Source organism: Loxodonta africana, chromosome 3 (genome assembly GCF_030014295.1).
Source record: "Loxodonta africana isolate mLoxAfr1 chromosome 3, mLoxAfr1.hap2, whole genome shotgun sequence".
Lineage (NCBI taxonomy): Eukaryota > Metazoa > Chordata > Mammalia > Proboscidea > Elephantidae > Loxodonta > Loxodonta africana.
Window position 1 is genome coordinate 58,576,425 of NC_087344.1, and position 143,026 is coordinate 58,719,450.

Below are 143,026 nucleotides of genomic sequence, written 5' to 3' on the forward strand. Positions count from 1 at the left end.
CAAAAAGCCAGACTTAGTTCTTTGTCCCACTGTGGTGCAATGGACTGTTTTTATATAGCCTTTCTTGCCACAGTTTTGTAACTTCCATCAAATGATTGGGTGGGACTATGCAAATAAGGTGCTTGTGGCCCACCAAGGGGATTGGACAGCTTGCTAATAATGCAAATAATGTGCATGGACCCTTAGGGGGACCATGCAAATAAGGTATATGGAACCCTAACAAGGGGATTGGTCAGTTTTGCCTTCCCGCTAGGGAGACACAAGAAGAGAGAGAGAGAGAGAGGAGCTCTAACACAGAAGACAGAGAGGCAGCAGTGGCAGGAGAGCCAGGACAGAGACGGAGGGCTGTAACACTGGAGATGGTGAAAGGCAGCAGAACCAGAACTGCAGGAGACAGCACTGTGGGCTTCCAGGCTTACGGAGTGAGAGCTGAGCACCTTTGGGCAGAGGTTTGCTGGCTGAGTGGGGTGCCTCAGGGCACTTAATGGCAGAACTAAAACAGCTTTGTAACACTTGCCTGAGCAGGGCAGAGGCCAGATCTAGGGGCTGAGGGACAGTGAGAGACCTGCCTGCAACATGGCTGAGAAGAGGCTGTCCTGATGGAAGAACTGTATCCTGAGTGTTCCTGAACCCTAATTGTAACCTGTTACTTCCCAAATAAACCTCGTAACTGTGAGTATGGTCTGTGAGGTCTGTGTGGCCATTGCAAGGAATTATCAAACGCAGCAGAGACGTAGAGTGTTGTGGGAGGAATGTTGGCATCAGAATTTGTAAAGAAGGCGGAGAGAGGAGGAATGTCTGACCTCTGCCTCATGGGAATCAGCCTTGGGCTGTTGATCTTGATTCTCCTTCCCCCTTGTGAAGTTAGAGGAAATCAGACGCTATCCCTACACCATTTTTACACCCACAGATATTTAGGTGCCAAATCCCCTACCCAGCTTTACTTTAAAACTTCAGTTCTACCTCAACATTTCTCTCCTCTTGTCAAACGGAGCTACTTACTTTCTTCATCAAACTTTAGTAATTTTTATTATTTTAAAGTACTTTCCGAAATGGTGGCGCTCCAGTCAAGCCCTGTGCTAACAACTGACTAGAGCTGAAGGTTTTGTCTTTCATTTCTACCTCCTAGGATTATGTTTCTTTTAAAAAATAAAGTGCCAAACTCACATCTAACTACAAATTCCATTCTCTTAACCCCTATGACACACAGTCAGAAGAGTTGAATCAAAAAAAAAAAAACAAAACACCAAACCTGTTGCCATCAATTCTGACTCATAGCAACCCTAAAGGACAGGATAGAACTACCCCATAGGGTTTCCAAGGCTGCAATCTTTACGAGAACAGACTGCCACATCTTTCTCCCACAGATCCGCTGGTGGGTTTGAACTGCCGACCTTTCAGTTGGCAGCCAAGCGTTAACCACTGTGCTACCAGGGTTCCTTCAAATCAAAATCAGTAAGGTTAAATGTCTGTCTTTATAAGCCTTCACATTCCCACACCTGGTGCTGGTAGTCTCTGATTTTGAAACTTTTTGCCCTTAATTTACTTTTTCACGAGCCTCCTGTTCTCCTTTGGTTCTGTTGAGAGAATAAGGAAAAAGTGAAAAAATAGAGCAAATAATAAATACAGCAAAGTGAGCTCTCCTTTCCAACCGTTCATTCCCCTAATCAACTCAAGAAAACAAGAATCAACTTTTTAAGGCCAGTTTGTTGTTGTCATTGCGTGCCATCAAGTCGGTTCCGACTCATAGTGACACTACGTACCACAGAATGAAACACTGCCCAGTCCTGTGCCATCCTTATATTCGTTATGCTTGAGCCCATTGTTGCAGCCACTCTGTCAATCCATCTCATTGAAGGTCTTCTTCTTTTCTGCTGACCCTATACCAAGCATGATGTCCTCCAGGGACTGATTCCTCCTGACAACATGTCTAAAGTATGTAAGACATAGTCTCAACATCCTTGCTTCTAAGGAGCACTCTGGTTGTATTTCTTCCAAGACAGATTTGTTTGTTCTTTTGGCAGTCCATGGTATATTCAGTATACTTCACCAACACCACAATTCAAAGGCATCAGTTCTTCTTCGGTCTTCCTTATTCACTGTCCAGCTTTTACATGCATATGATTCAATTTAAAGTACCGTGGCTTCGGTCAGGCGCACTTTAGTGTTCAAGGTGAAATCTTTGCTTTTCAACACTTTAAAACCAGTTTAAGGCCAGTTTGAATTGCTAAATCCAAATTAAGAGTGAATGAATATTCGGTATTGTGGAAGAATTTAACACACAGCTCTTCTACTTGGCAACAGCAGAATTCCCTGTTAATACCAGTATTTTGATGCATCCACTCCAACACTGAACTCTGCAGCTGTTTTGTTTTTTTTTCTTAATTTTTATTGTGCTTTAAGTGAAAGTTTACAAATCAAGTCAGTCTCTCATACAAAAATTTATATACACCTTGCTGCAACACTCCTAGCTGCTCTACCCCTAATAAGACAGCACACTCCTTCTCTCCACTACTTTTCTGTCCATTCAGCCAGGTTCTGACCCCCTCTGCCCTCTCATCTCCACTCCAGACAGGAACTGCCCACATAGTCTCTTGTGTCTACTTGATCCAAGAAGCTCACTCCTCACCAGTATCATTTTCTATCCCATAGTCCAGTCCAATCCCTGTCTGAAGAGTTGGCTTTGGGAATGGTTCCTGTCTTGGGCTAGCAGAAGGTCTGGGGACCATGACCTCTGGGGTCTTTCTGGTCTCAGTCAGACCATTAAGTCTGGTCTTTTTACAAGAATTTGAGGTCTGCATCCCACTGCTCTCCTGCTCCCTGAGGGGTTCTCTGTTGTGTTCCCTGTCAGGGCAGTAATCAGTTGTAGCTGGGCACCATCTAGTCTTTCTGGTCTCAAGGTGATGTGGTCTCTGGTTTATGTGGTCCTTTCTGTCTCTTGGGGTCATAATTACCTTGTGTCTTTGGTGTTCTTCATTCTCCTTTGCTCCAGGTAGGTTGAGACCAATTGATGCATCTTAGATGGCCGCTTGATAGCGTTTAAGACCCCAGACGCCACCCTCCAAAGTGGGATGCAGAATGTTTTCTTAATAGATTTTATTATGTCAATTGATCTAGATGTCCTCTGAAACCATGGTCCCCAAACCCCCACCCCTGCTACACTGGCCTTCAAAGTGTTCAGTTTATTCAGGCAGCTTCTTTGCTTTTGGTTTAGTCCAGTTGTCTGCAGCTGTTTTAAAGAGATAGGCACAGGGTATCAGCAGTGGTTGCCACCTAAACCCCAGAAGTCAGCTTCTAGGAGACTTCTGTAGGTAACATTTGGTCCATTGATTTTTCTCATTATTTTAAGGCTTTCCTATATCCAGGCAGAAAATCTACCCAGAAATCTTTTATGGAAATGTTACTGTAAGCTTTTAACTAAAATACAGTAGAATCTAAGTATTATTACCCATATTCAAATATACAAGTTAAATACACATTCCACAAATAAACATCTCAACAGAGATTATACATCCTCCTCCCAACATCAGTGTGGTGCCATATGGCAATGATAGCATTTTCAGTATAACTTATGTGGGTTTTGTTTTGAAAATTGATGAATTGGCTATAAATGGGCCATATGTATATAACTGGAGCCCTGGTAGCACAATGGTTGAGAACTATGGCTGCTAACCAAGAGGTCAGCAGTTTGAATACAACAGACATTCTTTGGAAACCCTATGGGGCAGTCGCTCTGAGTCAGAATCGACTTGACGGCAACAGGTTTGGTTTTTTTGTTTTGTTTTATATGTATATAGCTAAGTTCTCATTACTCTTTAAGTAAAAATATCCATATTAGGCTCTCTAGTTATTATTAACAACAATACTGATCAAAACTTCTACTTACATAGAGCTTTTCCATTTACAGAAGTTTCAAATACAGTACCTTAGTAGACATCTTTATTGGATTTGGACATCTTGCAATATGCCACATCCTTGGCCTTATGACTCTCCTCCCCTGGTTCACCTCTGGGCTCTGTAATACTTCCTTCTAGGTCCTCTCCTCTGCCCATCTGTTAACTGTTGGTGTTCCAGGATTCCATTCTTGGTACTGTTCCCAACATTCCATCAGGATCATCTCATTCACTTGCATGGTTTTCACAACTACCATCTCTGTACTAGTGATTACACCTTATCTACAACCCACCTTTGGTCCTGAGCTTTAGCCTCATATTTCCAACAGCCTGCTGAGTAGATGAAAGTATGTTTGCATGTAACAGGTTCCTCAAAATCAACAACTAGTCTCTGGAGATGATTTTTATCTCCCACCACTTGCCCTCTTCCTCACTGTGTTCCAGCTCCTGGTGGTCGTTCCTCTAGCATGCCAATTGCTGCCCCAGCACCTTTACATTTGCTGTTCAGGCTGCCTAGAATGATTTCCCACAGATACCCTTATGACTTAGCCCCTCACTTCATTCAGGCCTCTGCTGGAATGTCAGCTCTTTAGAGGGGCTTCCCCTGACCATCCACACTAAAATAGCAGTCCCCCTTACTCCTCTTACATTGCTTTATTTTCCTTTATTGCACTTGTAGCCACCTGGCATTATATGTGTCTTTATGTTCACCTCTCTCACCAGAATATAAATTCGAGAGCGGAGTCCTTGTTTTGTTCACCCTTGTGCCAGGCACATAAGCTGGTGCTCAACAAGTTTTTGTCCAATGACTTAATTAACTTGTAATCTTTATCTCCACCCCAGTGTCCTCCTTTTTGGGTGCTCTGTTTCCATTCATATCATACTCATCCATTCACCAAATCACTCGCCCTAGAAATCTGGATTTCATGTATTCTGACTCCTTATCATAAACCATTCACGGAAATGTTTGATAGCATACCTGGCATCAGGACTGGAGCAACTGTATAAAATGGAGGTCCCTGTCCTGAGGCCCGCTGCCTTCATTTCCCATTCTGGCTCTGTGTCATTCCAGGAGGACCCGCACACCCGTATCGTTGCCCAATCTGCAGGTCTAACTTTTGTCCACACGCCCCTCCCCAATCTAATGCCTAGGGATACCACAGGCAGCTTGATCTTCCCTCAAGAGAATGAACCTGGGAAAGAGGCCTGGAAGTGGGCTGTTTGAGCAAATAATGTTAGGATCCTGGAGTGTATGATATAGGCGTGCGGGCTCTGGGTGGACACATTCCCTGGGCCCTACAGGGAAAGGCATGGCTTGAGGAGGGCCAGATCAAGGCCCTCTAAAGATTAGAGCCCATAGAGACGGTCTTGCCCTAGTTAATGGCAGTACTACCTCGGGTAAAACGCAAACTCCAATAAAGAGTAGATATAACCAAACAAGAGTGAAGTCCAGAGCATGCTTCTTCCTTGTCTAAAAACCGAAGATTTAAGTTTTATACTTCAAGAGCTATCAATGCAGGGATTAAGAAAAAGAAACCTTAAAGATATAATGAATACTACTATTTTTTATGACACTATTATGTCTAGTGACAGAGGAGTCTGGTGATGGTGCAATGGTTAAGCACTTGACTGCTAACCAAAAGGTCGGCAGTTCAAACCTACCAGCCACTCCATGGGACAAAGATGTGGCAGTCTGCTTCTGTAAAGATTACAGCCTTGGAAATCCTATAGGGCAATTCTAGTCTGTCCTATAGGGTCGCTATTAGTTGAATCAACTCAACGGCAACGGGTTTGGTTCTGGTTTTTGGTTTATGTTTAGTGCCAATATAGACACTGAGTTTCAGAAGACAAATAAGCTGAATAAAATACTCTTCTCATTTGAACAATAGAAACGGTAATTGCCCTATTCCTTGAAGACTGTTATGAGGAGTAAATAAGTTATTATCTGTGAAGTTTTTAAAATGCCAAGAGCAGTCCATAAGTGCTAAGCGTTGTTATTGTTGTTTTAAAATTCTATAATCTGATGAAGTAACGCATATAGTTAGCTATAATGAAATATGATGATGTGCAAAGTGCTAAAAAAAATTCTAAGGGAATGGTTAATTCTGCCTCTGGAAACAGGACATCACAGAGAAATTAACGGGTAAGTGGCTTCTTAAGATTATCTGTTTAGACAAAGCAAAATAATGGCGGGAAAGGCATTACATGAAGAAGGGAAAGCATGGTTAAAGGTGTTGAAAAGTTACACCGCATGATGAGGTGAAGGGAATTTGAGTAATCTAGTGTCGGCAAACTCTGAAAGGAGGGCCACAGAGTGGGTAAGATAAGCCTGAAAGAAGTAGATAGAGCAACACTGTGAACAAGTTCAGTCTTTATCCTTTAAACAATATAGAAACTGTGAAGGGTTTTAAATGGCTTGTTATATCCTCAAATACATATTTTAGAAAATACAATTTGTATGGCATCACGTTAAAGGGATAGGGCAAGGTTAGGTTATTATTGTTAGGTGCTGTCAAGTTGGTTCCCTCTCATCGCGACCCCTATGTACACCAGACACACTGCCCGGTCCTGTGCCATTCTCACAATTGTTGCTAAGCTTGAGCTCATAGGGTACAGGAAACTAGTACAGTATTATATTCCCAAAAGGAGATGACAAAGGCCTGAATTGGAGAGAGGTAAAGTGAATAGAAAGAAGATAGATTTTCATGACATTTTCCAGACAGAATCAAGTAGCACTAACAAGGCTTGATAATTGATTAAATATAAGGGAAATGGAGCAATCGTTTCAAGCCTAGGTGACCTGAATGACTGTGTTATTCAGAGAGACAGCAGACGTGATGAAGAGCAGTTTTTAGCAGCGAAGAAATCAAATTCAGTGTCGGAATGTCAGATTTGAGGTAACCCTGGCATGTTCAGGATGATATTTTCATTAAGCAACTGAAAGTACTGTCAGGTTGTGATAAAACTGCTCAGGAAATCTACTAAACAGAACTAATGTTAAGGTGGGTATATTTCAAAGCCTATCTTTGAAAGCCCGGTCGTTGCAAAATAAAACTTTGTAATAAGCTGTTTTCGCTAAAACGTGGACTTCGGTACCAACCTTAGAGTAGCATTATTTCACAAGTATTGCAATTCTAAATTTGTGAGTTGCAAACCAAAACAAGTTGACATGAAATGGAAAAACAGCTAATTCAAGAAATACTAGAAAATTATGCAAAGTGCCATTTAAATGAGAAACTGCTAGTAAAATAAATGTAAAATATACTAAGCAGTAAAATTTAGAGTAATTATCAAGACTGCCTTAAATATACACCTAACTGAATAATGTAATAATTCTAAACAGAGAATATATTTTACCAAAAAATATTATTAAAATACTGACACCTGCAAGGCGGAAAAGGGAGAAGTCAGAATGTTTGCGGCTGCTCCTCCCTCTGAGAGGTAGGTGGGTGTGGGCAGAGAAGGGAGGCCACCACAAGGATCATATGGTTATGTTGCCTAAGGCTTGGACAATCAGCCATCAAGGCAAAAGAGCAATCACAAGTGTTCTTGACATTTTTATCCTGAAATACTTGCTCCTGCAAAGTCAAGGAGTGAACCATCGCTCCCATGGTTTTTCCATTCCTAGCGTCATAAATCCTTTCCTCGGAAGTGAACGTTGACAAAGTTGTAAAATTCTCATAGTTCCCAATGATGGTCAGGTGAAAAAAGAAAGATCCCTTTAGGAAGAAGGCTGGCATATTTGAAATCTTTGTTTCCTTGGGCAATCCATGACTAGCCCAAAAACTGGATCTCCAGAACTGGAAAAAAAAAAAGTCTTCATTTTCAAAAAGACTCAAAGAAATAGACTAATACAGATTTCCAAATATTTTCTGTTTGTTAATATTTAAGTACTTCAGACTTATAATTAATCAATTATTTTAATATGCCCTGAAATTTGCTATAGTGCTAATAGCAATAAATCAAGATAATCAAATGAATGAAATGTTTCCAACCTAAGTGAGGAACATCTGAAAAATAAGCTAAAGACACAGTTGTTTCTTTACCAACTTTAACTTTGTGCCACGCTGTATCTGGAACATAAATATTATACGGTTCATGAGTATTAGGGGTCTCATTTAGACATTTGGTGTGTTTACTATGAGAGAGCTCTTGCTGCATAAATCAATTTACATGTTGTTAGGTGCCGTCGAGTCGGTTCCAACTTATAGCGACCCTATGCACAACAGAACGAAACACTGCCCGGTCCTGAGCCGTCGTTACAATCGTTGTTATGCTTGAGCTCATTGTTGGAGCCACTGTGTCAATCCACCTCAATTTATATATATGTAAAACCAAAAACCCATTGCCGTCAAGTCAATTCTATATAAAAACTTGGGTAAAAATTCTATCAGAAATCTGGACTCCATTAAAATTTAAAATTTTGATTCTTTGAGAGACACTCTTAAAGGAATAAAGACAACCCAAACTGGGAAAAATACTTGTAAATCCTGTATCTCATAAAGGTCTTGTATCCAAAACATAAAAAGAACTCTCAAAACTCAATAACAGAACGCAAAAGATCTAAAAATTTCATTAGATTCTCAAAGGAACCCAGGCCCTCCCCAAAACATTAAGGACTATGTTCTAGGCTTGGAGAATTCAGATGAACCAAATGCCAAACCTACAGCCAAGCTGCCTGTACTGTAGCCTGTCTTGCAACATGTCTCCAAAGTTGCCATGGAAAGAGGCTGTTCCTAGATAACCCTCCAAAGATGACAAGGACTCACTATTAAGTCCAGGAGCAGCCAGGGGCAGGTCTTTATCCCGGCTTTACCTGGGAAGGGTCTTAGATGTGTTAAGATTGCCATGTGGGAACCTTTTTCCTTGTGCATATGGCTTACCCAGATGTGCTAATAAGACGGTTCCTACAATTCTTTTATGAGAGGCTTCTGTGGTGATGAATTAGAAATAAAATCAACAGCCCTGCAGAAGGGAAGGAAGATCATAGATATCTTCCTCTCGTTTACTCAAGAAATATTTGCTGCCTACCTACTTTAGTTAAGACATTCATCAGGGGCTGCAGATGAAAACGGTGAGCAAGACACAGCGACTTCTTCAAGGATGTTAAAGTCTTACGGAGGAGACTGAAAAGTCAATAGGCAAACAAAACAGGGGTAAGTACTTCATTTGGGATAAATTCAGGGAACACAGAAAATGAACACCTGATCTAGTCTTGTGGTCAGGTAAGGTTTCCAAAAAAAAAAGTTAGACTTGAGACCTGAGGATGAGTAGGAGTTGGCCAGAAAAAGAGTGGAAAGAATACTTCAGGCAGAGGAAAAGAGCATGAACCCAGAGAGATGACGGAACATTCTCGAAACTGCAAGAGGTGTACCATGGATAGTATTGCAAGTGCAGGGAAAGTGGACAGAACTGAAGCTGGAGAGGGGAGGAGAAGCCAGATTACAGATGACCTCCTCATACATACACTGAAGGAGTTTCGCTGTATGCTGCCGGCAATGGGAAGCTCGAGACTGTTTTACACAGAAGAGTGGCATAAAGGGATGTGCCCTTCAGAAAGATCGCTCAAGCTGTAGTGAGAGAGAACAAACTGAAGGAGACTCATTACAAGGTTACTGCAGTAAGCAAGATGTGGCCTGGTGATGGTCTGAATAATTGCAGCAAGTATTTTGAGCCTAATTGTTCATTCAATCTTTGCAACTCTGTGAGATTGATATAATTGCGCTCCATTTTACAGATGAGGAATCCAGAAACAGAAAAGCTAAGTCAAGGTCACATGGAAAGTGGCGGCAGTGGAGAAAGAGGTAGGCATATTTGAGAAACATTTGGGAAGTGGTATGGACATGAATGGATGACTAATTATCCAACTAATACTCATCATTCATTTGGGGAAGGTTGCTGAAGGAACAGGAGTTGTCAAGGATGACAAGCAATTTTCTAGCTTGAATAACTGGGCAGTGACTGATTTAGGAAACACAGGAGAAAGAGGTGGGGTGGTGGAAGTGGTTAAGTTCAGTTTGGACTTTGAATTATTTGGGTAATTTCCAAGCGGAGATGTCCAGAAGGCAGCTACAGAATCTGGTCTGAAACTCAAAGTGAGATTTGGTGTCATCAGCCCGAATCTCTCCCAGAAGGAAAAGAAAATATGCCTTTGGAGAAGCTGAAAATGATACAAATATGGAAAATGAAGCATTTGGGAAAACAGATAATACGATGTGATTTACCATGAAACCATTTTAGGTCATTACGGGGTGATTTTTTTCTATTAATTTTTCTCAATTCTTTTTCACTGGTACCTTAACCGTTGCTGTTGTTTGAAACCTTTGAAGTCTTCTATAGAATAAGCATGGCCAAGTCGGCCACTTCGTTGCAGAGGTGGGTATCTAATGAATGCTACCAAAGAGGAAGTCAAGTCCATTTCTCCCAGGGCATAAGAACTTCTCTGCCAGCAACACGAACTTTTGGACCACCAGGGGGCCATTTAGCAAATCATCATTTCAGTGGTGTCCTAACGGCCTGGAAGCACAGCTCTAACCTACCTCTAAGCTCCTAGGGAACAGTTTACACAGGAGGAAATTGGCTTCAATAATAATGGTAAAATACTCACATATCAAATAGCTTCAGAGGGAGGCTTTGAAGCTACATTTCTTCGGATGGACTGAGATTTCCTTTAACTTTCATTTCCAGAAATCAACTACAATATTTTAATTAAAATTTTTCTTCCATATTTGTATTCTGCCTACCCCCTCCCAATTTAATGCATTTCCATTCCTCACGTCTGCCTAAGATGGCCCCCCATTAGAAAAAGAAAGTTTTGAAAGAAAAAATTAACTTGTAAGTACTTTGAAAATCGTGGCCACACCCTGTTAATATATAATTACCGCCTTAGGCAGACTGTGCAGCTATGTCATGAGTAGAAAGCCTTTGACTGTTTCTAAGTATCTCTGTTCTGAGGAATCCCAATTCTAGTTCAGTAAAAACTGTTTTAATATTTTTAAGGCATACCCCAAAGTATCTCCTTAAAACAACAAGGACTCCTCTTATTTTTCCATTTGGATGTTGTTTTTTTTCTTTTCCAGAGCTGATGAGTCACCAATACCAAATATTTCCAGGTGGATCTTGCCACCAGCATAGCCTTTATAGTAAACTGTCCAGGTTTTTGCACCTTCCCAAGGTATGACAATATCCAGAGGCTCACCAATATGTGAAGACACTATCCTCCCAAATCCCCACAGGAACATCTGTACAAATGCATCAACATTAAGAGTTGTATCCAATTTTAACAAATCTGATGAAGAGCTGTTACAGCAATCAGTGTTGGATTACTAAAATGAGTATCAAAGTTTTTTCATTTTAAAAATTATACTTTTAATTCTAGGATATTGTTAGAATAATACAGATGTTGATAAACACTAGGATAACTAACCAATGCCATAAGGAAAGCTGTTCTACATACTTGTTCACTCACTCTCCACAACCACAGAAAACAGGCACAAAGCGTTCAGGGTATGTGCAGAAGCAGCCAGGGACTTGGGAGCAGAGGGCAGGCAAAAAGCATTAGCAAAGCGAGTCCAATGCATAACTTCTACACAAAGTTCATTCAACACAGCAAAGGGGCAGCAATTGGCAGAAAGAGAGGAGACAGAGTTGGTCTGGCCCTCGCCCTTTGAACGTCCCAGCTGGAGTGTGCACGTGTAAAGAGATGGCTGGGGCACTTAGTAGCCTTTTCTTGAGCCCTTCATCTCTAAGAAGCCAAAAGCAGCAGGAGGAACAAGTTAGGGATGGCGCAAGGACAGCAGGGAAGGAAAAGGAAGTGAAATCTGGCTAGGTCATGGAGATGCTGTCTTCTAAGGCCACTCCCAAGCTGATGCCAGTCGTGGCTCACAGAAGCAACAGGGAACTTTAATAGTCATGAAAATCATCAGCAACACTGATACAGAAAAAGACATATTCAAGTTCAATCACCAAGAACATGTAAGTCACTTAACAATAAAACATGAATACCCACAGTCTGTGACATTTTGTATAGAACAAAAGACACGATCCCTGCCCGGGTTTGTATTCAAAAAGAAGTGGCAACATAAAGAAACCCCCTTGGTGGAGTGGTTCTTCATTTTTGTTACTTTCACGTTTCTCTCATTTGCAAATCACGTGTGCAGTCCACAGAGCCGTGGATCACAATAACTCACTATAGTACACTACCCAAGAGAGACCACCGGCTCCTTTAACACCAAGTCCCAAAGAGCTATGGAAGAAGTATTCTTTTAAAATGTTACAACATTCACAATAAAGCATGGTAGAAATAACTTGGGGCACTCTCAAAAGAAAATATATTCCTTACTCCAGTCTCATCTCCTGCATACTAATTCCCTCCCACTCCAGCCCCCAAATGCTTGACTAAGCAACATTTGGGATATTTCTTAATTCCAACTCAGGCTGAGATAAGGAGAACTGACAATACTGGGCTTACATTACGTCAACTCTTATTTTAACCACTTACATTTGTAGGCTTGGAGGATGGAAATACAGCCCTACCTATGTTCATTAATTCCATCTGACTAGGCCAAGGAGTTCTTCATTGCCAATGAAGGTAATTCAATCTGAGAATAGAACAATCAACCTATTCGTATGATCATTAGCTTTCAGAATTACTGATACATATAAACAAGTGCTTAGTTCTGTACAAGGACAGATCTTATAGGAGAATACACACTAGAACACTAGTGTTGACTTTTTTTTTATACAGAGCGGGGGAAAAAGGACATTTGTCACATTGGAGTTATATCTGTAGTTCTGTCATATGATCAGTATCATCCAAGAACATGCTAAATCTGTGTGATTGGCAGTTTCAGCTACTGGAAAAAACCACAGGAATACACATTTCACTGTATATACACATGCCCTTATGTAAGCTAAGATAAACACTGAGATATGGCCCTTATCAAATTCTAGTGTTAGCAGTAGGAAGAACTGATCTTAACAGGTGGAGGGGAAAGAACACAGAAATGACCTGCATTCCTTGGGAAAGGACTCTGTGCTTCCTTCCTTGGTCAATTCCACTTGCTCCTTACACTCCACCATCACTCCATGGTCTTATCTTTCCTTGAAGATATTTTCCCTACAATGTTCTCTACATCGATCCCCAAAGAAAAGTTATAATGCTGATTAATGCCAATAACAAGTGGGCATCTCTTGCTAAAGTCACCACCATTGACAGGTCCTTGGTCCCCAAACCTGTGTCTCATTTTTCCTTTCAATCTGTGTCTTCAGTTAGCTCTCATAAAGATTCACGCTTTCAAAAGTTTAAATAGAAACAATGAAAAGGAGAAAAGTTATGATCATTGCCTTCATCGTGCAGAATCCTGTTCCCGGGAAGAGAGAAAGATACAAATGCATAAGCAACTCAAGGAAAAAGCTGGAGGGGAAGATACATGTGCCTAACTACTATGGTGTGTAAATAGGTGTGGCGATTCAGGCAGAATCCCTGTTGCCTTTTTCCAAAGCAGACATGGCCACCCTATTACAGTCCCACATTTCCCCTAACATAGTTCTTTGGGCCAAAGGATGGGAGCTGTAACTTTTAAAGATTTACTCCATTTCCAGGCCTGAGCATTCACCAGCATTTATCCCCTGGTCTCCAGATTTCCAGCCATTTGTATGGCTGATGTTGATGAAGTAATTCATTGAGTGAATAAAAATCACTACTTAGGGGGAGACAGTTACATTCCCAAAGCTGTGGGTCAAAATTTCAAATGGCTTGTCTTCTTTGATGTTTTAAATTGTGGCCCACAACTAGAAAATTCAGTATGGTTAAAAAAGCTCAGTCTTGTAGGAGCTTACTGACATCAAATAAAATTTTACCTTCAACTGAATTTCTCAGTCATCATAAATACAGGTCTCAGTCAGTGTGAACTCTCTTATGTTTAATAAGAGCTGAGCTACGGCTGAAACTTTTCTCGCATTCGGTACATTCATAAGGCTTCTCTCCCGTATGAACTCTCTGATGTGTGATGAGGTTGGAGCTCTGAGTGAAACCTTTTCCACACTGCACACACTCATAGGGCTTCTCTCCTGTGTGGGTTCTCTGGTGTTTAATCAGATCTGACCTTTCGCCAAAGCTTCGCCAACATTCATTGCACTCATAAGGCTTCTCTCCGGTGTGAATCTTCTGATGTGTAATGAGGTGGGAGCTCCGGCTGAAGCTTTTCCCACAAGCATTGCATTCATATGGCTTCTCCCCAGTGTGGGTTCTCTGGTGCTGAACCAAGTGTGAGATGCGGCTGAAATTCTCCCCACATTCGTTACAATGGTACGGCTTTTCTCCTGTGTGGGCTCTGCGATGGCGCACGAGGTCAGAGTTCTGGCTGAAATTCTTCCCGCACTCATCACATTTGTAGGGCCTCTCCCCTGTGTGAACTCGGTAGTGTTTGATAAGATCCGATCTCTCACTGAAGCCTCGCCCACATTCATTACACTCATAAGGCTTCTCACCCGTGTGGGTCCTCTGATGCTGAGCCAGGTGAGAGCTCCGGCTGAAGCTTTTCCCACACTCCTCACACTCATAGGGTTTCTCCCCACTGTGGGTCCTTTGGTGCTGGATTAAGTGAGAGAGCCGGCAGAAACTTTTCCCACACTCGTTGCATTTGTGGGGTTTCTCTCCAGTGTGTATTGTCTGATGCTGAATGAGGTGAGAGCTTCTTCCAAAGCTTTTCCCACACTCATTACAGTCATAGGGCCTCTCCCCAGTATGTGTTCGTTGATGCTGAATAAGATGTGAGCTCCGACTGAAGCCCTTTCCACACTCGTAACACTTATAGGGTCTATCTCCAGTGTGGGTTTTCTGATGTCGATTAAGATCTGAGATCTGACTAAAAGCCTTTCCGCAATGAGAGCATATATGATATCGGATGCCTGTGTGGACTTCTTTGTGGACAAGCAAATCAGTGACTTGTTGGAGAGGATAGCTCGCCCACTCTTCTGCTGTTAAATCTTCCCACTGTCTTTCCGACCTATCCCCGCTTTCAAAGGCCTCCTCAATTTCAGGATTTTCCTCAGCATTCCCAACGGGCCTTTCAGATGTGGTCCCGAAGTCTACATCTTCACTAATCTCCTGCTTTGGATTCACCTCGTTCTCATTCCTGATCTCAAAATCTGTAATAAAGGGTAAATAACAGTAATACTGGTAAAAGCATAAAAATTATTTTTTCTACTGTGTACCAGGCACTGTGCTAAGTTTTCTACATGAATTACCTCAGTCATTATCACAACTATCCTAGGCATTAAGATCTCCACATTATGAATGAGAAATCCAAGACCCAGAGAAGGGAAGTGACTTGCCTAAGGTCACATAGCAGTAAACAGTAGAGCCAGGATTCAAACCTAGACCTGTTTGATGGAAGCCCATGTTTTGTACCACTACAGTTAATGCCTTTTTTTGAAAATTGTATCGATTACAGGTGTTTTGAAAGAAGAAAACAACCAGACACAGACAATAAAACAGAGACTCTAAATTAGAGTCTCTAAAAGCCAAGAGCCTACATGTTTTCATGTACGCACATGTGTATTCTAATAAAAATGTTTCATAAATCTAATATATATATTTAATATGACAAGCCTTCATCATTACCATCATATAATATTTACTAAGATCCTACTAAGTTACCATAAAGAAAAGCTAATTTTATCTTTCCATGTCACGTGTTAGTTGACAGGAAAAGTGACTGTTGAATGTCACTTGTTACTTTCCAGTGGCTTTTTAATGAAATTAGGGGTGGGAGGATTGAACAAGGCAAAAGAGATGCCTGGCTCAGAACATTCTTGGCAATGACTAAGTATGTTTCGTATACAGTCTTCAAATGAAAATCAAAACATACAACCACTGTGCACAAGGAATTTTCAACTAGGCACTGAATTTCCCAATTGTTTTTTATAATATACTCTTCAGGAAGAAGTTACTAGGTATTTTAGGGAAAAAGGATCCATGGATAAATTAGTTTGTTAAAGGTACATACAACATCCTCTTCATAGACATTCACAATGCCTGACAGCACATTAAAGATTTCAAGGAATTCTCAGGTAAAGAAAACCCGTAAACATTATTAACCCACTCCCAAACTTATTTGGGGAAGATGCTCTCATGGACTGAATTATGTCCCCCCAAAAATGTGTGTATCAATTGGGCCGGGCCATGATTCCCAGTATTGTGTGATTTTCCTATATGTTGTAAATCCTGCCTCTATGATGTTAATGAGGGAGGATGGGCGGCAGTTGTGTTAGTGAGGCAGGACTCAACCTACATGTTTGGATTGTGTCTTGAGGCAATCTCTTGAGATGGAAAAGAAAGAACAGAGAGACTGGGGACCTCATACCACCAAGAAAGCAGTGCCGGGAGCAGAGCATGTCCTTTGGACTCGGGGTCCCTGCGTGGAGAAGCTCCTAGTCCAGGGGAACACTGATGAGAAGGCCAACAGAGAGAAAAAGCCTTCCCCTGGAGGTGAAGCCCTGAATTTGGACTTTTAGACTACTTTACTGTGAGAAAATAAACTTCTCTTTGTTAAAGCCAACCACTTGTGGTACTTCTGTTATAACAGCACTAGAGGACTGAGACAGAAGTTTTTTTGGGTTTTTTTTGGCACTTCCATTATCTTAACAAGTGGTCCCTGGGTTGGACTTTAGAATCAAATTTATAATTCTTTAAGATTTTATTTCTTGTTTTTATTGGACCGGGTGGAATATTAGGGTGACAGACTGTGATAGATCATGTATGTTTGATTTTCTCAAGGAGACATCCAGGAAACATGGGACATCAGAGAGAGCCTGAATTAAAAAGCAAACCCCTCAGTTAGCTTTTGTTCTGGAAAGGGCTATGGGCATAACGATTTCAAAAAAAAAGTGAGTCCTAATAAGTGGCAGATGACTTAGGGAACTATACCCTGTTGCTAACTTCTGTTTAAGTATTAACAGGAGACAAAATGAGTCAAAAGACTGTTTAGCTTAAGAATATACTGCTCTTTCTAGTTACATCAAGATCAAAGGATAGCTAACAGAGAAGACAGGTTTGCAGACCATCAAAAAATTAGCTTCCCTCTCTAATAGAATTTGTGATCTCATTTAGTTCAAGATTCTCCTGGAATAACATCCAACACACTTGAAATCTATAATCAACTCTGAAACATCTCTAGACAAGAAACTATTCCAGATAATAAATGACCTGAGGCAAAACTAGAAAGCTGAAGACAAAACAAACACAAAAAGGTGGCTTTTGCCCTCCCAAGAATGTGGGTTAGAACCCCCTCATCTCCTAGTGCCTCAGAGTAAAAGCACCATTTACAGGGCATTTATATCCTGGCAGGCACCACTATGTCAGACCTGTTTGGTCAGTGATCTGTACAAACAGACTGGAGAATGGCAAATGACTCAGGGCACAAGAAATCTGAACAGTTTTAAAATGTGCAGAAACATTCTTTTTAAACAATATGATCTGGTGAATGTTCCTACACTCAAAGATTTGCCTAAGGACTCAACCCAAGCCAAAATCCAATTAAGTGTTTTAAAAACCAAACAACTAGGTTGTGTTGAAAGAGCTAAATCATTTTGACACTCTGGAAATTCTGGGGGTGAATAAAGGTAGAATCCTTACCTAATGAGACAACATTTCCATAGTTCTCCTGCATAACATCCCTGTAAAGGTCCCTTTGTGTAGGGTCCAGAGGTCTCCATTCTTCCCGGGTGAGGTACATGGCCATATCTTCAAATGTCACAGGTGCCTGAAATTACACAAATGCTTCCTTACTACTTGGTAGCTAGGTAGTTAGTCCTAGTTCTTCTTACTGAAATTGGAGACATGGCTAGAAATGTTGAGAAGGCAAGCAAAAAGGTATTAATTCTGACCGACAGAGTCCAAAGAAGAAATAAGCAATAAAGAGGTACAGTAAAATGGGAAGCAGTTATGAGTTGATTGCTCTGGTCCCATGGCCTGACATCCCTACCCTACCCCTTATTCTCTAGCCGTACCTTTCTCAAAACACATCTAGCACTTACATCGCTCCATAACTTCACTCACGATCTTCCTCTTTTCCTGTAATATCTTTCTCAGTCTAGTGAATCTCTTTCTTAATGACCCTGCGCCAATGCCAACTGTTGTTAATGCCCGCTTCCCCTTCCACTCCGCTTCGCTCCACCCTCGGACCCCTTAGACAACATTACTCACTCTCACATCTTGGTTCCTACACCATAACACTTTGTCCTACTGCAAGTGGAGCACTTACGACGTTGTATCACGGTTAACCGAATGCATGTGTCTCTCCCTACAGACTATGAGCAGGTGGAGAGAACCCGTCTCATCCATCTTTCCTTTCCTCAGTATTTAAAAGCACACAGCAAGTACTCAATAAATGCCTATTTGTAGCTAAACTAGTCTGGTGCTAGGCCCCTGGAGGCAGAAAACCAGGAAATTTCCCATAGGGGTTTGCAGAGCCCAGAAACGCCGGGACGAGGTGGGTAAGCAGAGGCAGGGTCCGCGAAGCCACCCCCGGCTTACCTGGGACCCAGCCATGAGCAGGGTGGCTGCCATCTCGGGCGCAAGGGTTCGCCTCCCTCCCGGGAGAGAGAGCAGGAAAAGCAGCGAGCAGACAGCGCTGAAGGAGGGGAAAAGCAGGGCGTGAGGCACGGAAAACAGGCCCTGCCCACTCCCCAGGGCTGGAGTTCTGGCCGCAAGACGAGCGGGGAGGGCCCTGCACCGGGGCTGGGTCAACTCTCCTTCCTGACCCTTGAGCGAAACCCGCCCTCTGCGTCTCCGCCACCGCGGGGCGGAGGCACTGTCGGAATTTAGGAGGACAGCCCCCTAGCTCGGTCCCTCCCGGGCCAGGGGTCACGCCGCTTCTGTCTCAGGGAGGAGGCTCTTAGCCCAACCCACAGAACGCCTCAGCTCTTCCATCCCGAGGCCGGGCCCTTTCCGGCAGCTGGACCAGCCAATCAAAGAGCGATGCTCACATAACGTTCTGCCAATTAGCTACCGGCCACTAGGCCCGCCTCCTGGGGCGTGGCCGAGCACGAGTATCACGCCTGCGCCTGCTCCCGTGGCCTGCCGGGACTTGGAGTTCCATTCGGGCGTACAAAGGACAGTCAGAGGCCAAAAGCCGGGGAGGGAAAAGAACAAAAGGGTGAAGAAAGCAGTGTGTCCTCCTAGCCAGGGCGGAGTATCTTTCGCTTTCTTCTCTTGGAGACCCCCAGTTCGATTCAGCCGAGGAAGCTGCCCTCCCTCTCCTCACGTCCCTAGAAGCTTCTTTTGAGTCGGACCTTAACCGCGACATCCGACCCCATTTAGGCGCCGGCCGGAGTTGAGCTCTGCTGGGATTGACCTTGATTTGACAACCCAGGCGTGACAGGGAAGCAGCAGCCGCCCACTCCCCGGGGGCGACTCGGCAGCAGCGCTGGAACTTTGAGCCCCGCCTACGACTACATCTCCCGGCAGCGCCTGCGGCATCGGCACCCTGCTGTGCATACTACAACTCCCGACTGGCCCTACCAAGGGTCCGGCTGACTCGGACAGCCGGCGTTTAGGCCTGACAGTGCCCCGGCCCCATCGCTGTTAACCCTGTCAGGACGGCTAACCGCGTCCTTCTGAGGAGGGCGCCCCTTTGAGGGACGGGCAGAGTCGTGCCCAGAGGAGGGAGAGTGAAAACCCTGAGGGGACCCAGAAGCCGGGAGTAGCGGGAGGGTAGGAGAGGTATGCAGAGAGGAGAGAGCCAGAGCCCAGGGCAGGGAAGGGCCATCCTTATCCTCCCTTGGGGTTTGTCTGCTAAAATTGTTTCTGGCGGCCCCCAGCACAGAAGGGCCTCTGAGAGCCTGAGACTGGTGGGTATTAACAGTCCTGTCCGGCTGAAGGTGGAAAGCCGAAAACCCGAGTTGGAAATGAACAGACTTACCTCCTGGGCCCCCAAAAGATCCAGTAGATCCCTGGCTGCAAGATCCAAGAAGCCTCAGATAGAACCCAGAGCTGCAGGCAGAGTTCTCTGAGATCTCAGACGTTCGGAGAGATACTAGAAATCACCGGCTGATCCCGGGGATGTCAGATCCGCTGGTAGATCGCGAATCCGTCGATTGGCAGGCAAAGCCCAGGGGTCGTAGGCTGTTCTCAAAGATTCACAGATTCCCGAGACCTCGGACTCCGAGGCAGCACAGAGAAACCACAGGCTCATAGGCAGATCCCTGAGACCACAGCAGCTGGCCAAGAAACACCACCAACAGCTAAGGTCCCTCCGAACGGAAAGACTTGCAGCCTTCCCTTTCTGTAGCAAAGATGAGGGAATTAGACAATGGAGGCTGAGCAGTAGGGCAAGCAGGCATTCTGCCGTGGGGAAGAGCTCCGAGTTCGCTGTAGCCTTGGAGAGGGAAGTGATGGAAAAAGAATATAGCAGCTTATTAGGGACTCCCACCCTCTTCAAGTTATAAATATCCCCAGAACCTTGGCTACGTGCCCGGAAGCCTGTTGTCTTCTAACTGTACAGGAGACTTCTCTGCCTGGGCTGGGAAAGGGGCTTTTCTTTTGTTTTGCAGATACATTCACCCACTGAGTGACTTAATTTTTTTTTTTTCAAACATTACTCCAGGCCATGCTTTTATTAGTGAGTGTCCTGTTCCCAGTGCCCAGTTATTTATGGTTAAATTACTCAAGTGTCTAAAAAGAACTAGGACCCTACCCAAACATGAGACAGAATCCCCCACTCCCACACCTCTTCCACATTTCTCCCCCCAAGTGATGGACTAGAAATCCTTTAGATGCCAAGAAATTGTGCTATCCTCCCCATCTAAATTTGATCTGGGCACCACAATAATGGAGCACGGGAAGGTCCCCAAGAGACAGTATCCCTGGAGGCCTCAAGGTCAGAGAGACCTGGGTTGGAATCCAGATTGTGTATCCTTTTGGAAAGTTATTTAATCTCTCCAGGCCCATTTCCTTTTCTGTGAAATGGGAATAATCACATCTACAGTGATGGTGAAGACTGAGTGAGATGACTTAAAGCACTACACAAAGAATGAGCACTGATGATAGCTGTTATGACGATTAATCCTGCCTTCCTGAGAAGGAGGCATCCAGAAAGCCCTGTGGGTATCTTCACTGGCTCAGAAAATCTGGGAAGTCAGAATGGCTCCGTAGCTGTGAGGATCCACTGGTGACCTTATCTTCACAGTGAGTTTCTGCTGGAAATCCAGAGGGAACTGGAAGTTGGACTAATTCAATGTGTAGAACCAATAAAGCAGAGGTGTTTGGGGCTGTAAGTTGAGGCCTCACACTCAAGGAAGCTTCCAGGTCAGGGGTTAATAACCTAACTCCTAGGAACAAGGGGGAGGAGGATCATTTCGAACTTTGGTTTAGTAATTGCAGGTTTCTAACTAGACCTAAGGCCGAGGTGAGGGCCTGAGCCCCTCAGCCCAGCGGGGCTCCCTTTTCATCCCTTCTCTGACAGATTGCTTTGTAAACTTTCTTAGGCCTTTTCTCCCCTTTGCTCCAGTGCTTTAAGCCATTCTTTGTTCTCTCACTGTTTAACTCCTCAAGCCTGCCTGGGGGCAGGATGACTCTCTGAGCCCGGCTTGGCTGCTCACCGCATCGAGTGAGTGCTTTTCTTTTTCTTCACCTGGGACCCTCCAGAGGGTGAAGAAGAGAGGCTGAGAGCGGACGGAAAGCACAACTGCATTTGGAGCCCCTGAGGGGAGTGGAGAAGAGGGGGAGGAAAGACAGCGGCTGAGGGGCTTCCTGTTACAGCATTCAGCTGGACTTTGGTGGTTGGGGTCACTGGAGGAGGAGGTGGCTTCCTGCTCCATTGTTCAGGACTTCAGTGTTTCTCAGAAATATCTTACTGTTTGTGGGTTTTAAATAACCAACTTGTGAAACTGTACTAATTCCTATCATTTGGCAAACAATGAGCACCTACTGTGTGCAGAGGCAGCAGCAGAGGCTATCACTGGGGAAATGGCCAAGAGAGCCATTTGTTCTCCAATTTAGGCTTTTGACATTTTGTCAGATCCACTGACCAATTTGATCTAAGACCCCCCGCCTTGTATATCCTTAAACTTGTGTCCCATTACCAGACCACTATGCCTATTAGTGATTATATTTTAATAAATCCTAAAATCATTATCTTGGAGCCCTGGTGGCGCAGTGGGTAAGAGTTCAGCTACTAACCAAAAGGTTGGCAGTTCGAATCCACCAGCTGCTCCTTGAAAACCCTATGGGCAGTTCTTCAGTGTCCTATAGGGTTGCTATGAGTCAGAAATCAACTTGATGGCAACAGAAATGGGATCATTATCTTGTGAACAGCATGATTATGTTGTAATTTTTGTGTTAGAAGCATTAATTTGTTAAACATTTTAAAATATGCCCCAGTCGTTGTAATCCTGTTTTGCCATCTCTGCATTTTCAAATATACCAGGAACCTCAGGAAAGTGAAGTGACCGTACTTCTCTTGACCTCTCAGAGGCCCTGCAAGGAGTGGGAAGGAAGGCTTATCACCGTACAAGGAGAGCCGGGGGCAGGGAAGACACACAGACTTGCAAGCAGCCACTGCGGTCCAAGGCCTATAGTATAGGGATGAGCTAGTCTGCACTGAGGAGGGGGCTGGCTCATAGCTGGGGGCTGAGCGAGAGGCTTCACAGAGGAGGTGACATCTGAGCTGGCTAAGACTGTGTAGGAGTTTGCAAGGCAGAGAAAGTGGGAAGGAGAGCATTCCAGACTTTGAGAACAGCATGTGCAAAGGCACGGAGGCGTGAAAGGACAGAGAGTGTTCCAGAAGGGCCAGGATTGAGTATGGCTTGAGGGAAGAATGTGGGGGTGGAGCAGCACAGGGAGGAAGCAGAGCAGGGACGGTTTCTTATGTCCCCTTGCCTGCTTGCCTGCACATCTCTGCTTTTGGCTACGGATCGGCAAAGCTGGTGATGAGATGCAGATGGGGGGAGGCCTGAGTTCTGGCCTGGGGTGAGAAGGGCAGATTGACTCGGTGGGAGGAGAAGGGAGTGGAGAGGGTTGAGAGGCTCTCTCTGATCTCATGCATTTCAGTTGATTTTCTCCAAAGAGAATTAACACTTCCAAAAAAACTGTAAACAAAATTGCATTAAAAATGTACAACAGACTTATATAACATTGTTTAGCTTACTCTAAGGACATCAAATAGGCCTGTATTCACTGAACATGTTTACTGTGCCCCTATGCTGTACCAGACTCTGAGCTGGGAGATATAGAACACGGCCTCTCACAGTGACTGCAGGGCTGCTGTAAGGATTAAATGTGAGATTGGCTTCAAAACACATTGCCCTGCTGGGCACAGAGGAGGGGCTTGACACACGGTGGCCATCATCAGAGGTAAAGCACATCACAGTTACTCTGTGAGATGAAGCCTATTTCAAAGGGGCTGAGAGCATGACAGAGAGCCTGAGTTCAAATCCAGGTTCTGTCTCCTAGAAAGCAAATTACTCTCTGAACCTTGATATTCTCTGTCTGTAAACAGGGTATAATACTAGTAACCTAGATCATAGGGCCAGAGGATTGGCTGAGACAATCCCCACACTCAAAGTAATAACCATAGCTGTCATTATGTGTCAAGCATGATTCTAAGTGCCTTCCTTGTAGTAATGAATTTTCACAATAACCGTTTGAGCTAGGTGCTATTAGTACCACCATTTTACATATGGGAACTACAGGCATAGAGAAATTATATAATGTGCCTAAGATACCCAGCTAGTAAGTGCTCAATAATTAACAATTATTAAATTATTAAAGAAATCACCACCATCCTTATCATCACAGTAGAATGCAATGCATGCTATGAGAATTTCACAGTGCTGTGGGAGTTCTGAGGAACCCTACGGCCAGAGAAGAATTCATAGATATGCAACTGAGGTGAGCCTTGAAGAATGGGTAAGACTTTGATGTGGTGGAGAAGAACAGTTCAGGAGGAGGAAAGAGAATAGAGAGTTACAGGTGGGAAGGCTTGGCCTGTATTCAAGAACAGGGCAAATACCTCCCTTAGGCTGGAGCCTAAGATGCGGCAGGGGTGGGAGAGAAGTCACCCAAGACAGTGGAAGGGGCCTTTGAAAGTCAAACCAGAGTTTGGATTTTATTTGGTACCTGGTGGAAATCCACTGAAGATGATTGGGGGAATGATATGCTCAGAGCTATAACGGGCAGATGCAGGTAAGGTAGGGACTGCCTTTGAGTTGAGAGACCAGTAGAAGGCAGGCCTTTGTACCAGTTCAAGGAAGTGAGGAGGGAGAAGGAAACATGGAAGATGGTGTTGATGGTGACGGCAATGGAGAGGAGGGTAGGACAAGGGAGTGACTGTAGAACTGGTAACTGTGAAGTGAAGAGGGAAAGGGAGAAGGGTCAAAGATGGCTCTAAGGATTGAACTAGTTGACAGAAATAGAAAAGACAGGAGACGTAAGAAAGAGAAGATGTTAAGTTTCAGATTAATTGTATTTAGAGGGCCAGTGGGGTACTTGGTGATGTAAGTCTTGAGCTCAAGAAAAACCAGGGCTAAAGATTTAGTAGTCTCGGTGAGACTCCTAAGACTTCTCATTCTAGGTAGTATATTAGGCTCCTGTAACCTTTGGGAGGAAACCTTGATGGCGTAGTGGTTAAGTGTTACAGCTGCTAACCAAAAGGTCAGCAGTTCGAATCTGCCAGGTGCTCCTTGGAAAACCTGTGGGGCAGTTCTACTCTGTCCTGTAGGGTTGCTATGAGTCAGAATTGACTCGACGGCATTGGGTTTGGTTTTTAGTTTAACCTTTGGGAAGGAGTCCTGGTGGTGCAGTGGTTAAGTGCGTGGCTGCTAACCAAAAGGTCAGTGGTTCAAACCTGCCAGCTGCTCTGTAGAAGAACGAGGTGGCAGTCTACTTTCGTAAATATTACAGCCTTGGAAGCCCCATGGGGCAGTTCTACTCTGTCCTATAGAGCTGCTATAAATCAAAATTGACTCAGTGGCAATGTGGATGGGGGGAGGGGAGCCTTTGGAAAACATCTAAATTGATCGTAAGATCTTGAATGTACTTTTGTTTTTAAGGTCTTTTGGTCATAACATTCCTGGTAAGACCTCCATCTCAAGCATGTCACCTTTCTGCTTCCTCTCACCTAACCTTGTCTTTTCTCTCCCCTAAGGTAACAATCTCCCCTCCCCTGGGAACTCTTCCTTCAAGGGCAGAAGTTGATGCTAACTCCAGTGCAGCTCATACCTTCTTCGTCTTTGATATGAAGGAGGAATTGGGGTTAAACCATGTGTTCCAACCAACAGCACGTGCAAAGGCTGGGTGACAAGGAGGAGCCCAGCATGCTATGAAGGACAGAAAGAGGGCTAATGTGGCTGGAGCACAGAGTGTGGAGGCGTGGCAGAGGCCAGCCACGGAGGGCCTTGTGGGCCAGGCCAAGAGCAATGGGTAAAAAAATGGAAGGTTTTAAGTGGGGGGTGCGGAGGTGGCTGTAACACAATCAGATTTGCAATTTCGAAAAGCTTATCCAGGTCAGTCACTGTGGAAAGCCTGAACTGGAGTGGGTCCAGAGTGGACACAGGGAGACCAGTTAGAGGGTACAGATGCCTGCTGATGAATACAATCTGTGGCCTACTGAAGCTTTTCTGTGTCCTTCTGCACATGTACATGTGTGCTGTGTAGCTGTATGGACTTGAGCCAACTTGTTTAATCTGATTCATCTCCTTTGTAAACAGTAAGGTTACTGAGGGTAGAAATTCCTTTTTTTTTTTTTTCCTTCTTCTATGCTCTAAATCCCTGGGACACCTGGAACACACAATTAGTCCATAACTATTGAAAATTGCCCCCCGGGTGCCACCTTTAAAAAACTCACCCAAAAGTAACCTTTATTGACATTATTACATTGATAAACCAAACCAAACCCGTTGCCGTCAAGTTGATACCAACTCATCACGACCCTGTAGGACAGAGTAAACTGCCCCATAGAGATTCCAAGGAGCGCCAGGTGGATTCAAACTGCTGACCTTTTGGTTAGCAGCCATAGCACTTAACCACTACGCCACCAGGGTTTCCATTACATTGATAGTGGATGCTGTTTTGTTCAGCTTTTGATTTCCAGTCATTTGGATGGAGAATTAGATAATGCAGAGGAAAAATCTGGATGACTAAACCCCTGTTACTGTGTTCTGTGGACCAGCAGCATCCATATCACCCAGGAGCTTGTTAGAAATGAAAAATCTCAGGCCCCATTCCTGGCTCACTGAATCAATCTGCATTTCAACAAAAGCCCCAGGGGAGTCCCACCCACAATAAAGATTAAGAAGCACATGGGTGCCCAACGTCCCTCTGCACTGCTGGGGATAATAGTTGGACCTCGAATGTGGCATTTATCACACTCTGGTGTGGAGGTCTGTGCCTCTGGCTTATTTCCCTGCTAGATCATGAATTCCTGAAGTCAGGGGCTGAGTCCTGTGTAGCTCTAGATCTCCTGGAACATTCAGCACAATGACAAGAAGCAGAGGACCTGGCTTTCTGGACCGGTTCTGCCACTTAGGAGCTGTGTGTGTTTTATCTTCTGTGAGAGGGTTTTCAGTCCTTCCAAAGGACCTACCCCAAATCCAACTGTTAAAAAGCTTAAGATGATGACAGATTTCTGTACATGGTTTATTTATAGGCTTCATCTACAGGAGGAGGTACCTGATAGGCAGAGGGAGGAAGGGAATAACCAATTCCAGAGTGGATGAGGCCCAAGGTATAAATGGAACTAGGCGATGGCTACCCCAACAGCTGCCCTAAGGATGAACCAAGGCAGACAATCCCAGTGGCCTCTGCACAAAAGGGCCCAAGAGTACATAGGATTCTGTACTTCAGCCATTTTAGGAAACTCAAAGACTAGAGATAGAGACTAATCTTGGACAGGCCCATCAGATTTGCTCCCAAAGTTTTTCCAGAAGGTTCCAGTTTTGCCTGAAGTTCCTATCAGCTTACAAGGCAAGCTAATGCCAGAAGCATGACAGGGCTCCTCTTGCTCTGCAGACTTCCTTTAAAGCTCAGGCCACAGAGGGAGCTGTGAGGAACAGATTGCTAGGGCCTGGGCAGGTTCTAGGCATCAGGACCTCCAAGGGGCCATGGTACGCAGAGCACCGCTATATTCTTCACTCTGAAAGCCTGCACCCAAGAGAACCTGTTCCCCGCCTAGGGAAACCAGTCTGGAGTCCTCGAATGCCCCCAAAACATCTATGAACAGGGACAGCAGAGAGTTTGGGAAGAGATGAAGGAGCAGGAAAGAAATATTTCTATATGATTGGAAGTCATATCTGCCTAAGCCAAACCATGTACCATCTGCTTTGCACATGTGACTCTGGGGTGGGGTGAGGTGGGGTAACATTTGTGTCAGTTTGGTATTTCCAATCCAGAAAAGGCTGAGAGGTTCAGATGTGAGGGAAGGGACTCAGAGCCAAGGTCTGCCATCCCACTGTCACAGATCTGATACCTCAGCTGTGCAGCTTTGACATCTCTGAGTTTCTACAAAAGGCCTGTCAACATAGACTCTCAGCCTCTTTACCCATTAGGCTTTCCCATTAGTCAGTTATTAATGACTGATTATTAATTTGCAAAAGAATTCTCCCTCTGATCCCTATTACCCCACTCAGAGTTCATCATTTTTCTTCATTTTTTTATTTTTCATCCAGTTCATATGGTTTAGTGCTTCCTCTTTGTTCTTCCTCACCTTGTTCACCAGAATTATGCTGGTGGTTCCATCAGCAGAACTGCAAAACCAAAAAACCAACAGAATTTGAGAAGTTTCCCTGTGTCCCCCAAGGAGGCTGTGAGAGAACATGAAGAAGATGGGGTCTGGAACCAGACAGGCCAGAGTCCAAATCCCAGCTCTCCCATTATTAGCTGTGTAACCTTGGACAAACCCATAAAACAGGGATTATAACGCTGGATAATGCTGAGAATGATATAAGGGAATAGATGGATGGAAGGTCAATGCCAGGCCCTGATGGGCTCCCAATTCATGGTCAAGAACATCACTGTGATTATTACTAATCACTTGGTTAGGCTTTAGGCCTCCCACGTGGCAATGGACACAACCTGAAAATGTTGTCAGAAGCTGTGTAGCTGCCACCACTAGTGGTTCCTGCCTCTCCAGCTAATAGGAATCAGGGAGGAAAAGCTGGGTTTGAAGCACACAGAATGCCCTTTTCTAGATAACAATAATCAGAGGAGCCAGGCCGTATTAACATCCTCACAATCACCCTATGAGGTAGGCACTAGTATCACTCCTATTTTTACAGGTAAGGAAACAGTTCAGAGAGGGTAAGTGACTTGCCTAAGCTCCCATAATACCAGTATGTGACAGACTCAAAATAATAAGGCACATATGTACTCAGAGCTGCTTTGTATGGTTGTACAGGTTGTTCACTGAACGAGGGAGCCTGGCCAAAGAGGCAAGTTGGGGCTGAAACTCAGTCCACACTCTGCTTGCCAAGCTCTGTACCCTGGTGCAAGGCTGTGTTTGCCTGGAGGAAGGGACGCCTTTTTCTAATCTGATAAAGGTACCATATGAGCTATTACAGACCCTGTTAATATGTTTGTATGTATTACCTTCCCTAATCCTCAAAACAGCTCTGTGGGTTAGATATTAATACCTGCATTTTATAGACGAGGAAATTGAGGGCTAGAGAGTTGAGGTCACTTAGCTAAATCACTTTCTAAGTGGTAAAGCTAGCACGCCAAAGCCCATGCTTTAAACCACGGGGCCACTAAACTGACCCCATCCCCGAGTGCTCATTAAGTGAATATAGGAAAATACATAATCATCTGGCTTTACCTTAAAAAATATGACAATTCCAATGAGATCCCAGGGCTACCCAGGCTTTTAGACATTTGTAGAAAAATCAGTCCATCGAGGATGGGGACGTTATTTTTCAATGGATCAGGAATTGGGGCATTCTCTTTCAGTGCTCCAAACTGTGTGACTTTACGCTTGCTATTTAACTATTCTGTAGTTCAATCTCCTTGTCTGAAAGTGAGAGTAATATTATAAAGACACATTCCTCATAGTTGCTTGCAAAGTGTGTATACATGCGGACATCAGTCCTGGGAGAAAGGCATTATCATCGTCCGTTTGCTCAGAGCGGTGAGTGATGTGCTCAAGGCCACACAATGAGTAGGGGAGACTGAGGACTTGAAACCAAGGCTCTGGACTCCCAATCCCATCCCCAATCCCAGGTTCTTTGCTAACTAAATACCTTAGAACATTTGAAGCACCTGCAGCCTGCCTGGCGGCCCAGACATCACACGACACACGTGCAAGTCAGATGCTACTGGAAACTGACATGAGTCACATGACCGCACTTAGTTCTTTCAGAAGGTTTGGCAGGGAGGAGCACTCGGGAAGAGTCTTTGCTTGGCTCCCATGCCTGCAGACGAAACCTCTGCCTTTGCTGGAGCTGAGCAGCTTGGGTTACAGCCTTGGATATTGTAAGGCTTTTCCTGAGCTGCCTTAGAAAGGGAGGACGACCTCTGACCTGGCTCAGCCCTCCAGTGTCTCTCATCCTAGTACAGGGCCAGGTTCAAGGGAAATACATCTGTGAAAGCACTTTGCAAAGAGGTGTGGTCCAAATGCAGAGTGCTATTGTTTTCTTCCCTTTCTGTGGATCTGGGAAGGCTGATTCCATCTGTGCTCAAATGGCAGCCTTGCCCATCCTGTAATAAAATGTGGGCTGCCGCCCCCACCCCAGCTGGATGCCTCTAGGAAGCTAAAGCTTACTTACGCACTTTCTCCCCTCCTTCCCACTGACAATTCGCTGATCTCCTGGCTTTGCAGACCTACTCTGTGCAAGCTGGCAAGCCCCCCGCCCCCTCACACACAAGGCCCCTTGTGGGCTGTGCGTCTATATATCCCCTGTGCAAGGCAGTAGAAGGAGCCCTGGTGGCACAGTGGTTAAGCTCTTGGCTGGAAATCGCGGGGAAGGGGGAAAAGACCTGGCGATCTGCTTCCATAAAAATTAGAGCCCAGAAAACCCTATGTGGCAGTTCTACTCTGACCTGTAGGGTCGCTATGGCTTGGAATCTACTTGGCATACACAACAACAACACATGGGGCAGTGTCTGTGGATGACGGGAAGGAAAAAGATATACAGACCTTCCAGCGATTGCCACATTCATTGCATAAGACAAAGGTGGTCATTGGCTCATCAGCGCTGCGTGTCTGCACCTAAAAGAGGACAGCTCATGAAATCACTCTCCTGCTCTGAGACCTGCCATGACTCCCACTGTCTATAGGAGCAGGCTCAAATCTCAGAGCTTGGCACTGTTATTCCCAACCCACCTGGGTGACTCTCTTATCGCTGACAACTCCTGAATGCATGCTTTCCTCTTCTCTCTCAATCAGCTCACTCCCCCAGTATCTCACTGGCTCAGCCTGGCCTCTGCACTGCCATTCTTGTTGATCCCTCTGAAATGATCTCTCCTCCCTGGCCTCCAGGTTCATCTCCTATGGGAAGTATTCCCTGCCTCACCCCTGAACACACCCTGTTGGACACGCCTCACTAATTAGAACTTGAACTAGGGTAGGAGCACCTTAGAAATCATCTAGCTCCTCTTTATTTGACAGATGGAAGAACTGAGGCCCAGAGAACAAAGGGACTTGAAGATCACTGGGGCTGCTGGATGTTACTTTTTCAGTTTCTCATCCCCTCAGCCACATCATAGGCCTTTACATGCAGGAACGAGGTTTCCCACCGCAAACCCCTGATGCCCCCAGATGTAACAGTTGGTGTTCGGATTCTCTACGGCGCATCCTGGATGGCCGTAACATGTTGTCACTTTGCTGACGCTCAGCTATGACACTGTCAGCTGGGAGTTTGTGGTGTGGGAGGGAGCCCCCCAGCTAAAGAATCTGCCAAGAGGACACCGCTCAGAACATCCTTGTCATTGCAGAGCAGTGACACCTGAGAAAGGGTAACAGTAGGGTTTCTCTGTGGGAGAGAAAATTTGGCTAACAGGCTGTTTACTTCCCAAGGGAGGCAATGCCCAGGAAGCATGTGACTCTACACGGAGATATGCTTGGGAGAAAGCAGGAGCCCACACAAACATCTCTGAATTCCTGAGTCTGGGATTCTCCAAGGGGCTCTCCCCGAATAGCAAGGCCAACCTGTATTTCTGCTGTAGCCACAGAGCACCACAGGTAAGATGTTCTTGATAAACTTTGCTTGCTGAACAGATAGAAGAACGAACAGAGTTCTAAATGACTAGGCAACAATTAAGAATCCAAGAATATTGTGGTCCAAGGGTATAACATGTGTAACCCAGAAATAGGAGGCAGTTCTCTGGTTTTGTCTTTTAGAGAGGAGGATCTCTACAACCTTCTGTAGCTCTCCATGCCAGGGCAATGGTCTTCACCCTTAGGACTCAGGGCTAAATCCTTTAGGCTTTACTGACTATAGTGGCTGTATTGCTGGTGGAAGGTCTGGATCTTAGAGTCCAAAGGCTTGGGTTTATTAGTATCTCTGCCACTGGCAGAAACCCTGGTGGCGTAGTGGTTAAATGCAATGGCTGCCAACCGAAAGGTCGGCAGTTCAAATCCACCAGGTGCTCCTTGGAAACCCTATAGGGCAGTTCTACTCTGTGCTACAGGGTTGCTGTGAGTCAGAATTGACTTGGCGGCAATGGGTTTTTTTGGTTTTCTGCCACTGGCTGGCTGTGCCACCTTGGGCAAAGCGGCAATGCCTGACCTCTGTTTGGGCCTCAGTTTCTCTGTGTGAAAAATGAGGGAGCTGGGTTTCATATCACTAAGTTCCCTTTCAACTGTGTGTGACTCTAGAGAAGTTCTGTGCACTGTGAGTCTGGTTCCTCTTATTCTTACCATAGGGCAGGCCAAAACATGCAGGCCAAATCTCACAGACACATATCTGGGCAATTCTACACTCATGAGAACATTTTCTAGAAGCCAGGGGTATATATCCTATTGGCGTATCAAGGCTTTCCTTCTCTCTATGGCCTGGAGAGTTTTAGCCCTTTCTCCCCCCTCTGGCTCTTCCTTAAGCTTCTCTCTGGTTCCCACTTATATGTCCCTGTACCCTTTATGACAGGCCTCCTCCTCCACCACAGTCCCCTCCCGCACCCATCCCCCACACACCTGGTTATAGGTGCAGTTCTTTTTCTTGCACTTGCTGCACTGGAACAGGTCAGTGGTGGTGCCGCCAGTCTTAGCCATCTGGTGCTCACGGATGGCCTCCTGGGTCATGGCATTCCTCAGCTCCTTCAATTCATCACTGGCCATTTCCTAGACAGAAAAGAGTCTGCCCTTCAGGGCCAGGGAACCCCAAGGGCCCTGCCCCATACTTGGTTTCAAGAGAGCCCAAACAGAGAAGGAGGGATAGAGGGAACACACTGGATTGAGTACAAGAAACTAGAGGGTGGCCTGGACCCCTGGCTCTGTCCCAGGTGGGAAAAGGCTGTACCTGCAGAGTCCCCATTCCGCCCCTGGATGGAAGGTCAAACCTGGGTGCTCTGGCTGCGCCAAGCACAGTGGGGCACGTTCAGGAGTGCAGCCAGAAAGCAGCCTCTGCTCTAGGATCAACACTCTTGTGCACATTTCCTCGATCCCGGCGCTCTCCCTGCCTGCTGGGACCTTGGTTATCTGACTGAACTTTCCTGCTTGAGCTACTTGACCACTGCCCACCTGATCTAGGATGTCCCCCTTACACTTAGAATCTGGACCTGACCCAGTGCCTGCTTGGGCTCTGATCACTGCCCAGACTATTCTGCCTAGTGGGAACCTTGGTCTCAGTTATCCCTGATTAGTTGCTACTACCCTGACCCCAGCTGGACCCTGAAGCTCCCAGGCTCACACACTGCTCACCTATGAATGCACCACAGAATATCTTTTTCTATAAGTTCCTCTAGAACATGGTCTTCCATTTCCTGTCCAACCTACTGTAGACACTCAGTGTCTGCATTATCCAGGTCCTTCCCTTCTCTGTCCATCTCCCCAGCCGTTTGACTCCCCTTAAACCTTTGCCGGAGCTGAGCAGAGAAGGGAGCTCTCAAATTGGAGAGCAGCTCTCCGTAATGGTTGATTTTTGGGGGAAGGAGGACGTCTGAAGCTAATGTTAAAATGAGGATTCAGAACTACTTAGACATTTTAATTGCTGTTAACTATACTTACTCCCGGGGCTCTGGTGTCATAGTGGCTAAGACCTCAGCTGCTAACCAAAAGGTCGGCAGTTCGAATCCACCAGCTGCTCCCTGGAATCCCAAAGGGGCAGTTCTACTCTGTCCTATAAGATTGCTATGAGTTGGAATCAACTCGACAGCAATGGGTTTGGTTTTTTGGGTATATTTACTCCCGAAGAGTCCTGGTGCCTCAATGGATAAGCACTTGGCTGCTAACCAAAGCTTGGCAGTTTGAAACCAACAGTAGTTCCATGGGAGAAAAACCTATCTGCTTCTGTGAAGTTTACAGCCTTGGAAGCTCTATGGGACAGTTTTACTTTGTCCTACAAGGTCACTATGAGTCAGACAGGGTCACCATGAGTCATAATAGACTTGACAGCACACAACAACATACTTACTCCTTAAACGATGGAGAACAGAGTTGGCATAAAGGTCAAATGATTTTAACATGCTGACTACTGTATCAATACCAGTTGGGCTTCCTGATAAAATGCAGATTCCAATGAATCTGCATCTGTAAGGCCAGGGCCCAGGAATAAGCATTTTTACCAGTGCCCCCAAGTTGTTCTGGTGTACAAACCAAAAAACCAAACCTGTTGCCGTGGAGTCAATTCCGACTCATAGTGACCCTATAGAACAGAGTACAACTGCCACCTGGGGTTTCCAAGGAGTGGCTCTAGATTGGAACTGCCAGCCTTTTGGTTAGCAGCCACGTTCTTAACTGCTATGCCACCAGGACTCCACCAATGGCAGGGGTATATAGAAAAACCAAGTCAACCCCGGGCCATATAAGTAAAAAAAGCAGCTTCGTTTCATTTGAGGTGGGGGGGGGGGGAGTCCAGAGCATAACACATTCCTTTATTTAAAATTCATTTGATGCCAATTTATTGAATGTGTCTAACTGAGTGGCACTCTGGTAAACAGACTTTGGGGACAGGAGTAGTAGTGAGCCCTAATTTGTAACATACACCAATTTCCAGGGTGTAAATACTTCTACCATGGCCAATTTCAAACTACAAATGTGATGTAACTAAACGAAGAAGTGGGAAGAGATGCACATAATTAGATCTCCTGAGCTGGTAGGAGGTTCCAGCACACCTCTGCCTCCAAGCCCTAGGATTCAGATATCCAGATATCCTGCCCCTAAGGAACACTAATCTGGAAGGGCGGTGTTGTTCGGTGCTGTGGAGTCACTTCAGACTCACAGCAACCCTATGTGTAGCAGAATGAAACCCTGCCCAGTCCTGCTCCATCCTCACAGTCGTTGCTAAGCTTGAACCCATTGTTGCAGCCACCCTGTAAATTCATCTCATTGAGGGTCTTCCTCTCTTTCACTGAACCTCTCTACTTTACCAAGCATGATGCCCTTCTGCAGGTATTGGTTCTTCCTGATAACATGAACAAGACTGCAAGCTGGTGCATGAAGTACTAAAGTTTTACAAAGTACAAGGGAAAGCACTCAGCTAACTGCTTGGAGGTGGGATGGGTCAGAAAGGAGGTGACATCTTAACCAGCCTAGAAAGACAAGCAGGAGTTCCCAAGGGGGACGGCACATTCCAGAGAAAGAGAATAGGAGATATAAAAGGGCAGAAAACAAGAATGGCATGTCTGGGGAAGAGTATTTGAAATGGGTCAGGGTGAAAAGTGTGGGAAACAGGGCTAGAGGTCAGATTGTGGAAGGAAGGTTTCTTATGTCAGCTAAGAAACAGAGAACAGAAATATCTATCCTTCACTTGCCCACCCATCCATTTATAGAATAAGTAAAGTGAAAGAATAAAAAAAGTTGGAAAACGAAGTAAAAAAAGGCAGGAGATAATATTGGACCCTCAAGTTGTATACACTGCTAGAGGGTCTCAAATGTGAATTTAATATATATTTGTTGAGCACTTAGGATGTGCCAGGCACTGTTCTTAGCGCTGGGTGAACAGTGAACAGACAAAACCCCTCTCCTCATGGAGCCGACAGTGTAGTATCCCCACTCAACAGCTCTAATGGCTATCTCGGAATGTATTTCAGTTTCTGTTACGTCTGGGTAGGGAGGAAAAGAGAAAAAGAAGGTGCGTCTTCACAAAAGGAGAATCGTGGAGACACAGGGATGCAAGGAGAGATATCCCTCCACGGTGTATCTGCTCTCCCAGGTTCTCCCAGACACGAGCGAGCATCCCCGTCTACTGAGCCACACCCCAGTGGGTAGTCTGGTCCCCAGCTGTTATTTTTCTTACTGGAGCAACAATTGTCCTATATTTCAAATAAGAACTTCCTGCCTCGGGCAAAAGGTGGTTCCAGGATAAAGGTTTCCTTGGCCTCCGTTGCCTGGTTGCTGGCAAAGTCCTTGGTGGCTTGCCCCACAGTCTCTCTGGATCCCTGGTGGACACCCTCCCCTGGACAGCCACCTCTTGGCCATGGGTTGATCATCTGATTCTCTCGCCCTATTCTTTTTTTTTATTCTAGTAAGCGGTCCTTGGGTGGAGTCAGACTTTGTCCTCATGTCTCGCTTGACCAGCTGCTTTGCAGCGACTTCTGGGGAATGCCTTTGTCCCAATTCTGACATCCAGCTCTGCTCCAATCTCCAGCTTCCAGGAACTTCCCGGGTTTGGCTCAAACCTGTGTCTTACACATTCCTCTTGGTTCTCCTGTGTCTGGTTTACCAACCTGCCTCTAGAATTAGCTGTAAAACAATCTCTTGATATCACCCTCCACAACACATACACACACAAAGAAGCATAGGGACCCCAGAGCCATAGATTGAGAGACAGAGAGAAGAAAACAGAAGGCCAGGTTTCCATAAAGTCACACATTCAATTTTGAGGGAAGGAGAACACACTGTAAAGCCAGGTTGCAATTTGTAGCATATGTCACTAGTTGCTGCAAAAGAGCTGATATTTGAGACTACATCAGCCTGAGACCAGAAGAACTAGATGGTGCCTGGCTACAACCAATGACTGCCCTGACAGGGAACACAACAGAGAACCCCTGAGGGAGCAGGAGAGAAGTGGGATGCAGACCCCAAATTCTCATAAAAAGACCAGACTTAATGGTCTGACTGAGACTGGAAGGACCCAAGAGGCCATGGTCCCCAGATGTTCTGTTAGCCCAATACAGGAGCCATTCCCAAAGCCAACTCTTCATGCAGGGATTGGACCGGACTATGGGATAGAAAATGATACAGGTGAGTGAGCTTCTTGGATCAAGTAGACACATGAGACTATGTGGGCAGCTCCTGTCTGAAGTGGAGATGAGAGAGCAGAGGGGGTCAGAAGCTGGCCGAATGGACACGAAAATAGGGAGTGGAGAGGAGTGGGCTGTTCATTGGGCGGAGAGCAACTAGGAGTATATGGCAAGGTGTATGTAAATTTTTGTGTGAGACTGACTTGATTTGTAAACTTTCACTTAAAGTACAATAAAAAAAAAAAAAAGAGCTGATATTTTAAATAAAGCAGAATGATAATCCCGGTCCACCTGCGCCAAGTTTCCCATTTTATCCTAAAGCCAGGGCTCTTTGTTGTTTTAGGTATTTGAGGAAAGGAGCAAACCCTCTCCTCAAAAAACATACATGTGCACACACACCACACACTCCACGCCACATACACATACTATACACTACACAAACACACATACGCCAAACAAATAGGACTACACGCAACGCTACACACATCACACACCACACACATGCACCAAATACACACACCATACACATCACACATACTACACACACACAATTACCACACTCCACACACACACATTACACACACCACACACATCATACACACTCCACACACACACACAGAGGAAGGTTGCCAATAGTTTCACAGGACTCCCAGATACCCTGAGGCCCATCCACAGACTCCCGGACCCTAGCACATTTCCACTCCCTTTCTCTGAGCCACTTCAATTCTCTAACCTCCCCTACATCTCGGTGCTTCTCTGGGAGGGAATCCCCTCAGTTAGCTCTGGCAGGAAAGAGCCAACCATACCTGAGGATATGCAAAAGGTCTTTCCAAGATGTCAGCTCTGAAATAAACAGATTTCGGTTCAAATCTTTGTTCTCTCACGTACTAGTTGTATATGGCCTCAGTTTTATCATCCTCAAAATGGCAACTATAGTTCCTTTTTCATAATACAACAGTGAGGTAACATGAAATGGCTGGTGAATGAGCTTGTCATACTAATTGGGGATAGAGTTTTATACATATTAACCTTCTAAGCATTTCACATATATTTACTCATTTAATTCTTTAATGAGATAGTCATTATTATTATCCCCAGTTTACAGTTAGGAAACTGAGGCACTGAAGAGTTAAGTAATTTGTCTAAGGTCACACAGCTAGTAAGTGGCAGAGGCAGGATTTAAACCCAAGCTTCTAACGACTGCACATACTGCCTCAAACGGGGTTGTTCCCTTTCCTTCCTGTGTAAGACCCTCACTGACTCTTCCGAGCTCTGTCAATCCCCGCCTTTTTCGAGTTCCCATTGTGGCTCTATCATGGTTCTTATTATCTTTGTACAATACTTATTTGTAAACATGTCTGTCTTCCCAGTCTGGACAGTGCTCCATGGAGATAGGGACTCTTACTCTGACTTGTGCCAAGAGCTGGGTACTGGAATATAGGACTGAGCGAGATCGAAGAGGGAGGCAATATAACAAAGCAGTGAAGCTTCAGCTTGCCTCCTGGCTTCAACATTTTCTAGCAGTATGCATGGGCGAATCAGTTAACTCCTCTGAACTTCAGTGTTCTCATCTGTAAAGTGGGTATAATAAATGTTTCTATCTCAGTTTCTGTGAAGATAAAATTGACCAATGAATTAGAGCACTTAGTTTAGCATAGAGCTTAATGCAGATTAGCTGTGTTCATTATCCTAATGGTCCAGAAGCCATGAGGCCCTCAGAGGGGCAGCCTTAGTGCAGGAGGCTGGGCTCAGGAGGCACCTGCTGGGGAAACTGAGAAGGTTCTGGGTCAAAAAAGCCCCTGACTCATGTCTGCTGAGTCACAAGCCACTGCCTCTCAGAGGCAAAGCTAGAGGGGCCTAGCCTTTGGCCCCTCCATGCAGAGGTCTGGGCCCCGCCCTCACCTCTGCTGTCATCTTGGCAATGAGCCCTGCGGAGATGGCCCCGCTGAGCACGTTCCGCCTCAGGCCAGGGTTCCTGGGATCCTTGAGGTTGCTGATCCGGCTACGCACACGGTTCCGGTACTTCATGTCTGTGCTCTTGAGCTCCTGATAGATATGTGACACGGTCAAGGGCCAGCCAGTCACTTGTGGAGTGGGACTAGAGAAGGATGGGGAGCCTCAGGCTGATGCCTGAGGAAGAGTCCCAGGGCCGCCTCTTCCGCTCCTTGGACTTCTACGGGGAGGGGCACCTTCATGGCCTCTGACTCCCTGACTGGGGAATCTCAATGGGCCTGTGGGGTCATCCAAGTGTCAGGGACAGGAAACAGCCTCTGTGGTAAGGACTATGGTGTCAGGGTCCCCCAGATAGGCACCCCAGATTTGTCTGAGCCTCTCATATGACCTCAGGTGAGTCACATGACCTCTCTGTGCCTTGGTTTCCTTATTTATAAAATAATTCATAAAATAGGAAACACTTATTTCACAGGGCTGTCATGAGAATTCAATGAGCTAAACCACATAACACACTAGTCTGGCTCCTGGGACACATCAAGTGCTCAACATTTAGGAGCTGTTGAGATTATGACAATGATGAAGATGACCTCTACCCTGGAAGGGTCCCTGGAGGTTGTGAGTCCAGTGTCAGGGGTCTGTTCTGGGAAAAAGATAAGGTTGGGAAACACCACTCGCTGACACCACCAGTGGCCATTCATCACGTACATCCATCCTCATGTTTAAGGCTCTAAGAAGTATTGCAATGCAGAAATCTGTTGAGCTTTGATTAATCTGGTGTTTCTGTTTATATCTGATGATAGGATCACCACCAAGACACCCCCAGAATCCCTATTACCATCCTATGGAACCCACTTTGGGAGCTGCTGGTAGGAGTTGCTTCCCCCATTAACCGATGACGAAGCTGAGGGTGCGGGCCTCACTCAAGGTCACAGGGTGAATTCCCGGCAGATGCAGGGCTGGAAGCCAGACCCCCGCCTATCAGTAATCCTCTCTCCACTCGCTCAGCAGGAAGTTACTCCTGGCCACTGACCACACTGAGTTCTCTGTCCCCACCTTGCATCCCAGACAGGCCTCTCTGTCTGGGTTCTTAGCCTCCCACCCAATCCACCCTTCTTCATCCTCTGGGAGTTCAGGGAACATAGCCTCACTATCTTGGCTGCCTGAGCCAAGCAGAACAAGGAAGACAAAGCTGTTGCTGGGAAAAACCAGAGACAAGAAAGAGACTGTGGGGAATGTGGACAACTGGAAACAGCTGACTCGCTAGAAATGGTGGGATGGGAGGTAAAAGCATTTCTTCTTTTTTCTGTTATTGTTGTTTTAATGCTGTGCATTCAATAAAAACATGAAAAGTATACACCATAACACATCTGAAAGCCAAAATTTCTGTTTAAAGATCTGCCACTGGGGATTCCTAGAGGTGTGCATTGGCTTGATATGTGGGCACAGCAGTGCTGGCAAGGTCTTCACCAGCCTCCTCCTGATTCCTTGTTGAATTCCTGGGACCACAGGAGAGGACGAGGTAGGGAGCAGACCCAGGGCTCACAGACCCCTCGGAGGAGCCTACGTGTGCCCCACGCTGCCATGTTAGACAAGGGCTACTCCAAAGAGGACACGGAGTATTCAAGCCCCCAGACTTATCCTCACCTGACCTCTCACCATCTAAGAACAAAGAGCTACAGGGCCTGATGCAGCTTGAATTTTCTCTCCTTCAGCCGAGGGACACTTAGTGGAGCAAGAGGTTGGACAGGAGGGTAGGGAGTACAATTAAGCACTGGATCATCCACGTTTTGTCTCAAACTGGACATGAAGGCGGAAGGGACCTGCTTGGAGAGATGACTGTTCCAGAGAAAACAAAGCCGAGGCTCGAGATCGTCCTGATCTCTCATACTCTGTGTTCCTGAGTTTATAGGAAATTACGAAAATGTACTTGTTGGCTTAAGACACGCCAGTTAATAATTAAAATGATGATGGTGGGAAACTCAGGCAGGAGACTGAGCAGGGAAGTCTGTTGTCTGCAGATCGGTCCCTGCCCTTCCCCCCTCTGGGCCACAGGCCCAGTCCAGCTCCCTAGGGAGAGCCCAGGGAGCCTCACAGCCCACTCAAACCTCGGTGTGACACTTGGTATGACACTTAGATCCCTGTCCTCTGGGGACTGTACCCCCCCTTCCTCCACATTTCTTTGTTTTTGGCATGCAAAGCTTTGTCTCCAGTAAAAGAAATTCCATACATGAATTCAGTTGGGGCATCGTGGGGAGGGATTTGTTTTTCCCAAGACAAAAATCTTTTGTTACAATGGGTCCCTGTCACTCTGGTGGTAACGTAACCTTCCCTGTCTACTCCACAAGACCCCTTTCAGAGAAGCTGAAGAAGCGGGGCATGTTGGAAAGAGCTCAGGACACAGAATCCAAAGACTAAAGTTTGGGAAGCCCTTCCCCTACTTCGTCCAAGGCCCAAAGATCAGTTAAGCTTTGACACCCACTAGTTCCTGAGCCTCAGTTTCCTCATCTGTAAAATGGAAACAACAGCCTCTGCCTCACAGAGATGGCTGAGGATTAAGAGAGGTGGGAAGTGTTAATTGCCTAGCACAGTGCCTGATACATAGTAGAGACTGAAAAATGGGAGCTGTTATCATCAGAGAATGGAAGAGGAGAAAGGCTGACCATGAGAAATGCTTGCCTCTCTGCCTACTCTGATCTAGGAGGTGACGACTTGACTGGTGGAGGCACGATATGACACAGCTTGCCCAGTATAGCAGTTGAGCCTTGGGCTCTAGAGTCATACTTTCTGGGTTCAAACCCCAACTCTGCCACTACTATTAGCTGTGTGAGCTTTGGCAAATGACTCAACCTCTCTGAGCCTCAGTTATCTCATCTCTAAAATGAGATTAATCACAGAACCTACCTGTGTGGTTGTTCTCAACACTGAACAAAGTACTGCTCCTAAACAGGTTAGCAGGAGGTTGGCAGGTGTAAAACTTAATGTATGTTAGTTAGAATGAAAAGCTCTGGTTCAGAGGCCATGCAGGGGGCTGTCCTGGGAGCCCTTCCCTCCTCTCTCACTGTCCTGGGTTCTTTGTACTTGAGAGGCCTGTCGCTAGACAGTCCAGACACCACAGCCCCAGCACAGCTCAAGGATATGATCTTCGATTTCTGATGCCATCTTGTCACAGTTGACACCATAGTCCTTATAATCATCTGGAAGAGATTCAGAAAACACAAGCATCAGCCAGACAGGACCTTCATAGTGAAACCTCCCTGTAGTGGGAACTACAGAGTTCCCGTACCACCCCCAGGTGGAGAGAAAGTCTGTGCCTCCCTGGCTTTGAGAAGACCTTCCCCTCCCCGCTCCCGGGCCCCTGGCCCTCTCACCATCTGCCTTCAGGGCTGCTGACAGCATCTCCACACACTTGTCCCGGACAGAGTCCCCTGTGAGATAGCAGGGCGCCAGGAGGCACATGGAAGGGGCAAACGTGGGGGTCAAAGGGCTGCTGGGTGTTTTGGGGGCCTCCGCTTTCGATTTGCTGCTGTTTGATCTGAGGATGACAATCAATAACAGACATGTTGACATTAAGAGAACAGAGCACTATTCCAGATGTGCTTTATGGATGATCTCCTTCAATCCTCACAACAGTCCCATAAGGTAGGGGCTATTTTAGACACTTGACATGGGTCATCTCATTTAATCCCTGTAACAACCCCATGAGGCTGGTGCTATTCTTATCCCCATTTCAGAAGTGCATCTTAAAGTAAATTTTAGAGATTAAAAAAATAAATAAATAAACACAACGAAAACCAAACCCGTTGCCGTCAAGTTGATTCCAACTCATGGTGACCCCATGTGTTACAGAGTAGAACTCCAGTCCATAAAGTTTGCATGGCTGTGACCCTTTGGAAACAAATCACTAGGCCTTCCTTCTAAGGTGCCTCTGGGTGGGTTCGAACTGTCAACCTTTGGGTTTACAGCCAAGCGCTTAACTGTGCCACCCAGGGACTCCATTATTTTAGAGATAGATGCATTTAAAATAGCTTGCTTTAGGTTAACCATTTAGAAATCAGTAGAATCAGGATTCAAACCTAGGCAGTCAAACTCCAGCACCCACCTTCTTAACTAACCACTGTGTGCTGCTGATTACAGGGCAGTGTAACAACGCCAATAACCATATGTCTTGGCCATCTAGTGCTGCTGTAACAGAAATACCACAAGTGGATGGTTTTAACAAAGAAACTTATTCTCTCACAGTCCAGTAGGCTACAAGTCCGCATTCAGGGCACTGGCTCCAGGGGAAGGCTTTCTCCCTCTGTGAGCTCTGGAGGAAGGTCCTTGTCATCAGTCTTCCCTTGGTCTGGAAGCATCTCAGCACAGGAACCTGAGGTCCAAAGGATGCACTCTGTTCCTGGAGCCGCTTTCTTGGTGGTATGAGGTTCCCAGCTCTCTGCTAGCTTCCCTTTCATCTCTTGTAAGATAAAAAGTGGTGGAGGCCATACCCCAGGGAAACTCCCTTTATATTGGATCAGGGAGGTGACCTGAGCAAGAGTGTTACATCCCACCCTAATCCTTTTAACCACAGGCAGAGATTATGATCTATAATGTATAGGAGAATCACAAAATGCAGTACAACCACACATGGACTAAGCAAGTTGACACATATTTTGGGAGGACACAGTTCAATCCATTATACCATACTACGATTTATTATACACTGTGCCGGCTGCTCTATATGGATGCTCTCATGTAAGCATTTATTCACTCATTCATAAATATTCATAGACACCTATTCTCCAGGCACTGAGGGACACACACAGGGATAAAGCAGACAAGTCAGAAAAGCTCCCACTCTCAAGGAGTTTGTTGTTGTCAGCTGCCGACACGGGACCCCACGCACAATGGAACAAAATGCACCATCCTTCCTGCACCATCCCCATGATGAGCTGTGGATCCAACTGTTGTAATCCATAGGGTATTCACTGGCTGATTTTCAAAAGTAAATTGCCAGGCCCTTCTTCCTAGTCTGTCTTAGTCTGGAAGCTCTGCTGAAACCTGTTGAGCGTCATAGCAACACGCAAGCCTCCACTGACAGACAGATAGTGGCTGCACATGAGGGGCTCCCTCATGGAAGGTGAGAATTCTACCGCCCAGCCACCACTTTCCCCTCAAGGAGCTTACAGTCTAGTGGATAGTAACTACTGACTAATATTTTCAAAGTCTGGCTTTCACTATGTGCTAAGCACTGTGCAAGGCACTTTACGAGCATTTTTAAATTTAATCCTCAAAGCCATTCTAGGAGTTAGATACTCTCATCATCCCCATTTACAGATAAGGAAACAAACCTAGAGGTGAAGTTACTTATCTAAAGTTGCACTACTGAGATTTGAACCCAGGTCTGTCTGATTTCAATGCCTATGCTTTTAACCTCTGTCACATACTGCTGTGATATATGATATAATCTATGATGTGGATTGCCAGAAGATCGAACAAGTCCGTCTTGGAAGGAATACATCCAAAGTGCTCCTTGGAAGCGAGGATGGTGAGACCTTGTCTCACATACTTTGGACATGTTATCAGAAGGGACCAGTCCCTGGAGAAGGACATCAGGCTTGGTAAGATAGAGGGTCAATGAAAAAGAGGAAGACCCTGGACAAGACAGATTGACACAGTGGCTGCAACAACTGGCTCAAACATAGAAACAATTGTGAGGATGGCGCAGGACCATGTAGTGTTTCATTCTGTTGTACACAGGGTCACTGTGAATCAGAACCGACTTGACGGCACCTAACAACTAACAATGACGTATTATGAAGTCCCTGGGTGGTGCAAATGGTTAACTTGCTCGGCTGCTAACCGCAAGGTTGGAGGTGCCTTGGAAGAAAGCCTGGTGATGTACTTCTGAACATTAGCCACTGAAAACCCATGGATTACGGTTCTACTCTGACACACATGGGGTCTTTAAATCTCAGAACCAACTCAACGGCCACCGGTTTTTTACGTTATATCATATAACCCCTATATGGTATAATAAGAATGAGCTTATTTTGGCTTTGGTTTTTTAAAAAACCCACAAATATGTATGCATATATGCACAGAATATTGGAAGGATAATCGTGTTAACAGCAATTATCTCTCTGAGATGGAATTATAGGCAATTTTTATTTTCTTCTTTTGCTTATGTATATTTTCGAAGTCTCCTACAAAGAAAATACCTCACTTTTGTAATAAGAAACATTTTTTTTTTTTTTTTTTAATGGTTAACAATCATCAAAATATCACGCTGAGCTGGTGGCTCAGACAGGCTTCCTTCTTCGTGTCCTCACGGAGCTGCCGGCGTAACAGATAGTCAGATACAAACACCTGGAGGACCGAACCCAGTTCCCTGACAGGTCTTTGTATGAGGCACTCTCCTCGGATCACAGTGTCAGGGTGAGCAAGGAACCTCTGAGAGGGCGAGGTGGCAAGAAGAACAGTTGAAGTTTGCTTATCCATTCAGACCTGCTCCCTCCAGAAGGGATTTACAGTGGCTTAGGAGGACACAGAAGAGCCCTGGTGACATAATGGTTAAGCTCTGGGTTGCTAACCAAAAGCTTGGCAGTTGAAACCCACCCATTAGCTCTGTTGGAGGAAGACCTGGTGATCTGCTCCCTTAAAGATTATAGCCCAGAAAAACCTATGAGGGAGTTCTACTCTGTCACATGGGGTTGCTATGAGTCGAAATCGACTAGGCAGCACCTAACAACAGCAATAGGATACATACAAGCTAGCAAGGTGGAGATTAAAATCAACAGCCTTGAAAACATAAGATGGAACCAGGGATACGGCTAAACAGTACACATCATGAAACAACCATGTATCCAATGATAAGGGACTGCTTACACTATGGTGCATCCCTACGTTAGAATACTATACAGTCATTCAAAAAGATGTTGAAGAACATTAAAATATTTGGAAAAAAGGCTATACTGGTTTTCAAGTGGAAAAAGCAGGTTACCAAACACAATGTATGCTATGATCTCAGTTTTGGTTAAAATGTACATCTAAAAATACGTAGAGAAATGGCTGGAAGAATATACCCTATAGAATGTAAATAGAGATGACATTTCAGGACTGGAATGAAGGGGTATTCTGACTTTCTAGGTTATATATAGAGTATCCAAATTTTTTTATAAGCATGCCTTATTTTTTATACCTTACTTTTACGGGCAGAAAAAAAAGATAAACTTTAAAAAACAATATATTATAAAAATGCATACCCTAGTAAACACGTGTCCAAAAGGTCACAGTCTTGAAAACCCTATGGAGCAGTTCTACGCTGCACATGTGGGGTCGCCATGAGTCAAAATCGACTTGATGGCAACTAACAACAACAATATACACAAAATAGGGTAAGATGCAAACTTGGCTTTTTGTAGAAGTCACAAGGTAAAACAGACCAAGCAAGGCTCAGACTCCAACCGCTGCTGGTTCTTTCAGGTCCTCATGAAGAGGATGCCGGGTGATGCAATTAGAAGCATCTCCCAGCATCCTGTGGGGTGGATCACAGGGCTGTGCCTTAATGTGTAACTTAAGACAGGTCAAAAGGGTCACACTACAGTGTGATTTGGTCCAAGAAATTCTGCAAGGGCCAGTCAGACGAGGGGGTGGGGAAATACATCCTTGGCAGAAATGCACGGAGGTGTGAAAGTCCATGGTTTGTGTGAGCAGTGTTGAGGAGCTCAGAGCAGCTGGGGTACAAGGTGTCAGGGGGCTGGAGGCATGAGAGAGAGCTGGAGAGAAAAGATTTAGCCAGGCTCTGCGGTTTGTTAAGGATGCTAATAACAAAAGCCACCATTTACCACGTGTTTGCTATTTATACTCATAGCGACCCTTTGGTTTGCTATTTATAAAGGAACCCTGGTGGCGCTGTGGTTAAGCACTCTGCTGCTAACTGAAGAGTCCCTGGTTCGAACCCACCAGCCTCTCTGTGGGAGAAAGATGTGGCAGTCTGCTTCTGTAAACAGGATCACAGCCTTGGAAACCCTGTGGGGCTTCCAGCCAGTCCCTATGCCTTGGCTCAGGAAAAACTGACTCATCAGAGCTGAAGAAATTAGGGTCTCCTCTACCCCAGGGTCTCACCACATTGAGTACATGGAAGGGCCCAAAGGGCTGCTATACTTCCTAACTCCAGGGGGTGCTATTCACATCCTTGCCTGGGTGCCTCTTAGAGTTGTACAGTGCACAGCCTGGGCTGCAGCACCAGGCAGCCCTGGAGCTGGATTCCATAGCTGTTTTTCACATCCACCTTCAGGCTATGGATATGCTTCTTCCTTTCAGAAAGAAAAGTAGGTTGGGCCTTCGATCAAGTCCTTTCAGGCCCATGGAGTTGTCTGGGAGTGAGGCTTACTGGGTAGCCCAGGGCTCCCAGGATTAGAAAAACTGGATGGCAGGAGAATACCATCCAACATTCCACTGAGATTCCTCAATGTGGACTCTGCTGGTGACCTCCTCGTCCCCTGCCTAACCTTTTCTGTTCAACCTAACCTTGGATCCCCTCTGTCGCCACTGGGATGTTTGTGTTCTCTGGAGCCTTGAGGCTCCTTCAAGGTGTCTTGGGCTCCCACGGGGGCAGTAGGGAAGGGGGGGAGAAAGGCCCAGGGAGCCATGCTTTGCTCTTACCAGGTTTATATTTTGAATTCTTAAAAATGTTGTTTAAGGGGATTTCCTAGATTTTATTTATTTTTAAGGCAGTTTGAAACATACTGTTCTAGATAACTTACCTTGGATTCTACCCAACCCTGCCTGGCAACTGGGTGGCCTGGCAGCAGGGCCTATGGGTAGGGAAGCCAAGGTACAACCCCTATCTCACCTGGAGTCAAATTTCAGCAGGAAGGAAGAGCATGGATGAAGAAAGGGTGGGGAGGGCAGAAATCTACAGACCAAGGGGCTTCCTGCAATCAAAATAAAGTCTCCCTATGTCCAAGCGTGGTTCCAGCACCAGGCTTTCACCTGCCAGCCACAACGGCCTGAGCTGGCTCCCTGGTTCTCTCGCCACCTTACAATCCACTTGTCACGCAGCAGCTGGAGGGAACTTTTGAAAATTCACAGCTGTTTTTGCCAGTCCCCCGCTTCTGACTCTCTAACGGTTTCCATTATTCTCAGCATAAAATCAAACTCCTCACTGTGGCCTCCAGCCCCTCCACATCTGGCCTCTGCCCACTGCCTCTGCTCTGACCTCATCTCGTGCCACATGGAAGCTGCCCTTCTACAGTTCACTGCTTCCTTCTGTTCCTCGGGCATACCCGTGATTCCTACCCCAGTGCTTTTGCACTGGCTGGTCCCCCCTGGAATGCTCTTCCTCCAGGTTTTCCTCTGGCTGGTGCCACCCATCAGTCAGGTCTCAGCTCAAATGTCATGTCCTCTGCAAGGTCTTCCCCGACCAACCCAGCTGAGGCAGATTGTCCTTGCCCTGTTACTCTCTAGCACATCGCCCAATTTCTTTCCTTCAGAGTGCTTATCTAAAACTATAATTAACTTGTTTGTGTCTATAAAATCACCTTCATCTCCAGGTTACAGGGCTCCAGAGTATAGGGACCTGGCCTGCTGGTTCACCACAGTACTCTAGCACCTGAAACAGTGCTCTAGGCAGGCGCTTGATAAATCTTCACTGAGTGAATGATGCATGCATGATGAATTGAGGCAGCTGATCACACGGAGATACAGGGCACAGAACGGGTTGGCTGTTTGAACTCACTCAGAAAGGCCTGGAGGTCTGCTTCCAAAAAAGGTCACAGCCATGAAAACCTTAAGGAGTGCAGTTCTTCTCTGTAACACATGGGAATGCCATGAGTTGGAATCATCTCAACAGAAGCTGGTATGGCTTTGATGAATCCTCTTTGGAAGGCCAGTGGCCCCACTCCCAGGGCCTAAGAGGCAGACCTCTTTGAGCCAGTGTCTGTCATCTCCCATGACCTGGGGCAACCACAACACCTGCAGCTGGGATGAACCTCCAGATTCTTCTCGGTACTACCCTTCACTAACCTGTGTGCCCCATCTCCACATCCCCAACGCTTAGGATTCATGAGAAGGGAACCACCAGAGGAGAGCTCGTAGCATGCTACTTTGAAGGACGCATAATGAACAACAACGACAATAGTTGTCATTCTTGGAATACCTACCCTGAGGTGGTGTATTTATTAGGAAGCCAGGCTCCAGAGCCAAACTCCCAGGTCAAATGCTGACACCATCATTTTGTAGCTGTGTGACCTTGGGCAAATTCTTTAACCTCTCCGTTCCTAAATTTCCTCTTGTGTAAAATAGGCTAACGTTGTTGTTTTTATGTGCCATTGAGTCAATTTTCAACTCATAGCAATCCCATGCGACACAGTAGAACTGCCCCCTAGGATTTTCTTGGCTATAATCTTTACAGGAGCAGATAACCAAGTCTTTCTCCTGTGGAACCGCTGGGTGAGTTCGAACTGCCAACCTTTTGGTTAGCAGCCAAGAAGCTAACTGCTGTGCCATGAGGGCTCCTTAGGGTAACATTAAACCAACTGTCATCTAGTCGATTCTGACTCATAGCAACCTTAGAGGACAGAGTGGAACTGCCCCATAGGGTTTCCAAGGCTGAAATCATTATGAAAGCAGACTGCCACATCTTCCTCCTGTGGAGCAGCTGGTGGGTTCGAACCTCTGACCTTTCAGTTAGCAGCTAGTATGTAACCACTGCACCACCAGGGCTCCTTCGAAATGACATAAGTACCCACTTTATAGGGCTGTTGAGAGGATTAAAGCCCCAAAGAGAATTCTGGGAACTAAGTATTAGAGAATTTACACAGATTATCACATTGAGTGTGAGTTTTATTACTAAGTGTGCACATTTATTGAGCACTTATATGAGCTGGGAACAGTGCTAAGCAGTTCATTACCTCATTTGATCCTCACAATGACCTTAAGAGAGGGTCATAATTACTTCCGTTTTACAGGCCAATCAATTGAGTCTCAGAAAGATGAACTGACCTGTCCAAGGTTACTCAACTAGCAAATGGCAGAGTCAGACCACAAACCTAGGTCTTCCTGCTTTCCATATTGTTTTCGACACATCCCAGAGTCTCCTTACCTAAGCAAGGCTGCTTGAAGCATTTTCTCCCCACCTTCCTGGCTTGTACCTCCTGCTTGGTTAAGAGCTGGCCGGCCAGGTGAAATTCGTGTCTAGGTGGTATTTCAGGTAGCCACGCTCATTTTGCTTTCAATACACACAACTGGGAACTGCGCCAAATTGCAGAGAGGGTATCACTGGATGGTGAGGGGGGGCTGGATTTATCAACAGCTTCCTTCTGCTCCCTGGATGTGAGAGTTTGTTGGTCTGACATCACCAAGCCCTAGAAAATCCTCCCATTCCAGGTCTGAACCGGGGCAACTGGAGGCCCAGCTCACTGTTCCTGAGTGCCACCTAGAGGGAATTTCAGTCACTGCATCTCTAAGCGTGCCGTAACTGCTTGGCAAGGGTGTGGTAGAAGAGGGGGTTCCAAAAACCAAAGCCAAACCCACTGGCGTCGAGTCAGTTCCGACTCATAGCGACCCTATAGGGCAGAGTAGAACTGCGTTTCCAAGGAGTGCCTGGTGTATTCAAACTGCGGACCTTTTGGTTAGCAGCCATAGCACTTAGCCACTACGCCACCAGGGTTTCCGAAGAGGGGGTTAGCTAAGCAATTCTGACAGCCCAGTCCCAACTTTCTTCCCTGTCACAGATTTGGTAGTCTCTTCCCTGATACTCCAGCTATATAGTTCCCAGAGCACCATGGTCACTCATTCTGCCATACCTTTGCATATGCCATTCCCTCTGCCTGGGATGCCTCTCCTAGCTTGTCTACCAGGCAAACTCCCATTCATCTTTCAATTCTGAGCTCAAATACCACCTCTTCCATGAAGTCACCCTTGACTTCTCAAGCCAGATTGAGACACTCTTCCTATATTCTCATTGTGTGTTATTTTATCTACCCAAAACCAAACCAAATCCATTACCGTCAAGTCGATTCCGACTCATAGCAATCCCATGTGTTATCAAGTAGAACTGCTCCACAGGATTTTTTTTTTTTTGGGGGGGGGCGCTGTAATCTTTATGGACGCTGATCACCAGGCTTTTCTTCCATGGTGTTGCTGGGGGGGATCGAACCACCAACCTTGAGGTTAGTAGATGAGTGCAAACCATTTGCACCATCCATCCCTCTCTAAAAACAATCATCTTGGTGCCTGCCTCTCTACTAGTGGTTAGCTCCATGCAGGCAGAGACCATGAGCCTTAGTCTTTAAGGCCAGGACCTGGCCTTAAAGGTCACAAACTAGAGGCTACAAATATGTTTTGGTTGGTCAACTGTGTTTCAGAAAAATATGAATAAGTTGCCCGTATTTGACATGAGGAGTTTCATATGAAAACCCAGGTGTCCAGTTTTCCTTGAAAAACTGGAAGGCATGGCACACGGGACCTGCATTTCTGTAAAGCAACCATCAGCTGGGACTGGGTAGTGGGTGCCCCTTTGGACAGGGCACATACTCTAGTTTGTTTTGGTCTCTATTAGGCAGCCAGTGTATGCACATGTCCTTGACCCCTAGAGAAAGTTGCACTTGCAGGGAGGTACTCAACAAATGGGCTTGCTGAATGAATGAACGAATGAACAAATGAGCAAATTAACTGAAGGGAAAGATGAAAAAAAGAGGTAAAGAGTGCAGAAAATGGTCTGGGTGGTGGATAAAGTGAATTAAGAAGACTTGTTCTGTCCCTTTTGGTTGTCTACCCCCAAAACTGAACCAGCAGGAAATGGCACAACTGATAGAAGGACAAATGTACTCTGACCTTCAGAAAAAGAATGCATTATGCGAGGGAGCCAGGAGGCTTCAAGCCCACGAATGAAAAGTCAGGAGAGGAGTCTGGAGGTAAAAATCCTTACACAAATACCAAATGTTTTTATTATACCATCAAACATAGAACTGTTCAGTGCTTTTCAATGAAGGCACTGCCAGCATTTTGGGGTAGGATGATCCTTCATTATGCAGGGATGTCCTTTGCATTCCAGGACATTTAGCATCTCTGAATGCCAGTAGTGCTTCTCCCTTCCAGGCCCCAGTCATAGTGACAACAAAAATGCCTCTGCAAATTCCTACATGTCCCCGTTACTGAGAACCGCTGGTCTAGAACTAGGAAGACACCGTAACCTCCATTCCCAGGCCTCACCCATGGCAGACATTACTAACTGATCACAGAATTCTTTTCTTCAGAGGCAGGATGCAGCCTCAGACTCCTTCTCCAATCAGCACTTCAAAGAGCCTCCACTCATTAGCTGGAGCTGGCCTTGGGCTGCCATGCTGGGCGTATGAGAAACAGCAGCCCTTTTTAACATCCCAAGCCTGTTTAATCTTCATAAAGCCTTAAACAATCTAATTTTTGTGCCTCTTCTTTTCTCCCAGTGGCAGTATTACTGGTACCTCAGGCTGAAATATCTGTACAACTCCCACACATACTTTCCATGGAGCCAATATCCTTACCCTCCTACCAGGCCACCCCACCATCTAATATGGCACCTGCCTCCTGAATCATTAGCTTCGATCCACCACTAAGCTATTTCCTGGCCTGCCCTGCTTCCCTTGGCCTTGCTTCTCCTGCTCTGACTTCTGACCTCCCTCCTGGACAACAATTCACACTCACTCCTTGATCCACGGTTTCTCCTTAGTGATCTCATCCAGTTACACCCCACTGATTCTGAAATTTGTATTTCCAGCCCAGACTTTCTTCCTGAATTCCAGCCTCATATAACCCAACAGTATTTGACTCCTTCACTTCAAGGACTAGTACACACCTCAAATCCAATATATTCAAACCTAAACTCTCTATCTTCTGCCCCAAATCTGATCTCCGCACAGTCTTCCCCAAACCAATTAATGGCAACTTCATCCCTGCAGACACTCAAGCAAAAAATCATGGTGTCATCCTCGACTCCTCTTTTTCTCTCATACCCCACATCCAATCTGTCAGGAAACTCTGTCAGCTCTATCTTCAAAATATATCCTGAATCTACGACTTCTCCCCACCTCCACCACTATACCCTGAGCCGAGCCACCAGGATATCTTGCCTGAACTACGGAAAGAGCCTCCTGGCTGGTCTCCCTGCTGTGCCCCTGCCCCTGCAGTCCCCGCTCAGCACAGCAGCCAGAGGAATCTTGAGAAATGTCATATAATTCCTCTGCTTAATGCCTTCCCATGGCTTCCTGTTTCACTCAGAGTAACAGTCTAGAAAGTTCTATTCAGTCTGGCCTCCACTACCTCTCTGTCCTCATCTCCTACTACTCTCCCCTTTGCTTATTCTACCCTAGCCACACTGGCTGCCTCACTGTTTCTTGACTTCACCAAGCACGCTCCTACCTCAGGGTCCTCCTTGCAGGCTAACTCCTTCACCTCTTTCAAGTTTTTGCTCAAGGTCACCTCCTCAGTGAGGCCTTTCCTGATCACCCCAATGAACTGTGATGCCCTCTCCCAATCTTCCTCACTCTGCTCTATTATTTTTCTTAGCATTTGGTCACCTTCTAAGCCACTGTATACTTACCTATTATATGTATTAAGGAGCACGAATCCACCAGCTGTTCCTCAGGAGAAAGATGGTGTGGTCTGCTTCCATAAAGATTTACAGCCTTGGAAATGCTATGGTACAGTTCTACTCTGTCCTATAGGGTTGCTATAAATCAGAACCTACTTGATGGCAATGGTTTTGGTTCTACTATATGTATTGTCTGACTCCCATCCCCTCCCCACCCCACTAGAATGTAGGCCTCATGAGTCCCAAGATTTTTATCTTTTTTGTTCATTGCTATATCTCCAGCACCTAGAACAGTCCCTGGCACATAGTAGGTCCTCAATAAATATTTGAAGAATGCATAATTTGATGATTTACGCTATGTTGATACTTGCTAACCAGTTCAGCTCAAACCAATATGGCATTCTCACTGGGTTGAGCTTGACCTTGAGAAAGTTCTTGAGACAGTGATGGGGCCACAGCAGCTGGTCAGCTACCCCAGCAGAGGAGTCACACCTCTGATTCAGGAGCCCACTGGTCTTACTGTGTGGGTCCCAGAATTTGGAGGCAACATAATGTATGTGGTTTCCTCCTTTCTCCTGCCTCAGGCTTCCCCCATCAAGGTAGAGAGAGGGACACATGCTGAAAAGGACCTTTGGGATGGAGGTATCTATGGCTTCCGTTACCTTTCCATTGATGGCCTTTTTGGAGAGGAGGTGGCAGAAGACTTGGAGTCCGTAGAGTCTCTCCTGAAATAAGAGAGATTAGAAATAATACTCTCTTGCATGTTGACATGAGTATTGACTCCTGAGAGAGGCTGGGGAGAAAGCATTCTGTGAAGAAGAAGCCTGCCGGGCTGAGGATGAGGAAGCCCGCAGGGACTGTAGCTGCCTGGTAGAAGGCCCGCCCAACCAGGTGGTGCTGGGCTGGTCTCCCTCGTGTACCCTCCATCAAAAGGAAACAATACAAGTGAAGGAACCAATATCTGCCAAGCACTTAATGTGTCCTAGGCATATTATATGTTATGTAATTACTAATTATTAATAACTAATTCTCAGCAGGCCTCTCTCCTGGCTGCTGGGTGGGCCTTGGCTAGCTGGAGTCCATGGAGATTGGGGTTTCCGGGATTGCCAATTGTCATCTATGACCAGAGAAACTGAGAGAGACTAGCTTTAGCCTTCCCAGCAGGCACCATGGGTGGGTGGGTGGGAAAGCACATGGGCCTTGGGTATACAGAAGAGCTGTGTTAAAATGGCAAGTGCAAACGCAGGGAAGAAAATTATATGGATACTACTCCTAAAGCCACACAACACCTAGGAGGGGAAAAAAGGAGAGTGGGAAAACAAAAAAATGTTACCCACAGTTATGTTATGGTGGTGATGGGTATAGAGGTAAAGAGAAATTAAAAAATATATATATTCCATTTTCCAAAATACATGTATATTCTTTTTGAAGGAGCCCTGGTGGCACAGTGGTTAAAGCGCTCAGCTGCTAATCCAAAGGTGGCGGGGTGGCGGGCGGTTTGAACCCACCAGCCGCCCAAAGGGAGAAAGATATGGTGGTCTGCTTCCGTAAAGATTACAGCCTTGAAAACCCTGTGGGTCAGTTCTATGCCATTCTACAGCGTCGTTATGAGTTGCAATCGAATTGACAGCAATGGGTTTGGTTGGTTTTTAGGGTTTTTTTTTGTATACTTTTTTCGGAAACCCTGGTGGCGTAGTGGTTAAGTGCTACGGCTGTTAACCAAAGGGTCGCCAGTTCAAACCCACCAGGCACTCCTTGGAAACCCTATGGGGCAGTTCTACTCTGTCCTATAGGGTTGCTATGAGTCGGAATCGACTTGACGGCACTGGGTTTGGTTTGGTTTTTGGTTTATACTCTTTTTATGATACATAATGTAAACCTTCCTTTCAGTGATTTTATAAAATTAACCTGTTGTTATACATTCCAACTCCCACTCCCCAACCTGCTCTTCTTTTTATTCCACAGCATGTGTCATCTTCTAACATACCATATAATTTATGTTTTTTGTCTGACTACCTGCCACCCCAGTGGAAATCCCACAGGGTAGAGATCTTGGTGAGTTTTGTCCACTGTGCAGGCACTGTCTGTGCCCAGCCTGTACCCCCTTGGCGGCTCACTCTCCCCGTGCACTGGGACCCAAGGGCTGCCTCCTGCTCACTCCCCTGGTCCGCTGCCTGAGGGAGTTCTCCAGGTCAATGCCAGCAGGCAGGGCAAGCAGGAGGTGCTGATGGCCCAGGGGGTGGTCCTCAACCAATGACACCTGGGATTTGGTGGGCAGACACCCCAGCTTCTTTGGCCTTCAAGTGGGTGAACTTGAGGTGTGTTCTCTAGAGTTCCCCAATGAGATTTAAGCCCTGTTTGCCCATGGCAGCAGGTACCTGGGTGGCGTAAACAGTCAAGCGCTCAGCTACTAACAGAAAGGACAGAGGTTTGAATTCACCCAGAGGTGCCTCAGAAGAAAGGCCTGATGATCTACTTCCAAAAGGTCACAGCCGTTGAAACGCCCCATGAACTACAGTTCTACTCCCATACACACAGGGGTGCCATGAGTCAGAATCGACCCAAGGGCAAGTGGTTTGCCCAACGCAGAGTAACCTGCTCGCTAACACACCCTATACTGGCTTCCTTCCCTTCCCCATCTCACTTCCCCACTCCTCTACCTGCGTTTCCTGAAATCACTTCCCAAATAAGCATGTCTCAGAGTCTGCTTCTGGGAGAGCCAACCTAATGTATTCATTGGTTTATCCCAAGGACACAGAACATATGAACTCAAACAGTACAGAAACATAAAAAGTACAGAAGTGGAGAGTTTGATGTCTTTCCTTCCAGACCTTTTTCTACATGCACATACAATTTATGAAGCCCTGGTGGTAGAGTGGTTAAGAGCTTTGCTGCTTACCAAAAGGTTGACAGTTCAAAACCACCAGGCACTCATTGGAAACCCTATAGGGCAGTTCTACTCTTTCCGTAAGGGTCACTAGGAGTCGGAATCCACTCGACGGCAATGGGTTTACAGGCTAGATTTATAACTATGTAATATTTATCATTCTAAAAAGGGAGGCAATGACCTGAGTCATCATCCCAGCATTGTCCCTGGGCAGGTCATCCTCTCTGAGCATCATTCCCTCGTGTGTAAAACGGGAAGGAGAGGACCTATGTCTTGGGGCTGGCCGTGAAGATGACATTAGATCATCCATGGGTCTAGAGCAGCTCCCAGCAGACATAAGTCCTCCTGGGCAACTGATGGTCCAAGATGAGCTTGCTTTCCAGACTGTGCAATGCTCTTGCATAGATTTCCCGCTCCCACCTCATTTTCCAGGTGGTCTGGGAGATAGCAGGTGGGGTGGTCCCAGGGGCTAGCCATGCTTGTCCTGAAGACTGTTTCCCTCCCAGCTCCAGACCTGTGCCCTAGCTTGAACACAGAGGGGAGGCAGCAAAGAGGGAGAGGGGAAAGAGAGGCCCTCACTCACATGTCCCTCCATTACTATGCAGGCCCTGGGAGTTCCTCTGCTGGGTTGGTTCCCGAGGGCCCCTTGGGGATGGACAGGTGCTGGCTGGACTGGGAAGTCAGAATTCCTGCAGCAGGAGCGGGGAGGAGAGACACGAGCCCCCGCCCCCGAGACCCACCACCTTCTGGACCTTCCTTATTGTCTTTCTTTTTAGAACAAACCAGAATTATTTTGCAGTTATTGCAAATGACTGTTATGAAAGCTATTCAGGAACATGAAAAAAAAATACTCAGAATACATTATGAAGGTAGATTAACAGGAAACAAAGCTCATACACTGCCTACAGAAATGGAAAAATTATATTTGTAAATGGAACAGGACTGGGAGGAAAGAAACAATAAAAGCTGTTTTATTCATTGAGGTGGCACAACTGTGCACAACCGTTTTCATTCTCATTTTACATTTCATGATAATAAATCATGATAATAAGTTATTGTGAAGAAAACTAAAAAGAATGGAAGTTCACCAATTGAGCTGTAGTAAAAAAAAAATATATATATATATATTTTTTTTTAGGATGCTTGCCAAACGCACTTCTCTCAGCAGGCTGGGGAGAGACCCCCCCTTCTCTGTTCATTCACAGTGACAGCTTCATGCCATAGCTCCACAGTTAAAAGTCAGCTAGCATTAACAATTCAACATCCCAGGAAAATGCTCAAGACGTTGTAAAATCTAAAATGCCGGTTAAAAACAGTATGTACGGTGTGCTTCCAAGCTCATTAAGAAAATATAAATGTACATATTTATGATCTTAAAAGACCAGACAGATGTACATTACAGCGCTAAAAGTATTTATTTTCTTGTGTTTGATTTCTGAAATCTTTTTATACTAAACACAATTTATTGTTGAAATACATAAATATATGTATGTAGGAAAAAGTTACAAAACAGTAAACAGAGTATAATTTCATGTTATTAAAACAAATAAATATTTTATAGGTAGTGATGTATAGAAGGAAACCCTGGTGGCATAGTGGTTAAGAGCTACAGCTGCTAACCAAAAGGTTGGCAGTTCGAATCCACAAGGTGTTCCTTGGAAACGCTACAGGGCAGTTCTACTCTGTCCTATAGGGTCACTATGAGTCGGAATCGACTCAAGGGCAACAGGTTTGGCTTTGGTTTTTTGGAGGCACAGAAAATTGTAGGTAACGGTGTATAGAAAAAAGCCTAGACGGGGTGTGTGTATATAAAATTAAGAGTGCTTATCTCTAGATAATGGATGACTTTTTACTTTCCTATTTGTAATTTAAAAATTTTCTGTAATAAACATGTAACAAAAGTATAATAAAAAAATGTATAATAAAATGAATATAATACAAAATAGTTAAAACAATATAGTTAAATAATATATTACAAACAAAACATTTTATTTTTAAAAAGAAAGAATGACATCTATTTTTCAGACCTCAATACTGAGTCTCAGAGACTGAGGATATGAACAAGTAATCAAGTTTAGTACAGAGCCTGGCTTTCTGGCTTCCAAATTTCCTTCCTCCTCTCTCTTCTCCCATACCTATTGTCCTCACAGGCCTTTAAAAGAAATCTTTTGACCGATCATTCAGTGGAGTTTGGGGATGGAGCAAAAGGAAACACATGTATTCAGGCTGCCATCTTTACCCAGAGGTGATCAGTCCCATATCCCATTTGGTCTCCATGATGGTTAAGATTGTATGTCAATTTGGCTGGTCCATGATTCTTAGTGTTTATAAGTGATCACCCCCACGATGGGATCTGCTGTGAGGAGCCAGTCAGTTGAAGGGGCATTTCCTTGGGCATGTGGCCTGCATCTGAATATAAGCGGACGTTCTGGCTTTTGCCTGCACTGGCTCCTGCAGCTGGCTCCTGCTCTCCAACCTGCTGATCTTGGGTTTGCCAGCCCCTGCGGCTACATGGATCAGAAAAAGCCTCTATCCTGATCCACAGACTTGGGACATTCCAGATTCTACAACTGCATGAGCTATTCCCTTGTAATAAATCTCTCTCTATATATATATTTATATACTTTACTGGTTTTGCTTCTCTAGAGAACGCAGCCTAAGACACCAACTTTACATGGAAAGGAAAGAGGCCCTGGACAAGCTAAGCATTACTGAGGAAAAAGAACAAAGTAGGGAGCCTCGCACTACCTGATCTCAGAATTACTACACAACCATGGTAGTCAAAATAGCCTGGTACAATGACAGACACATAGACCAATGGAATAGAATCAGGAGCCCAGATATAAATTCATCCACCTATGGTCAGCTGATCTTTGACAAAGGACCAAAGTCCATTAAATGAGGAAAAGACAGTCTTTTTAAAAAATGGTGCTGGCAAAATTGGATGTCCATCTGTAAAAAATGAAATAGGACCCATGCCTCACACCAAATAAAAAAACTAACTCAAAATGGATCAAAGACCTAAATATAAAACCTAAAACGACAAAGATCATGGAAGAAAAAATAGGGACAACGCTAGCGGCCCTAATACATGGCATAAATAGAATAGAAACCATAACTAACAATGCACAAACACCAGAAGATAAGCTAGATAACTGGGAGCCCCTAAAAGTTAAATCCTTATGCTCATCAAAGGACTTCACCAAAAGAGTAAAAAGAGAACCTAAAGGCTGGGAAAAAAATTTTGGCTACGACATATCCAACAAGGGTCCAATGTCTAAAATCTATAGAATACTTCAAAACCTCAACAACAAAAAGACATATAATCCAATTAAAAATGGGCAAAGGATATGAACAGACACTTGAAAGACGTTCAGGCAGGTAACAGACACATGAGAAAATGCTCACGATCATTAGCCATTAAGAAAAAAAAAAATCAAACCCATTGCGGTTGAGTCGTTTCTGACTCATAGCGACCTTATAGGACAGAATAGAACTGCCCCATAGGGTTTCCAAGGAGCGGGTGGTGGATTTGAACTGTCAACCTTTTGGTTAGCAGCCAAACACTTAACCACTGCACTACCAGGGCTCCGTTAGAAAAATGAAAATAAAAACTACAATGAGATACCATCTCACCCTGACATTATTCACACACACACACACACAAAAAAAAAACCCAGAAAATATCAAACTTTGGAGAGATTATAAGGAGATTGGAATTCTTATGCACTGCTGGTGGGAATGTAAAGCGGTACAGCCACTATGGAAAACAATATGGCACTTCCTTAAAAAGCTAGAACTAGAAATACCATTCAATTCAGCAATCCCACTCCTAGGAATATATCCTAGAGAAATAAGAGCCATCATATGAATAGACATATGCACATCCATGTTGATTGCAGCATTGTTCACAATAGCAAAAAGATGGAAACACCTTAAGTGCCCATCAACAGATGGATAAACAAATTATGGTACGTATACACAAAGGGGAAACCCTGGTGGAGTAGTGGTTAAGTGCTACGGCTGTTAACCAAGAGGTTGGCAGCTTGAATCCACCAGGCGCTCCTTGGAAACTCTATGGGGCAGTTCTACTCTGTCCTACAGGGTCGCTATGAGTCGGAATCGACTCGAAGGCAATGGGTTTTTTGGTTTTGGTATACACAATGGAATACTAAGCAATGATAAAAAACAATGATGAACTTGAGAAACATCTCACAACATGGATGAACGTGGAGGGCATTATGCTGAGTGAAATAAGTCAATCACAGAAGAACGAATATTGTATTTTTTAGACTACTACTATAAAAACCCAAGAAAAGGTTTACACATAGAAAAACACAATATTTGATGGTTATGGGGTGGAGGTGGGGAGTAGAGAAGGGAAATCATTAACCAAATAGTAGACAAGAGTTAACTTTGGTAAAGGCAAAGACAACACACAATATAGGAGAAGTCAGCACAATTTGACCAAGGCAAAGTCATAGATGCTTCCTAGACACATCCAAATTACTGGGGCTGAGGGCTGGGGACCATGGTCTCAGGGGACATCTAGGTCAATTGGCATAACATAGCTCATAAAGGAAATGTTCTATATCCTGCTTTGGTGAGTAGTGTCTGGGGTCTTAAAAGCTTGTCAGTGACTATCCAAGATACATCTATTGGTCCCATCCCATCTGGAGCAAAGGAGAATGAAGAAAACCTAGGACACAAGGAAAACATTAGTCCAAAGGACTAATGGACCGTATGAACCACAGCTCCATCAGCCTGGGTCCAGAAGAACTAGATGGCACCTGGCTACCACCACTGACGACTCTGACAGGGATCACAATAGAGGGTCCTGGGCAGAGCAGGAGAAAAACACAGAACAAAATTCAAATTCACAAAAGCAGACCAGGCTTACTGGTCCGACAGAGACTGGAGGAACCCCAGAGACTACGGCCCCCGGACACCCCGCTAACTCAGAGCTGAAGCCATTCCCAAGGTCTACCTTTCAGCCAAAGATTAGACAGGTCTATAAAACAAACAGTAACACGTGTGAAGAATGCGCTTCTTACTTCAATCAAATATACGAGACCAAACGGGCAACACCTGCCCAAAAGCAAAGATAAGAAAGCAGGACAGGGCAGGAAAACTGGACGAATGGACACAGGGAACCCATGGTGTAAAGGGAAGGAGGGTTGCTGACACATTGCAGGGATTGCAACCAAAGTTGCAAGCAAATTTGTGTGTAAATTTTTGAATAAGAAGCTAATTTGCACTGTAAAGTTCCACCTATAGTACAATTAATACAAGTTGGTATGTAATGGATGGTAGGTGTTTTCAGTATTATCTAGTACCCTCCCTTATCTATTAAATGAACAACCGTAGACCCCCAAAGAAGTTGAGTGATCTGTCTAGTCACCTAGGGAATAAAAACAAAATGAAAACAGTTGCTGGAGAGTCGATTCTGACTCCTGGAGACCCCACATGCATCAGAGTAGAACTGTGCTCTGTAAGGTTTTCAGTGGCTGATTTTTCAGAAGGAGATCTCAGGCCTTTCTTCCACATGAGGAATAAGAAACCCAAAACCAAACCCATTGCTGTCAAGTAGATTCCAACTCCTAGTGACCCTACTGGACAGAGTAGAACTGCACTATAGGGTTTCAAAGGAGTGGCTGGTGGATTCGAACTGCCAACCTTTTAGTTAGCAGCTGAGCTCTTAACCACTGCGCCGCACATAAGGAATAAAAAAATTTATTCATATACCCATGAAGGCTTTTATCTGCCTTGACAGATAAGGCATTTAGGTTTTATCTGAAGGTAATCCAAGTCTGGGGAGCATCTTGACTGAGGTGAGCAAGGGGAACTGGCACAGAGTTGAGACAAACAAGACTTCTGTTCCTCTCAGCAGAGGCCTGGAGTCTTACAGACAAGGATTTGAATCCCACTCTGTCACATAATAGCTGTGTGATCTTAGGTAAGTCCCTGTCCCCCTAACCTTCAGCTTCCTCATCACTAAATGGGAATGTTGGGTAAAGAGGTACCAAAATACTCTCCCTTCTCTACGGACAAATAGTTTCTAGTCCCATTTACCCCAGAAACATGATAAAGGTGGAATGTCAGCTGTGTTACCAGGCAACATCGCTTACAGTGAAAACGACTGCTGATTGGTAGATCCTGTGTCGACAGGAAAGGCTATGAATGAATTATAAATAATTAGTGGAAAACTGAAGCTTTCAGCTGCTCTGAGGGTAGTGAATTCTGTAACTGGGCATTGCCCTTGCCGGCATCCTGGAAGCTTTGTCCATGGGACTGTTACAAGATTTGGGACATGGGACTTCTAAGCCAGAGGGTTCCCACCCATTGTGGCCTCATTTCCTCACACTTGGGCTGTCATCTGGGTTAGCCAGAGGCTATGTGTTGTCTTCTATGAGCACCCGTGAGGCCACCCTGCCGCATGCTGTCATTCCGTCCCTGCGTGCCTCCAGATGAAGCTAGTGCCAAGTTTGGCCCGTTTGGATCTTATGGGTCTAACTATCTGGTTGAGCCAAAAACCCCCAAAGGGTTTGTGGTGAGTAAATGAAATCCCAGAAATAGAGCTGCTGGTAGAGGATGTGACAAGCTCCCATCTCCTCAGCCCAGAAAAAATACCTGTCTTTGGGCTCTTCCCCTCGTTTCTTCCTTGGTGGAGAAAGGCCCGTCTCTGGCTTCCAGTCTGAACAATCATGTCCTTTTTCATTCTTCTTTGCTTTTTCTCTTTCCTCTCCTTTTTCTCCTTTGGGGAGTCCAGGGGAGTCTGAAAACAAAAGGGTGGCATTGTCCCTCAATTCAGCCCCATCTCAGTAGACCCCAGCACGACTTTGGGGAGGCGGGAGCAAAGGGCAGGCACTGGGACGGCTGCACAGCCTCCCAACACACACAAATATACATTTACACATATACAACATGCATATGTGGGTACAAATACACGTTCACACATGGGAATATAACTACATTTGCACACACACCTATGCATATATTCATACAATGTGTATAAACATAAAAACCAGTCGCTGTTGAGTCCACCTGACTAGTGGCAACCCCATGTGTGTCCGAGTAGAGCTGTGCTCCATAGGGTTTTCAGTGGCTGATTTTTCGAAGGAGATTGCCAGGCCTTTCTTCTGAGACACCTCTGGGTGAACTCGAACCTGCAACCTTTTGGTTAGCAGCTGAGTGTTTAACTGTTTGCAACACCCAAAGACTCCGTGTATATACACACATACATGTACTACATATACAAACACAAGCACACAAACAGAAATACAAACATATGCACATGTACACAAAAACTCACACGTCTACAAATGCTTGCACTTGTATACAGACACGCTGGCACTCCCCACTAACTCCCGAGCCTGATTCAGAGCTCACCTGTCATTTATTAAGTCATTCAACAAACATACACTGAGTTCTGCTATGAGCCAGGCACTGTCCCAGCTGCTGGGGTTATGGAAGGAGACAAACACTGGCCCCAGTCGTACTGGCCCCTCTCACCCAGCAGCCGCTTCCAGTTTTTGATGAGGACTTTAGCTAAGGACACCACCTCCTTGTCTGAGCAGTGCTTGCGGACACCGTTAACGGCAACTCCAATCCTGGTTGTCTGCAAAGCGAGAAGGGTAGGGGCTGTTCCGGGGACTGACACACAGGACTGGCTGCCCTGGCTCAGCCACCCCTTCCTCCTGATCCCTTCAGGGCCCCGGCTCTGACCGATGGCTGAAGTAATAACCCTGATCCTATAACTGAGGCCCTGGCCCAGTCTCTACACCGATGATAACCTTGGCCTTGGTGGAAAGCTGAGAAGGGAGGCCTTGGCTAATGATCAAGACCCCTTCCTTTCCCCACCCTCTAGTGTCCTTCAGCCCAAGCTCCAACTTAGACAAAGCTCTGGCTACCATAGCTTGGGTCTGTACTGATTTTTGAGGGCCAAGACGCTTCTGGTAAAGTTTGGGGTCTACGTGGGCAACACAGGGAGGACCTAAAAACGGGGGGAGGGGGAGGGGAGAGGGCGGGGCTTTTCCTTCTCCCTGCATCACTGGCCTCTTGGATCCCACAGGCCTGAGGCCCTGGGAGATGGGGTGTTTAAGGAAAGCAAACCAGTCTTTCTCCCAACCCAGTGAGAGCCCTGTGCTTGGCAGGTACCCTGTCCCTAGTAGATGACTTAGTGTTTCCCTCAGTCCCACCCTCAGAGGTCTGCACCTCAAGACTTCCCTTCCCCTAGGCCCTCCCCTCAGAAACTCCCCCTAAAATCCCCCCTCCACAGTCTTTCCCCACCAGGGTCTCTCCCCGCCAGAGGCCCTGCCCCAGGGCTCCCCACCCGCACCCCACCTGTAGTAGCTGGATGGACATCTGACAGCTGTTCAGCTTCTTCAGAAGGTCGAGGGCGCCTTCCTGTGGGAGGCCACAAGGTGAGAAATGAGGCCCCTGGGTTGTGCACTGGGTCCCAGGCCTCTGGCCACTGTGAGGTCTTGGTGGGAGAGAGGGAGGTGGGAGGATGGGAGGAGACCATTCTAGTTACAGGATATAGATAGACAATGGGTGGAAGGACAGGCAAGTAGAAGAAAAGAGAAGGGAGAAGGAAAATTCCGGCCCAGACCAGCTCTAACCTCACCTCCTACCACCCATCGGGGTTCAAACCTCTCTGAGCCAGGGTGCAGCCTGATTGCTCATTCTGACCTCAGTCTTGTTTCTGCTGTTCCTTCTCCCAGGCATGCTCTCTCCCGCCCCATCTTTCCCTCCAAAATTAATCGCACCGTGGTTTATTGTTGTTGCTTTGTGTCTGTATCCCACCTCTCCTCAGTTCCTAACTGTGAGCTTCTGCAAGGTGAGAACTGTGGGCTTTTTTCCCCAACAGCTTTATCAAGGTAAAATTAACATACAATAAATGGCACATATATACAAGGCAAACCAAACCAAACCCGTTGCCGTCAAGTCGATTCCGACTCATAGCGACCCTACAGGACAGAGTAGAACTGCCCCATAGAGCTTCCAAGGAGCACCTGGTGGATTCAAACTGCCGACCTTTTGGTTAGCAGCTGTAGCTCTTAACCACTACGACACCAGGGTTTTTCCAAAGGCACATATAGTAATGTACCATTTGATGAGTTTTAACATACATATATACCCATGAAACCATTACCACCACAATTAAGTTATGAACATATCCATCATCCCCAACAGCTTTCTCATGCCCCCCAACCTTTGCAATTTATTCCTCCCTCTACCTCCAACCCTGAGCCCAGGCAACCACTAATCTGCTTTCTGTCACTACAGATGAGCTTCCATTTTAAAAGGTTTTATATAAAGAATACTCTGTGGACTTCTTTGGTCTGGCTTCTTTCACTCAGTCATTGCCACATAATTATTTTGAGATTTATCCATGCTGCTGTGTGGATCACTAGTTTCTTCTGAGTGTTGAGTAGTTTTCCACTGTAGCGATATATCACAATTTGTTTACCCATTCACCTGTTGATGGGACTCGGGGGTAGTTTTCAGTTTGGGGCTGTAATGAACATTCATATAACAAGTCTTTGTGTGAATATATACTTTCATTTCTCTTGGATAAAGAGAACTGTTTTAGTCTCTGAGACTTTAGGGCTCAGCGCAGAGCCCAGTGCTCCCTGAGTGATGAATGTATGAATGAAGAAAGGAATGAGTGAATGAATAAAGATGTAAGTAGAAAGTGGAGGGGAACAAAAGGAGGCTCAGAAGCGCAAAACTGCTGGCTACCTGAAGACCCCTGACCTATTTCAGTCTCCGTCCCCCCGCCCCCTTCCTAGCAGCCAGCCCGAGCCTCCTGTCCTGATCGGGTTCCCTGGAGAAGCACCAGCTGACTGTGTCCTGTATGCCCTGTCCCTGGCCCCCTCTGCCTAGTTCCAGCTGCCAACCTCGCCCTGCCAAGCTCCTGGACCGTGTTGCAAGAGCTGCCCTCCCTCAGTCCTCAACCTCCCTTAGAACTTGGGTTCACAGGATTTTTTTTCAGCACTGTGTCTTCTGGATACGTGTGTGCATGTAAACCCGTGGACATACAGCTGCGTGTAACATAAAGTGCTTACTGTGTGCACAGCATTGTTCTAAGTCTTTTACATGTATATATCCTTTAACTCTCATAACAGCCCTGTGAGGTAGATACTATTACTATCCCAATTTTGCAGAATTATTATCCATTTTTACAGAAGAGGAATCAAAAAAAAACCTAAAGGTTAAATAAGTTGCCCAAGGTTATATAAAGAGCTGAGCTGGGAAAACTCAGCTCTTTCAGGCTCTAGCCACTATACAAACCGTGTAGATACGGATGTGGCTCTGTGTAGACGTGGTCAGCCGTGGAATCTCCACATGGTAAGTGCTGTGGTGTGCTGATCCATGATTAACAACCATTTTTCCAAGAAAAAGAGAACACCTAATTCATAGTGTTTGCCAATATCGGTGGTGTAAATACTCCTCCCATGGTCAGTTTCAAGCTCCCAACACGATGTCACTGTACTGAAGGAGGTATTGGGAAGAGATGTGCAGTACCATGCCATTACATAGGATTTCTACCTTGTAGATACAATAGAAGTAAATAACGTGTAGATCATAGATAATAGGAAAATGTAGAAAATTGGGAAGTAATGATTTTAGAGTATTTTTTATCTTTGTTCTCAAGACAATTTATTTAATTGTAAGCAAGCATATACTTTAAATTAAAAAAAAAAATGGCCGTGTTTTAACAAGTGACTTGCAAAACTCCTGAAGATTCAACAATCGGCTTTCACAGGCTCATATAGACCAGCTCCAGCTCACCAGTGGGAGTGTGTCTCTGGGTGTCACAGCTGTATAACTGGGTCATGCTGGAGAGGAATAGCCATGAGGCCTGGTTGTAGCTGGGCTCGCATAAGCAAGTGTTGCTGGGTGTGTCTCCCTGTATGTACATACGGAATGTGCAGCCAGGGTGTCTCTGGTCCATGTGTGGAGCTGTGTGTTTGCAGTTTGAGGCCCGGCTGTGTCTATTTGTCTTTTGGGGTGATGTCTATACGTGTAGGTGTGGCTGTTTGCTAATTCTAGAAACCCTATGGGGCAGTTCTACTCTGTCCTACAGGGTCCCTAAGAGTCAGAATCGACTTGATGGCAGTTTTTTTTTTTTTTTTTTTGCTTTGGTAGTTACGTATGCCTGGGTGTAGTTGTGTTTTGTACGTGTGTGTGTGTGTATAGCTGTTTTTGTGTATCTTTTTGTAAATGTAATGGTATCTGTAATGGTCAGTGTGTCTGTCCTGTCAGGGTCAGTAGCCATGTGTTATATGTAGTTATGTTCGTGGTTTCTCGTTTAGCTGTTGTTGTGTGTTGCTGAATGTGTGCAGCTGTGTCTGTTGACATGTAATTATGTGCATATATAGCTGTGACTGTTGGTGTTCGGCTGTATGTTTGAAGCAGTTTCAGCCAGTGCACACTCATAGAATCCAACAAAAGCCCTAAATCCCTGGGGCTTCAGCAATTGGCAGCAAACCCCAGGCCTGAGCTGCAACGTGGAGGATCAGTCTCATTACAGGAAGTGTGTCCTCCTCTCCCTAACCACCACTGGGCCAGCCCACTTTCACTCCCAGAGCTGGCCCCACCCTTCTCGGCCAGATGCCCAGAACTCTGTGCCCACCCAGATGCTGCCAAGAGTCCAGGCGCAGACGTGGCTACAGACTGGCTCTGTGCTGCAGGGACCCTGTGGCCAGATTTGCATCTTTCCTGGAGACAGCTCTGGGCACTTCCACAGAGATTCATCCCTAAGGGACGTTATTTCCTCTTCCCATTTCACAGAAGAGGAAATCGAGGGCCAGAGAGAAAAAGCAGAGTGGCTTGCCTAGGGCCATAAAAGGAGTAAAGGAGAGACAGGTCCCTTCCTCTTCCCTACCCCCACCAAGCAGCCCATCCTCTCGTCTCCCAAGCTTCCCCACCCCTCCCTACCCTATTCCACTCCTTGCATCCAGAGGCCCAGAATCTCCTTCTTGGCTTAAGTGTGGGGTGAACAAGGGAAGGGGCTGGAGTAATCTGTGTACTTGACACGGGATTCAGCTCAGAAGACCTGGGCTGCGCTCCACCACCCCCCCCCCGCCCCCCGGCAAGTTACCCAGTTGACTTAAGGCTCTCAGTTTCACTGATTCTGGAGGAATGGAGTGGGTAGAAGCTGGGAGTGTAAGGATCAGAAGCTCTGGGCACTCTGCTCACACTGCACCTCCCTGAGTTCTTCCTGGCCGTGCAGAAGAAGCTCTCATTCACTAGCTCTTACCAAGCACCGGCCTATCTCATCTCTTCAACCCTCACAACCGCCAGCAGAAGACACCCCTCTGGTAAGGTAAGCACGGTGCTTACCTTGCTTACCAGATCATCTGTAGTGAACAATTTCACATTTTTTCACCATATCAAAGATTCTGCTTCTAGGTGTGGCTGGCATCTGTCTCTCCCCAACCCCACAGCACCTTCCTGCTGAATCCAAACTTCTTTTTAAATTTACAATCCCTGACAGAGGCAGATGACCCAGTAAGCAAGGTAAGCATAGGCTTGCTTGTGCTTATTTATTAATCTGTAGTGAACAATTTCACATGAAAGATGTGGTGAAACCTATGTGAAATTTTTCACTACACATGATCTGGTAAGCAAGGTAAGCCTGGTGCTTACCTTGCTCACTTGGATAATCTGCCTCTGCTCTCCATGATCTATGCAATCTCATCTCCATACAAATGAAGAAACTGAGGCTCTGACCTTTATATAGAGACCAACTCATTTGCTCAAGTCTACTCTTGGGCTCTCTGACACATTGCCATGGTTCCAGTAACACCTCCCTGTTCCAGGTTCTTTAACTTCCCTTGGGTTTTACCCCTTTCCCAAACTTCTAGGGTGGCAGAATATGCTGGAAGTTCAGATCCTGCTCCAGCAGGTGGCTATGGATGGTGGGAGAAGTGCCCCAGGACAGAGTGAGGCCAGCGAAGGGCTGCCCCATGCCCCAGGCTCCTTTCTCCTCCTTTCTCTTAGGGTAAGCCCAGGCCCTCTCCAGCCCCAAGGCCAAGTTTGCTCTGGCGGGGAGACCCAGCGGCTGCCAGCCTGAGGCAAAGATCACAGGGAAATTAAACATTAACTTCAAGTCGGGACTGCACTTCGGGGGGCAACGGACCGGGCCAAGGGACCCTCAAGCAGGGCTGCGGACCCGATTCTGCCCCCACCTCCTCGCCCGGTCCCTCTCTGTCCCCCGCCTGGTAGCCCAGGGCTCCAGCCAGCCACCTCCCCCGCCCCGCGGCCCCAAGCCCTCTGCGGCAGCCCCGCACCTGTTCGCCCCCACCGCCGGGCCCCTCCCCGCCGCCAAGCAAAGAGAAAGTTGCAACCAAACCTGCTCCTCGCGCCCGACGCAGTCCTTCGATCCTCTCCCCAGATTCACTCTCGAGATGCTGGGGAAACATTGCCCAGCACCCCTCACCAGCTCAAGTTTCCCAGAATTCTGTCCCCTCCTGGCCCCCCGCCCCCGTGGCTCCCTGGACTTTGCATACGCCGTGCGTCCTGGTTCTCCAAAAAGTCTTTTCCCAGGTCCAAATCTTGTAGCCCACTTTCCCCGACCCTGTCCAGGCTACCTAGTGGCCTCCTAAACCCTACATGTCTAGAGGGACTGGCAAAGACGCTCATCTGGAACTTACACTTGATTTCCCCCTCTCCCCCCGGCGCCCTGGGCCATGCACACGCCCACCCCGAGGCGCCCAACAGTCCCTAAGGGACACAGCCCTGCGCAAGCCGCGCCTCCCTCGGGTCCTGAGTCCCACACGCGCCTCTCGGGCGCCCCGCCAGCACGCGCCCCCGGGACTCCCGGGCTCGCCAGCGCTGTGCCTGGGGTGGAGGCGGGGGGTGCTGCGGCCCAAACTCCCCAGCCTTACCGTGTGCTTCCTGGCCACCATCTTCTCCAGCTTTTTGGCGATCCTCAGCAGCTCCTCTTCCTGGCCCATTGTGACCTGCGACCCCCAGCGAGGCGAGGGGCGCAGGGGCAGCAGCCAGGCGTCGCGGGACAGGAGGTGCAAAGCTGGAGGACGCGCACCCGGCGCGGGCCCCAAACACACACGACACACACGTCTGGCGGGGGCGGGGCTCCCCCCCAACCCTCTGCCAGGCCGCCTCGGAACAGGGGGGAGGGGAGGGTTGGCGTGCTCTAAATATAGACTTCAAGGACTCGCCGGGGCAAAGATTGACCGCGCCGGCCCGCCTGGGCGCAGGGGAGAGACGGGGCTGCTAGAGAGGGCCCTTCACCTCTGGCCCTTCCTGGGCGGCCACGGGCTGAAGGGAGATTGGAAAGGAGGGCTCTCTGGCGTGCGGGGAGCCTGTCGTCCCGGGGCACAAGAGGCGGTCGGGGCGCGGAGGGAGCCTGAGGTTGCCCTGGGAGCTCAGAGAAGAGTTTCGGGCTCCTGTCTCTGTACCTTTGCGGCTGAAAGCGGGCGGGCCCAACTCCGTGCCCAAGTGGAGGCAACTTGACGCGCTCAAATCACACGACCGTTAAATCCAACTCATCAGCGCTCACTCATTTGTGCACAGAGTCTGTGCACACGTGTGTATCCAGGCCCTGTTTCCATCTGCAGAACCCGAAGTGCACACAAGTGGCACGCCATCTATTTTGTTAGATGAGGTTTTACATTTCTAACAAGTTCCCAAGTGGTGCAGTGCTGCTGGTGGAAGGACTATACTGCCTATTCAGTGTTTAGGAGATTCTTAAAAATCTTTGAGAAATACTGATCTAGGTGCATGGGTGCTTTTTATTAATTCAGGATCAGGCCACTGTGTCCCCAGTGGGGTTGGGAAGGGGGAGGACACATGACTGTGCCCCCTACCATAGCTGTGCATACCCCCGTCCTACTCTGGAAGGGGTGGCCTTCCAAGTGTCCCTCACAGACTTGGGTCTCTTCCTAAGGGAGTGAGTTTAATTGACAGAAAATCTTTCTGGGAAAGGGAGGTGGGGTGGAGCAGAGGCTTAAAGACCTGGTTGTTGTTAGTTTTTGAGGAGTCGATGCTGAATCACAGCGACCCCATGTGTACAGAGTAGAACTGCTCCATAGGGTTTTCTAGGCTGTGATGTTTAGGAAGCAGATTGCCAGGCCTGTCTTCTCAGGCACCTGTGGGTGAGTTCAGACTGCCACCTTTCAGCTAGTAGTCAAGTGCTTAACCGTATGTGCCACCCAGGGACTCCTAGGGACTTGGAGTAGAGGCTAAAAAAAAGTGGCTCACAGTGTATGTGTGCAGAGGGAGGGAGGAACTGTGGCTTGGGGTATCCAGTGAAGTCTCCAGACTTTTCTGAGAGACCTCATTCTTAGATTACCCCTATCCCAGCCTGGGTCAAGGGACAGCCTAGTGTGGACTTATTCTGGCTTCTAACTGCTGCCGTGTGACCTGATCAACATAGGAAGGGTGGGTTTTTTTTCATGCAGTCAACAAATATTGAGTGTTCAAGTAATAAACAAGACAGACCCAGTACCAGATAGTGGCCTGACCCTGAATAAAGGGTACCCATGCACTTGAACTTATGGGCAAGAGAAACCTTAAAGAAATATGGGCATGATCAATTGCTCTGTTTACCACAACTGGGGAGAGGTCAAGGATACTTTAAGGGCACATTTGTTCAAGTGGATTTGTGTTAATTTGGGGGAGTCATCTCCTCTGAAGAAATGACGTTTAAACTTTTGGCTTAAGTGTGGAGTGGGAGTTGGAAGGATGCTCAGAGAGAGAGGAGGAAATGTTTGTTCATCAAATATTTATTGAGCACCTATCACTTGCCAGAGCCCTGGTGGCACAGTGATTAAAAGCTAAGCTGTTAACCAAAAGGTTGGCAGTTTGAATCCACCAGCTGCTCCTTGGAAACCCAATGGGGCAGTTCTACTCTGTCCTGTATGGTTGCTGAGTCGGAATAGACTAGATGGTAAAGGGTTTGTTTCGTACCACGTGCCAGGCAGTTCTAGTGAGTAAAACAGCCCTGCAGGGTTTCCAAATGTGCAGAGCTCCGGGACAGGAGGGTGCTTGGCGTGTGGGTGTTCCAGGAACTGAAAGATCAACATGGGTGCAGCACAGAAGTGAGGGGAGTGCCGAGAGAGGGGAGGCAGAAAGGCAGGAGGTAGGTGGGGCCTCGCCACTGCGGTGCATTGTGAATCACATTTAGATTTCAACTTTAGAATCAGAGGTTAGACTTTACTGCTTTGGGGCTTGGGAAGGTCCCTTGACCAGCCCTCAGCCAAGCCAGCTGGGATGAAGGGATAGCAGAAAGGCACAGGCTGCCCACGGTTACTTGGGATTGCCTTCTTCTTTTTAAAGAACAGATCTGATTTTCTTCAAAGCTGTGCCCAGTCTCTACCCTGAGCTGGGTGAGATCAAAAGACACCAAGGCTCCTCCATCAGCAGAGCTCAAAGGACCCTAACAAAACACTGAATCTAACCTCTTCATTGTAAAGAAAGGGTGATGCCCAGAGAGGGTGATAAGCTGCTCAGTGTTGCATTGCTTGACAGTATAGGACACTCTAGGTACCCACCGTATCCCCCTCTGCCTACCTGCCCACCCTGGAGTTCACCTGCAGATAATTCCTGGACACACCTCGGACAGCTCCCCATCTCTCGTTGAGGGCTTTAGGGCAGGTTGGGAGAGCTTGAGAAATAACGCCACAGTAAGGACTCTTTATCAGTCAGGGTTCTCCAGAGAAACAGAATCAACGGGAGATATAAAGAGATTTATTTCAAGTATAATTGGCTTATGCAATTGTGGGAACTGCAAGTCTGAAATCTGTAGGACAGGCCAGCAAGTTGGAAACTCAAGCAGGAGTTGATGCTGCAGTCTTGAGGCAGAATTTCTTCTTTGGGAAACCTCAGTTTTTCCACTTAAAGCTTTCAACTGATCGGATGAGGCCCACCCACACTATCTAGGGTACTCTTCTTTACTTCCAGTCAACTGATTGTGGATATTAACCACATCTACAAAATATCTTCACAGGTAACACCTAGATTAGTGTTTGATTAAATAACTGAGGCTATTTATAGCCTAGCCAAGTTGACACATAAAACTATCACAGGCCCCCAACCAAGGTTCAGAGTCAGTGATAAGGACCCAGTTTCTTCACACTAGATGGACACCTTGAAGGCATGGTCTAATCAATACGGTCATTAATGGGTCCCCCAAAAACTAAGCCCTAGGTGCCCACAGTGATAACTCCCTCCTCAACACATCTTCTACTGCTTTTGACTTTGTTTTCCTTCCCGTTATGGATTGAATTGTGTTCCTCAAAAAGTTATGTTGAAGTCCTAACTCCTGACCCTGTTTGGAAATAGTGGTTTCTTTTGTTATGTTAATGAGGCCATATTGGAGTAGGGCAGGTCCTAAACCTAATCACTTCTGTGTGGTGTCTTGTATAAAGGGAGACAGAGAGAGACATACATATGGGGAGGAGATCATATAAGGAACTGTCTATAAGCCAAGGAATCCTAAGGGACACCTGTGACTATTGACAAGGAAGGACCCTCCCCTAGAACCGGTGTCCTGATTTGGACTTCTCACCTCTAAAATAGGTTTCTGTTCTTTAATGTTACCCACTCGTGGTATTTTTTTTGTTATGGCAGCACTAGGTAACTAAGACACCTCCCTGCTCCCTCATTATACTTCCTAGGATCACTTCCCAAATAAACTGCTTGCCCCCAAATCCTTGTCTCAGGGGAAATCAAACTGAGGCAGGAACCGTGGTAGAGCTAGAACCACAGGTCTTGACTCTTGGTCCAGTGCTCTTTCCTCTACACCAGGGTTTCTCAACCTCAGAACTATTTGGGCTAGATAATTCTGTGTTGTGGCGGCTGTCCTGTACATTATAGGATGTTTAGCTGCATCCCTGGCCTCTACCCTCTAGATACCAGTCACACTCCCAGTTGTGACAATCAAAAATGTCTCCAGATATTGCCAAATATTCCTTGGGGCAAGATCATCCCCGGTTGGAAACAACTCTCTTGCTTAGTCCAGAGAAAGAATTCCAAGTCCTACGATTTCCTCCCTTTCCCTAACTGCTCTTCAGACAATATAAATGGAAGCACTGCAATTTACCTCCCCCCACCAAGAAAAAGGATCCCTGGTGGAGCAGTGGTTAAGGCACTTGGCTGGTAACTGAAAGGTTGGTGGTTCGAACCCACCAGCCACTCCGAGGGAGAAAGATGTGGCAGTCTGCTTCTGTAAAGAGTTACAGCCTTGAAAACCCTATGGGGCAGTTCTACTCTGTCCTATAGGGTTGCTAGGAGTCGGAATCGACCCAACAGCAATGAGTTTTGGGTTTGGCCCCCAAGAAAATTATTTACTAGAGGTGAGTGAAATAACAAGCCTGAGATAAACAAGACGCTGGGGGTTCAGAAGACAACCCTGTTTCTGTGGAACCACGGATTGGTCAGGTGTACCCTGGAAACAGCTCGGCTGTGTTGGCCATTGGCATCAACTGGCCTCTCTTGCTTGGCCAGGCCCATACCTACCAAGGCCTGAGCTGAGGTGTTAGTATCTGCTTTCTAATAGGACCTAAAGCAGTGGCCGTAATGGAATTTCTGGCATGGGGAGCAGTCTCTGCTCTCCCATTTCTATCATTCTCCTTTCTCCCTTCTTGGCCCTTCCTCACCCTAGACTGGAAGGCTCCTGAGTTGACCAAGAGAAAGGGGAGAGAAGTGAGAAGACCAGTCCTTTTCTCCCACTAAATCAAGGAGTGGGCAAATGGGGGTGAGTTCCACCCTACTTCCTAGCTGGGGAATATGGTACAAAGAGGTCCCAGGATGGTTGGTTATTATTCCTCAACAAGAGTGATATTCAGAATATTTAATAGCCAGCATGGGCTAGAAGGCAACTGAGTGGTGCAACCAGTTAAATGCTTGTCTACTAGCTGCAAGGTTGGCGGTTCGAACCCACCCTGAGGTACCTTGGAAGACAAACCTGGCAATCTGCTCCAGAAAGGTCACAGCCTTGAAAACCCTACGGAGCAATTCTACCCTGCACACGAGTTTGCCATGAGTTGAAATAGCTACTACAAAAACAACAATAACAACATGGACTGTGGTGGACCAAACAGAACTGATATGGGCTATAGACAACTGCTATTGGGAAATGGTATAAGCCAGCTCATTGTGTGCCCTGCCCCTAAGCCCAGAACCATCCTCTGTAGTCTAGCCCTACCCATTCCCAAGCTCAACTCTGGGACCAGCCTCCCAGCAACGGAGCACACCTGTAGGACCCTTGTCTTACTCATTGTTGCATCTGCTGTGCCTAGTACAGCCCTGGACATACAGCTGGAACTCAGTAAACACATACTGGACTAATAAATTGCTGAGAAGTCAGTCCCTAGTCTGGTAGAGTCCTTAGTCTGGATATGGAAAATGAAAAAGGAGGGCTGGTTATACCTTGTGGAGCCCCTAGGCTGATGGAAGAAACGCAGCTCTGGTCTGATGAGGGAGTTGGTTTCTGCAGCTGAAGTGAACTCAGGAGTACTCAGACCTGGCCATAGGGCTCCCTGGCCCCTGGGGAAGGCCAGTAATGGGATAAAGGGAGAAAACTGTCATCACCCCTTACATGGAAGGCCCAGTGTCCTTGGCAGGGGCATGAGCCCATGGGAGGGAGGAAGGCCAGCCACAGAGGCACAAGGGGCCGAGAGAGTGAGACCCAGTTCCCTTATCTTGTGGCCTCAAGTCCCAGCTCTGAATGGTGGGGTCCAGCATGGGGGTGGTTCAGGCATGCAGGTGCCAGCAAGGAGCTAGTCTTGTAAAAGTTGCACAGAACTTGCTGGAAGAACCCCAGTCCTTGAGCCATCTCCTTCAGTGAAGCCGACCTGGGGAGAGAAGGACGAAAATTGACATTTTAAGCACCTATTTTATTTTATGTTTTATTACGTAGCAGGGGCCCTGGTGGTACAGAGCTACAGTTGCTAGCCTAAAGGGCAGCAGTTTGAATATACCAGCTGCTCCTTGGAAACCCTAGGGGGCAGTTCTATTCTGTCCTATAGGGTCACTATGAGTCGGAATGGACTCAACAGCAACAAGTTTTTTTTATGCACCAGGTGCTTGTCTCACTTAGTTTCATGACTGTCCTATTGTGAGTGGGTTAAATTATCCCCATTTTACAGATGATGAAGCTGAGGCTGGAAGAAGTGAAGCCACTTGACCTAGGCCTCCTGACTCTAAACTCCAAGTTCTTATTGTCATATGCACCATAACAACAGGTATCAACTAAATGTTGGGTGGTGGATACCTGGTTTTCAGGTCACCAGGAGTCAGGGGCGAACTCAACGGTAGCTAATAACACATGCTAGTGGAACCAGCACATGGACACAGATTTACGTCTGGCACCTGACTCTGATGGACAGAGGATGACAATTATTCGGAAAGACCCTGTTTCAGCCCCTGCCTTCCCCCACTCCCAGTGCAGACAAGCAACGCCGTCCCTGAGGGACACTCAGGGGAACAAGCAACAGCACAACTGGCTCTTGACCTATGCCCGCTCCCAGGTTCCTTAACTAAATACACATAATTGTTTGAGACTCTGTGACTCAGCAGGGAGAAGCCAGATTAAGGACGGTAGACCTTGCCTTGTCCCTGTCACATCCTTCTATGCCTAGATGCTGGAAGCTTCAGTGGATTCCAGGACAAAGCTGGCTAACACAGCTTTGTTCATCCTCCTGGGGTAAGCCAGGACTGAGGTCTCAACACCTCTGCCATCACTCAAGGCCTGGGCTCTCCTCGGCTTCTCCTGGCCCCGGGCTGGAGCAGGAAGGAGGAGCACTAAGACAGGGTTTGGCCAAACTGTGGCCATTTGGACCCACATGTGCCCCAGTCACCTACTCTTGACCCAGGGCCACCCCTATACACCTGCTCTTGACTAAGTGTACTGTCCAGGCACCCTGTCATTTCCCCTCAAACCACAGTCCTGGAGATCCTACCGGCATGTTCCTTCTGGGCAGTGGCCGCCGGGCTGAGGGACTGTCTTCCAGGTTCCGCCCTCCACGCCGATAGGAACGAGTGCTCTCAGAGCTGGAGGGAAGGAAAGGCCAATGTGACCCCCATGTCCAGAGAGCCCCTCAGAGTGAGAGAAAAGGGCTCGGGTATAGAGCAAGGCTGGAGGCTTAGGGTGAGTGAACAGAGAGTCCATGAGGCCCCCAGGCTGAATCCATCACAGGACCAAGAAGCCTGGAACTGACCTCCAGAGCATGCTGGGGATATCCCCAAGTCTACTTCTCCAAAACCCCAAGCTGAAAGGGTGTGCAAAGAAGGTAGAGGACTGGATCCTAGGCTGGAGTTAGGAGACGGACTAAAGACCCCACTCAGCCCTAAGCCACACAGGTGGGGCTGCGTCTTTTCTATTCTGACTTCAGCAATCTGGGTCCCAGGCCTCTCTGAGCTCTCTAGGCCTGATTTGGGAGCAGGTGAGTGTGTGTGCTGGAGGGGAAGGGGCTCAGTCACCCTCCACTCAAGCCAGCATCTCGCATTAGTCATGGGCCTCAGAGCTGGAAGGTATCCCAGTATTCAAGAAGGTACCATTTAGAGGTGGGGGAAACAGATGCTCAGAGAGGTCAGGGGACTTGCCCAGGTTGCACAGCTGGGCCCTCACCAACCTGAACCTGACAGGGGGATACATCTCCGCAGGAGTGTTCCCAGGCAGCAGGCTGGGTCGAGTGGTGCCCAGGGGCTCCTGGAGGCTTTCCTCAGAGCCAGGCAGGGCTTGGCTGGGACCCCCAGGCTCCACAGGGCTTGTCAGGCTGGAGGAGGAGGAGGCTGGGCTTCTCAGGCTCTCAGGGGTCCCAGGGGGCTCCGAGCTCAGGCTGGGGGCTTCAGAACAATCTGGAATCAGAAGTGATAAAGCCTGTCATTATTATTCACTGTGTCTTTGGCCTTTAGGATCTATCGTGGTTCTCTCCCACTCCCCACTCCCCCATCCGCTTGCCGGCTTCTCCAGCAACTCTTCCCTGTCATGCTTCAGTCTCCTGAGTCATTCATCCATGACAGCCAGGAGCCCACTGACTCACTTTTCTACTTCTGCTGACATCCTCTCCTCAGCCTGGATTTGGCTTCCCATCCCTCAGGTTGAGGTCAGATGCCACTCCCACCAGGAAGCATTGCTCAAACACCACCCATCTCAATAGGACATGCTCCTCCCTCCCAAGAGCTCCCAAAACAAGCCTGTTCATTCATTCAACAAATAGTTCTTGAGAACAGCCAGGCACTGTGCTAGGTGCTAGAGAAATAGTGGTGAACGATGCACTTGAAACCCTGTCTTTTTGGGATATACACTGTATATCACATTGCACTTGTATTACAAATGAATCATATTCCAGTTTTTATCTCCCCCATTAGACTGTGTCTCTAGCCCTTGAAGGATTTGGGACACAATGGATGCTCAATAAATACTTCTCTTTCGGTCTCTTTTTATTTAAGTGAAGCACTGAGAAATTTGGCATAAAACAGACCTGGGTTTGAATCCCACATCAGAGATTTGTTAGCTGTGTCATGGTGGGCATGTTACTTAACATCTCTGTTTCTTTACCTGTAAGGTGATGGTGAGGATGATACAGACTAACACACGCACCCTCAGCTCAGTGCCCCAGCACACAGCAGGCACACAAATGAGTGGTCTGATGAACATTTTTCTGGGCACCCAACCATACCTCCACTGGCATGTCCCACACGCCCCTGGACCATGGTCCGAGAAGGGTTTTTGACAGGCAAGGGTGGGGGGAAATCCTCATTCTGGCTCCGAGGGGTGGCTGATCCCAGGCTGGCAATGGCCTCATAGGTCTTGTTGCTGATGTCCTGTCTCCCACTGCTCCAGCGTGCCTGGGCTGGGAGCTTCAGAGGGTAGCGCTGCAGGGACATAAATGTGAGAGGGAGGAGAGCCTGGTTCCTCCAGTTTAGCCCCTTCCTTCCCCACACTAGGCTCAATCTGGGTCTTTCCTTCTGCTGTCCCTGGGGTCCAGCCAGCCCAGGGGCCCATGGGGCAGGGGGCTAGGATCCACCTTCTCTTCTTCGTCCTCCTCACTGTCAGAGCCAGGCTCCACGGAAATTCCCCAGGAGTAGTCCACGTGCAGAGGGAAAGTGAGGGTCCCAGCCTGGGCCTGCTCCAGCTGCCACAAAAAAGCCTTGGCTGTTCACAGGGTCAGGGGCTCAGCACAGAGAGAAAAAGAGTCAGGGACCCTCCCCCTCCCCTAGACCTCACCAGCTCCTGGCACTCCTTGTGCTGCTTCTTCCTGGCCACGTCCAGAGCCGTCTCTCCTGCCTCATTCACTGTGAAGGATAAAGTTAGGAGTCAGGGTCAAAGAGGCATTATAGTTTAGAGGTTAAGAGGGGCTCTAGAATCAGATTGTCTAAGTTTGAATCCTGGCTCTGCCACTTCCAGGCTGTGTGACCTTGGGCAAGTTACTTAACCTCTCCAGGTCTTCATTGTCTAATCTACAAAATGAGTATGATACTTGTAACTACATGACGAGCTCGTTGTGAGGATTAAATGAGTTCATATATATAAAGCTCTTAGCACTTTACCAGGCACAGGCTGAACAGCAAATGTTAGCTATAACAACCACTAGTATTCAGATTCAGCTAATACTTATCTGGCTAGGAACTTTCAGAAACATTTCATTTTATCCTGTTAGCAGCCCTACTAAGTGGATGGCATTATTCCCATTTTACAGATGAGGAAGCTGAGGTTCAAGAGATAAAACTGTTAAATTCTCAAGTTCACAGAGCTGGTCAGAGGCAAGCCACAATTAGATCTCAAGTCTGTCTGCAAAGTCCATGCTTGCTACCAGTGCTCTTTGTGTCTAGGGGAAAGGCAGGATGTCCCACACAAGGAGTGGTCATGAATGGGAGTCTGAGGGAGGAGGTGTTGGAGCCCACCTGCGCTAACTGAAGCTCTCCCTTTCAGTAGCAGCTTGAGGCAGTCGGGCTGGTTGTGGAGGGCAGCATAGTGCAGAGCAGTGTTCCCATCAGGGGCTTTGGCATCCAGGTGACCGCTGGGGAGGTGGGCAGGGAGGAAGGGAGGGAGGCAGGCAGATGAGGGGGCCTAGGTCAGGAGAAAAAAAAGAGGGAGAGGAAAAGAGGCAAGAGAAGAGAAGAGGAGGGAAAGAAGGGGAGGCATGCGAGGAGGTGCACAGAGAAGTAGGGGTTCTCACCCATTTTGGATGATGAAATCCACCAGAGGCAGGGAGGCCTGGTTGGCAACTCTGACAGCCAAGTGCAGGGCGAGCTCTCCAGGTGCCTGAACACAGGCCCACACTTAAGTCTCCCCCCAGCTCATCTGTACCCAGCCCAATACCACCCTCTTGAGCTCCTGCTACCCTGACACCCCCAGGTGTGAAGCTGCCAGGCCCCTGAGAAATGAGGCTGAACAGATGGAACCCTGCTTTGGGAGGAGGGTAAAGGGCCATTCCTTCACTGCTTCCTTCAGTGGTTTTTCCACCTCTTGTCCCCAAGAGAAGGTGTTTCTCAAATTTTGATTCTTAGCCCTGGGCTCCTTTCTTTGCTCCCACTGCCCCCAAGACCTCATCTAGCCTCATGCTTTCAGCTGTCACCCATGTGGAGACTGTACCAAATCTTTACCTCATCCAAGGGTTGCACCCTCCCTGCTCACTGGACAGGCCCACCGAGATAGCCAGCAGGCAGCTCAAAGACCAGAATGTCCCAAACAGAGAGTTAAAACCCCATCATGATCTCTTCCTGGTGCCTGGTGCCTGGTGCCTGGTACATGGTAAGTGCTATTTTTACGATGTCCAGTCAGCAAGGTCCCTGGGTGGTGCAAACAGTTTGTGCTCAGCTATTAACTTAAAGGTTGGTGGTCTGAACCCACTCAGCAGTGCCGCGGAAGAAAGGATCCACTTCCATAAAGGTTCCAGCCAAGAAAACCCTACGGAGCAGGTCTACTTCGTAACACATGGGATCACCAGGGATCAGAATCAACTCAATGGCAACGGGTTTGGGCTTAATCGGTCAGCAATTCCTGTCAATTTAGTCCTTCATATGTCTCTGCTATCCTTTCCTTCCTGTACCTCACCGGCCTGGATCCCCTCACTTACCTGATGTTTCAGGTACTGGACTAGCCAACGCAATGGCCTTTCCTGCTCTAATCTCACTGACCTTCACCCATTTCCAAGGCTATAGAAAACCAACCAAAACCTGTTGTTGTTGAGTCGATTTTGACTCATAGTGACCCTATCGGACAGAGTAGGACAGCCTCAAGGCTATCCAAGAGAAAAAAAAAAAAACAAAGATACTAATATTTTTTGCACATCTGTTATGCACTGGCCCTTTACATACAGGACTGGACTTAATTCTCACTTTTACTATTAATCCATTTTTACAGGCGAGGAAATAGAGACTCAGAAAAGTTAAGTAGCCTGTTCTCTATCACACAGCTAGAAGAAGGCAGAGCCAGGATTAATCATATTTGTGCTCTTTCTCATCTACCCCTCTGATGCATGGGTTTTGAGCAGATATCAGAGGTGAGGCGGAAGGAAGTCATAGCTGGTCCTGGAGGACTGAGGAGTATGTCAGTGCGGGTGGTCCTTAGAGGGGGTTCCCACCTGTCCGTCTGGCCCAGGCAGTGTCTGTCCAAAGTCTTGACCATTAGCAAAGGCTTCCAGTACTGACAGAAGGTCCCGGTTGTAAATGGCTGTCCAGAGTCTCTGAGGCTCGAGAGTGGACCGGCGGGCAAACCTATGTTCCACATACTTGGCCACAATATAATCCCTTCGGGGGCTCCTGCCAAAAACAGCCACAGGTCTCAAAGCAAAGACTGTCTTCCCCCAGCTGGTCCCTAGGACCATCCCACAGGAGACACAGGTCTCCTTTTCCCTGGAATCACGCCCTGGGGACTCCCAGATCGGAGCTTGCCCATTCGCCACACCTCTTGCCTAAGATCCTTCTGAGACTTGCCCTCTAGCAGAAGCCCCCAGCCAGGATGCCCCTCCAGCTGAGAATCCCCTTACATGTCACTCTCAGCTGAAGGTTTAGAGCCGCCATGCGAGGGTAGCTGGGCCTCCATGATCTCATTGAAGTGAGTGTTGCCAATGTTCAAGGCCAACTGGGTCAAGAGAAAGTGGTGGGGTAAGACTGGGTGGTTAAGGCAGTGCCCTCTGGTGAGACAAGCCTCCAGAAGTCCCGCTCCATGGCCGCCCTCCCTGTCCAAGCCCTGTCCTTGGCCATTTCCTTTCTGGGTGGTCCAGATCCTGTCCCACCTCTGCTCCCACTCTACCACTCCAGACTCTACAAGAGGTCTAGCACAGCTGGTAGACCCAAGGCCCACCCCCTAGCCAAAATCCACCCCAACACCCCCCTATTCCCTTCCAGGTTCTGCCCCTACTCCTGTCCTCACCAGCAACTCAGAGGGGCCCAGCAGGTCCAAGGTGAGGGACTGCATGCGTGAGAAGCGCACGCCCAGCTCGCGGTGGACACCAGAGCACTGGATGCAGGTGAGCACGCCCAGGTTGGTGCTAAGCCACGTGGGGTCTGCAAGGTATGAACAGCTCATTCCTGGGGATGTGACCCTTCCACTCCTTCGCCCCCCTATTCACCTTGACCCCACTGACTGACCTGGAGCCCCGCAGTCGCAGCACTGGCCATTCCCAGGCCTGCTCTTCACCTCGGCAATCAGCAACTTTGTGAGGTCCCGGGGTTCCCCATCCAGCCCAGCACCCCCACAGGGCCCTGGGCCACTGCTCGGCTCTCCGAGGAAGGCGCTGCTCAAGGCTTCATCCTTGCTGTTCTGCAGCACTGACACCCACCTGCAGAGAGCATGGGGTAAGGTGGGGGTGACAGCCCAGTTGTGGGGGCTTGAGTCACGCCCAGAGGCTGGCGGTTAAATAGGCTCCCCTGTCCGCACTCCAAGGCTGGCTGTAGGGGCACTCACGCCTCACACTCATGTTCGTCCTCCGTCTGGAAGTGGTACGTCCGGTTGTCTGTGGGGAGAAGAGAGGGCATCTGGCCCACATAAATCCTGCTCGCCTTCCCTGGGGCCAGGGAGCCCTCACCCAAACTACCAGATCTAGATGGAGCTTTTGTTCCTGTGGGGGTCAGGATCTCTCAAGTCAGGAGTGGGGAAGGTAATGAGAGTGGCCAGCAGTGGGAACAGCTTCTCAGAAGTCCCTCCCAAGTAGGAACCCATCAAGGCTCCCTTTGTATGGGGCCCCCCACCCAGATCCCCCTTCCAGGATCAGGGGAGGCCTCCCAAGGAGAAGACCCTACCCAACTGAGAGGTAGGATATTCTTCATCCCCACTGCCACGACTCCACTCTGCCCTCAGCCTCCTGTCTGGTCTCCCTGTCTCCCATCTCTCCCACTCCTACCAGATTGCCTTCCCTAAGGTTCTGCTCTTATCACACCACTCCCTTGCTCTAAGACCTCCCATGGCTCCCTATTGCCAGGAAATAGGGTCTGATCTTTCAGGAGGCATTCCCAGGCCTTGTCTCCCACTGCTCCTATGTGAACCCTCCACTCTAGCCAAACTGGCCAGAGCCCCTCTCCTGCTGCCACGCCTTTCATCATACCAGGTCTATCTCCTAAATGTCCTCCCCCAAACTCTACATTCTACATGTCCTTCAAGGCCAAACTGAAATGTCCTCTCCTTCGAGTAGCCTTTCCTGATTCCCCATAGCAGTTCACACCTTCCTTCTCTCTCATCATCTATGGGGCCATATCTGCGCCTCTCTTCTGGACACTCCCCGTCATCTTACAGTCCTAGGTCCCTGCCTTATATCCCTGCCAGACAGAGTTCCCTGAGGATGGGATCTAGATCTTCCTCAGGCTGCACCCACCCCATGTAAAGCCTGGCATAAAAGGTTCCAAAGAACGAAAAGTTAAAACTCAAAAGTACTAATAATTTTGAAAACAAAATTGTCCAAATCCATTTAAATATTTTTTATAGAAATAATCATATTTGATGTGGGTGCATTTTAATGTTTACTGTGATATAGGATGAAACCTCTAAAAAGAGTGTCCAGGGCCTAAGGAGATCTTATGCCTGTAGCAGTAGCTGTTCAATAAATACAAGTAGAATTGGACATAAACCCCTAGTTTAAGCCTCTAGGAGCTGATGGTTCTTTTAGAAAAGCCCTAGGGAAGGGGGACAGGGAACACTCACGGGTCACCAGGTCGAAGCACTTCTTCTCCTCGGGGTTTGGCCTCACTTGGCACGTCAGCAGGGTCAGCTTCACTGGAGGCCGATTTATCTGTGGGAATTGGGGAGTGGACGATGGACACGTTACCCTTCAGGCCTTCCGAATTCTTTGGGCCTCAGTTCCCTAGTCTGTTAAATGGGCATAACAATCTTGTTCCAGCTTACGTTTCCCCTTCCCCAGTACCTCAAGGATATGGAATGTGGATAAAGACTAGGTTGGGGGCTTTGGCTCCCACCCTTCCTCTCACCAAGGGTCTCCAGCTCCCTGGATCCAATTCTATCAGTCCACGCCAGCTTCGCAACAAAGGGAGACAGGCTCTGAGCTGCCTTCCGGCCAGTCTTGGAGGGAGGGCTTGGTATCTGTCTGCTCAGAATTCCATGAGAGGACCCACCCTGCCCTGAGACTCCCAGCCCCTCACCGTGCTGTGTGAGATGGTCAGGCAGCCATACTTGACCCCGCACTTCCTCTTCTGCCAGACTCTTCGAATTCTAGGGCCCAGAGAAAGAGAGAGAAGCATTTACCCTAAGGGTCACATTTAACTCTGTAACAGACAAGGTCCCATACCCCAGGTCCCATGCCCCACCTGTACAACCTCCAACCACACCTTTTTATACTTCCCTGACCTCAACACGGAAACCTTGGTGGCGTAGTGGTTAAGTACTATGGCTGCTAACCAAAGGGTCAGCAGTTCGAATCTGCCAGGTGCTCCTTGGAAACTCTATGGGGCAGTTCTACTCTGTCCTATAGGGTCGCTATGAGTCGGAATTGACTCGACAGCACTGAGTTTGGTTTTGGTTTGACCTCAACACCCTTCACACTCTAGGAGCCCTGACCTTAGGAAACTCCTGGTCTGATGGGGGGAAACACAGTCCCACTCTCTGGGAATTTTTATTCTAAAGGGGACGATGTGGCTTTGACCCTTTAAGAGTTCCTAGTCTGATAGAGGAGACATAGGAAAGTTTAACAGAATTATCCTCTGATAAATGCTGATGAGTAAGTAAAAACATGAACACATACCATAAGGGTCTTTGCATTTCATGGGCTGATTTTTTTTTTTTTTTACACCACAGAGCAAGGCACAGGCAACAGTTGCATTTGTAGGCATATTCAGTGCGTTGCAGAGGCTAAGAGTGAGGGCATGGAGCAGGCTGTCCAGGGCATAGTAAATGTTTAGTGTTAACTGCTGTTATACTTCTTCAAGTTAAGAATAACCAGTGGTCTTTAGCAGAAGTTCACACACCCAGGTGTCATGTACAATCCAGGATTCTTATGATTCTACATTCCCTATCGATCCTGGAACCCTGACAGTCTACACAAATTCCAAAAACAGTCCCTTTGGGCAGCTCCCCCAGCCCTGCCAACTATTAGCTGTGTGACTTTGGGTAAGTTACTTAAGCTCTCTGAGCCACTTACCCATCACTTTTCTTGTACAGAAAGCCCACCTTCTCTGTCCCAAACTGCTTGTTGCCCTGGTGCTGGTGGATGCTGTAGCCACCTCCTGAGTTCTTCCGGCCCACAGTCTCCTGTTCCTCAGACATGCAAAGGAGACCTCAGGTGTCTGGCTGGGAAGATCCCCATCCTGCGGGGTTCTCACTCAGGGAGACTTCTCATGGGGACCCTGTGGGGTCCTCCTCCCTCCCTGGTGGGCCTTGGGGAAGGACACTTCTTTTGGGACAATTCAGGGGCTGACCTCTCTGTTCTGGAGCTGTAGTGTCCCCCGGAGGGAGTCCCGGAGCTGGGTCAGCTTCTGCAACTCCTCCTCCTGGGCTTGGCGCAGCTGTGGGACAGAGGGCAGGGCGCCACCATCAGCCCGCAGAGGTCCAGGTGCAGAGCCCAGACCCAGAGCAGGAGGGCAATGGCCTCACTATGTGGGTAGAAGCCAGCCCTTCTATACCGACAGTTTTTCCAGAAGGATAGGGAGTGTCACCACATGCCCAAGAATGAGGCCCAACTTACTGTGTGTACTGAGGCTGCCAACTTCTCAATGAAGGGAGACAAGCTCTGAGCAGCTTTCCAGCCATCTTGGAAAAAGCTAAGAGGTGTCAGAGGCCAAACAAGGGACCAGAGAGAGATGAAAATGAGAGGTGAAGCCTGAAGTGCGGAAAAGAGTAGCTCTAAGGATCACAGGGCACCTGGGGGCAGGGTAGTCTGATGGTGAAGAGCAGCCACTCTGGAGTCAAACTGTCTGGGTTCAGATCCCACTGACTAGCTATGTGATCCTGGTAAATCTGAGCCTCAGTTTTCTCATCTGTAAAATGGGGATAATAACAGTCCCTGCTCAGAGGGTTGTAGGGAGATTAAGGTGCAAAGCACTTTGAGCCTGATACATGGTAAAGAGGAGCTGTAAAGAGCAAAACCAAAAAGGCACAGCCAGGCCCTGGGGATAAGTCTTACTCTGAGTTACCTGAAAGGGCTTAGGGGTAAGGGATGTGGGGGTGAAGGTGGGCTCCAACATCCTTGGCACTCGGGGGGATACCTACTTGTGCTGGGCGTGGAAGAACTTGACGAGGCTCTGCAGAAAATCAGGACCTTGCTTCACCTGGCTCTCCCCAGCTTTGAGCAGATACTAGGAGGGGCAGGCAAGATGTGTGATAGGTGCTGAAGCTGAATCTTGGGGACAAGGGGCTGCAGTTCCTATCCCAGGCTAGACCTCCTGGGTATGTCCGAGCCTCAGTGACATCCCACAGGGCCACCTGGCTAGGACCTGGGATAAGCCTGTGACTGGGCCCCAGGGGCTTCTGCGAGGCAGACAGGAGGACACACACCAGCCCCACCTTCACCCCTGGGGCACTCTTACCTCACACATGTACAGCTGGAAGATGCGCCGTTCTCTCTGAGTGTCCTGGGCCACTTCCCCAGGGCTCCCTCCTGTCGCCCTGGCCCGATCCCTCTCCTTCTCCAGCCTGGCCCTAGGTCCCAAGGAAAGAGAGGCCTGAACAACTCTCCCCGGGGCCCCTTCACGTCCCACCATCGCTATGTCTCCTCTCTGCCACGGATACCATAGAATTAGGGGGCCCGTGCAGTTCACAAGGCCCTCCTGTGTGCCGGTCGGTGTGGTGTGGCTGGGGCATAGTGGTGAACAAGAGAGTCAAGGAAACTTTCACTCAAACCACAATAAAATGTTAAAAACAAAAAACAAACAAATGACAGAGTCAAGGAATACACAGACTTACAGGGCAGAGAGATGCGAATCAAATCACAACCATGACCAGAACTACGGGAGCCTAAAGCAGGAGGACCTGACCTTGTCTTGAGCTGGGAACTGATGCCTGAGAAGGAAGGGAGGGCTGGGCAGGAGGGTCAGACCATGTGACAGCCTGGAAGCAGGAGGGATGAGGGGACATACAGAGATCTGATGGGCTCGAGTGCTGAGACGGAGAGAGAGGTGGTACCAGGTGAGCCCCAGACCATGCAGGGTCTGATGTTGTTATTAGGTACTGTCGAGTTGATTCAGACTCATGGTGTCCCCATGTATGCAGAGTAGAACTGTTCCATATGGTTTTCAAGATTGTGACCTTTGGGAAGCAGATCTCCAGGCCTTATTTCCAAGGCACCTCTGATGAGTTTGAACCTCCAACCTTTCGGTTGGTAGCCCAGTGATTAACTATTTTGTCACCCAGGGACTCTTATAAGGAGCCTCATGGTGCAATGGTTAAGCACTCAGCTGCTAACCAAAAGGTCAGCAGTTCGAACCCACCAGAGGCTCTGCAGAAAAGACTTGGCAATCTGCTCCCATTAAGATTACAACCTAGAAAACCCTATAGGGCAGTTCTACTCTGTCCTACAGGGCTGCTATAAATTGGAATCGACTCAAAAGCACACAACCACAGAGACTCCCATGCAGGGTTTAATTAAGACCATGTTAAGGTTCTTGGTCTATATTCCAAGAGCACTGGGAAAGACTTGAAGGCTTTTATGCAAGGAGGTGAGCAGCTCAGATAGGGCCAGGTAGAATTTGGGGGGACCAGCTCTGGTTTTGCAAGAGGGATTTAGAATGGTGGGTTCGAAGCCTTCATTCTTCTGAGTCCACAGGGGCTTTCAACTGAAAGCTTTAGAAGACCTTTGTTGTTTTCTTAAGTGAAGACAAAAAGCACCTTCCATTCTTGTAGCTAAGAGTAACCTGAGCCTTCCCCCTATGGATCTCAGGGGTTGGCTATTTTCCCTTTTTGTGGAGAGGTGGAACTGTGTGTGTAAATGGTTTCCTAGAAACCCCACACCCATCAGGCTACCCACACCCAGCCAGAAGCATATTTCCACATCTGGAGCCGGGCGCATATGACCCCAAATCCATGTGAAGATGTATTAACAGTAATGCTTCCAAGTCGGTGCTAGTCCCCAGCAGAGAAGACAGACTGGGGCTTAATACCGGATCTGCTGAATTACTTTGGTCCGACCCTCAGTTTCCTTATCTGGAAAATGGAGGGGGAGTGGTCCTTATATGTACCCAGATGAAATAAGGCAAGTAAAGGACTTAGTACACAGAAGACACAGTGGTCCTTACATGTACCCAGATGAAATAAGGCATGTAAAGGACTTAGCACACAGAAGACACAGCAGCTATTATTATTTTTAGTCTGTCAGGCCTCAGTTTTCCTACCTGTAAACTGCTGAAGCAACGGCCTTGAATGAATGCTGAGGCCCCCTTCTGGCTGTAAAGCTGAGGGTCTTACTGAGGCAAGACCTTTGGGCAGTGTTTCTATGCAGAATTTGTCTCTGGATACCTGGAGAGCAAAGCGTCTCAAGCTTGGAATTACTGACACTTGGGGCTGGATAATCCTTTGTGGCAGGGGCTGCCCTGTGCACTGCAGAATGTTTAACAGCATCCCTGACCTCTAGCCACTAGATGACAGTAGTATCCCCCCAGCTGTGACAATCAGAAATGTCTGTTGACATTGCTAAATGTCTCCTGTCAGGGGTGCGTGTGGCAAAACTGCCCCTGGTGAAGAACCACTGGTACAGGGCAGGGTGCTGCAGGCTTGCTCTTTTTTTTAAAAAAAATTCTGAGAAGGGGTTATTGTTCATTTCCCTAAAGCTTTATGATACCCCAAGCAGGAGTATGTGGCAGGGTCAGTTGGGGTGGGGACTGGCCCTGTAAACCGGCTTTGGGGGTGAGGGCAGATGAAGGTTTTTTGGGGATCTGGAAATGAGCAGCAGAGAGGGAAGGCATAGGCCAAGCCTGCAGTGCGTCAGCAACAATGAGCCTGGAAGCTCACTAAGGAGGGCGGACATAGAGCCACAGAACAGTGGGGGAGAGGGCGGAGCTCCCCATGCATGGTGTGATCATATCTTTCAATAGTAAAAAGTAAAAATTAGCCACATGTCTGTCAATAGGAAATGGTTCAATACATCATGGTGTGTCCATAATATAGGAATACTAAGCAGCTGTTGAAAAGGATGAGGTCCATCTATATATGCTGATATGGAAAGATGTCTGCCCCAGAGTGAATGGACAAACAGCAAGCAACAGTGTAGTACAGTGGTTAGCAATGTGAATTCTGGATTTAATGGCAGCTCCTTTACTTACTTTGCCTTTAAACTCTTTCTAATCTTCAGTTTCCCCATTTTAAAATGAGAATAAAAATAATACCTAGTTCTTAGACGTTAAAAAGCAAAGATGTTACCTTGAAGACTAAGGTGTGCCTGACCCAAGTCATGGTTTTTCAATTGCCTCATATGCATGTAAAGATGGACAATGAATAAGGAAGATCAAAGAAGAATTGATGCCTTTGAATTATGGTGTCAGCAAAGAATACTGAATACACCATGGACTGCCAGAAGAACGAACAAATCTGTCTCAGAAGAAGTACAGCCAGAATATTCCTTAGAAAAGAGGATGGCAAAACTTGTCCCATGTACTTTGTACAAGTTATCAGCAGGGACCAGTCCCTGGAGAAGACCATCATGCTTGGTGAGGGTCAGCAAAAAAGAGGAAGACCCTCAATGAGATGGACTGACATAGCGGGGCTGCAACAATGGGCTCAAAAATAGTAACAATTGTGAAGATGGCATAGGACCAGTCAGTGTCTTGTTCTGTTTTACACAGGGTTGATATGAGTCAGAAACCAACCTGACTGCACCTAACAACGACAACAAAAACAACAGGTGATATAACGCATGGGAAACAGCAGAGTTCCTGGCATGTGGTAAATCCTCTATAAATGGCAGGATTATGATGATGCTAATGATGTAATTCCTTTAGATTATATATATACACATATTTTAGCATAAGGTACTTCCTTATTCAGAGACCTGGTGGCGTGGTAGTTAAGAACTCGACTGCTAACTGAAAGCCCGTCAGCTCAAACCCACCAGTGGCTCCATGGGAGAAAGATGTGGCAGTCTGCTTCTGTAAAGATCACAGCCTTGGAAACTCTATGGAGCAGTTCTACTCTGTCCCATAGGGTCGCTATGAGTTGGAATCAACTCAATGGCAACAGGTTAACTTCCAAATTTATTCATTTTATATTTTTTTATACAGAATCTAGTGGAGATTAAAAGACAGGAGCCCTTTAGCTCAGCGTGAAGATAGGCTGTGAATACTCGAACAGCGTTGTAATTACCATAGATAGCTCTGTCTCTCAGCCTCAGCTATGGTAATGCAGCGATGTTGCCTATGAAGTCTGACATAGTCATCCTGAGATAACCTAACACACCTCAAACTAACAGCTGGGGAGTGCTTTTCCCCAGAAAATAGCAACTCCCACTTCCACCCTGTCCTTAAAGGATCACCAACATTTCGTAAAAATTTCAGAGGTTAGGAATGTTTTTATTTCCTTTGAATGGAGTTGTAGCAGAAGGAATGAAATGAAATAGTGGGTGGAAAGAACTTAAATGCTAGTTACTAAGAGGTCACGATGACTGGGGAAGGGGACTCTAACAACAATCTAATATTATTCAGGGAGTGGGGAATAGGTACTCCCAGCAGATAGTGGAGGCCAAGGACGAAGGAGATGGGAGAGGAAGGAAGTCACAAGGAATCACGCACCACCCACCAACCTTGGTGCCTTGAACCAAGCTTAGGTGCCACCTCTTCTGTGATGCCTTTTCCGATCACCCCTCCCTCCACCCAAACAAAACAACACACTTTTCCTGCTACCTCTGTGCTGATACTATCATTGGGCACCATCATTTTGTATTTCAATTACTCATTGATCCACCGTTCTTGCCTTACACACCTGTGGGATCCACCAAGGTAGGGATTGTGGTGGCACTGCTTTTCTTCCTACCACTTTGTAATTGGGGATAATGACAGCACCTTTCCCTGCCCAAGGGAATAAATCTGATAACAGATACAAACAGCTTATCACAGTGTCTGGAAAAAAAGAAGCTTTTACTACTGATTATGATTTTTAAGCACTCATTTGATGCCAGGTGCTCTGGTAGGCCCTGCACACAGTAAAGTGACAGGCCCGTGAGGCAGGAATCATTACCACATTTTATAGATGAGGAGCCTGAGGCTCAGAGATGACTTGTGTTACTTGCCACACAGCTGTTAAGTGATGGAGCCAGGATTTGAACCCGGGTCTATCTAGAGCTAGAGCATTGGGGCAGCCCTGGTAACCAACTCTGTGACTCAGTTTTGTTCCCTCGTTGCTCCTGAACACAGAAATACACACACACTGAGGGGAGACAGCCACATGAAGTCAGAGGCAGACTGGAGTGACGCTGCCTCAAGCCACAGAGTGCCAAGGATTGCCAGCCACCACCAGAAGCTAGGAATATTCCCTAGAGCTTTCAGAGGGAGCAGGGCCCTGCCGACACCGTGGTTTCGGATTTCTAGCCTCCAGAACTGCAAGAGAATAAATGTCTGCAGTTTTGTGGCGATTCGTTGCGGCAGCCCTGGGAAACTCGTACAGAACGCACGTGGACCCCGCGCTAGGACACACAGTACAGACCATGTAGTGTGCACAGCAGGAACCAGGAGACCACTTAGCATGCAGGAAGAGCACTAGACACCGAAACCCTGGATTCCAGTTCAGGCCGTGTCAACAACTCACTGAATAACCTTAGCAAACCATCTTCCCCAACAATAAAATAGAGTCTTTTCTCTGAATGAAATGTTACAGGCAAGCTCATTATACAAACCTGGTAAAAGCAGAGCTGCTTGGAGGTCAGCAGGGTGGGACTTACTCTTTCCATTTGGTAGAAAGCCCTGAAAAGCTAAGGGCTTAGTCAAGGCAACTCAGGAAGATGAAGGCTTTGCGGCCCCACATCAAATCATAAAGACAAAGATAGCTCAAGTCTCCAGCATACATCCCTGGGCCTCTAATGGGGACAGATGGCCCCAGCCCATCCCAGGCATGGATGAGACACCTGCAGGGATGGCCACATAGCTCATCACAGGACCCACACCACAGATTTTGGCGGAAGGAGAGGATGTGGCCTTCCTTCAGACTCAGGGAGGTCTCCGTAGCTGAAGGAGCTAGAGGAACAATAAAAAGTTCAGGATCTACTTCTTGGAATTGACTTCAGAGATAATTACAGGTGGGAGCAAAGACTTATTTCCAAGGATGCTTCCCCAATGATTCTTGTTGTTGTTAGCTGCTGTCGAGCTGGCTCCTGGTTTATGGTGACCCCATTAACAACAGGATCGGACCATGTGAGCCATAGGATTTTCACTGGCTGATTTTCAGCAGCAGATCAGGCCTTTTTCTCAGGCCGTTTAAGTCTGGAAGCACCGCTGAAGCCTGTTCAGCTGCATAGTGACTACACAAGCCCCCACTGACAGACAGGTAGTGGCTGCACTTGAGGTGCACCGACTAGGAATCGAACCCGGGTCTCCCTCATGGAAGCCGAGACTTCTACCATGGAACCACCACTGCCCCCTCCCTCAGTGATAAGGAGGATTAAATCTATTACCCATTTAAATCATTTTGTATAAGAATATGTAATGATATAGAAAGCTGGTCATGATGTACTTCTAAATGAAAAACCAGATTATAAAACAGTATGATTATTACGATCTCGGTTTTGCAAAAAATATTTCATTATATATAGGGATTATATAAAGACCAAGAGCATGACTGGAAAGATGTTCATACCTTAGGCTTGGAAATTAAGGATTTTCTGCATATTTTTTGGTAGTTCCCTCTGCTTCTTGTTTCAAATGATAAAATTACAGTGTTACTCATACCTTGTTTTAAAAAAAATTCAAACAATAGAGAGGTATCAGATGCTTCTCGCATGACTCTAATACTATGACTGAAATTTTTGCTTCTAATGGATATGTACTGCTTTTGCAAAATGCAAAAGAAAACAAAATTTCACAGAGAAGAACAATGTTCGGCAATCAGGTAGAGTCTTGCAGGGCCCTGAGGGTGGGGCAGAGGTTTGGGGCTGGGGTCTGTATGAGTCCTGGGAAAAAAAGCCTGAGGAGTCTCCACTGGGAGGAGTTGGCCAGTGGGTGCCTGAGGCTCTTTTTGTCCCCAAGATGTCCCAGTAGCTGGGGGTGATCTGGAGTATCGTGTGGTGTACACAGGAGGCCTACATATGACAACTCCCTTGTCGTCCTCTATGTCCAACTAAATGTTTATAGATACTGCCTGGTGTTGCGGGAAGAGGAGCAAGGAGCAAGAACCCCAGTTCTGCCTTTGCCTAGCTGTGTGGCCTTGGGCAAGTGACTTAAGCTCTCTGAGCATCCAATTCCTCATCTGACAATTGGGATACTAATGTCTCCCTCACAGGGCTGGGTGACTGTGAGGAATAAATGACCAGTACACAGAGGTGTTCAGTAAATGGCAGCTTCTTTCTACCCATGTCCATGCCTGGCAGCATGGAGCAGATGGGTCTGCTCAGCATCCTGAGGCCCATTTCATGAAAGCTCCCCTGTGGTGGCCCCCAGACTCCGTCAGGACCAGGCATAAGCCGCCCCCTGTAAACGCTTCTGTAGAGCAAGATGCCATGCACTTCCAGGTGACATGTTCTGGCAGCACTTAGGTTCTTCCTGACATCCGCCCTCCTACGTAACATAAGCACAGCTCTCCTAGACAGCCCACCCTAGCTGTGGCCACTTACGTTTTGGCTTCGTAGTCCTTCCATGCCTTGTCCAGCTGCTTTTTTGAATCCTAAGGTTTAAAAACAACAATTTTCCCAATGGGGCACTAGGCTCTGGAATAAGCAATAGAGCTTGCTACTTTTAGGGGGACCCCACCTGCCTGTGCTGCTTTGAGCCTTACTCCAACCAACCCTGCTCCAGTAGCCCTGACACCAAACCTGCTCTAACCCCCGCCCACCCCAAACAGACCCAACTGGCCCCCCACTTGACTTTCTCCTCTCAGCTGCAAAGAATCAGTCAAGTTTGGTGGGCCCTGGCCTGGGGTGTAGGGGGTTGATGGTTTCTCAGAAGATGGAGATCAGCCATGAGGATGAGGATGGAAGGATGAAGGTCAAACTCTTTCCCTAACTTTATCCCACTGTTTTCCCCTGCCTAGTACCACATCATCCTCTCACCAGGAAGGGGCAGGTTGCGAAACAAACACAGAGAGGTTGAGAAGTCTACTCAAGGCCACACAGCAAGCCAGTGAGACCTGACTGACCACTGGCCCAGTTTACCAAGCCAGCCTGCTCACACCTTTCTGAACCGTCCCAACTTCCAAGTGCCCCAGCAGCCAAGTGAAAAAGCTGCCTGTCTGGTTTGGGTGGTTCCCAGGTTGCTGCCCAGCTGAAGGTAGGGTGGAGCCCTCTGTGGTGAGGACAGCTCCTCCCCTGAGCCTTCTAGGGCAGACTTCCCAGGGAGATTATTCTGTCACCTTTGAGCTTCACTCTGGCTCCAGCCAGGGGCTGCCAAACACAGAAAGAACAGCCCAGGGGTGGGAGCAGGAGTCCTCGGTTCTCACACTGGCTGTTCCACTTACTAACAGGTTATTTAACTCCCTGAGCCTCAATTTCTTCAACTGCAAAATAGGGATGACAGTATCTATGGAACCTCTATAGAACCTCATAGGGTCATTGTTAGAACAGCATGAGACATTTCACATAAGGGCCTGGTAGACAGTAGGTCAGCTGCCCCGGGCTGACCCTAGAGTCGGGTTTTCTAGTCCTCTCACGGCTCAGCACTGCCACCACGACAGCCCCCTCTCTTGGTCTCGGCCTAGGCCTCGGCCCAGCCCTGCCTCCCCTATGGTCTCCCTCCATCTCACCATGTCTATGCACCCCTGCTCCCACATTGAAGCTCACCTGTCGCCCGTCCCTCAGTTGCCCTTTCAATAGGCTGTCCAGGGGGAAAGAGACAATGTTGTTCAGGTTCTGAACCTGGAAAAAGCAGACACCCCCACCCCCGCCTTGGGTTACTCCCTGTTCAGCCTCAAGGGGCTCAGGGTACAGGGAAGCATCATGAGGCAAGAGGGAGCAGCGGGGGTAAAGGAAGCCGGGGAGAGAAAGGTTTGAAGAAGGAAGGGTAGAAGGGGAAGGGGAGGTGTCAGTTAGCATTCCATAAAAGCTGTTGCCTCCATGCCTGACTTCCTCAGCCTCAATACCTCACCTCACCCGAGAGCATCCCCTGGTCAGTCCCTTCTCTGTTCCCTTGCCAGGAACAACCTCACTTCCCTCTGACTCTCTAAAGCCCACCTGGGCCGTGTGCAGGAGCTGAGAGGCTTGCTGAAGCGAGCAGAGTTTCCAGGATTTGAGAAAGAAGCAGATGCGATAGGGAAAGCAGAGGGCGATAAGGAAAGTGACAGCAGCAGTGGCGGCTGCCGTGGTGCAAAGGCAGGAATCCCAGAGTCCGTCCCTTCCTTCCCCAAACCTCCTCCAAGGAACCCCCCCTCACAGGGCTCTTCCCGCTCTGCGCCCTTCTCTGCCCCTGGGTAGTCAGCAGAGCCACAGAACAGAAAGCCGAGGGGAGAGAGAGAAGGGTTGTACGAGAAGTCTGAGAGGAAGAAGAATGCAAGGAGAGGTCATAGCTGGGAAAGGGATCTCAGGTCATGGGTCAGGGGTCACGGAAGACTACAGGAAAGGGAGGAGCCCAGCCCTTCCTTGGTCAGGTTCTTTGGACCACTAGATTCACCCCAAGCCTGGGCTAAGGGCTGGTTGAGGAAGGTGAGGGGCCTCACCAGGTTCTTGAAAAGTGCAGCCACCTCGCGAGTGAACACGGCCAAGTTCAGGAAGCCCGTGGACAGCTCGTGGCTGTTTTGGGACAAGTGGCTGTTGCCCAAGGACTCCACAGCCTCTCGATACTGTTCCTCATTCTCCACATGGCCTGTGGAGGGAGGGAAGGGAGCTGAGAGTTAGCTCCAGACTGGGGCTGGGAAAGGGGCTGCCTGGGCAGGCTGGCCAAGAGTTGTCTCACTCACCGAGGCCAGAGCTATGAATTGCCCGCACGGACTTCTTTATTCTCTGCAGGATGGCTTGGTCTCCTTCCAGGCTCTGGAAGAAAATGTGGACAGGGATTCAGGGGTGCTGAGCTGTGCAGGGGGTGCTTTCTCCTCCAAACACATACAGAGTTTTGCTGGCCTCTGGAATGCCTCCCTAGGGCCCCCCTGCACCCCCATCAAACATAAACAGCATACCCATTTCTACTCTCTTCCATCCAGGCCACAGGCTTTTCTCCTCAGCTCCAGTACAGGCCAAGCAAATGCAGAGATTCAAAGGCACGTGGCATAGGTGGTACGCCAGACCTGAGTATGAAGCTCTGCTCCGGCACTAATCAGTGTGTTAATCCAGACAAATCTATTAACTTTTCTGAGCCTCCAGTGCTTTGTGTGCAAAATGGCTATGACACTATGGACTCAAGGAGAGGGTAAATGATTTGACAAATATGTACAAAATGCTTAGCAAAAGACCAAAGGAGAAAACCTGGACATCTCTACATCCCCGAAGACACAGCCAGGAAAACATGTGTTCAGCATTTAAATCCCAGGCTCAGTAAACAGCCATGTGAGGTCAAGGAGGAAGAGGCTGGATCCTTGGCAGGTGGTGAAGGGCTGGAGGCATTCAGATACCCAGGTCCAAGGAATGAAAGAGGGTTGAGAGAACACATTCCACCACCACTGGGGAGAATCAGAAAAGTCCAGGGGTCATGGAACAAACATCAGACTGTGGGAAAGGTCAAAAGATGGCGAGAAGCAGGACTCACATGCCCCAGGAGGGCTTGGCACAGATGGGAAAATTCCCAGACACACTCCTTCTTTCAATGAAATGCAGTTAACTTGTTAACTATAGAATGTCAGACCTGAAAGGAACCCAGAGAACCACAAATGAGGAAACCGAGGCCAAAAAAAGGATGGGGCTTGCCCTGAGTCATGTTGTGGGGTAGCTGCTGAGCTGGGCTTCCGAGGAATGTCCCAGTACAGTGCTCCATCCACCACAGCCCCACCCTGACCCCAACTCTTCTTTTATCCAAAGAAGAGTGGCTTCAACATGACAAGAGTTAGCAAACACATTTGGGATGGTATCTCCAAAGAGTCTAAATGCACAGATCTTGGAGGCACTGTGGAAAGTTCTCGAAGCCCTCAGCCTATACGAAGCCTCTGAAGGCCGAGATGCTGTATGACAGTGGGCAAGTTGTCTATTCTCTCTGAGTTTCCTCATTTTCCTACTGTAGAATAGGGAAATAAGGCCTACCTCTCAGGGTTGTTGTGAGGATTACATGTATGAGATGATCCATGTACAGGATTTAGCCTGGTGTCAGGCACGGAGTATGCACCCAGTGAACAGCACCTATGATCTGTTGCTGATTCCAGAAGGATCCATCAAATTCTCGGTACTTTTCACACCGGGACTAGATGCCTAACATTTCCTCTCCGCATGAACTTGAGATGCTTTCATACCTGGAACCAGTGGTGGCTCATCCCAGAGCTGAAGACAGAGAGTCAATGAATCAGATAGATTGGGAAAGGGAGCCATATCTGAGTCGGCTAAAGAGCTAGGACCCTTCTTACTGGAGAAACGAAAACAAGAGAAGCGAACATGGTGATCTCTGTAGTTCCCAAAGACCTGGATAGGGAGATACATGTTCACCAAATCCCAGTATATTAGACCGTGATCCCCACCTTGAAACTTGAAAAGGGAAAATTATAAAAGGCGATTAATTTAAGAAGCTATGACTTCAGTCCAAAAAATTGCTCAGGTTTAAAATATAAACAATTTCTACTAAAAACAGAACTACCATATGACCCAGCAATTCCACTTCTAGGTATATACACAAAAGAATTGAAAGCAGAGACTCAAAAACAGACTTGTACACCAAAGTTCATTGCTTCACTATTCACAATAGCCAAAAAGTAGAAACCACCTAAATGCTTATCAGCAGAGGAATGGATAAATAAAATGCGGGACCTACATACAATGGAATACTACGCAGCAGCAGGAGAATGAAGTCTAGATAAATGCTGGAGTATGGATGGAGCTTGAAGACTTATGCTGAGCAAAATAGGCCAATCACAAAAGGACAAAGATTGTATGACCTCACTTATATAAAACAGCAAGAAAAGGCAAACGTAGAGACCAAAGTTTATTAGTGGTTACCAGGGGCAGGAGGGAGGTGGAAAAGGGGGGTTAAAGGTGATAGAAAAATCACATTGATTAAGGGTAGGGTTGCACAGCCGATTATTGTAATTACTGTCAATAAGTTGTACACCTGTAAAAAGCTGAATTGGCAAAAGTTGTGTGATACATATATTTACAACAACAACGACAAAAAAAAAGACAGTAGCTGCTGCATGTACAGTAGCTGCTTATGTACAACCAAATACGTCCTGGGATTTGGTACCTTGGTTTGGAGGTGTAGGGTCATAGCTTCACGGGACATCCCAGTTAATTGGCCTAATAATGTATTTAGCGCTTCTGTTCTACCTCCTAGTTCATTGCATGGTGCCTGGGGTCTTAAAAGCTTGCAAGCGGCCATCCAAGGCACAACAATTGGTCTCTATACACCTGTAGCAACAGAGGAAGAAGGACAGTCAGGAACAGGAGGAGGATATAGAATATGTGGCTATTTACCTCCATGACCAACTGCCTCCTTTGCCATGCAACCAGAAGAACTGGATGGTGCCCAGCTACCATTATTGTACATTTTGATCAAAGATTCCAGAGAAGAATCCTGATCAAAAGGGGGAAAATGCAGATCAGAATTTCAAATTCTCATGGGCTATACACTTTCTGGAGCCATGGAGACTAGATAAACACCTGAAACTATTGCCCTGTGATAATCTTTGAACCTCAAACCAAAAATATCCCCTGAAGTCTTCTTAAAACTGAACAATAGTTGAGCTTAACTAGTAAAAAAGGTTTGCCTTGAGCATTATGCTCTTTTTTAAGAACTATCTATCTATATGGAAAACCTGGTGGTGTAGTGGTTAAGTGCTACCGCTGCTAACCAAAAGGTCAGCAGTTCGAATCCACCAGGCACTCCTTGGAAACTCCATGGGGCAGTTCTACTCTGTCCTATAGGGTCTCTATGAGTCGGAATCAACTCGACAGCAATGAGTTTGGTTTCGGTTTATCTACCTATATGGGATCAAACTGAAAACAGCAACTTGAAAGACTGGATGGGAACCTTAGCGGGCAGTGAGTTTATGTTAATGAGGGAAGAACAACTCAGTAAAGGAAGGTGAGAATGGTTGTACAACTCGAAGGATGTAATCAGTGTCACTAAATGGTACATGTAGAAACTGTTAAACTGGTGTGTGTTTTGCTGTGCATATCTTCAACAACAACAAAATAAAATTTAAAGAAAAAAAAATATAAACAATTTCCAAGGAGATTTAGAAAAATTCTTAGAGGGCTGACCCACACCCCTGGCATACAGAAGATACTCAGTAACTGCCTGAATGAATGATAGTCTGCAAAGTCCTGAAACACAGACCTGAGAGTATACATGCTCTAGATACCTTTTGGGGAGTCTCTTCATCTCATAATCTCATTCTCTGAAAACTGTTCTCCTCTCTTGGAGAGGTGGGCCCATGCTGCTTTGTTATTGTTCTGGCCAGAGCTGAATGGACCAGAGGTGACACCTAACCCAAGCTGGGCCAATCAGATTCTCTCTCCTGGGAATATGGAATTGAGGCTCTGGGAAGCTAGTTAATTGACTGGAAGTGCTAAAGCTGGGATGACTTTGCCGCTATGTGCAGAGAGAAAAGAACAAGAAGTGTAGAAAAGCAAATGAGTCCCATGCTGCCATAGAAAGGCAGCAGAGAAGAGCTTCCCTGGTTTCTGGTAGCTTCCATATCCTGGTATCTGAGAGGCCCTTCCATACTTCCTGTCCCTGGGCCTCTGTGAAATACCACCAAATCCATCATATTCCTTTTTAGTGCTTAAGCAAGTTTGAGAGAATTTCTCTTCCCTGTAGTCATAAAAGCATTGTGGCAGAGACCACTGGTTGGCTCCCAATATCCGTTCTCTCTTCTTCCTTAACAAACAAGAAGCCTGGTTTTTCAGATGGGTACTTGGCCATTCAAAATAAAGACTACATTTCCAAGCCTATCCTGTAGCTAAATGTGGCCATGTGATTAAGTTCTGGCCAATGGAATGTAATAGAAATCTCATTTGCTAACTTCCAGAAAGCATCCTTAAAAGGAAGAGAAGGTCAGCCCCTCTCATCCTTTTCTCCTGGCTAGAACGCATTTGTGATATCTACAGCTCAGGTCAGTCACCTTGGACCATGAGGTGGAGACCACGTGTTGTGATGGTAGAGCAAGAAAACAGAAGAACGGATTGGGGAGCCATCCTGTCAGCCCTGGACTACTTGTCTCTGGACTTCTTTTACATGAAAGAGAAATAACTGTCTATCTTGTATGAGCCACTGTTATACTAGGTATTCTGCCATTTGTAGCTAAACCTAGGCCTAACTGGTACAGGCAGGCAAGTCACCTTGATCACCCATAAACTGTCCTTTAATGCCCTTGTCAGACATATATCAGAAAACGTCTTTTCAGTAAGATACCGTTCTTGTTCCTACTGCTGTTAGCAACCACAGTTCACCAAACCATTCATTCATTCAACTAGTTATCAAGTGCCCACTATGTGCTCACACCCTATGTAAAAGGCACACAGTCTCAGCTCTCAAGGACATCATCATCCAAAGGAAGAAAGAGCCAAGTAGACAGACACTTAGACCTGGGTTTGATTCCCGGCAATGCGCCTCACGTGCAGTCATTACTCTGCTGTCAGTGGAGGCTTACGTATTGCTATGATGCTGAAAAAGTGTCTGCAGAGTTTCCAGACTAAGATGGACTAGGAAAAGACTGGCAATCTACTTTGAAAGCTCGCCAATGAAAACCCTATGGATCACAACAGTTCAAACCACAACCGATCATGGGGATGGCACAGGATGGGGCAGCATTTCATTCCATTGTGCATGGGGTCACCATGAGCGGGAGGCCGACTCCACAGTAGCTAACAACAGCGATGCAATGTGATGAGCGCTATAATGGAAGACGGACGAGGTACTGGGGAACCAGAGGAAGCAGGGTTGTGTCTACCTGGAAGAATCGGAAGCTTCCCCTAAGTTGTGATGCTCGGGCAAGCAGAAAAGAAAAGAAGAGACTGCACTGTGGGGCAGGGTGGGGGAGCACTTGGCATAAACGGTAGGGTTGCTAGAGGCGGGAGGCTTGCTCTGGCAAGAATGGGCAAAGAGAGGAATATAGTTCAATCATTCATTCATTTATTCAACAAGCATTTAGTGGTGAGCTGGGCTGCTAACCAAAAGGTTAGCAGTTTGAATCCACCAGCTGCTCCCTGGAAACCATGTGGGGCAGTTCTACTCTACTCTGCCCTATAAGGTCACTATGAGTCACAAACGACTCGATGGCACATAACAACAACATTCTAGCCAGAAAGGCACCCTGGTGGCACAGGGGTGAAGAACTCAGCTGCTAACTGAAAGGTCGGTGATTTGAACCCACTAGCTGCTCTGCAGGAGAAAGATGGGGCAGTTGGCTTCTGTAAAGATTTACAGCCTTGGAAACCCTACGTGGCAGTTCTACTCTGTCCTACAGGGTTGCTATGAGTCAGAAGCTACTCCACGGCAATGGGTTTGTTTGTTTTTATTCTAGCCAGGCATGGTGTCAGATGCCTGGGACACAGACAAGAAGCTCATAACCACGCAAGTGCCTGAAGGGGGCATGGAGAGGGGAGAATTGTAACCACCTCTTTCTCAAAAAAATATCTGAAAACCATCCACACTAGGGTATAAATGACTAATAACACCTACTGTCTATGGTATTATGGGGCTCATATATTTAAACTAAAGGAAATTCTGACAGTAACCTAGGAAGGGGAAGGTGTTTGGGGAAGGGTAGAGAGGTGTCCAAAACCTCCGTAATGGTGGTACCACAGCAAGATGAATCAGGAGCTGGGACTCTAGCCCCAGTTTCCCCTAAAACTATCCCCCTGGTGATACTAGCCCAGACAGTTCTCTAAATCTCCTCTTCTTCGAAGATAAGAGAAAAACAAAATAATATGGGAAGAAAAAAATCCATTCTCCACTTAACTCACACAGTTACTATGAGGATTATATGAGACCACAGATGTGGTAGCATGTGGCAAGGCTTGAGGCATTTGGAAAATATGACTATGATTCTCACTGTGATTTATTTTCTGACTCTGGATGAGATCAGCCTTTACTCCCCATGCCTGAGACTGGATAGGTGGCCCCTGATATCCCTGAGAGTCAGTGATTCTCCTGGACCAGAACCATCAGCAATGCCTGGGAACTTCTTAGAGATGCAAATTCTCAGGCCCTGTCCCAGGCTGCCTGAATCAGAAACTCTGACCATGGGGCCCAGCAATCTGTGTTTTAACAAGCCCTCCAGGTGTCCCTGACGCATAGGAAAGATTGAGAGCCACTGGTCTAATTCTACCCTTCAGAGAGGCAGTGCATCATCATTGCTACAAGTTCCCAAACTACTGGCTTTGAATCCCAGCTCCACCAGTGACTTGCTCTGTGACCGCTCTGTGCCTCAATTTTCCCATACATGAAATGGGGATGCTAATAATTCCTACTGCACAAGGTTGTTGGGAAGATTAAACAAATTCACATGGGCAAAGTACTTACAGTACTGTCTATTAGTAGTAGCTAATTTTTTTTTAATGATGTTACCTATTTCAAAATTAAATTGAATTTGTTTGAGAATTTCTCAACTTTCCTTGTGGTAATTATCGGCACTCCCTCTTCCCTCCACAAGGATCCTGCTCAGAAAGATGAAGGAATCCCAGGTGCAGAGGGGCCACGGTGAAACCTCTGTCTCTGGAGCAGTCACAAGGGGACAAGACGTTACATGTCCTGAGAGCCTGCTCTGTGCCAGGCATGTTACTGGTCACCCTCCCAGCCATCCTTTGAGGTAGGCATCATTATCCCCATTTTACAGACGAAGCTGCCAGGGAAGGGATGTATCCAGGTCATGCAGTGCTGGATAGCAGCAGAGTTGTAATATAAACCCAAATCTGAGAAATTCCTGAGCTAACATTCTTTCCACACTACCATGCTGCCCCACAAAGGATAGGGGACACAGCTTCCTTGATCCTGGAATTGGACCTGGCTCTGAGCTCCACAGCTCTACCATACACCCTCACCATCCCCTCCAACTCAGTGGAGGGACAGAGTGAAACCCATCCAAAGAAAACAAGGTAGGCAGCAGAGATGGACTCCTAACTCCAAACACTGGAGGGGCTGTCCTACTGAAGAAGAATTAAATATGCTCAGCTTGGCCCTGGAGAGGATTCCCAGGTCTGAGAGGTGAAAGTCAGGGAGACAGAAACTAATTAAGCCCAAATGGACAAAGACTGTCCTAAGGAAAAATAAGCTACCCCCTGGAGGGAATGAGCTCCCTATTACTTGAACTATTCAAGGACTTTAGATGCTAGAGAGTGATTTGGGCATTGGATTTTAGATTAGAATCGATGGCCATTTAGATTTCTTTCAGAGCTAAGACTCAGTGGCTCCATGCAAGTACTGGGGCGAGCATTGGGCAAAGGTGGGTAAAACACTGTGGCAGGGACATGTCTGAACTTGGGAAGTCAATCAGAATCCTTTGGGCAGCCTTGCCTGACCGGCCCTAGACAAAGCCTGAATTCCCACTGCTGGCACTGCCCATGCCTTTGTGCCCCCACGCCCCCTGCCGCCCCAACACACACACACATACCACACCACACCAAACCACACCATGCTCTGTCTCTTTGGTTTGTGGTCTCTGTAGGCAAAAGCCCACAGATGGCAGCGCTAGTGCCATGCCCAGCTGCTCTGCCTGGAAGGGCCTGCTGCATGACCCCCTCCTGAGTCAGGATTCATCAATAGGACCCATTCTTCATTCCTGTGATTTCTCAGAGCCAGCTGTGGTTACCATAGCGACTCAGCCATGGATACAGGGGCAGAGCTGCTGGCCTTGGGAGCTGTAGATTAAATTTCACCATTAGATATAATTCACTCCTTTGGACCTTGATGATATGGAGCACAAGTGCCACTTTGGTCTTATCCCACGACCATTACAGACATCACTAATCCATCACAGTGTTTTTCCCACCAACCCTGGGTTTGGCTCATTACTTCGCTCACACTGTTCTCCAGGCAGCCTCTACCAGTTTAACTAGAGTTGGCACAGGAGATGAAAACCATTTTCTATTCTTGCTTTGGACCATGATGTGGTCCCGTGAGAGATCACAGAATATTAGAGGTAACCTAACATTACCTCCTAATTTTATAGACCGCAAAACAAAGGCTTAAACATGTTTCTTGCCCGAGATTGCATTAGAAATGCAAACAAACTAAGGAAAAAATACCGACTAAAACTTGTACCGGGCTTTACAGTTTGTAAAGCAGTTTGACATCCACCATTTAAGACTCGCAGCATCCCAATGAGAAAGTCATTTCCGCTTCCATCTGATCGATAAGTCAGTGAGACTCAGAGTGGTGAGGAAAGTTGTCTGAGCTCAAACAGCCAGAAGGTGGCCAAGATGGACTTGGAACTCAAATGGCTGGACTCTAACTCTCTTGTTCATTCCCAGCCTATGGGCCCCAAATGCTGGGGGTCCATGGAGTTACTACTGGGGCCCTTTGAAGCCACATTTATTATAACACTATGGATCAAATTTTAAAAAGTCTCACAATATTGGTTTGACCACATTCCAAATATGCATGCAGCTGCTGTGATCAACAGGACACAAAAAACAAAAAGCCTGTTGCTGCCGAGTTGGTTCCGACTCATAGCGACCCTATAAGGCAGAGTAGAACTGCCCTGTAGGATTTCCGAAAAGCACTTGGTAGATTCGAACTGCCAACCTTTTAGTTAGTAGCTCAACGCTTAACGACTATGCCACCAGAGTTTCCCAACAGGACACAGAAATCTTTAAAAGCATTCTTGAATTCATTAGCTTTTTGTCATTATCCATTTCCTCGTTCAATCAATAATAAAAGTATAATGGTCATGGGAAGGTCAATGAAACTTCGGCATTCAAAGGGGGTTCTATGAGGTGGCAGAATCCTGGCTCCTTTGATCTTGGACTCTGATGTCCACGATGAAGGTTAAGTTATATGTGCTGTATGTTAATTGTAATAATTAAAATATGATATTTTCACGAGCAAACCAAGTTACACTAAAAACATTTAATAACCCAAAACCCACTGCCATCGAGTCAATTCCGACTCATAGCCACCCTACACGACAGAGTAGAACTGCCCCACAGGGTTTCCAAGGCCATAAACCTTTACAGAAGCAGACTGCCACATCTTTCTCCCACGGAGTGGCTGGACGGTTCGAACCGCTGACCTTTCAGTTAGCAGCCAAGCGCTTTAACCACTGCACCACCAGGGCTCCTTCAAAAACATTTAATAAAGTGATATATAAAATTCAGAAAAAGAAATGGGGCTTCTCACTGTGAGATTCAACTCCCAGTTTACAGGAAATGTAAAAGGTTGTTAAACATACCTGGGGTTATAACAATAAGCACAACTAGACTGCAAAACTACAGAACAAACGGTGCCAGTTCCTTAACAAAGGAATTCCCAACAGCAAACAAGATAGAGAGGGAACCTTAAGAGAGGCTTAAGAGACATGTCAACAAATGGTAATGCACAGGAATCTTGATTAAAAAAAAAAAATTGTAATAAAAAAGTTATAGCGATTATGAGACTTGGAAATACGAAAACTGACCCATTAATTGATGAATTAGGGATTATTGTTAATGTTTTGGGGTACAATAATGGTATTACAGTTAGATAAACAAAAAAAGGAGTCCTTCCCTTTTAGAGATACATATTGAAATATTTAAGGATGAAATGATATAACGTCTGGGATTGGCTTCAAAAGAATATCAAAGTTGGGGAAACAGGTGGGGTGTGGACAGGGCAGGCCTAGGTGATAAATAATACCAACAAAAAAAACCAAAGCCACTGCCATCGAGTTGATTCCAATTCATAGCGACCCTAGAGGACAGAGTAGAACTGCCCCATAGAGTTTCCAAGGAGCGCCTGGCGGATCCAACTGCCGACCTTTCGGTTAGCAGCCGTAGCAGTTAACCACTACGCCACCGGGGTTTCCGTGATAAATAATAAAAATAGGGATTCATTATTATGTTCTATTTCTGTGAATAATCCAAATTCTTTATAAGAAGAGTGGGGCATGGTAGATGGGAAAAATCTGATTGACAAAATATTGATAATTGTTAAAGCTGGGTGATTCTACTTCTGTGTTGAAAATTTCTACAATAAAAAGCTCATAGAATAAAACAGAGGGTTCTCATATTCTGAAAAGCAGGGAACCAGTTCGTTCCAGTTCAAACCTCTGCTGAGAATTTGCATTTCCACCCCCAGATGTACTGAATCAGAATCTACATTTTAACAAGATCCCCAGGTGATTCTTATGTACAATAAATTTTGAGACTCACTGCTCTACTAGTGGTTCTGAGAACTGGTCCCTAACCAGCATTAGCATTGCCTGGGAACTTGTCAGAAATGCAAATTCTCAGCAGGGAAGCCCTGGAATCTGACATGAATTACTCAGTGCTTGTTTTGGGCAGGCACTTCATGCTCATAACCTCATTTAACCTTCCCAACAACCCTGTGAGGTAGTTATTACCCTCGCCATTTTACAGATGAGGAAACACAGGCTGGGGTAGGTTAGGCAACTTGCTCAAGATCATGTGGGTAGCCAGGGAGTGTGGAGCCATCTGCTGCCAGAGTTCTCTCTCACTATCACGCTATCACAAACCATGAGGTAAATCCCACCTCTCTGAGCCTCCGGAACCTCAAGGACTGCTGTGAAGGTTAAATGAGGTAATTTTTTTTTTCTCTAATGGTAGGATTTCAGGCATCTTGAGAAGTGATACAGAAAACATCTTGAGGGAAGGGCCTTCTAGTGTGTACAGCACTAGACATAAGGCCAAGAGCCCTGGACTGGGGGTGGTGGTGAAAAAAACCAAACTCGTTGTCGTACAGTCAATTCCAACTCATATTGACCCTATAGGACAGAGTAGAACTGCCTCCATAGGGTTTCCAAGGAGCGGCTGGTGGATTTGAACAGCCGACCTTTTGTCAAGCAGCCAAGCTCTTAACCACTATGCCACCAGGGCTCCAAGGTGGTAGTAGGGAGCTGAACTTTAGACCTGGCTCTGCCATTAGCCAAGCTCCTTCCTCCTGTGCCTCAGCTTCCTCATCTGTATAAATCAGGGTTGAAAGACATGAGCTCCAAATTCCTTTAAGGTCAATGCTCAGGACTCGGGAGTCCAAGTTAATCACACCCTGCAAGGCTGTTCCAACCCAGCCGCCTGCTCAGCAGCAAATGAGCAGGAGCCAAAGTCTACAAATGGTTTTCATTTGGAGAAACCCTCTCCCCTAGCACCTGAGAGTCCAGGCTGGGGGAGTCAGAAGGGGGAGCCAGAGGAGAGCAGAGTTAGCTTTCCCTAGGCATGGCCCATGTAGAGGTCCCATGCCCAGTCTGCTCCCGGCCCCTACAGTGGCTACAGCTCTGCCCCAACCCCGACGTATGACCTTGCCCAGTCTCCTTCCCTCCCTGAGCCTCTGACTCCTCCTCTGGAATGAAAGGGTTGGGCGGGGAAGCGGAAGGCTCCTGCCAGCTCTGACGTTTATTATTTCAGGATTCTGCAGACTCTTGCTGTTTTCCTTCCTGCGTCCCCTCTGTAGGGCCTCCACAGACATCTCCCCAGAGGGGCCCCTGTCCAGGCTCACCAGCTCAGTTGCCCCTTGCAGAGTGGTGGGAAGCAGAGAGGAAGAGGGTCTGCAGGAAGGGAGCCACACCCTCGATGTGCACTGAGGACTCTGTAAACCCCAAGTTTCCTGGCTGAGATTTTCCTTGGGAGACTGCGCGGCAGTGATGAGCTAAGAGAGTAAGAACTCTGCTGGACCGACTGCCGAAGATTCCTGCCAGACCCCTGGACCCAAGCCCTGAATTCCACTGTACCGTAGGGAGAGCCCCGCCTGCCCTTTCGGACAGAACAGGGAAGGGTCCAGTGCCCCCACCCTCTGAGTTCCCTTGTCCACCCCGGCAAGTCCCTTCCTGCCTCCCTATACGACTTAACATCCATTGCTAATCCCTTTTAAACACCAACCAGCCCTACCAAACTCTGCAATTTCCTAAACGTGCCAGGCTGCTACCTCTGCCTGGAGTCTTTCCCCCATTCTGCCTAGAATATATCATCTCTCCTGACTCCCCACCACAATAGAACTGGCTCTTCCTGCCTCCAAGTCACTCTGTGCCCTCTACAGGCTTTTATAAGAGCACTTAAGGCCCCTACTTACCACATGTCTGACCTCTCTGCGGGCTGAAAACTCTAAAAGGACAAGGGTTGTCTCATTCACCTAGCACAGGGCCTAGCACATGGGTATCAATAAAGGTTTGTAGAATGAATGAATGAATGAATATAAGCAAGGCACTATGAAAAACCCGTTGCCATCGAGTCGATTCCAACTCATAGTGACCCTACAGGACAGAGTGGAACTGCCCCATAGGGCTTCCAGGGAGCAGCTGGTGGATTCCAACTGCCAACGTTTTGGTTAGCAGCCGAACTCTTAACCACTGCACCACCAAGGGCTCCTAAAGGCAGCAGACGCTAAGAGCTCAGGCTTTCACGTCACACTTTCCTGGGGTCCAAATTATGGTCCCAGTACTCTTAGCTATGTAACCTATGGCAAGTGACTTAGCCTCTCTGAACCTCCATTTCCCCACCTGTCAAATGGGTATAACAGCACCTGGTGCAACAGTTAAGCACTCAGCTGTTAGCCAAAAGTTTGGTGGTTAGAACCCACCCAGAATCTCTGCAGGTGGAAGACCTGGAGATCTGCTTCTGTAAAGATTACAGCCCAGAAAATCCTATGGGGTCAGTTCTACTCTGTCACATGGGGTTACTATGAGTTGGAATCAACTTGATGTCACCCAACAACAACATCCATAATGGACTCAGACAAACCAACAATCATGAAGATGGCACAAGACCTGGCAACTTTTCGTTCTGTTATACATAAGGTTGCCATGAGTCAGAACACCTAGCCCAGTACACGGCATATAGGTCCATCCTGACCAGCAGACACATTTTCTGTATCCTTAGGCACCCAGTGGAATCATCCTGAAAAAAATAAGGATGTCTGGCTTCACCCCAGACCTGCTTAGTCAGAGTTGGGGGGAGGGTGAGCAGGCATCTGGAGGGCAGTGAGTGGTGAAGCATGGCTCTGGGCTTTATGGCAGTCCATTTTTAAGTGCTAGTTGTCCATAAGTCAGACTTTCTAACCCGGGGTGGGGGGTGGGGGTGGGGGTGGGGGGGAACTGCCTGTTTACAGAAAGCACTTACAAGAGTGCCTGTGCTCTCTAAGTGTCTGCTATTCCTATTTTTATTGCTTTTAAAGCAACCCAGACAGCATGGATGAACCTTGAAAATACTATGTTATGTGAAATAAGCCAGACAAAAAAGCCTGTATGTTGTATGATTCCATTTATATGGAACATCCAGAACAGGAAAATCCATACAGACAGAAAGTAGATTAGAGGTTGCCAGGGGCTGGGGGAAAAGAGGTAGGAAGCGACTGCTAGTAGGTACTGAGTTTCTTTTTGGGGTGATGGGAATGTTCTAGAATTAGACAGTACTGATGATTGTACGTTGTACTGAGCTGTACACTTTAAAATGGTTAAAATAGCAAATTTTATATTATATGAATGTTATCTCAGTTAAAAAAAAAAAATCTACCTTTTACAAGCAGCCCAAGTAATATACAGCCCAGATTGCAATGTGCAGCCAGGACTGAGAACTTCTGGGTAGGCTCTCAACAAATGTTTGAGGAAGACATGAAAGGATGAGAGAGCAAAGGGCAGCGCTGAGGGAAGAACCTGCCTTGTCCGTATCAGGCTCAGCTACTACTTCCTGTATACCTCCAAAGTACACAGGATCTCTTTTTGCTTTGGCTGCCTAGATGGCACAAATAATTTTCGCGTTCACTTGTGGTAATTACCTCATTCCTGTTTCATGGTGCCATTCTCCCCTTTTCTCTTGTGGTTCCTGAACTCCTTAAGTATGCTGTGTGCAGGTGTACTTAGGTTTTAAAAAGGAATTTTAGAAAATTATTAAGTACCTGTTATGTGCCAGGTATATGCTAGACACTTCATATGTAGTCCCCTCAAACAACTCCATAAGATACTTATTATCATCCCTGATTTACAGATACAGAAACAGATTCAGAATGGTTAAGTCATTGCCTGAAGTCACACAGCCATTAAGAATTCAAACCCAGGTCTATCTTGCTTAGGTTACTGGAATCTCTCCACAGACGGTCACATCCCTGTATCCACCGCTGCGGGTTGTCAATCATCTTTTCACCAACATAAGTCTTCCTTCTCCTACCCAGGTGTGGAACTTGTCTAGTTATCTTCATACCCTCAGGACCTACCATTCTGCCTTTGTACACAGCAGGTGTTCAATACATGCAGTTTAATGGATTACTGCCAGAAGAACAAACAGGTCTGTTTTGGAAGAAATACAGCCAGAATGCTCCTTAGAGGCAAGGATAGCGAGACTGCGCCTTACATACTTTGGGCATGTTGCCTGGAGGGATCAGTCCCTGGAGAAGAACATCATGCTTGGTAGAGAACAGGGGCAGCGGAAAAGAGGAAGACCCTCAACGAGGTAGATTGACACACCGGCTGCAACAATGGGCTCAAGCATAGCAACGATTGTAACGGTGGTGCAGGACCGTTAAGTTCTGTTGTACATAAGGTTGCTATGAGTCAGAACCGACTCAATGGCACTTAACAACAACAGCAACCTTAAGTAGGCAGGCAATAGCTCACCACACTAGTCTTCACCCTAATGATCATCAGAGTCAGCTGGGGAACTGCTGCCCTGCTCACTTGCCCAGGTCTCATCCCTATGGGATTCTGACTCAGTTGGTCTGAGTGGAGGCCCAGGCATCTGAGGTTCTTAAGAGCTTGGCCAAGGTTGAAAACCAGCAGAGTTAGAGGGCCTTCCTCAGCTGTTCCCAGCTCAGCCTCCCATACACCCCACAGCACCTCCAGTGACCTGGGTGTGGCCGAGACACAATGTTCCTAGGACAAAAGGAGTCAGGACCCTGCCCTAGAGTCTGAGGAACTCACTGTGCCCCTGTGGGCCCCATGTCCTCATCTGCTCTGGGCCCAAACACTTGGCCCACTGAAAGGACTTTAATCTGCCTGGGGACTCTGATCAAATCACCTTCAGGGAAAGCATTTCCTTCTGCTCTGACCTGAAGCTCCAGTTTCCGTCCCCAAACATGCCTGAGTCACTTCAGTGGCCAGAAACAGCTGAATGTCAGGAGAAGGACTGAAATTTGGGGAGAGAAGGAGACTGAGAGACTGCGCTCAAGGCGCTCAAGGCGCTCAAGGCTGGCAAATCGGGAAGCCCCTCTGCCCCTTGGGCAGAGGCAGCCTGGTGTGTCAAAGAGGCTGGGTTCCAATCCCATCCTAGAAAACCCTCTTGGCCCCAGATTCCTTCAGCCACCAACCACACTCCATGTCTCTGCCCCCTTCTCAGGAAAACTTGTCATTTGTTGCCTCCTCAAATCAGTTGGAAACCCTGGTAGCACAGTGGTTAAGTGCCACTGGTGCTAACCAAAAAGTTGGCAGTTCAAATCCACCAGGCGCTCCTTGGCAACCATATGGGGCAGTTCTACTCTGTCCAACAGGGTCACTATGAGCTGGAATCGACTCGACGGCAATAGGTTTGGTTTTTTGTTTTTGCAAATCAGTCCAGGCTGGTGTGGAGAGGAAAGTATCACTAAAACTGTCTTTAAGACAACCAATAACCTTCATGTTGCCAAATCCAGGTGTGTGTCATCTTCTCCTTCTACCTCTGGACATCTGGACAGCACCTGACAAAGTCAAGCATCGCTCCCTCCTTGAAATACTGCTCTCTTGGCTTGTGAGACACTACATTGTCTTGATTTTCCTCCTTCCTTGCTGTTAGCTCCTTCTCAGTCCTCTTTATTAATGCCTCTTCTTCTCCCATTTTCTCATACTAGAGCTCCCCAGAGCATGGGCCTGGGTGCTCTTGATTACTCTCCCTAGGTGATCTTATCCATCCCCACAGCTTTAAACACCAGCTAAAGCAATGTATGTAAAATGAGGCTCACAGGGCACCTGCCTGGAATGCTCCTGGGGTGCTTGTTAAACATGCAGATTCTCAAGACACCTCTGTACACTGGCAACCTGCTGTCAGGGACATTTGTCATTTGCCAGTCTGGCATCTGAAGCTCGTTCCAATGCCTGGGGAATTACTTGATGTGTGAGACTTAGCAGCGCCTGCCTCTTCCTATAAAAGCTGAAAAGAGCAATTCTTGCTTTCCTGCCTCCCTTGCAGCTAGGGTACAGGCACATGACCTAGGCTTGATCAATCAGAGGTACTCACCACAGACTGAATCAGGAGCAGAAAGAGTGGAATATCTATTGTAACGGTGGTGCCAATAGCACTGATGGTGCCTAGTGTCCGGGAGACACTGGCAGTACAAGCTGTGGCATTCGGTGCGTGGCACTAGTGTCCTCACCAAACTGACTAGTACCAGGATTTTGGCTGAGATTTTGACTGCTGCCTAGCCTCCCTTGTTCCTGCCTGGTTCCCCAGCTTTCCAGAAATTCTGTGAGCTACTAAATATTCCTTTTCTGTTTAAATTAGCTCAGGTTAGTTTTTGTTGTTCGCAATAAGAACCCTAAGATGCGGCTAGCGAATCAGTCTCTGGGAATGATGTCTGAGATTCTGCACCTTAACACATTTGCCGAGTGACGTTCACACAGATGGAAGTTTGAGACCCATCATCTCAAAACATCTGTCTCCAGCCCACTCCGTTCCCGCTGAGCCCCAGACTCACGCATCTAGCTGCCTTCTTGACACTTTCATTTGAGTATCTCAAAGATATACACACAGAATTCTTGGTTTTTCCCAAACCTGTTCCTCTCCCAGACTTCCCTTCTCAGTACATCGCAGCTCCCTTCATCAGAAATTTGAAAAACATTCTTGATCACTCACCACATTCACTCCATCAGCAACTTTTGATATTACTACTTATAAAATACCTTTAGAATCCACCTACTTCTCTTCTCCTCCACTAATCACAACCCTATCCATACCACAATCATCTCTTCCCTGAACAACCATAACAGTCTCCTTATTGGTCTCCTGGGTCAGCTCCTGCCCCCTCCAATCCTGTTTCCACAAACCAGCTGATATAATCTTTCTGAAGTATATATTGCTACCAGGGCCTGAATACGATCTAGCCCTGCCTACCTTCCCAAACTCATCTGGTGTCGCTCTTCCATTTGCCTACCACCATGCTTCTGCTGCTTTGGCCTCTTTTTACCATCACAGGGCCTTTGCCTAACCAGTTCCCTCCATCTGGAGTGTGCCCCCACCATTAAAAAAAAAATTACTCCCTATTAATGTTCCTTTTTTTGTTTTCCTCTTTTATTCTTCTATTATTCAACAAGAATTTTCTGAGCACCTACTGTGGGCCAGGTGCTATGGTAAATACTGGAGATACAATGATGAGATTAGATTCTATTCTCATGGAGTTCAAAATCTAGTGAGATTGATTTTAATAAAGTAATTATATAAATAAATGTGAAATTTATCTATGATGTGCTGCAAAGGAGGGAGATACAGTACTATTAGGAAGAACCGAGCTCAAGTAAAAGCAGAGAGACCAGATAGGAGGCCATTGTTGTGTTCCAGGGGACAGATATGGTGGCTTGGACTAGGAGAGAGATGTAGAGGAGTGGGTAGGCTGCAGAGGCCTTGGTGATTGTCATGGATTGAACTGTGTCCCCCCAAAATGTGTGTATCAATCTGCCTAGAACGTGATTCCCCGTATTATGATTGTCCACCATTTTGTCATCTGATGGATTTTCCTATGCGTTGTAAATCCTGCCTCTATGATGTTAATGAGGGGAGATGGGTGGCAGTTGTGTTGATGAGGCAGGACTCAATCTACAGGATTGGATTGTGTCTTGAGCTGGTTTCTTTTGGAATATAAAAGAGAGAAGCAAGCTAAGAGACAGAGGGACCTCATACCACCAAGAAAACAGCCCCAGGAGCAGAGTACATCTTTTAGACTGAGAGTTCCTGCCCGGAGAAGCTATTAGTCCAGGGGAAGACTGATGGGTAGGATCTTCCTCCAGAATCGACAGAGAGAGAAAGCCTTCCCCTGGGGCTGACACCCTGAATTCGGACTTCTAGCCCTCTAAACTGTGAAAAAATAAATTTCTCTTTGTTAAAGCCATCCACTTGTGGTATTTCTGTTACAGCTGCGTTAGATGACCAAGACAGTGATGAAGTGTGTATGTGGAGATGTGAGGCTTCTGGCTTGTGTAACAGAATACAGGGAGATACCACTCACTGAGAAGGGAACACTGAAAGGGCCAGCCCAGAGGGAAAGTTCTTGAGTATGGTTTTGAATACATTGAGACATCTAAGTGAAACTGTCAAGAAAGCAATTGGATATCTGGGACTAGGCAGGAGGTATAAGTGTGTGAGTCATCCAGAGACACGGGAGGTGACTGAAGCCAAGCGTGTGGATGAGCCTGCCTGGGGAGAGAGGCTAGCATGCAAAGGGATGAGGGCCCAGGACTAAAACTCAAGGAAGGTTTGATGAGGAGGGTGATCCTTCAGGCCACCTAACACAATGTGCAGTTACTGACTTATTTGTTTGTTTACCTGTTTCCTCTGTAAACTCTATAGGGCAGGGACTGCATCCGTGTTGCTCAGCAGTGTGTCTACCCAATGCCTGGCACAGGACAGTTCCCAGTATTTGTTGGATTAACCTAATCCCAGCTTCCCTCTTTACTAGCTGTGTGATCTTGGGCTAAGTATTAACCTCTCTGAGCCTCAGTCTTCTCAACACTAGAGTGGTGATAATACCACTTTCTTCATAGAGTTGGTGTAAGGGTAAAATGAGTTAATTTGTACAAAGAGCCTATACGGCATGATGCACATAGAAATAGACCATTCTCTTGAGCCTCTACTTATTAACGTGGAAAATGGGGAGAAATTACTAATTGGAGCATCCAATAATCTATGGAAGGGCAGGATCAGGCAGCCAACCTGAGCCAGATGCTCACTCAGTGGGGTAAAGGCAAGGGTATACCAAGTCCCTTTTTCCTTAGGGCCAAAATTGGGTTTTCCCCCAGGACCTTGAAGACAAGTAACTTTTTGTGTGGCCTTGGGCAGGCCTCTATAAATTGCAAAGTCTGCTATCACAGTGCTCTCTCTGCTCCCCATGGCTCCATCATTTCACAAGGTTCAGAATATGCCAGGTACTATGCTGGTTGCTGGTCCTTGGAAACCCTATGGGGCAGTTCTATTCTGTCCTGTAGGGTAACCATGAGTTGGAATCGACTCAACAGCAAACGGTTTGGTTTGGTTTGGTTTGGGTAGGCTGGTTGCAGAGGAGGCCTCATGGCACAGTGGTTCAGTGCTTGGCTGCTAACCGAAAGGTCTGCAGTCCACACCCACTGGTTACTCTGTGGGAGAAAGATGTGGCAGTCTGCTCCCATAAAGATTTATAGTCTTGGAAACCCTATGGGAAGTTCTATTCTGCCTTATAGCATGGCTATGAGTCTGAATCGACTCAACGGCAGTGGGTGTTTTGGGTATGCTGGTTGCTGTACCCCAGGAAGGGCCAGCCTTATCCATTCCTTGGGCAACATGATTGGGTTCAGTGGTCCCACTGCCCGGGAAAAAGCCTGAATATCTAATTGCATTCAGGGCCTCCCAGATCTGTGTGTACCTCTTAACTCTCCAATCCCTCTTTCCAATTCCCCTATGTCTGAGCTTTCCAAACTGGGGTTCATCTATAGCTGGGTAGCCAGGGAGACAAAGAATAGGATGAGCACAGTGTTCTCCCTGGAGCCTGAACTGTGCCGAATGGAAAGTAACCGCCATGGACACCTCTGGGGTGACTGTCTGGACCCTGCCCCTCTTCTCTGAAAAGTATCCCCTCCCACAGGGTGGGTTCCTGGGGGCAAGCTTGCCCTGCCCAAGGCTATCCTTCCACAACCTCTCCTGAGGAAAACAGGGGTGGAGACCCAGCTTCTGGAATCAATCCAGAAACTGGGCCGGGCCATCTACTGCTCTGCCAGGAACTTGGAAGTGCGACATGAGACTGGCTCGGTTACCTTCAGATACTGGACCAGCAAGGTCATGAGAGTGTGGGGGCTAAAGCTGTGCTTTGGGGCTTGTTTGATGATAAGTGAGCAAAAGCACTGGTCAGATGTGTAGAGAGCAAGATGTACAGAAGCCAAGAGATCTCGAGCGAGAAGGAAGAAGCAGTTGCCTTAATTCCTGATGTCTTCCCAGCCTCAAGTTTCAGCCTTGGGGTCTATCTTTACTTAACCAGCAGCCAGGTGCCATCGAGTCAATTCTGACTCATGGTGACCTCATGTGTGTCAGAGTAGAACTGTGCTCCACAGAGTTTTCAGTGGCTGATTTTTCCGAAGTAGATCACCAGGCTTTTCTTCCACAAACCTCTGGGTGACTCAAATCTCTAATCTTTCAGTTAGCAACCAAGTGCATTAACTGTTTATACCACCCACAGGTTCCCTCTCTTTATGATTTATCTTTATTCTTTTCAATTCCATGAGGTAGCTCTAATTCCTTAAAACGAATTCCCCTTCAACCTAAATGAGCTTAAGTGGGTTTACGTTTCTTGTAAACAATCTCTAAAATTACAAAATTTTTATACTAAAACAAATATGGATATAGTACAAAGCAGAATGTAAAATTCACAAGAATATTAAAAATTAAAAATTAAATCCTTTCTGAAATAAAATTCAAAAAAGCAAAAGTCACAAAGGAAAAGATAAATTTGACTGCAACGAAACTCAAAGCCGTGCATGATAAGACATACTAATTTAAATAACCACACCCTGTAATCACCCCTCTCACCAATAATATATTTTCTAAGAGTACACACCTTGGGAAGCACACACATTAAATTCCTGACATCAGTTACCTCTGGGGAGAGTACAGAGTGTGTGAGAAGTGGTCAGAGGTAACTTCAGCCTTATCTGTTATATTTTTAAATTTCTATTTAAAAATTATTATATCCCTCTTGAAACTGCATATGTTTTGTTATATATATTTTCACCACACACACAAAAAAATTAGGTCCCAATTGTGGAATTGAAACTAGATATTAAACCAAAAAAAAAGAAAAAAACTTGTTACTGTCGAGTTGATTCCAACACATAGTGGTGACCCTATAGGACAGAGTAGAACTGCCTCACAGGGTTTCCAAGGAGCGCCTGGTGGATTCAAACTGCCAATCTTTTGGTTAGCAGCTATAGCTCTTAACCACTATGCCACCAGGGTTTCCTGCTGAAACCTCAAAAAAACGATACAAGACACAGGCCTTTGAAGATCCCTATTTGTGGTGGACTGCTTCATCCCAGACCAACTGGGGGATATGAGTTTACCAGTAGTTTGAGACGTGATAAAGCATGAATTCTCAGTTCTGATCAAAATGGCTTACTTGGTTCCCAAATATGTTCTCTTCCCGTTAGACACTGAGTCCACTCACTTCCTCTCTACTTAATGAAGTTCTTCCATCCTTTAAGACCCAGCTAGAAGTCTCACCTCTTCTAGGAAAGGAAGCTCTCCCGGACTGTATCAGTCCTCACTGCTTTCTCCCTCTCTCCATTGGCCTCTATGGCACTTTCTATACCTGTCACTGGGCACTTGGGACGGACTCCTGGGGTTCCTACTTATCTTCCTAAGAGAGGCTTTATCTCCATAACCAGCCAGCAAACCAGAGCAGCATTTTTATGTCCTTGGTATCTACCACAGAGATGGCATGGAGAACTGCACAGAGCACAGGCCTTGGAGTCAGACAGAACTGCTTTGTGATATAGGACAACTGCCTTAACCTCTCTGGGGCTGTTTTTACCTATGTTACTGTGAATATCAATGAGATGACTGATGTAAAGGAACCCAGGACAGGAAGAGGCTGGTTGATGGAATAATTATCTTAATACTCCCTCACATTTGTAGTGTTTCACAGTTAAAAGCAAACAACTTCAACAATGCAGTGAAGTAATCAGGGAGGGATTATTAGTCCCATTTTACAGATGAAATAACTGACATAAGGAGAAGTTACATAGGGAGGATATGCAGATTGACTTTAGTAAAAAAAAAAAAAAAATGAGAAAAGGACCAGGGTTAGAAGACCTGGGTAGAAATGCCAGTTCTTCCACTATCCAGCTGTGTGAGCCTGGACAAGTCTCTTGCCCTCTCTGGACATCAGCTTTCTCATCTTAAATGAGAGTTCCTAGTTATCTCTATCTTAAAGTGTCTCTCAGCCCTGACATTCTAGTTTCCTGTGATCTGCCCAGGGTCCTTCCCAGCAGGACTGCAAAAAGGGGCTGTAAGTCCCGGAATGGAGTACCTAATAACTCCCAGGAAACCAACCAGGACTGGAAGATTCGATTTGAAAATTCAGTTGCATTTTGATTCAGCCACATGGAGCTTCAAGTCTGGGGGAGGTGGGTTAGTCATACCCAGAACTGGGGGGAAAAATGCCAGCATCAAACTACATGCAAATATAAACACAAATGCAAAACCAAACCGGAAACCTCAGGAAAGTCCATTCCAAAGGTCAGATTCTAACTTTTTGGGCACAGAAATGCTCAAAAGTTTTGTTTGGGTGCCACAAGACTTTCTACTGCAAAAAACGATCACCTGCTTGCACCAAAGGCAAAGGAGGCTCGGTTTTGTCTGGTCTGAACTGGGGCAAAGCTGAGCCTTGACTAGAGTCTGCTGTGGCCCCCAGAACCATTCTAGGACCCCCTTCCCCCAACACACACAAGTGCTTACACAAACATAGAAAGCCAGGCATAGCCAGATGCACGGGCATAAATGGCCATTTCTGTCCATGGGGAAGGGTTCATTGTGCAGCCCCCTCCCCCTGCTCCTGATCTGACTTAACATTCTAATGAAAGACCTGGAGAGGGGGCTGTACTATGAAAGCCCTAAGGACACAGAAGGCACTGAACTCTTCCAGGTGGTGAAGAGCAAGGCTACGAAGATAAACCTGAGGAAGCTTCCCCCAGGAGGAGGCTGTGTGGCAGTAAGTTTCCCTGTGAGCCTCCCAGTAAAATATAAACCAAATTCATGTGCAGTAGGGCTTCTAGGTTGCTGGCTCTGACCAAGGCAGGAAGCCAAAGTTCACCGGCTGCTGCTTGTTTTAATTAAAAAACATACCCCTACTATGTGCAAAGTGCTAGACCGGGTTCTAGAGAGAAATGAGGATGAAAGATACCCAGTTACTGTCTAAAGAGGTCCATCAATTAACCTGATGATAATCATTCCATTTATCAAGATGTAGGCAAATTCACCAAGAGTCCACTCAGAGCGCCTCAAAAGAAAAGCCTGGCCATCTACCTCCAAAAAATCAGCCATTGAAAACCCTGTGGAGCACAGCTCTACTCTGACACACATGAGGTAACCATGACTCGGCATCAACTCAATGGCAACAACAACAAAAACATGCTTTACACACATTGCTTCATGAAATACCAGAGCCCTGTGCAGTAAACAGTGTTATCCCCATTTTACAGATGTCAAAAATAGGACTCAAACAGACTCATACAGCTGGTAAATTGCAGAGTCAGAATATGAATACAGGTCTGCCTCCCCAAAGTTGATGCTCTTTCCACGACCTCTGTTACCCTTACCAAGTGATACAAACAGACTGGGAGATGGAGGTTCAGCAAGCCAGACAAGAAGAGGAGAGATTTCCCAAGACATTGGCCCAGTGTGTTATCAACAGTCCTATTGGGCCTGGTATCTGCCACACACAATAGATGCCCAACATACTAATGGTGAAGGATGGAAGGTGAGAGCTGAGGTCCAAAATGCCACCCAAAATTCGGGGCATCCTCAGAAAGGGAGCTGCAAAAACATGTTACTCTCTACTGGCCCAAAGCCACAGGGTGTCTACCCTAGAATATTCCACGCAGAGGAGCCAAAGAAAGCTGCAGCAGGTCTGGAGAAGAGGAATGAGTTCCAGTGAGCCTGAGAATGGGGTGGGGCATTCTGCAAGAGCGAAGAAAGGGCCTGGGACGCTTTGCTCGGAAAGACAAAGCGGAAAGGGAAGAAGAGAGAAGACTATAAACTTGCCAACAGTCTGGCCAAGGTGAACCCCGGCTCCTGGCGCCTTCCCATTCACATTCATTCCACAAACACTGGCCAAATCTCAGAGGCAAGGAGGAGGGGGCCTCCCCGCAGCCTGGGATAAGTCAAGTTCAGCAGAGGCAGGGAAGGCCTGTTTCTCATAAGGGGAGTGACTTGAGGGGCAAACTTCTGGGGCTCGGGGCTCCAAAGATGAAAACACACACTGATGCAGTAAGGCCGAACACACATGCGACGGGACTGGTCACCAAAAGCGTTTGGGGTATGTCCCCAATCTTTGAAGTCTGTCATCGAGATGTCCTCGAGGCCCCCCACAATCGGCCCCTCGGGCCCTCCCCTGGCCTCGACGGTGAGGACGCAAACCTTTGAGATGCGCTCAGTTCTCGCAGATCTAGGAGGCAGGTTTCTGGGGCGCCTGTTAAGGGCTACCGCAGCTCCAGTGAAGCCTGTGAAGGTCAAGGCCAGGCCCTGCCCGGACCCCGACCCCTCCCGCCCTGGTCCCCTCACCTCCTCCCGCGCCAGCGCCGCCCCCCGGCACCGGGGCATCTTAGCGGCGAAGGCCACAGCCCCGGCCGGAGAGCTGAGGTCCTCCGCGGTGATGGCCAGGAACTCGGCGACGCTGAGCTGCTCGGGCATGGCGGGCGCGGGACCGGGGCGCCGGGGCTGCCGGGGCTGCCGGGGCTGCCGGGGCTGCCGGAGCGGGGCGCGAGGGGCGCTGCGCTGCTCAGCGCTGAACCAGCCTCACCGCCCGCCCGGGGCGCAGTCCAGGCCTCCTCGCGCCCCGCCCCCCGCCCCGCCCCCGACTGCTTCGCCCGGCACAGCCGCGTCCCCTCGGGCCCAGGGAGCCCCTGAGCTTCCCGGTCCCGCCCTCTCCTCGGTCCCGCCCCCGGCCTTACTGGCTTTCTCCCCACTTTAGACTGAATAGCCCCACCTCCGGCCTCACGCCAGGCTCCCAGGCCCCGCCCCCAAGGTGCCCCGCCCCAGCCTCTCTCCCACCTCCTCGGCCCCGCCTCTCGCCCCGGCCCCGCCCCTGCCTCCATCCAAGCTCCTCCACAGCTCCGCCCCCTTTCTTCCTACTCCTCACCTTCCAAGTCTTCCTCCCTCCCACGGCCCCTCGATGCCCCAGCCCTACGTTCCCCTTCAGTGCCCCCACCCCGTCCCACCATTGCTTCCTCCTCCACTACGGGTTCGTTCCCAGTCCCCCGTAGCCCCGCCCCTCTGTCGCGCACACCCTCTGCCTCCTCTCTCCCCCAGTCCCTCCAGTCCTTGCCTCGCTCCACTCCAATCGCCCCGCCTCTGCCTTGCTCCACACGCTGTTTCTCAGCCTAGGTAGGCTCTGCGGGAGGCCAGGGCCGCCTACCTGCCCCTGTGCTCTGTCCTCAGCCACGTGCCCCGTCTCCAGGGACTTTGTGGCGCCAATCTGCTGGCAAGCTGTGTGTCTTTGGGAAAATTACTTTTCTTCTGGGAACCTCAGTTTCCACATCTGTAAAATGGGAAGCCTGATCCCTATTTGGTTTTGATGTTGCCAGGAAAGAGCCTGTTGTTAAAACCGTAGCCGTCGACTCATAGCGACCCTATAGGGCAGAGTAGAACTGCCCCATAGGGTTTCCGAGGAGTGAACGGCCGACCTTTTGGTTAGTTAGCAGCTGAGCTCTTAACCACTGAGCCACCAGGGCTCCCTGTCGTTAGGTTCTGTCAAGTGGGTTTTTGACTAACAGCGACACCATGTGACACGGTAGAACTGCTCCATACAGTTTTCTAGCAGATCACCAGGTCTTTTCTCCCACAGAGCCACTTGGTGGGTTCAAACCACCAACCTTTCGGTTAGCAGCCGAGCACTTAATCGTTATGCCACCAGGGCTCCTTCTGGGAAGAACCTAGCACAGTGCGTATACCCGACAGGCACTCAGTAACCCGCTCCCCCGTACCAGGCCCTTATCCTTGCCTTCACTCTTCCTGGGCTCAGTTGGTTATATTCACCTTTCAATCCCATTGGACATCCCTACCAGGCTAAAGACTGCCACTCCTTCCTATCCACTAGCCTTTGCCTCCTGTTGTTAGCAGTGTGGAGTTGGCCTTCTTTCATGGTGATCCCAGGCACAACAGCAGAAAATGCTGCCTGGTCCTAGCCATCCCCTTGCCAGACTATTGGCAATCTTATAGTGACTGATTTTTGGAAGTAGATCAGCAGGCCTTTCTTCCTCTCTGTCTTAGGCTGTCGGCAAGTTTATAGTGATCCACAGGGTTCTCATTGGCTGACTTTTGAAGAAGATCACCAGGCCTTTCTTTCTATCCATCTTGGTCTGGAAGCTCTGCAGAAGCCTGTTCAGTATCATAGGAACACAAAAGCCTCTAGTGACAGACAGGTGGTGTCTGCACACGAGGTGCATTGGCCAGGAATCGAACCCAGGTCTCTGCATGAAGGATGAAAATTCTGCCACTGAACCACCAATGCCCTCATCCTGGGAACCACCTCTATCCTCAGGTGCATGAGGAAGCAGGCTAGGGATGGGGTTCAGGATCGAAATCTACTTAGGTTTAATTCTGGAGCTAAGATCCTCTGGAAAAGATTCCTTCTGGTAAAAAATCAGGGTGGCGCTGTGAAGAACAGAGACTTTGGAGTCATACAGACCTGAATTCCAATCTTGGTTCTGCTGTTGACCAGCTGTGTGCCATTGTGTTAACTGCTGGCTTCTCTAAGCCTGAATTTCCTTGTCTTAAAATGTTCAAATAATATCCTACTCCCTAGGGCTGTTGAGAGGATTACATAGTTTGCATAGGAAAAAAAAAAACAAAACTGGGACAATATATGATATCCAGTTGAGGACATTATTTTGCATTGGTGAATCTGCTGCAAAAGACCTCTTTAAAGTGTTGAAAAGCAAAGATGTCACTTTGAGACTAAGGTGTGCCTGACCCAAGCCATGATATTTTCAATCGCCTCATATACATGCAAAAGCTGGACAATGAATTAGGGAGACCAAAGAATTGATGCCTTTGATTTATGGTATTGGTGAAGAATATTGAAAGTACCATGGACCACCAGGAGAATGAACAAGTCTGTTTTGGAAGAAGTACAGCCAGAGTGCTCCTTGGAAGTGAGGATGGCAAGACTTCATCTCACAAACTCTGAACACATTATCAGGAGGGACCAGTCCCTGGAGAAGGACATCATGCTTGGTAAGTGTTATGGATTGAATTGTGTCCCCCCAAAATGCATGTCAACTTGGCTAGGCCATGATTCCCAGTGTTGTGTGATTGTCCACCATTTTGTCATCTGATGTGATTTTCCTATACGTTGTAAATCCTACCTCTATGAGGCTAATGAGTGTGGCGCGATTAATTACTTTTGTGTGTGGCCTTCTAGCCATGGTCTTGTGACTCCTACTCAGGTGATTGGGTGGAACTGTGCAAATAAGACAATTGTGGCCCACCAAGGGGATTGGTCAGTTTTGCCTTAAAAGAGAGCCAATTTCAGAGCAGAGAGGAGTGCTCACCACCACCAAAGAAGGAGAGACCAAAGCAGAGACCCAAAGGAGATGGCACAGTGGGCTTTCCAGCCCACGGAGCAAGAAAGCTGAGTGCCTTTGGGCGGAGACTGACGGCCAGAGAGAAGTCTATGCCTGACCCACAAAATTAGAACTTGCCAGCCTCCACAACCGCGTGCGCCATTTCTTCTATATGGTTTCCGAGTTCTGTGAGACGTTGCATGAAATTACGGAACCCAAAGAGGAGGGAGAGTACTGAGGGGAGAGGGAGTAGTTGATGTTAGAGATGATGAAGTGGTACAGCAGCTTGGAAAAATTGGACTTTTGGGACATCTTTAACCTCTGCCTCACAGGAACCAGCTTTGTGCTAATCCTAATAAAAGAAATTTTTTGTTTAATGAGGCAGGATTAGAGGCAGTTATGGTAATGAGGCAGGACTCAATCTACAAGATAAGGTTGTGTCTTATGTCAGATTCTTTTGAAATATGAAAGACAGAAGCGAGCAGAGAGACAGGGGGACCTCATACTACCAAGAAACAAGAGTCAGGAGAATAATGTGTTCTTTGGACCCAGGGTTCCTGCGCTGAGAAGCTCCTCGACTAGGGAAGATTGATGACAAGGGCCTTCCCCCAGAGCCAACAAAGAGAGAAAGCCTTCCCCTGGAGTTGGTACCCTGAATTTGGACTTCTAGCTTCCTAGAGTGGTGCCACATCAACAAATGAAGGTCCCAAAAGCTTGACTCCGTCCATATCATTAAGGTCAACTTTACTTTGAGGAGGCAGCTCTTCCCCAGTTGTCTTTTGAGTGCCTTTCAACCTGAGGGGCTCATCTTCCAGCACTATGTCAATGTTCCACTGCTGTTCGTAAGGTTTTCACTGCCTAGTTTCTTCGAAAGTAGATTGCCAAGTTCTTCTTCCCAGCCTGTCTCAGTCTGGAAGCTCAGCTGAAACCTGTCCACCATGGGTGACCCTGCTGGTATTTGAATTCGTACATTGTTGTTGTTGTGTGTCGTTGAGTCATTTCTGACTCATAGTGACCCTATAGGACAGAGCAGAACTGCCCCATAGGATTTCCTAGGCAGTAATGTTTTTTTTTTTTTTTGGTGGGGAGGGGCTTTAACACAGCGAAATTTATTCTCTCACAATCTAGCAGGCTAGAAGTCCAAATTTAGGACATCAGCTCCAGGAGAAGGCTCTCTTTCTCTCAGCTCTGGGGCAAGTCCTTGTAATCATTCTTCCCTTGCTCTAGGAGCTTCTCCATGCAAGAGCCCCAGGTGCAAAGGACGCATTCTGCTCTTGGCGCTGCTTTCTTGGTGGTAAGAGGTCCCCATATTTCTCTGCTCACTTCTCTCTTCTATATCTCATATTGGACTAGGACTCACCCTATTTCAATATAACCTCATGGTAACCTAACTGATAAGATCTTTAAAGACCGTATTTCCATAACAAGGCCATTGTGATTAATAAGATTGTGTTTCAACTTCCTGAGTCATGATTCTCAGCCCTAGGCAGTAATCTTTACAAAAGCAGATTGACAGGTCTTTATTCCTGCAAAGCTGCTGGTGGGATTGAACCTCCAAACTTAGCAGCCAAGTGCTTAACCATTGTGCCACCAGGGCTCCTTTTTTTTTGAACACTCTATTGTGGATTAGGTGAAAGTTTACAGAGCAAATTATTTCCCAATCAAAAATTTATACCAGAGCTTGTTTAGTGACATTGGTTGCAAACCCATGAATATGTCAGCGCTCTCCTCTCTTCCTCCTTGGATTCCCTGTGTCCATTTGCCCAGCCTTCCTTCTGCTACCTTCCTTTTGAACTTTGCTTTGGAGCAAATACTGCCCTTAGGTCCCATATAGTTGATTGTTCTGAGGTGTACATTCCTCACTGGTTGTTATTGTTCATTTTATAGGCCTGTCTGTTGTACGGCTATAATGTGATCTCGGTGAGGGATTTCAGTTCTAAGTTTGAAGTGTGTCTAAGGGCCATAGTCTCTGGGTTCCACCAGTCTCTATCAGACCAATAAGTCTGGTCTTATTTATGAGTTTGGATTTTCTTCTACATTTCTCTCCCACTCTGTCCATGACCAACTACTGTGGTCCCGGTCAGAGTGGTTGGTAGTGGAAACTGGGCACCATAGTTCTCTCTGGTCTCGGGCTAGCAGAGGCTGTGGTTCATGTGATCCGTTAGTCCTTTGGACTAATTGTTTCCTTGAGTCTTTGGTTTTCTTCACTCTTTTTTGCGTCGAATGGGAAGAGACCAATTATTGTATCTTCGATGGCTGTTCCTAAGCTTTTTTTTTTTTTTTCAGTCCTGGATAACCACTTTTTTTTTTTTTTTAATTTTGATTTAAGTGAAAGTTTACAAATCAAGTCAGTCTGTCATACAAATATTTATATACACCTGGCTATTTTTTTTTTATATACTCCTACTTGCTCTCCCCCTAATGAAACAGCACAGTCCACTCTCCATTTTCATGTCCACTGAGCCACCTTCTGACCCCCTCTGCCCTCTCATCTTCCCTCCAGACAGGAGCTGCCCACATAGTCTCACGTGACTACTTAATCCAAAATGCTCACTCTTCACCAGTATCATTTTCTATCCCATAAACTAAAAAACCAAACCCAGTGCCGTCGAGTTGATTCTGATTCTTAGCCACCCTATAGGACAGAGTAGAACTGCCCCACAGAGTTTCCAAGGAGCCCCTGGTGGATTCGAACTGCAGACCCTTTGGTTAGCAGCCGTAGCACTTAACCACTACGCCACCAGGGTTTCCATTAGTTGAGTCCAATCACTGTCTGAAGAGTTGGCTTTGGGAATGGTTCCTGTCTTGAGCTAACAGAAGGTCTGGGGACCATGACCTCCAGGGTTCTTCCAGTCTCAGTCAGACCATTAAGTCTGGTCTTTTTACAAGAATTTGAGGTCTGCATCCCACCGCTCTTCTGCTCCCTCAGGGGTTCTCTGTTGTGTTCCCTGTCAGGGCAGTCATCGGTTGTAGCTGGGCACCATCTAGTTCTTCTGGTCTCAAGGTGATGTGGTCTCTGCTTTATGTGGCCCTTTATGTCTCTTGGGGTCATAATTACCTTGTGTCTTTGGTGTTCTTCATTCTCCTTTGCTCCAGGTGGGTTGAGACCAATTAATGCATCTTAGATGGCCGCTTGCTAGCATTTAAGACCCCAGACGCCACTCTCCAAAGGGGATGCAGAATGTTTTCTTAATAGATTTTATTACACCAATTGACTTAGATGTCCCCTGAAACCATGGTTCCCAAAACCCCATTCCTGCTAAAGTGTTCCATTTATTCAGGTAACTTCTTTGCTTTTGCTTTAAGTCCAGCTGTGCTGACCTCTCCTGTCTTGTGTGTTGTCTTTCCCTTCACCTAAAATAGTTTTTATCTACTATCTAATTAGTGAAAACTCCTCTCCTCCCTCCCTCCCCCCTCTCGTAAACATCAAAGAATATTTTCTTCCCTGTTTAAACTATTTTTCTAGTTCTTATAATACTGCTCTCATACAATATTTATCCTTTTGCAACTGATTTCACTCAGGATAATGCCTTCCAGATTCCTCCATGTTATGAAATGTTTCACGGATTCATCATTGTTCTTTATTGATGCATTGTATTCCGTTATGTGAATATACCATAATTCATTCATTCATCTGTTGATGGGCACCTTGGTTGTTTCCATCTTTTTGCTATCGTAAACAGTGCTGCAATGAACATGGCTGTGCATATATCTGTTCGTGTAAAGGTTTTTATTTCTCTGGGTTATATTCCAAGGAGTGGGATTGCTGGATCGTATGGTAGTTCTATTTCTAGTTTTTTAAGGAAGTGCCAAATTGATTTCCAAAGTAGTTGTACCATTTTACATTCGCACCAGCAGTGTATAAGTGTTCCAGTCTCTCCACAACCTCTCCAACATTTATTTTGTGTTTTTTGGATTAATGCCAGCCTTGTTGAAGTGAGATGGAATTTCACTGTAGTTTTGATTTTCATTTCTTTAATGGCTAATTATCGTGAGCATTTCCTCATGTATCTGTTAGCTACCTGAATACCTTCTTTAGTGAAGTGCCTGTTCACATCCTTTGCCCATTTTTTAAGAGGGTTATTTGTCTTTTTGTAGTTGAGTTTTTCAGTACCATAGATTTTAGAGATCAGATGCTGGTCGGAAATGTCATAGCTAAAAACTTTTTCCCAGTCTGTAGGTAATCTTTTTACTCTTCTGGTGAAGTCTTTGGATGAGCATAGGTGTTTGATTTTTAGGAGCTCCCAGTTATCTAGTTTTTCTTCTGCATTCTTAATAATGTTTTCTATACTGTTTATGCCATGTATTAGGGCTCCTAACGTTGTCCCTATTTTTTCTTCCATGATCTTTATTGTTTCAGATTTTATATTTAAGTCTTTGATCCATTTTGAGTTAGTTTTTGTGCATGGTGTGAGGTATGGGTCTTGTTTTATGCCAGCACCATTTGTTAAAGAGACTGTCTTTTCCCCGTTTAACTGACTTTGGGCCTTTGTCAAATTATCAGTTGCTCATATGTAGATGGATTTATGTCTGGATTCTCAATTCTGTTCCATTGGTCTATCTGTTGTTGCACCAGTGCCGGGCTGTTTTGACTACTGTGGTGGTTTAATAGATTCTAAAGTCAGGTAGAGTGAGGCCTCCCACTTTATTCTTCTTTTTCAATAATTCTTTACTTATCCGGGGCCTCTTTCCCTTCCATATGTAGCTGGTGATTTGTTTCTCCATCTCATTAAAAAATGTCGTTGGAATTTGGATCGGAATTGCGTTGTATCTATACATCACTTTTGGTAGAATAGACATTTTTACAATGTTAAGTCTTCCTATCCATGAGCAAGCTATGTTTTTCCACTTACATGTGTGGGTCTCTTTTGACTTCTTGCAATAGTTTCTTTGTATAGGTCTTTTTCATCTCTGGCAAGATTTATTCCTAAGTATTTTATCTTCTTGGGGGCTACTGTAAATGGTATTGATTTGGTGATTTCCTCTTTGATGTTCTTTTTGTTGGTGTAGAGGAATCCAACTGATTTTTGTAATGTTTATCTTGTATCCTGATACTCTGCTGAACTCTTCTATTAGTTTCAGTAGTTTTCTTGAGGATTCTTTAGGGTTTTCTGTGTATAAGATCATGTCACCAGCAAATAGAGATACCTTTACTTCTTCCTTACCAATCTGTATGCCCTTTATTTCTTCACCTAGCCTAATTGCTCTGGCTAGGACCTCCAGCACAGTGTTGAATAAGACTGGTAATAAAGGGCATCCTTGTCTGATTCCTGCTCTTGAGGGGAGTGCTTTCAGGCTGTCTCCATCTAGGATGATGTTGGCTGTTGGCTTTGTATGTTCTTGTTGTTAGGTGCCATCGAGTCGGTTCCAACTCATAGAGACCCTATGCACAACAGAACGAAACACTGCCCGGTCCTGCGCCATCCTTACAATCCTTGCTATGCTTGAGCTCATTGTTGCAGCCACTGTGTCAATCCACCTCGTTGAGTGTCTTCCTCTTTTCCGCTGACCCTGTACTCTGCCAAACATGATGTCCTTCTCCAGGGACTGATCCCTCCTGACAACACGTCCAAAGTATGTAAGACGCAGTCTCGCCATCCTTGCCTCTAAGGAGCATTCTGGCCGCACTTCTTCTAAGACAGATTTGTTCGTTCTTTTGGCAGGCCATGGTGTATTCAATATTCTTCACCAACACCACAATTCAAAGACATCAGCTCCTTCGGTCTTCCTTATTCATTGTTCAGCTTTCACATGCATATGATGTAATTGAAAATACCATGGCTTAGGTCAGGCGCACCATAGTCTTCAGGGTGACATCTTTGTTCTTCAATACTTTGAAGAGGTCCTTTGCAGCAGATTTACCCAATGCAATGAGTCTTTTGATTTCTTGACTGCTGCTTCCGTGGCTGTTGATTGTGGATCCAAGTAAAATGAAATCCTTGACAACTTCAATCTTTTCTCCGTTTATCACAATGTTGCTCATTGGTCCAGTTGTGAAGATTTTTGTTTTCTTTATGTTGAGTATAATCCATACTGAAGGCTGTGGTCTTTGATCTTCAATAGTAAGTGCTTCAAGTTCTCTTCACTTTCAGCAAGCAAGGTTGTGTCATCTGCATAACACAGGTTGTTAATGAGTCTTCCTCCAATCCTCATGCCCCGTTCTTCTTCATATAGTCCAGCTTCTCGGATTATTTGTTCAGCATACAGATTAAATAGGTATGGTGAAAGAATACAACCCTGATGCACACCTTTCCTGACTTTAAACTATGCAGTATCCCCTTGTTCTGTCCGAACAACTGCCTCTTGATCTATGTAAAGGTTCCTCATGAGCACAATTAAGTGTTCTCGAATTCCCATTCTTCGCAGTGTTATCCATAATTTGTTATGATCCATACAGTCGAATGCCTTTTCAGAGTCAATAAAACACAGGTAAACATCCTTCTGGTATTCTCTGCTTTCAGCCAGGATCCATCTGACATCAGCAATGATATCCCTGGTTCCACGTCCTCTTCTGAAACTGGCCTAAATTTCTGGCAGCTCCCTGTCAGTATACTGCTGCAGTAGTTTTTGAATGATCTTCAGCAAAATTTTACTTGCCTGTGATATTAATGATATTGTTCTATAATTTCCACATTCGGTTGGGTCACCTTTCTTGGGAATAGGCATAAATATGGATTGCTTCCAGTCAGTTGGCCAGGAAGCTGTCTTCGATATTTCTTGGCATAGATGAGTGAGCACCTCCAGCGCTGCATCTGTTTGTTGAAACATCTCAATTGATACTCCATCAATTCCTGGAGCCTTGCTTTTCGCCAGTGCCTTCAGAGCAGCTTGGACTTCTTCCTTCAGTACCATCAGTTCCTGATCATATGTCACCTCTTGAAATGGTTGAATATTGACTAATTCTTCTTGGTATAATGACTCTGTATATTCCTTCCATCTTCTTTTGATGTTTCCTGCGTCGTTTAAATATTTTCCCCATGGAATCCTTCACTATTCCAACTCGAGGCTTGAATTTTTTCTTCAGATCTTTCAGCTTGAGAAACGCTGAGCGTGTTCTTCCCTTTTGGTTTTCCATCTCCAGCTCTTTGCACGTCATTATAATACTTTTTCTTCACGAGAGGCCCTTTGAAGTCTTCTGTTCAGTTCTTTTACTTCATCAATTTTTCCTTTTGCTTCAGCTGCTCAACGCTAAAGAGGAAGTTTCAGAGTCTCCTCTGACATCCATCTTGGTCTTTTCTTTCTTTCCTGTCTTTTCAGTGACCTCTTGCTTTCTTCATGGATGATGTCCTTGATGTCATTCCACAACTCGTCTGGTCTTCGGTCACTAGTGTTCACTGTGTCAAATCTATTCTTTAGATGGTCTCTAAATTCAGGTGGGATATACTCAAGGTCATATTCTGGCTCTTGTGGACTTGCTCTGATTTTCTGCAGTTTCAGCTTGAACTTGCATATGAGCAATTGATGGTCTGTTCCACAGGTGGCCCCTGGCCTTGTTCTGACTGATGATATTGAGCTTTTCCATCGTCTCTTTCCACATATGTAGTCAATTTGATTTCTGTGTGTTCCATCTGGCGAGGCCCATGTGTATAGTCGCCGTTTATGTTGGTGAAAGAAGGTATTTGCAATGAAGAAGTCGTTGGTCTTGCAAAATTCTATCGTTCAATCTCTGGCATTGTTTCTATCACCAAGGCCATATTTTCCAACTACTTGTCCTTTTTTTCCAACTTTCGCATTCCAGTCGCCAGTAATTATTAATGCATCTTGATTGCACGATTGGTCAATTTCAAACTGCAGCATTCTATTTTTTCATCTTTGGCCTTAGTGGTTGGTGCGTAAATTTGAATAATAGTCGTATTAACTGGTCTTCCTTGTACCCAAAACCAACCAATGCCGTCGAGTCGATATTATCCTGTCACTGACAGTGTTGTGCTTCAGGATAGATCTTGAAACATTCTTTTTGATGATGAATGCAACACCATCCCTCTCCGAGTTGTCATTCCCAGCATAGTAGACTATATAATTGTCTGATTCAAAATGGCCAATACCAGTCCATTTCAGCTCACTGATGCCTAGGATATTGATGTTTATGCATTCCATTTCATTTTTGACAATTTCCAATTTTCCTAGATTCATACTTTGTACATTCCAGGTTCTGATTATTAATGGATGTTTGCAGCTGTTTCTTCTCATTTTGAGTCATGCCACATCAGCAAATGAAGGTCCTGAAAGCTTTACTCCATCCATGTCATTAAGGTCAACTCTACTTTGAGGAGGCAGCTCTTCCCCAGTCATCTTTTGAGTGCCTTCCAACCTGGGGGACTCATCTTCCAGCACTATATCAGACAATGTTCTCCTGCTATTCATAAGGTTTTCACTGGCTAATGCTTTTCACAAGTAGACTGCCGGGTCCTTCTTCCTAGTCTGTTTTAGTCTGGAAGCTCAGCTGAAACCTGTCCACCATGGGTGACCCTGCTGGTATCTGAATACCTGTGGCATAGCTTCCAGCATCACAGCAACACCCAAGCCCCCACAGTATGACAAACTGACAGACACGTGGGGGTTGGCTTGTATAAATCCCCTTTATTATGTTGAGGAATTTTCCTTCTATTCCTATTTTGCTGAGAGTTTTTATCACAAATGGGTGTTGAACTTTGTCAAATGCCTTTTCTGCGTCAATTGATAAAATCATGTGGTTCTTGTCTTTTGTTTTATTTGTATGATGGATTACATTAATTGTTTTTCTAATGTTGAACCATCCCTGCATACCTGGTATGAATCCCACTTGGTCTTGGTGAATTATTTTTGGATATGTTGTTGAATTCTATTGGCTAGAACTTTGTTGAGGATTTTTGCATCTAAGTTCATGAGGGATATAGGTCTGTAATTTTCCTTTTGTGTGGTGTCTTTACCTGGTTTTGGTATCAGGGATATGCTGGCTTCATAGAATGAGTTTGGGAGTATTCTGTCCTTTTCTATGCTCTGAAATACCTTTAGTAGTAGTGGTGTTAACTTTTCTCTGAATGTTTGGTAGAACTCTGCAGGGAAGCCATCCAGGTCAGGGCTTTTTTTTGTTGGGAGGTTTTTAATTACCTTTTCAATCCCTTGTTATGGGTTTATTTAGCTGTTCTACCTCTGTTTCTGTTAGTTTAGGTAGGCTGTGTATTTCTATAAATTCATCCATTCCTTCTAGGCTTTCAAATTTGTTAGAGTACAATTTTTCATAGTAATCTGATATGATTCTGTTAATTTCAGTTGGGTCTGTTTAATATCACCCATCTTATTTCTTATTTGGGTTATTTGCTTCCCCTCCTGTTTTTCTTTTGTCAGTTTGGCCAATGGTTTATCAATTTTGTTAATTTTTTCAGAGAACCGGCTTTTGGTCTTGTTAACTCTTTCAATTGTTTTTCTGTTCTCTATTTCATTTAATTCTGCTCTAATTTTTATTATCTGCTTTCTTTTGCTGCTTGAGGGTTTCTTTTGTTGCTCTCTTTCTATTTGTTCAAGTTGTAGCGATAATTGTTTGATTTGGGCCCTTTCTTCATTTTGTATGTTTGCATTTATTGATATAAATTGACCTCTGAGCACTGTTTCACTGTGTCCCAGAGGTTCTGATAGGAAGTGTTTTCATTCTCATTGGATTCTGTGAATTTCTTTATTCCATCCTTCATGTCCTCTATAACCCCGTGGTTATGAGCAGGGTATTGTTCAGTTTCCAAGCGCTTGATTTCTTTTCCCTACTTTTTCTCTTATTGATTTCTACTTTTATGGCCTTATGTTCAGAGAAAATGCTTTGTAATATTTCAATGTTTAGGATTCTGCTCAGGCTTGCTTTGTGACCTAATATGTGGTCTGTTCTGGAGAATGCTCCGTGTGCACTAGGAAAGAAAGCATACTTGGGTGCTGTTGGGTGGAGTGTTCTGTATATGCCTATGAGGTCAAGTTGGTTGATGGTGGCATTTAGATTTTCGATGCCTTTATTGAGCTTCTTTCTGGGTGTTCTGTCCTTCACCGAAAGTGATGTGTTGAAGTCTCCTACTATAATTGTGGAGCTGCCTATCTCACTTTTCCATGCTGTTAGAGTTTGTTTTATGTATCTTGCAGCCCTGTCATTGGGTGCATAAATATTTAATATGGTTATATCCTCCTGGTATATTGTCCCTTGAATCGTTATATAGTGTCCTTCCTTATCCTTTGTGGTGGATTTAACTTTAAAGTCTATTTTGTCAGAAATTAACATTGCCACTTCTGCTCTTTTTGGTTGTCGTTTGCTTGATATATTTTTTCCATCCTTTGAGTTTTAGTTTGTTTGTGTCTCTAAGTCTAAGGTGTGTGTCTTGTAGGCAGCATATAGACGGATCATGTTTTTTTATCCATTCTGCCTCACTCTGTCTGTTTATTGGTGCATTTAGTCCATTTACATTCAGCGTAATTATGGATAGGTATGAATTTAGTGCTGTCATTTTGATGTCTTTTTTCTGTGTGTTGTTCACAGTTTCTTTTTCCCACTTAATGTTTTGTGATGAGTAGTTTTATATTGTCTTTTCCTCTCATTCGTTGTTGTTAACTTTGTTTCTGCTGAGTCTCTATTTTTTTCTTGTATTTTATTTTGATGAGTAGGATTGGTAGTCTCCTTTGTGGTTACCTTAATATTTACCCCTATTTTCTAAGTTTAAACCTAACTTTTATTTCTTTATATCGCCTTGACTTCCTCTCCATATGAAAGATCTATGACTACATTTCTTAGTCCCTCTTTATTGTTTTAATGTTGTCATCTTTTACATCATGACATTGCTGTTTCCGTGTTCTGAGTGTTTTTTTAATCTTGATTTATTTTTGTGATTTCCCTATCTGGGTTGACATCTGATTGCTCTGTCCAGTGTTCTAGTCTTGGGTTGATATCTGATATTATTGATTTTCTAACCATAGAACTCCCTTTAGTATTTCTTGTAGTTTTGGTTTGGTTTTTACGAATTCCCTAAACTTTTGTTTATCTGGAAAAGTCCTAATTTCACCTTCATATTTGAGAGACAGTTTTACTGGATATATGGTTCTTGGCTGGCAATTTTTTTCCTTCAATGCTTTATATAAGTCATCCCATTGCCTTCTTGCCTGCATGGTTTCTGCTGAGTAGTCCAAGCTTATTCTTATTGACTCTCTTTGTAGGTGACTTTTCATTTATCCCTAGTGGCTCTTAAAATTCTCTATCTTTGGTTTTGGCAAGTTTGATTATAATATGTCTTGGTGTCTTTCTTTTAAGATCACTTATGTGGAGTTTGATGAGCATCTTGGATAGATATCTTCTCATCTTTCAAGATATCAGGAAACTTTTCTGCCAACAAATCTTCAACAATTCTCTTGGTATTTTCTGTTATCCCTCCCTGTTCTGATACTTCAATCACTCATATGTCATTTCCCTTAATAGAGTCCCACGTGATTCTTAGGGTTTCTTCATTTTTTTTAATTTTTTTATTTGATTTTTCTTCAAATATGTTTGTGCCAAGTGCTTTATCTTCAATCTCACAAGTTCTGCCTTCTACTTGCTCAATTCTGCTCCTCTGACTTTCTGTTGAGTTGTCTGATTCTTTAATTTTATTGTTAATCTTCTGAATTTCTGATTGCTGTCTCCTCGGAAACCCTATGGGGCGTTGCATAGGGTCGCTATGAGTCAGAAACGACTCGATAGCACTGTTGTTTTTTTTTTGTCTGCCTATGGATTCTTGCAGCTTATTAAATTTTTAATTATGTTCTTGAATAACCTTTTTAACTTCTTCAACTGCTTTATCTGTGTGTTCCTTGGCTTGTTCTGTGTATTGCCTGATCTTGTTCCTGATATCTTGAAGAGTTCTGTATACCAATCTTTTGTATTCTGCATCCAGTAATTCCAAGAAGGCATCTTCATCCAGAAGATCTCTTGATTCTCTGTTTTGAGAGCTTGTTGAAGTGAACATGGTCTGCTTTTTTATGCGATTTGATACTGACTGTTGTCTCCAAGCTATCTATAAGTTATTGTATTAGTTTATTTTATGTTTGCTCACTGTATCCTAGCTTCTAGCTTTGTTTTGTTTTGTTTTGATATGCCCAAATAGGTTGCTTGAGTGAGCTACCTTGATTATTTTCACCTTTGAAGCTCTAAAGTCCTGCCACCAGGTATCTAGAGCTGTTATCAGGTGTATCAGCCTAGAAGCCCATTCACTTTTCTTGTATGGATTCAGCTCAGGTGTCCAGGTTGATAGTCATCAAGTGTGTGGTACAGGCTCTGTCCTACAGTCTTAGAGGGGCAGGGGTGTTTGGTGTAGGTACTGGTACCTGGCTGCAGCAGGGGGTCATGCTCTGAACAAGGGGGCTGACAACCATCCCCCGAGCACCTGTGAGGAAAGTGTGTCCCTGTTTCCTAGAGTGCACATGTGGGTGGGTTCTGCAGATGGACCATGGGTACCCAATGCTTTTTGTTGTAAGGACTGGAAGATTCCAGTTGTCTTTGGACCCCTTTTGTGGGTGGCTAAGTGACCTGAGTGGAGCCACCAGTCCTTAAGCCCCTGATGTGGGTAGGTGAGGACCCTATTTAATAGGCAAAGCAGTGTCAGACATCAAACACTCACCTCTCCACCACACAACTGAAAAAGTTGCAGTCTGCCAACAAGGGCCTATTCTCCTGAAATAGGTCCATGCAGGGGAGAAAGGTATTCAAAGTCCACAGACTGTTTATGCCTGGACAAGAGCTGCTTCTGTCCTGAGCTCCCTCAGTTAGTGGAGCTGGCAGATTATTTTTTTCCCCAATTGTGAATTTATTCCTTCTCCAAGGCTGAGACAATGGCTCAGGATGCTCAGCAGGACCTATCTTAAGCCCAGGAAATCAACAGCCACCAAAGCCGCCTTGGGGGCTAGGGATGTGGTAAAATATACACAAGCACTTAGCTTTTGCCGAGAGTGCCATTCTTCTCTGGTTCCAGAGATGTGAGTGGGCTGTGCAGCTGACTGTTTCTCCCTGAGGGAACTGCAGTTGAACGCTACCACCAGCCTGCTGCACTAGCTCCTGGGAATGGTGCCCAAGGGTTCCTGGTGATTCGGGTCCGGCAACTCCTCTCCACTTCTAAACCGTCCCTCCCTCCCCCTGCTGCTCAGTCCATTTTCTCACTTTGCCTTTGGTGTTCAGGGCTCCTAGCTTGTCATAAATATAGTCGTTTCACTTGTTTTTTTCAGGTCTTTGTTGTAAGAGGGTTCACCAGAAGCGTCTGACTACTTCACCATCTTGGCTCCACCTCCTGCTCACAAGCTTAGGATCGCAGTCGCTACTTACCAAGCTAGGATATAGAGCATTGTCTGTATGGATTATGATATGCCAATCGACCTAGATGCCCTGGAGACCATGGTCCCTAGTCCTTAAGCCCAGTATCTCAGTGGCAGGACGTGTACAGTTATCGCTAAGAAGTTGTCATTATTGTGCCCCTCATGCATACCATCACATTAAAAAAAAAACCAAAGCCAAACCCAGTGCCGTCAAGTCAATTCCGACTCACAGCATAAATGGGTATATTTGAAGCATGTGCACATACTTCCATATGCCCTCCCACCCCTGTTCAGCTTACATATCTACCTTTGTATCCACTCATACATTATTGTTTTTATTACTGTTGTTGCAGGATTGTATATGTATTAGTATTTACCCTTGTTGCTTTTTACTCTTGCGTATCTTTCAGTGTCTTTATCTTGATTCTGTTGTGCTGACTTCCCCCATATTTGTATCATCTCTCCCTTCACCAAAGTTAATATGTGTCTACCATCTAGTCAGTGGTTTTCCCTCCCCAACCCTGCCATCCCTGCTAACCTTCAAAGAATGTTTCTGTCTATGTGAAAATCTTTTCTTGACTTTTTAAAATTGTGGTCTTGTACAATATTTGTCCTTTTGTGATTGAATAATTTCACTCAGTATAATGTCCTCCAGGTTCATCCATGTTTTGAGATGTTTTTCAGATTTGTCACTATTCTTTAACATTGCATAGTATTCCATTGTATGTATGTACCACAGTTTGTTTATCTGTTCATCTGCTAAAGTGCACTTAGGTTGTTTCAATCTTTTTGCTGTTGTAAATAGTGCTGCAATGAACTTCAGTATGCATATTTCTATTCACGTCATGGCTCTTATTTCTCTAGGATATGTACCTAGGAGTGGGATTGCTGGATCATATGGTATTTCCATTTCTCACTTTTTCCATAATGGTTGTACCATTTTACATTCCTACCAGCAGTGTACGAGAGTTCCATTCTCCCCACAGCCTCTACAGCGTTTGTTGTTTTCTATTTTTTTGATCAGTGCCATCATCACCAGTGTGAGATGGTATCTCTTTGTAGTTTTAATTTGCATCTCTCTAATGGCTAATGATCTCAAGCACTTCATGCATTTGTTGGCTGCCTGCATCTGTTCTTTGGTGAAGTGTCTGTTCATGTCCTTTGCCCATTTTTTAATTGGGTTGTCTTTTTGTGTTAGAGTTGTTGGAGTTTCCTATAAGTTTTAGAGATTAGACCCTTGTCAGAAATATCATAGCCAAAAAATCTTTCTTGACCTGTGGGTTCTCTTTTTGCTCTTTTGGAAAAGCCTTTTGATGAGCACAAGTGTTTGATTTTCAGGAGGTCCCAGTGGTCTAGTTTATTTTCTGCTGTTTGTGCTGTTTAAGTTATGCTTAATAGTCTATTTAAGCCATAAATTAGGGCTCCTAGGTTTGCCCCTATTTTTTCTTCCATGATGTTTTACATTTTAGGTCTTTGATCCATCTCAAGGTAGTTTTTGTATATGGTGTGAGGTATGGGTCCTGTTTCATTTTTCTGCAAATGGATATCCAGTTTTGCCAACACCATTTATTAAAGAGACTATCTCTTCCCCATTTAATGGATTTTGACCCTTTGTCAAAGATTTACTGTCCATAGGTGGATGGATTTATTTCTGGGTTCTTGATTTTATTCCATTGGTCTATGCGTCTATTGTTGCACCAGTACCAGCCTGTTTTGACTACCATGGTTCTATAATAGTATGTTCTGAGATCTGGGAGTGTGAGGCCTCCTACTTCGTTCTTCATTAGTAATGCTTTATTTATTCAGGGCCTCTTTCCTTTCCATATAAAGTTAGTGATTAGTTTTTCCATCTCATTAGAGAATGTTGTTGGAATTTGAGCTGGACTGCATTATATCTGCAGATCGCTTTGGGTAATACTGTCATTTCACAATGTTAAGTCTGCCTATCCATGAGCATAGTATGTTTTTACATTTGAGCAGGTCTCTTTTGGTTTCTTGAAGTAGTGTTTTGTAGTTTTCTTTGTATGAGTCTTTTATGTCCCTAGTTAGGTTTATTCCCAAGTATTTTATGTTTTGGGGGTGTCATGGATTGAATTGTGTCCCCCAAAATATGTGTATCAATTTGGCTAGATCATGATCCCCAGGATTGTGTGATTTTCCACCATTTTGTCATCTGATGTGATTTTCCTATGTGTTGTAAATCCTATGTCTATGATGTTAATGAGATGGGATTAGTGGCAGTTATGTAGACTCCAGCTACAAGAATAATCTACAATTTAAGCCAATCTCTTTTGAGGTATAAAAGAGAGAAGCAAGCAGAGAGACAGGGGGACCTTATGCCATCAAGAAAGTAGTGCCAGGATGTGGGGACCGTGGTCTCAGGGAACATCTAGCTCAATTGGCATAACATAGTTTATAAAGAAAATGTTCTACTTTCTACTGTGGTAAGTAGCATCTGGGGTCTTAAAAGCCTGTGAGTGGCCATCTAGGATACTCCACTGGTCTCACCCCTTTGGGAGTAAGGAAGAATAAAGAAAACTAAAGATACAAGGGAAATGTTAGTCCAAAGGACTAATGGACCACATCAACCATGGCCTCCGCCAGACTGAGTCCAGTGCAACTAGATGGTGCCTGGCTACCACCACTGACTGCTCTGACCGGGATCACAATAGAGGGTCCCTGACACAGCTGGAGAAAAATGTAGAACAAAATTCTAACTCAAAAAGAAAGACCAGACTTGCTGACCTGACAAAGACTAGAGAAACCCCGAGAGTATGGCCCCTAGGCACCCTTTCAGCTCAGTAATGAAGTCGCTCCTGAGGTTTTCCCCTCAGCCAAAGATCAGACAGGCCCATAAAACAAAATGAGACTAAAGGGGAACACCAGCCCTGGGCCAATGACTAGAAGGCAGGAAGGGACAGGAAAGCTGGTAATAGGGAACCTAAGGTTGAGAAGGGAGAGTGTTGACATGTTGTGGGGAGGTTAACCAATGTTATAAAACAATGTGTGTACTAACTGTTTAATGAGAAACTAGCTTGTTCTGTAAACCTTCATCTAAAGTACAATAAAAAAAAAGAAAGTAGTGCCAGGAGAAAAGTGCGTCTTTAGACCCGGGGGTCCTGCACCGAAAAGCTCCTAGACCACGGGATGATTGATGACAAGGACCTTCCTCCAGAGCCGACAGAGAGAAAGTCTTCTCCTGGAGCTGATGCCCTGAATTTAGACTTCTAGCCTACTAGACTATGAGAGAATAAACTTCTGTTTGTTGAAGCCATCCATTTATGGTATTTCTGTTATAGCAGCATTAGAAAACTAAGACAGAGGGCTATTGTAAATGGTATTGTTCTCCTGATTTCCTTTTTGGAGTTCTCTTGGTTGGTGTAGAGGAATCTGACTGATTTTTGTGTGTTAATCTTGTACCCCACCATTTTGTTAAATCCCTCTAATTGTTTCAGTAGCTTTCTTGTGGAGTATCTGGGATTTTCTATGTATAGGATCATATCATCTGCAAACAGGGATAATTTTATTTCTTCCTTACCAATTCGGATGACTTTTATTTCCCTATCTTTTCTTATTCCTTTAGCTAGGACTTCCAATACGATGTTGAATAAAAGTGGTGATAAAGGGCATCCCTGTCTAGTTCTTGTCCTTGAGGGAAATGCTTTCAGCCTCTCTCCATTGAGAGTAATGCTGGCTATTGGTTTTGTATATATGCCCTTAATTATGTTTAAGAATTTCCCTTCTATTCCTATTGTGGAAACCCTGGTGGCACAGTGGTTAAGTGCTACAGTTGCTAACCAAAGGTCTGCAGTTCAAATCCACCAGGCGCTCATTGGAAACTCTATGAGGCAGTTCTACTCTGTTCTGTAGGGTTGCTATGAATTGGAATTGACTTGAAGGCAATGGGTTTGGTTTGGTATTCCTGTTGTGGTGACAGTTTTTATCAAGAATGGGTGTTGGACTTTATCAAATGCCTTTTCTGCATCGATTGAGATGATCACGTGGATTCTTTTCCTTTTTTTTAATTTGTGTGGTAAATTACGTTGATTGGTTTTCTAATGTTAAACCAGCTTTGTATACCTGGTATTAATCCCACTTTGTCAGGGTGTTTTATTTTTTTGATATGCTGTTGCCTTCTGTTGGTTAAGATTTTGTTGAGAGTTTTTGTGTCTGTTTTCATGAGGGATATTGATGTATAATTTTCTTTTTTAGTGGTGTCTTTGGCTTTGGTATTAGGGCTATGCTAGCTTCATAGAATGAATTCCAGAGTATTCCTTCCTTTCCTCTATGTTCTGGAATAGTTTAAGTAGGATTGGTGTCAGCTCTTCTCTGAATGTTTGGTAGTATTCTCTGGTGAAGCCATCTGGGCTGGGGCTTTTTTTGCTGTTGTTGTTGTGAGTTTTTTAATGATCTTTTCAATTTCTTCTTTTGTTATGTGTCTGTTTAAATTATCTACTTCAGTTTGCATTAGTTTAGGTAGTAGTGTGTTTCTAGAAATTTGTCCATTTCTTCTAGGTTTTCAAGTTTGTTGTAGTACAGTTTTTCATAGTATTCTGTTATGATCCTTTTCATCTCAGTTGATTCTGTTGTAAGGTCACCCAACTCATTTGTTATTTTGGTTATTTGCATCTTCTCATTTTTTCCCTTTGTCAATTTGGCCAGTGGTTTGTCTATTTTATTGATCCTCTCAAAGAATCAGCTTCTAGTCTTGTTAATTCTATTGTTTTTTCTATTTCATTTATTTCTACTCTAATCTTTGTTATTTCCTTTTTCTGGTGACTGTGGGATCCTTTTGCTGCTCTTTTTCTGTCTGTTTGAGTTGTAGGGTTAAGCTATTGATTTTGGCCCTTTCTTCTTTTTTCATGTGTGTGCTTATTGCTATAAAGTCTCCTCTGGACACTGCTTTTGCTGTGTCCCACATGTTTTAGTATATTGTTTTCATTTGCATTTGATTCTAGGACATTTTTTATTTCATTTTTAATTTCTTCTATTACCCAGTAGTTTTTTAGCAAGGTGTTATTGAGTTTCTATGTATTTGATTCTTTTCCTCTGTTCTTCCTGTTATTGATTTCTAGTTTTATATATAGCATTGTGGTCAGAGAAGATGCTATGTATTATTTTGATGTTTCTTAACTATTGAGGTTTGCTTTGTCATTTAAAATATGGTCTATTCTGGAGAATGACTCATGTACGTTGAGGAAGGATGTATACTGTGCTGCTGTTGGGTGAAATGTTCTGTATATGTCTATGAGGTCAAGTTGGTTAGGTGTGTTATTTAGATCTTCTATATCTGTGTTTAGTTTTATTTGTTCCTTCATTGAAAGTGGTGTGTTAAAGTCTCCTACTATTATTGTGGAACTGTCAATTTCTCTTTTCAGTGCTCTTAGAGTTTGTTTTATGTATTTTGGAGCTCTGCCATTGGATGCATAGATATTTGTTATGGTTTTGTCTTCTTGGTAGATTGTCCCTTTAATCATAATATGATGTCCCTCCTTGTCTCTTATGATGGATTTTAATTTAAAGCTTATTTTATCGGAGAATATTGCCACTTCTACTCTTTTTTGGCTCCTGTTTACATGATATATACATTTTTCATCCTTTGATTTTTCACCTATTTATGTCTTTTTGTCTAAAGTGTCCCTTGTAGGCAACATATTGATGGGTCATGTTTTTTTTAATCCACCCTGTCACTCTCTGTCTCTTGACTGGTCATTTAAACTATATTCATTGCGATTATCAATATGTATGAACTTACCGTTGTCTTTTTTTATGCTTTTTGTTGTGGTGTTGACGTTTTCTTTGTTCCACTTTTCTGTGCTGAGTTCTTTTTGTTTATGTATTTTCTTTTCATTTCCTTCATTGTTGTTGATTTTGTGTT

General features: G+C 46.2%; 3 protein-coding genes across 5 annotated transcripts; all 3 read right to left on the minus strand.

Moving 5' to 3' along the window:
• Positions 1-1,544: 1,544 nt before the first annotated feature.
• ZNF436 (zinc finger protein 436) lies at positions 1,545-20,259 on the minus strand. Of its 3 annotated transcripts, XR_010321319.1 has the most exons (4): positions 18,433-18,780; positions 17,533-17,659; positions 8,929-15,044; positions 1,560-7,693 (listed from the first exon to the last, which is right to left on the minus strand). XR_010321319.1 is itself a non-coding variant. In XM_023554345.2 (3 exons), the coding sequence occupies exons 2-3, from the start codon at positions 17,636-17,638 to the stop codon at positions 13,792-13,794; spliced, it is 1,359 nt and encodes a 452-aa protein (XP_023410113.1). In that variant the 5' UTR covers positions 17,639-17,659; positions 19,820-20,259; the 3' UTR covers positions 1,545-13,791. The 3 variants fall into 3 exon arrangements, 2 of the variants coding, with proteins under 2 accessions (XP_023410113.1, XP_003415424.1); XM_023554345.2 differs by lacking the exon at positions 18,433-18,780 and adding an exon at positions 19,820-20,259 and having other exon boundaries at positions 1,545-15,044; XM_003415376.4 differs by having other exon boundaries at positions 1,548-15,044.
• A 7,264-nt stretch (positions 20,260-27,523) lies between these two features.
• On the minus strand, positions 27,524-69,654 carry TCEA3 (transcription elongation factor A3). Its single transcript, XM_010595074.2, has 11 exons — positions 69,515-69,654; positions 63,960-64,022; positions 63,129-63,234; positions 62,247-62,391; positions 53,392-53,454; positions 41,547-41,710; positions 41,316-41,372; positions 38,128-38,282; positions 32,018-32,164; positions 30,023-30,094; positions 27,524-27,638 (listed from the first exon to the last, which is right to left on the minus strand). The coding sequence occupies exons 1-11, from the start codon at positions 69,581-69,583 to the stop codon at positions 27,630-27,632; spliced, it is 1,050 nt and encodes a 349-aa protein (XP_010593376.1). The 5' UTR covers positions 69,584-69,654; the 3' UTR covers positions 27,524-27,629.
• Positions 69,655-72,031: 2,377 nt separating this feature from the next.
• On the minus strand, positions 72,032-120,988 carry ASAP3 (ArfGAP with SH3 domain, ankyrin repeat and PH domain 3). Its single transcript, XM_064281451.1, has 25 exons — positions 120,860-120,988; positions 96,061-96,133; positions 95,821-95,966; positions 94,949-95,023; positions 93,788-93,837; positions 86,571-86,682; positions 86,254-86,339; positions 85,730-85,805; positions 85,464-85,550; positions 85,187-85,296; positions 84,192-84,261; positions 83,737-83,824; positions 82,507-82,555; positions 82,191-82,381; positions 81,973-82,106; positions 81,587-81,681; positions 81,182-81,359; positions 79,775-79,860; positions 79,500-79,615; positions 78,823-78,890; positions 78,623-78,730; positions 78,275-78,470; positions 77,225-77,450; positions 76,553-76,643; positions 72,032-75,445 (listed from the first exon to the last, which is right to left on the minus strand). Exons 1-25 carry the CDS (start codon positions 120,986-120,988, stop codon positions 75,371-75,373), a joined length of 2,715 nt encoding a protein of 904 aa, XP_064137521.1. The 3' UTR covers positions 72,032-75,370.
• Between the last annotated feature and the right edge of the window lie 22,038 nt (positions 120,989-143,026).

What these genes read in the sequence shown, in the direction of transcription:
- ZNF436 (XM_003415376.4), bottom strand. Translation starts at nt 18,465, where the DNA reads ATGGCAGCCACCCTGCTCATGGCTGGGTCCCAG. An exon ending in TGCTCATGGCTGGGTCCCAG is followed by an intron (nt 17,660 to 18,432) that starts GTAAGCCGGGGG and finishes GTGTAATTTCAG; the next exon opens with GCACCTGTGACATTTGAAGA. An exon ending in TGGAAATGTTGTCTCATTAG is followed by an intron (nt 15,045 to 17,532) that starts GTAAGGATTCTA and finishes CCTTTATTACAG; the next exon opens with ATTTTGAGATCAGGAATGAG.
- TCEA3 (XM_010595074.2), bottom strand. Translation starts at nt 69,583, where the DNA reads ATGGGCCAGGAAGAGGAGCTGCTGAGGATCGCCAAAAAGCTGGAGAAG. An exon ending in GGGGAAGAGCCCAAAGACAG is followed by an intron (nt 53,455 to 62,246) that starts GTATTTTTTCTG and finishes CTCTTATTTCAG; the next exon opens with GAGAGACTCTACGGACTCCA. An exon ending in AGAACTGCACCTATAACCAG is followed by an intron (nt 30,095 to 32,017) that starts GTGTGTGGGGGA and finishes GTCCTCTTTTAG; the next exon opens with GTGCAGACACGCAGCGCTGA.
- ASAP3 (XM_064281451.1), bottom strand. Translation starts at nt 120,988, where the DNA reads ATGCCCGAGCAGCTCAGCGTCGCCGAGTTCCTGGCCATCACCGCGGAG. An exon ending in CTGCGACTGCGGGGCTCCAG is followed by an intron (nt 82,107 to 82,190) that starts GTCAGTCAGTGG and finishes CATACCTTGCAG; the next exon opens with ACCCCACGTGGCTTAGCACC. An exon ending in TGCCCAGAAGGAACATGCCG is followed by an intron (nt 75,446 to 76,552) that starts GTAGGATCTCCA and finishes TTCTCTCCCCAG; the next exon opens with GTCGGCTTCACTGAAGGAGA.